Source organism: Pezoporus flaviventris, unplaced genomic scaffold (assembly GCF_033815535.1).
Source record: "Pezoporus flaviventris isolate CSIRO_AGI_PZ_B2104156 unplaced genomic scaffold, CSIRO_AGI_Pfla_v1 ptg000041l, whole genome shotgun sequence".
NCBI lineage: Eukaryota > Metazoa > Chordata > Aves > Psittaciformes > Psittacidae > Pezoporus > Pezoporus flaviventris.
The window spans coordinates 5099408-5240451 of record NW_026892589.1 but is presented as its reverse complement, the minus strand read 5'-3'; the positions used below and the strand labels follow the sequence as shown (position 1 = coordinate 5240451).

General features: G+C 45.4%; 6 protein-coding genes across 20 annotated transcripts; 3 read left to right on the top strand and 3 right to left on the bottom strand.

The window, feature by feature from the left end:
* Positions 1 to 12842: 12842 nt before the first annotated feature.
* GGT5 (gamma-glutamyltransferase 5) lies at positions 12843 to 29461 on the top strand. Of its 2 annotated transcripts, XM_061466010.1 has the most exons (12): positions 12843 to 13263; positions 20820 to 20950; positions 22475 to 22564; positions 23671 to 23860; positions 24091 to 24248; positions 24681 to 24830; positions 25236 to 25369; positions 25963 to 26165; positions 26575 to 26666; positions 27075 to 27184; positions 27725 to 27832; positions 28033 to 29461. In XM_061466010.1, the coding sequence occupies exons 1-12, from the start codon at positions 13103 to 13105 to the stop codon at positions 28177 to 28179; spliced, it is 1674 nt and encodes a 557-aa protein (XP_061321994.1). In that variant the 5' UTR covers positions 12843 to 13102; the 3' UTR covers positions 28180 to 29461. The 2 variants fall into 2 exon arrangements, with proteins under 2 accessions (XP_061321994.1, XP_061321996.1); XM_061466012.1 differs by lacking the exon at positions 22475 to 22564.
* A 2727-nt stretch (positions 29462 to 32188) lies between these two features.
* Positions 32189 to 93899, bottom strand: GGT1 (gamma-glutamyltransferase 1). 9 transcript variants are annotated; one of them, XM_061466004.1, is made up of 16 exons: positions 93784 to 93899; positions 91794 to 91898; positions 76125 to 76189; positions 65283 to 65408; positions 44034 to 44201; positions 43266 to 43393; positions 42944 to 43033; positions 41773 to 41965; positions 39785 to 39942; positions 38773 to 38922; positions 38141 to 38277; positions 37081 to 37268; positions 36149 to 36276; positions 35192 to 35304; positions 34037 to 34150; positions 32189 to 33018 (listed from the first exon to the last, which is right to left on the bottom strand). In XM_061466004.1, the coding sequence occupies exons 5-16, from the start codon at positions 44195 to 44197 to the stop codon at positions 32875 to 32877; spliced, it is 1707 nt and encodes a 568-aa protein (XP_061321988.1). In that variant the 5' UTR covers positions 44198 to 44201; positions 65283 to 65408; positions 76125 to 76189; positions 91794 to 91898; positions 93784 to 93899; the 3' UTR covers positions 32189 to 32874. The 9 variants fall into 9 exon arrangements, with proteins under 9 accessions (XP_061321988.1, XP_061321989.1, XP_061321991.1 ...); XM_061466005.1 differs by lacking the exon at positions 65283 to 65408; XM_061466007.1 differs by lacking the exons at positions 65283 to 65408; positions 91794 to 91898; positions 93784 to 93899 and adding an exon at positions 89542 to 89682.
* On the top strand, positions 73500 to 94890 carry LRRC75B (leucine rich repeat containing 75B). Its single transcript, XM_061466020.1, has 4 exons — positions 73500 to 74099; positions 78784 to 78912; positions 82111 to 82223; positions 93026 to 94890. Exons 1-4 carry the CDS (start codon positions 73842 to 73844, stop codon positions 93546 to 93548), a joined length of 1023 nt encoding a protein of 340 aa, XP_061322004.1. The 5' UTR covers positions 73500 to 73841; the 3' UTR covers positions 93549 to 94890.
* A 14042-nt stretch (positions 94891 to 108932) lies between these two features.
* SNRPD3 (small nuclear ribonucleoprotein D3 polypeptide) lies at positions 108933 to 113166 on the bottom strand. Of its 4 annotated transcripts, none has more exons than XM_061465966.1 (4): positions 113142 to 113166; positions 111636 to 111785; positions 110692 to 110884; positions 108933 to 109091 (listed from the first exon to the last, which is right to left on the bottom strand). In XM_061465966.1, exons 2-4 carry the CDS (start codon positions 111759 to 111761, stop codon positions 109030 to 109032), a joined length of 381 nt encoding a protein of 126 aa, XP_061321950.1. In that variant the 5' UTR covers positions 111762 to 111785; positions 113142 to 113166; the 3' UTR covers positions 108933 to 109029. The 4 variants fall into 4 exon arrangements, with proteins under 4 accessions (XP_061321950.1, XP_061321948.1, XP_061321949.1 ...); XM_061465964.1 differs by lacking the exon at positions 113142 to 113166 and adding an exon at positions 112685 to 112777; XM_061465965.1 differs by lacking the exon at positions 113142 to 113166 and adding an exon at positions 112420 to 112520.
* GUCD1 (guanylyl cyclase domain containing 1) lies at positions 112768 to 122488 on the top strand. 2 transcript variants are annotated; one of them, XM_061465962.1, is made up of 6 exons: positions 112768 to 112930; positions 114735 to 114819; positions 116276 to 116441; positions 117153 to 117244; positions 118871 to 119112; positions 119754 to 122488. In XM_061465962.1, the coding sequence occupies exons 1-6, from the start codon at positions 112894 to 112896 to the stop codon at positions 119843 to 119845; spliced, it is 714 nt and encodes a 237-aa protein (XP_061321946.1). In that variant the 5' UTR covers positions 112768 to 112893; the 3' UTR covers positions 119846 to 122488. The 2 variants fall into 2 exon arrangements, with proteins under 2 accessions (XP_061321946.1, XP_061321945.1); XM_061465961.1 differs by lacking the exon at positions 112768 to 112930 and having other exon boundaries at positions 114631 to 114819.
* A 993-nt stretch (positions 122489 to 123481) lies between these two features.
* Positions 123482 to 140030, bottom strand: UPB1 (beta-ureidopropionase 1). Of its 2 annotated transcripts, XM_061465958.1 has the most exons (10): positions 139917 to 140030; positions 139106 to 139277; positions 137504 to 137591; positions 136701 to 136795; positions 135355 to 135516; positions 131268 to 131437; positions 128050 to 128131; positions 127173 to 127215; positions 125931 to 126085; positions 123482 to 123718 (listed from the first exon to the last, which is right to left on the bottom strand). In XM_061465958.1, the coding sequence occupies exons 1-10, from the start codon at positions 140015 to 140017 to the stop codon at positions 123623 to 123625; spliced, it is 1164 nt and encodes a 387-aa protein (XP_061321942.1). In that variant the 5' UTR covers positions 140018 to 140030; the 3' UTR covers positions 123482 to 123622. The 2 variants fall into 2 exon arrangements, with proteins under 2 accessions (XP_061321942.1, XP_061321943.1); XM_061465959.1 differs by lacking the exons at positions 127173 to 127215; positions 128050 to 128131 and having other exon boundaries at positions 125931 to 126051.
* Positions 140031 to 141044: the final 1014 nt, after the last annotated feature.

Sequence of the window (141044 nt, the reverse complement as noted above, 5' to 3'; positions counted from 1 at the left end):
GATTGATACGATCTTTAATTTCTTTTCAGAAGCTGACACTTTCTTGTTCCCTGAAAATGGAAGGTGTATGTGTTTCCTTGCAGTAGAAGAGAAACTACATTTCAAAGCTGTTTTTCTAATGGTGGTCATGTAACAATTTTGAATGCATTAGATTTCCCATTATCTGTTACTTGCTTTTTAGTTTTCTGGGGTTTTTTTTCTTCTCATTCCAAGTGCCCAAGTCTGTAAGCAAAACTGTCATGATAAAACTTTGCCGTTGTATGAGACTTGTACTTACATAATGCTAGAATGGAATGAAGAGTTTCTGCTTTGGATGCAGAGCCAAGCATTCAAGCCCATTTGAAACACTGAGATGAGAGAAATTATGTTGGAACAGGCAGTTCTTATCCTGAACCAGATTTCTTGGTGTATTTCCAGAAGTACTGAAGTAAGTGTGAAATAAGACTCAGAGGAAAAATTTGGGACCCAGTAGGACATGACCTGTTCTACTGCTTTGCTCCCTGTGGTGTCAGAGCCAACCTAAAGCAAACTTCAGTCTGCCAGGGGCACCAGGCTTCTGCCAGCCATGTGTGAAAACAAGACAAAAGAGCTAGCTGGAACAGACAAGTGACCTACCAACAATCCATCATATGCATGTGAAGTTCTCAGTTGCCAGATTTCCCAGGTTCATGTTTATTTTCTACCTTTTGAGACTGTATTTAGAATAAACCCTGAAGTTCTTCACTGCCTATCAACCTGTACTAAATGTAGGAAGGCCAGTGGGATCACATCAGGTGCAGGATGGTACCTAAGTGTCGACAGGAGTATTGTAAAAATGGAACATCACACTGTTCTGTTCACCAGAATACTGAAACTTTATAATCTTGCATCTGAATATGAAATATTGAGTAGCAAATGTCACAAAAGGTATCTTTAAAATAATTCAGGTTTGGAGAATAAGTAATATTCTGCCTGAGGGGAAACATGAATTTTTATTCCCACTTTAGTGGGAAATGGAAGTGATTTGTAGGATTACTGTTGGTTAAAATACAGTTTATTACATAAAGATGAAGGGATTCAGATGAGCGCCATGTGCAGGGTTATTTCTGTTGTGAAGTATAAATACATACTGTTAGCTATCAGTAGCTGCTCCTGTTCTAGGAAGCTCAGAGACAGAGAGTAGGAATTGTGTCTGGACTGGGCTATCATCCAAGGAGGTAGAGTTGAGGTTATGTGTGCAGGTACCTTGCATCTTCATATCCTGTTCTTGTATCCTTCATATTCAGAAGTTTAGGAACTGCTGAACAAGCCAAAATAGAGGAGAAAAGAATGCTGGCATCCTTAGATATCCAAGGTGATGCTAGCTTCAAGTTATTGAAATGCTGTTACTCAAAGCTATGCGAAGACTTGTAGACAAAATGGTCAGCTCAGTTTCATCCTGCCAATATTTATGCCCTCTAGTTTGCATGGAAAAGCAGCTGAATAAAATCTGCTTCCTCCACCTGCATACACTTTGCACCTTACCTGAACATCTCCAATGGCATGTCAGCTTTCTGAGAACAAGGGATTTACAGAGTGTTTAAGCATATGCTTATATTAAGTATGTAAGAAATCTCGTAGAAGGCAGTAAGTCTGGGACAGTGGCATCATAGAACTGTTTATGTTGGAAAAGACCTTTAAAATCATTGTGTCCAATTGTTAACCCAGCACTGCCTTCTCAGCCAGAGCTTTCAGACCCAGCCAGTTCACCTGGCTCCTGGTTCTTGTATCCCGTGCTAAGTGTGGATGGTGCACATGCCAGCCCTAAGGTGGGCACCACAGTGCACTGAAGTGTAACCAGAACCAGAGATACACTGCAGGCACAGTAGCCCTCAGTGCACTGGCAGGGGATCCACCCAAGCTAAAAGCATTGGGGCTGTCACTACTAGAGAGGAGAAGCACATGCCATGAGTATTTTCCCTAGCACAACCAGGGTTAACACAATACAACCTCAACATCCACTGTTGGAACAGTTACTCTCCTGTGTAAACAGAGATTAAGTTCATTGCATTCTTATAAAGGACCCTGCTATCAAATTGTGTTTGGAATTGCCCTGAAGTCCAGGGAGAGGGCAGGGTTCCCAGTTTCTCCAATGAACTTTCAACAGACATGCAAGCCTGTACTTTTGGTTTTTTTTTTAATTATTCTCTGTTTCCCAGAAATTAGGAAATGCATTCTTCTTTTCAGCCTTTAGTATTCATATCTGATAGATCCAGCATGCTGAGAGTTTCCAGCTCCATGGGTCTTTACTTCCTGTCCTTGATAGTTTAACCTTTAGGCACTCACACGACTCCACCACCTCCTCAAGCTGTAGTTTTGCTATTCCTTGCCTATTGCTAGCCATTTCATACTGGTCTCTGCTGTTCTTAAAATACTGGATTTGACATTCCTGTTACTTCTACTAAAAGGAAGTGACTAAGCACCAAGGAACACAGAAGAGGCGATTCTGACATCAGATTGCGTGAATGTTGCTGTATATTGATAGAGTGCAGAGATGCTGCAGTGGTAGTTCTTGAGTGTAGGTAAAGCTGTGGTCATATGCACTTCTCCTTGTTAGGGACTTTCTGGCAGTGTCTTGAAAGCCTTGCAAGAATCCCTTTGCTTTGTCTACATTTTGTCTACATTTTGGCTACAGCAGAGTTAAGTCAGCCTGGAAGAAAATCACAAGTTCACTAGTTATCTTTTAAATACTTAAATTTCTTTTACATCATTTTACTATTACTCATACTCTATGGCTGATCAGAGATGCTAAATTTACAACCCCAAGAAAACCCAAACTTTTGTTCTTTTACACGAACCATATTTGCAGGATGAGAATTCATGCTGCACTGTCACAAATGAATAGGCGGCAGCTTGGATCAAGGAGAGGACTGAGGACTAGTTCCAACTTTTGGCCCTGTTATTGAGGATACTAATGTGACAGTAGCTTAAAAATGTAGAGCCTGCCCTCTGCAGCAAGTAGTCACTGTTAATCCTTACTTTGCTGAATCATGGAAGAACCACCAGTGGAACTGTTTGGGCTCAAAAGCAAGTTTCAGCTTCAGTTCTGTGTGGAAGCTGGCTATTATGGACAGTAGCTCTTAACCATAGTCTGACCTAAATATTATTCTCTTTCATGTTCTCTGTTGGAAACAATTTCCAGTCCATCACGTGTTTTCAGTGAGACAGATAGGTTGTCAGTGCTTCTGTTGTGATTGTCAGTTCAGCAGTTAACACCCTTAACCTTAGTTCACTTCAAGTATTAACATAAATATGATTTTTGGATAGGAACTTGCTTTTGGGTTTCTAGTGGGTCTTGGGAAATTAAGTTTATAATCTATAAACTGTGGTTTGAGATGTTTCTGTGTTTATGTTGAACTCTTCTGTCACAGCATATTTGCATTTATCAGGAGATCCCATTTAACTAGCCAACACATCCATGAGGCCTGAGCTAAACATAGGCTGTAGGTGCAGGGTCATAGTTGAATGGATAAAGCCTGTGTTTTGGGTAAGAGTAAGCGCTTACTCAAATCTCCCTTTCTTTCATGTTGTAAATCCCTTTTTAGTTCATATTCCAGGACTCCTGCTGGGCTGGGACTGTACTTCAACTTGTTTTGCAGAAAAAAACCCTGAAAGTTGGCTCAGTTACCTAAAGGGTCCTTCCAAGGCAGCTCTTTAAGTCTCACTGGGTTTCTTTCTCTCTGATTGTTCATTTACAGTAACAGTCCCAAAGCCCTTATTCCAGGTCCTCGCATGGGTGCTTCCCTGGGACTTCAGGTATCAAGATGCTGCAGACAGGAGTGTGTTAAGAGGGAGATGGTTAGCAGTGGGTTTCAGTAAAAGTGTTAGCGCTGCCTGCTTTGAGAGTGGCTCTTTCCCAGTAACCTTATTGTCCTGGACTGACAGGAGGTGCAGCAGTAGGTGACAGGCCTGGCAGCAGAGAGTCCTCACAAATGGTGAAGAGACAGTGTTTTTTTCAGGTCAAATACAGCTACTTTAACAAGTTCTGTTTTAATAAAGTGGAGACTGACCACTGCTATTCCACTGTTGGAGTAACAGCAGTCCAGGGGCCCTAGGGTGAAGAGCCTGACGGGATGCAGCCCAGTGAAGATGTGGGCTGCTTCTCTATAAATTCAGGCATAACTAGGAGTGTTTATAGGCACTGGAACATGACCGTTGATGTTGGCAAACTTGACAGCACATTCCTAATAGTGAGTTTGGCCTGATCCTCAGCCAGCTGGGAAGGATATGTATACATGATGTGGATCTCAGAAAAGAAAGCAGCACATCAGAAGATACATGCTGTCTATGTGATGGGAACACCTGCTGGGAAAGCTGTGGTTCTCAACCCTCTAATTCATCCTGGGTCTTGTAGTGACAGAAAGGTTGTTCACTACTAGTGTACAGCATTCAAAACGCTGTGCCTCAATTACGTACTAGAAGTGGAAGTATTGTGAAAGCTGCTGATGCAGACAAGTAAGGAGAAGACTGCCAGAAAGGAAACCAAGTTGCAGTTAGCCCTATGTCTGGGGCACCTGGAGTGGGAAGCTGGATGGTTTTGGCTTCTTCATTTCCAGAGAGGATGATGTGTGAGGCTGAAGGACCAAGTCCTTCTTCTGTTTCAGCACAGTTCTGGCTGCTAGCAGGAAGCCCTGGAGATGCACACTGAGATTCTCTTTCTGTTCTCCAAAAGTTTTCAAATTAATCTAAGTTTCATTAGGACTTCCAGTCACTTGCTCTAAGTCCTTTAAGCTGTAGCAGACCAACTGCAGATGTTTCTGTGTTCATTATTTACTTTACGTCCTTTCTACTCTGACCCTGGTGCACCATGTAGAAACTGGGCTATTTCTCTGTTAAATGCTGCTTTTTCCATCTGCCCTTTGATACAGGTGGTCAGTAGCTCTGCTTTTTATGCAAAGGAAACCCAAGACGAAAAGAACATCTTAAGGTTTTCTTGAGCCAGCTTTTTTCCTCATGCCACTACCTTCCTTTTGACAACATCCATGGAACTCTGTGCATTACTAGGTTAGGGTTTGAATACAGATGAAGCTTATGGACAACAAAGCAAAAATAAATTAAAACAGAGAGACCAAATATGCAGTGCTGGTACTGCTGCTGCCACATGATTTGGAAAAGGACTATGTCATTTTTGTGAACTTTGATTTCTGTACCCAACAGGAGGCTTGCTTAGGACTGTGTTTTAATGTTTGCTGTTGCACCGTCCCGCTTTCCAAGAGCTCTGTCACAGGATTTGCAGGAGGTGGCAGGCACTGAGCTGTATGATTTTACTGCTCTAAATATTTGTTTTCTGTATCTCTGCTTTTTCCATTTGTGCTACCTGTAGTTAACAGATGTATAGGTTCTTGCTGTCCCTGAAGGAATACTCAATGCATATTTGTCAGCTCAAATATTTTTGGGCACATTCCAACATTGTCTGAGTAATGCTGTAGTACTATGTATAGTATGTCGTACTGCGTTCACCAGCCTAAAGGGTCTGAATAGCCAAACCAGGCTATATTTTGGATATAAAAAAAGGAAGGAAAAACCACAGAACACTGTAACTGACTAGAATTTGTTGCTGACAGTAACTTACTTGCATTTTCCAATTTGATAAGCTGAAAATGTCTTACTCTGCTATGGCAAAGAACGGTCTTAAATATACAGTGTAGAAAAGAAGGATGTGCATGAAATCCTGAAAACAGATTATTCTCTATCAAAATAAAAGTCTGTAGCACTCACCTACCTCAGCTCAGATATTGTTCCACTACATATTTGGCATCAAGAAAGATAATATTCAAATGCTGAATGTGGGAAAGCAGGGTTATTTCCCATCCCCGCTGCTCATTCTCATGAGCTCTTGGATGAGCAGCAGTTGAATATTTGCAATTTTTACCTCACGTTCCAGCTGAGTAAATTTTGGGGCCATGATATCAGCCTGTCTCTAGAGGAAAGAGTGTAAAACTTTGAAGGAAGAAAGGGGCCCGTTTAGAGTGATTACTGTGTGGGAAAGTGGTTAAGAATAAATAACACAACAGCTCCAAAGCGAATTGTGCAAGAGCCTGAAAACATCATTTCTTGAAAGGATTTGAACATTGCGGAATTTCCAGAGTAAAACTGCAGTGAAAGATGAGGGGGGAAAAGGAAAGGCCAGCAATCAAATTCCTAAAGCCTAAATTTCTCCCTTTGTGTGTGCTGCTCTTCCACTTCCTGGTGAAGCAAGCAAACACTTTCTTGTATCCTTGCACAAGAAAAGGATTGGTTCACACAAACTCCCAGGGCCATTCAGAAAAGTCAATATGAAGCAATGTTGTTTTCCCTGGACCAAGACAGAGCTATGAGCCTCTGTCTGTACTTGCACAGTAAGCAATAACCCTCTTTTTTTGCACCAGGACATGGCAAGGGCTGTTTGTGGAGCTGCTTTTTCTCCTTCTGCCAGCTTCTCTTCTTTCAGCTTCTGTTTTGCATGTGAAGGACATGAAGTTCATAAAGTGCAGGTAAGACCTGCTCTTCCCTCCTTCCCTTGCAGAGGGACTCAGCTTGCACCGTGCGTGCTGGTTCTTGTGAAGTCCTTGTTGACTTGCAGCACTGACACATCTATCTTGTATTTCCAGGACCTGTTGTCCTTAAGAGCTGGAAGTGCAGCAGGGAGAAAGGGCAGTGGTTCTGAGTGCTTAGGCTGTGTTTAAGCTGGGACACGAGAGGAGAGTCTAAGGCAAGTGTTAGTGAGCCTTTCCAGCAGCTTATGACTTCCCAGAGGCCTGTCCTAACTCTTTCCTACCCTTTCTACTCTAGCTGCCCATGTTCTCCCTCCCCATTTCAGCACCAGCTCTGATGCTGATGGATGTCACTGAATTCCAATTAGATGGTGAGAAACTGCAAAACTCCCATGGGAATGCTCTCATTTCTCAGAAAGAGCTACAAGGGTAGGCAGAGAAGTGGCCTGCTCTCTCAAGAGGAAAGTGTGATTTGTTTGGCTCCATTTGTTCTCTGATTGAGCATTCCTGCTCATTGGAGACGAGATGAATTCCAGATGCTAGTCCTGGTCTTGATTCCCGACTTAAAGATTTCAGTGTGGTTAAGCACTTTGGAAAGTCTTGCTGTGCACAGCAGTACAGCTCTGTCGTTTACCTGGGAATCCCAGAAAAGCCTGCTCTCATTTGCTTTGTAGTTCTCATTTAGGGGATTTTTAAAAAGTATTTCCCCTCCTTGCTCGTCTTTCTGAGAGGGTGAAGTTGTTTTCAGATTGTCTCTTAAGACAAAAGTCCCTGTTATTTCTATGTACCCTTAACTGACGTCAAGAACTTTAAATAACAGAAAAAGTAGCACCAGCCTAACGCAGATATGGCATAACACTTGTGTGGGGCTCAGTATGTGCAGCCTGTGGAGTGTTTGTCCTCATGCTCCTGCATGGTGTTGGCATGTATTGGCTGCCTGTGTGATGAAGGAGCATGGACCAGGGACATGGAGTGTGTGGGGATGGCAGGGGGTTGAAGATGGGGGGATGTTTGGTGAAGGAGAGTCTCGAGTCTCTGCTCTGTGGAGGTGGAGTTAGGAACCATGGTGATAGGGGCTAGACAAGCAGTTAGAGGGCTTGGGAAAGGGCACACAGGCAAGCCTATGGGTTTTTTAGTCATTTACATGTCTCCCCCTCCACCATAAAGAACAGCCCAGCCCAGCTCCAAGCCCAGGTCTTTCAACCTCCCCTGGCATGGTATATTGAAACCAGAGGAGTTTCCAAAGTCTCTGTGTGAGGTTAAAGCATTCAGCTCAAGCTGACCTAAGGATTCATCACTTCTCAGGCAGGGAGGTCCCTCTGTATTTCCCCTCTGAGCTTGTGGCACCTCTTCTCACCAGGAATTTGACTTTTAACAAGCTCCTTTTGTTCATGTCCTCCTGAGCTCTCAGGGCTGAGCTCTTACGACAGATGCAGTATTTCAGGTGCTGCCTCAAAAAGATAGTAACTTCCACTGATGTTTTGACCACACATCTCAAGGAGTCCAGTATCTGCTGGCCAGGCTTGCAGTGTGAGCATGTTGTGGCTCATGGCCTGGCTCCTGCTGCCTTGTGCTGTGCTCTGTGCAGATCAAAGGCCTTCGAAAGGCTGTACAGGGCCCAGTGAGCTAATCCTGATCCAGGTAACTTGAACTGAGCATGGCAGTGAACCATTATTCCACTGGTGGTGGTTTATGGAGATTTTGTAAAGCATATGATGGCAGCTGTATAGGTGTATATTGTTACATACAGGTACAGGTGCATGTAACTGCAAGTACGTTCTATTTAATACTTCCTGTGAGTTTAGTATTTTCATGTGAGGTAAAAGCCTCCGCAGATATCCCTTGGGATGAATAATGTAATACTTTGGCCTTATTTAGTGAATACAGAGTTCAGACAGAGTTTACTGTTGATGTCTTTGGATGCACACAAAGCTCCCTTTTGTTTTCTAGTGTCAATACTTTCAGCTGCTATAGTAATTATACTAATGAGGTTTAGTCTTTAAGAAAACTGCTGGATTTGCTCCAGAGGAGCACCCAAGAATTAAAGACTGAATGAGAAGGTTTCACTGTTAATACAATATTGAGCATAGCTGCACTGTTAGAGAAAGAATAAAATGCTGATGCTGTGCAGTAAACTTTGCCTAGATATGCTCATCAAATAAAGTTAATGGAGAAAAGTTTCCCTTGGGCAGTGGTCTGTGCCATGTGTCCTGCTAAGCAGAGCCATGCAAATAGTTGACTTTCAATACGTTGATAGAATTGTAAAATAGAGGATGTTTAGGTTTGGGTTGGACAGAGCATTTCTTTCAGCCATAACTTTGTAACTAGCAAGAAAGGAAGGAGGAGGCAGCAGGTCTGCTTTTAACGTGGGAAAATTACACAAAGACGGAGTAATCCCTGAGATTCAGCTGGGTCCGTTTTTGGTTTCAGTTATGTGAGGAATGGTGCATGTTCTGTGACTGTCCTGTTCAAGTGCTTTCCCTTTGGTTATGCTCATAGCCTGCAGAGATCCCACACAGTGGCAAACTGAAAGTTAGTGTGGCTGAGGAAAATAGTGCCAGAGTAGTGTTGGGTTGTTGATGCATGTCCTCTTCAAGATAGAGATTTGCTCCCTCCAAGTTATCCATCACTGCCCAACTGCTGTGCTCCTAACACATGGACTACTTGTGATCACCCTCAAACTCTTTTAGGGATTGTAAGAGAAATGCACTTAACCATTACAGCAGCAGCTAGAAGTGTGCTTCCAAGATCTGAGATGAAGTACTGCCAAGTTTCTCAGCTAGAACCAGGAGAGTTGTTCCCTGGCATGCTTTAAAATTGAAAGAAAAACCAGAAAGCCTTCATTCAGCAGGTACTTAAATGTTAATCTCAGTGAAGCATACGTCCATGAGTAATTTTAGAGCATGTTTCCCTTTTCTGATTTCAGTAATAAAAGAAGCAGAGGAGTTTATGTGCTTCACTTTCATAATGAATTCTGAGAAATAACAGAGGAAAGAGAAATGAATGAGAAATTCTTCAGTACCAGAGCTTCCGGTTTCCAAGTATGTGTTTTTCCAGATGTCTGAAAACTATACAAACCAGTTTTGTGTCCCTCAATAAAGAAAACTTCTTTGTGTGCAAAGGAAAACAATGCACAAAGGTTAGTGTTTCTCTAGTTTCTGAAGGATCGTACTGAGACAAATGGATCATGAGCACCAACATCTGTGGAGCTCACAGCCATGTCTCTTAGAAGATTTGAACAGTAAATTCCCAGCATGTTTCCTATGTTCTTTGTAATTCAGTTATCATCTAGAGACAAAGCTATATTCCTGGATTATAAATAACAAGACTGGAGGAGGAGACAAGCTGTGTGAAATACATCCAGTTTGTCTTTTGGTTGCATGCTCTTGGAAACTTTCCTAGACTCTTGTCCAATGGTTTAGAGTTGGGAAAGGCTCTTTTTTATTACAGTAAGAGCTTGGTGACTGTAGACAATGCTTTTCAAGCAAACACCAGTTTCTGCTTCTCCTCTCAAGAGGCATCTTCTTGAGTATGTTGCAATGTAATTTGGACACTGTACAGACAAAAGCAAAGGAGGTTTAGGACACTAGCATGAGAATGCCTCATGAGTTTGGTGCGTACATAGCATTCTTGTATAGTTTATATTTTTAAAAGATAAGATGGAGAGTGATAAACTGTGGGTCAATATCTTAGTCAGCTTTTCTTTGAGTACAAATGTCTGGCTTTCTGTCCAGTGATGTTTTCTTCATCTCAAACACTGGAAAGCAGCATGGATGCATGGAGAAAACACAGTTCTTGAAGAGGAGGTTTGTTCATACCACAAACCTACTCTTTTGCTGCAGACAAGGCAGCAACATTGTTTTCTCTAGCCGGACCCTGGACTGTCATGAATCCTGCAGATGATGGCTCCTTGATTTGCATCTCCATCTTTATTCTGTTGAATGAAAAGCATGCATGCAGCACATGTAGATGCTGGTGCTCTTTGGGATTGTCTCTTCACCTGCTGGATCCTAAGGCTGGTTTTGAGGGCTGGTTTTCAACCAGCAACCAGCTTTCTTTTCCTCAAACATGACTGATAACCAGTCATCTTCTGAAACCAGCTTCAATGTCAGAGAATCAAGTTCTACAGGTAGTAGCTCTGTGTCAAGAACATGTTGGAATTTGAGGTAAAATTACATTGGCTTAGTGCAATACACTGCTGCCAAAACAAGCAAAGGTGCAGTCTGTTCCCAGCAAAGCTGAAGGAGAACCTCCTGATGCCTCCAAAGCCTGTCCTGGTCCCTTTGGTCACGAGATGATGGGATTAGACTGTCCATGTACTCTGTCCACCAACTAAGCCCAATGGTCAAGACTCTTCAATATCTCTGCAATAATCTACCCTCAGAGAGAATCTCTTCCCAACTCCTTCAAGTAGTAATTTATCCTCTGCTCTTAAAACCCTAGGACTTCTATCCTTTGATGACTTCTTACCCTCCATGAAGTAGCTGTGGTATTCATGACAATGTTATCAATGCCTGGACTTCAGATTTTAAATAATTTTCAAATTTGGTTTCTTGATTGAAGGTTTGGACAAAGATGTTACAGGACCTAACAACATAAAGGGCAATTTAAAGATACTGTGCCTATTTATTAGTTAGTAAATGATGATTCTGTTAACAATCACAATTCTAATTAAAATGTCCTTGAGTATATCTTGGCCTGTAAGGGTCAGTAAATACCCGAGTTCCAAGAGAGCTAAGTAGCCTCTCACATAGAAGGGTCAGTGTAGACTCTGTAGCATAATACAGTCAGAGGTGAGTGTTGCACCAACAGGACTGTAAAGGTTACACATTGGAAGAGATAAGGAGGCTCAGTCTTCATTTATATATCTAAAAGACAAATGAGTTTGCCTGTGAGAGCATCTGTTAGAATAGATCATAACCAAGTCTTTGCCTTCCCAGGCATGGTCTGGGAGATGATGTTCTCTTTTCTTGCCTCTTCCAGGTTTCCTCCTTGGCAGCACAAGGGTTGATTTTCCAGATACAGATGTTTGATGTGCTGAGTTGAAACCCGAATTTGATGGAAAAGACTGCAATTGAGTTCTCCATGGCATTTGATGAAAGTAAATGGGTAAAATCGACTTGAGCCTTGAGTCTGCTGGTACTGAGTGGTTGGGGTTTCCAGCACTGATGTGAATTGAAAGGGAGGAGCTTCCCCTGCAAAAAAAAAACACCAGAATGATGATTCTTTAAGTGTTAGAGAGTAGTTTGACAAAAATAAAATATGGAAGTCTTATAGGAATTGAGACATTTTACAAGATTAGCAGTGTTTCACAATGAGGTGAAATAGAGCCACATTAGAGCTGTGAAAGCTTTTTTGCACATGCCAAGTATATTTGCCAAGTCAGACAGAGATGGAGAAGCCACATTATTCCCCAGGGACCACGGTTTTATCTCAGACAAACCAATGTATTTTTCTTGGACCATTCTCAGCTCCCCAACATAATCTTACAGGAAGATATAACTACAAAAGGACAGTTTAGTCTATTAGAGCCAGTTCTTGAGATATGATACATGAAATAGTATTACTTAGCTATGAGGAATTTTATTGAGTACAAGTTCAGTCTGCAGTGAAATACAAGTGTGAATCTGCACAGGTGATTCCCCTTCTCCCAAATCTAGCTGGAAAAAGATTTCAGACAACATCTTTTAGAAAGACAGAAGGCAGATTTGAAGCCATATCTTTTGCTTTTGAAGTGCAAGGAGAACTGTATAATTAAGAGGCTCTTGAGCTAACTGGGCCCATTTGCACTGTGTAGCAGTACATGCTGCTTATTGTTGCTCTGTTAGAAATTGGGTCTGGTTTTATTTAACAGCTGTTCACTCTCTGGGTGCTGTGGTTGCTGACTGGTACAGACTGGATCTCAGAGTTTTTACCCTGAATGTTTTGTGCCGAGGTGTGCTGCTTTATTCAAGGTATTCTGTTATGTTCATTTACAGAAGATCCATGGTGTGGACAGTGGCAAGATTTAGTGATGAAAAAAATAAGCAAGATTATAATAAACTGTAAAGTAAAATAAGAGTAAATATGAAGGTTATGGCTTTGTATTTAGCTTTTACTTCTCTGAGTAGTCTTATGGAAAGAAAATTCCCCAACTTTGCAATCCCAGTGTAGGATTGATACAGTTTTCCCAGTGATTCACCATGTAGGCTGCCTTTGTTTGGTGATCTGCACCAAAGGGTAAGGATGTGAAGACAGGGAAGTTGTGTGAAGCCAATAAGCCATGTAGAGATTTCACTTTAAAGTGCTCCAGCAGTGAATGTGTTAAACATTTTCATCAGAGCCTTAAAAAAAAAGACACGTGGTGGATATGCCAGAAAAAGTTTAGTTTACAAAAGAGAGTGAAAAGTTTCTCACGTGTAAGGGAGCAGGAAAGAAGGAGTACTCTGCTTCCTTTTTAGCAGCTTTTATTCTTTAAGCAAGTGTAATTCCCAGTGGCAGAGGGCAGAGCCCACTTCAGTGGGACCTCCCTCCAAACCCGCCGGGATCCTCTACTTCCACCCTGAGCAAAGCAGGCGCCTTCACAAAGGAGTAAAAGGCTCCCAGCTGCCTCTGGCAGCATCGGAATAGAGATGTCTACGGGGAAGGTCTGTTGTCTGGTGCTGCTGACCCTGGGGGTGCTGGCTGTGGTTGTTACACTTGTGGTCATCCTGACTCAACCCAGGTGTGGTCCTCAGCAGTACCTGCACGGCGCCGTGGCTGCTGACACTGAGACCTGCTCTGTCATCGGCCGGTATGTGCATGGATCGCTTGGGTTTGCGGGTTATCTGTTGTGTATGTCGTGGTCTTGGACTGACAGGACACTACTAACCATGGGGGTGAGCTGGGTTTCTGCCCTGTCCCCACTTCTGGGGCTAAGCAACAGTGCTGCTCTCAGTGTTCTCCGTCTGCAGTGGAGCAGCTCAGAGAGCAGATGGAGCTCTGCCTCTGTGATTGTTGCTTATTTTCATTATCCCATGTCACAAAAATCTGCAGCACTGCAACCCCATGGTCTTTTGGAAGGTACAAATATTTACAATATACAAATACAATGTTGTTTTTAAGTGGGAAAGCAGGAAATGAACTGTTTACTTCATGGTGGTAAGTCTGTCAGATAAGTGGTTTAGGAATAAACTAAGGAAGAAGTGAAAGCAAGTAGAGAGCAGCAGCTGGGAGGGTAAGGGAGACTGGGCATCCCACCCTTTAGGGTGTGTGTTTAAGGACTGTAGCCTGCAGCAGGTGTGTCTGCTATGACAAAAGACACTGTATTGGAAAGCACAGAGCAAGTTTAATTGAAATTTGGCCAAGACAGTGTAACTACAAAAGACATACTTCCATCTCTTGGAAGGAAATATGTAGGTTTAAAAAATACTCTAGTTGTGCAAGTCATAAGACCTGTAGCAAGCTGTAGTGTAGCAATCTCCCTCTCAAACATTTTGTCTCCTATGTTATTAATTACTTCAGTGCTTAAATGCTTTTATGCATGAAAGTAGAAGGATGGAACTTCGCAAGCTACATGCTGGATGCTCCAGCAATGGATGTGTGCTCTGAGCTGTGTGCTCTGCCTTGTGGCTGGATGAGTGAGGTAAGACATGGTGCCATTACACCATGCTTGCCATGTCACACGTGTGTTCATGCAATGATGTGGTGTCACAGCATTTCTGAGTAGTTGGAGAAAATGTACCGTGACTGCACATGGGTTTATTTATGCTAAGCCATAGGTTAGCTCTTCAGAGGGCAGAATAAGTATCTTTTAAGTCCGTATTAATGGAAATAGAGGAAAATACATTATTGAATTACTCAAAAGAATCTGCTGGGAAAACCACAGCACTTGTTCTGCAGCTATTGGAATTTACTTAAAGTATTGTAGAATCAGCTGGAAGGCACTGAAGTGAGAGCTACAGAAATCTGTGATCAGGTGGACAACTGATAAGCTTTGGCTAGCTGGCTCCTGCTGTTGGGCTGTCATCTGTTTCCTTCTCTTCTCTCTGCAGTACCTCAACCATTGCTGTATCTGTGCCTCCAGCACTTGCTGACGAGGTCCATTTGTGTCCCTGCAGTCTGATGGACCATCTTAGATTTCCTACAAATAGTGATCTCCACAAAATTCTGCCCTTGCTCCAACTTCCCATCACACATTTTTCCCCCTTTTCCCCAGCCTGGGGCATCTGCACATCACATCCTGATGTATCACGCTCCAAATGTATCAGCTGTCTCCCACAGCCCTTCCAAGCCCCCTGGGTCTCCCCAGCCAGCACTATTCACCTTGGTTCTCTATACCACCCAGTGGTTAGCTCTGCTCCCCTATTGCTGCATGCTATCTGCTGCGTTTCCTGCTATCCTTTGCCTGCAGCCAGTCCTGGAAACCTGTGTGCTCATTTTCTGCTTGGAATGAACCAAGCTCCTGTGTTGTTCTCCCAGCTTGATCTCCCAGCTTGAGCTATCTGCTCATGTTCTTGCAATAGACCATAATAAAACTGTTCGTTTATGAAAATGTTCCTCTGCAACAGAGCTTGTGGTCAGAAGCTTTGTATGGTTGCCCTTTTTGTTGTCATTGGCATATTTCTCTTTGTCCTTACTGGCCCATAGTAGTGGCTGGAGGAAGCTTCCTACATGCTCTGTACTCAATGTGATCTTGTTAATTTCTCCCAGACATTTCTGTGCTGTTAGATCTGTATGTCGCATTTTAGTTCTTAGCTATTAGCACATGATAGTCACCACTAAATTAGTTCTCAAAGCAATATAAATAAGTATAAATGAGGAAGTCTAGCATGGCACTTGTACTTTCTGGATACCACATCACAGTCTCTGCCTTTCAGAGCAATCTGTCCTGCTCAGGGTGCTTCTTGCACTGACCTTCTGTGTGACTGTGCAGGGGGAGGGCTTCCTTGAGCCTGATCCAAAGGTCTGGATGGGAGCATCAGGAACTGAGAAGCATATAGTGGCCTTCTCTCTAATCTTTGCTGAACAAGATTATAGCATCATATAGGAATTTTGTCAGAGTTGTAGCAATAAAATCCACTTTCTCAGAGTAGTCTTAGCCATTAGACCCTGTTGTCCCCATGAGCTGCCACTTCATTTGCAATTTAATGCTAGAAAAAAAGCAAGAGCTGGGCAAAGTGAAGCATCCCTTGATGCATAGACCCAGCCTCTTTCTGCGCAGCCACTCAGCAGGTGGGTTTGAAATGACAACAGTGCTGTGGACTTCTGTTGTTCAAATATAATTAAACTCCCAAATCCATGAGTCTTAGGAGAGAGGAAGCAAGATGAAAAGATTTATCTTGGGTTTTTCTGTTTCTTACTAAGCACTGGGTCACTCTTTTTCTGCAGTTACGCAGAAATCTGCAAATTTTTGTACTGGCTGTTTGGACTTGGAATACTGTAGATTTGTGAAGTTATACAGCAATCATGAATGGTGAGATCCCCATGGCACAAGAGCTGGGACCTGTATTGCAGCTCCTGAGTCTCTGCTGAGCCGTTTGCTGCTGCTGCTGTCTTTCTTCTGCTTCATTGCTGCTCCATCCCCAGCTCTGTGACTTCTCCTTCCCACATGTACCCATCTCCTGTGTTGGTGTTTGAGTCTGTGCAGTCACTGCTTCTGGTCTTCTCATCCTACCATTGCACCATTACCCCACTGCTAAACTGCTCAACATTATGGGCTTTCTTCTGCCCTGATCCTACTCCAAAGCTCTGCCACCTCACTCCTCTCCCACCTCCTCTCTGTTTGAGACAGGACATGGCCACTCTCCTTGCTCATGGACCAGCCTGGGGAGCACTGAACACCAGGGATAAGAATTTCCTCATTTTTTCCATGTCCCAAAGCCATGGCTGTTATCAGATGCAGTTTTTTCAAGGAAGCTGTGCTAGCCTCTGCAGCTGGGGATTAGAACAGGCTCATTTCCACTATTATTGCTTAGAAATCACCAAAAATGGTTAATCCACTGATGACCACACATGTGCATTAAATTAGAGTGAATCGTTTGAACTGAAGGCAAGCTACACCTCTGGCTTTGTACTTGCACACTGCAGAGCCTCCTAACAGATTTTCTAGAGGAGCTTAAATCAAGTAAAATCAGGTAAATGAGCAAATTTTCTCAGTCTAATTTTTTCTGTAATTGCTGAGTGTTTTTAGTGGAAGCATATGGCCTCCAGCGCTGTGGGAAATAAATGAGGTTTGGTGGCTTCAGTCTATCAAAGCTGGAACCAAATGAAAACCACATGTTGTAACTGAACCTGTGAGCCTGCCTGCCTGCTGGCAAGAGCAGGAGGCATTGCAGCCAGTCCCTTCAGGCACAGCACAGGGTGATCCAGCAGTGCTGGTTCGTCCTTGCTGTCCCCTGCTGACCCTGCAGATGCTCTATCTGCTGGGACCCTGCAGTCACCCCTTTTATCCTACAAATCCCCCCAGATCCCAGGAATCTGCAGGGGATGCTCAGAGTACCTTCACTGCAGGATGGGCATGAACCAAATCGCACTGGTCCAGCACCTACTGTCTAAGCTTAAAGTAGCACCTGGTCTCTGACCTACTTACAGATTTTATTCTTTAATTAAAAAATGTTGTTTCTTTTACAAAAAAAGGCAAAAAGAAAAAAAAAGCAAAAAAAAAGCAACCCAAACCACATGCTCTGTGAGTTGTCTTTAACAGCAATGAAATTCCTAGGGCATTACATGATACAGTGTTGGTTTAAGATGCTGCTGTTTAAGACAGAGTCTGTGAGTGCTCTCCTAATAGAACTTCCAGTTGAACTTCTCGAGAATAACAGAACTGGACCTCTTGCCCAAAGAGCAATCTGTTTTTTAACAAGGGGGAGGGTGGTTTGGGAGAAGCACCTCAGGGCCCATGTGTTTCCCTTACTGGTAGTTCAGCTGTGAAGGAAGGGTCAGTAAAAGAAGTGTGTGGCTCTGTAATTCTTTAGTCCAAACAGGAGATGGGGGACAGCCCCAGTTTGGTGCTCTTCTTCTTTAGTTATGCTCAGCTGTCATCTTCAGGTTTGGGTTTTCCAGCTCTGGAACTGGTGTTTGTAAATTCTGGATGGTGTAAGGTTCGACTTTCTGCAATCTTTATGCAGCTCTGGCTCTCTGCAGGAAGTGAGCAATCTCAAGAACCCTCCAGTGTGTCAGCATGCTTGTTGGCAGGTCCTGTTCTAGAATTGCCCTTAGCCAACTGTGCCCAATATTCAGTGCTGAACAAGGCTGGCTCTTCTGCTGTGAAAGGTTTTCCTACTGGAGACTGGGAGCTGAGAGCAATATTGTGCAGTTATCTGGTCCAGACAGGGGCCCTGTGCTGGAAGATAACTTGTCTCTGGGTGAAGTGAAACACTTCTTTGATGAAGAGCGATTGGAGGCTAAAAGGAGAGTCAGAGCAGTTTTTATCACAAGGATGTGCATTTGGTATGAAAGGCCGCCTCAGTATTTTGTCCTCATGTCAAGAAGACGTGAGGAGACAGGAGCTGATTGCCCTGGCAGTGAGTAGTACCCAAACCCACCTTTACCTTAGCATCTTTACCTCCTGGCAATGGAAGAAGCTTTTTCCATCAGCCACACAAAAAGCTTTATATTCCCTACCGATGCGCTGTTTGAGCTCTGCCACGCACTGCTCTGCATCTGTTTGTTTTCCAGCTGGCAGAAGCAAAAGCCAGCATAGGTCCAGGGAGAGATTTAGGAAAAGTGCTTATTCCCACTGATGGGATTCACTGCAGCAAGGTGCAGCACCAAGGAGCAGCAGCCAAGAATCAAGTTGCCACTGTGCTGGTTACAGAGCAGGAACAATAAAGCCTTCTGAGGAATACACAGTGCCAGTGTTGGGGGCATGACCCCTCTGAAAACAATTGGGTGGATTAACACCCTGGAGTAATCACTGCTTATCAAGAAACACTTGCTTTGCCTCCGCTGTGCCAGGCAGGATGTGTGGTGAAAGTGCTCCTCCCACTTGTTCCTTGATGCTCTCAGGAAATCTGTGTGCCTTTTGCCAATGGCAGTAACTGTCCGTGTCTCAGCTCCTTGGAGAGGTTTTGTGCTCTCTCTAGCAGGTAAATACACCTTTTCTGCTGAGACTTAGACCTCATTTGTCCTCCCTGATCTCAGTGGGAGCCAAAGGCACAGCTACAAACTGGAGTTCACACGGCTTGTGTTATCCTGGCTCTGTGTCTAACTGGGAGTTTTGGAGGTCGGGAGCATAGAGAAGGTCATGCTCAGAAACCCTCGGGTTTGTATGCTTTGTGCGTGTGCACTACATTTGCAGTAGTTAAAGGTTATTTAGTCCACAGCGTTGCTTTTAGAAACAAGTACTTGGAAGCAAAAATATCTCGGCATCATCCAGAAACAGGCCATTTAAGTGTATGAATGTTAATCTAATAAATTGGTAACTGTGGCCACCCTTTAGGACATGCTAAGTTAATGCAGTTCCAGTGCAGAGCATTCTGGCTTGGTGCAAATCAGTAGGGAGAGAGGGAAAAACTCATCTTTCAGAGCAGTTAGCCAGCCGTCAGCAGATGACACAAGAAGGGGTGAGGATCTTCATCAGGGAGTCCTCCTTCAGGCACAAGCGTTGCTGGGGACATGGTGACCTGTGTATGGCACCCACTTCAGAGGGAATGTGGCTGGGAAGTTGAGTGAGAATCATCTGATGCTTTTCAGGCTTTGGGAAAATGTGTCTGATGTTCCATGTTAAGGGCTTCGTACATTGCATTGAAGTGAATACTACACAGTCTTGCAATTTCTTTTGAAAGCTGTTTTTTCACTGCAAATTACCTCAGAACGCTGGTTTTCCCAGGCACAAGGCTTTGTACATAGGCCAGGGTCTCTGCGGAGCACTGTCCTGGGCCAGCATCGTGGTCCTTCTGTCCTGTTTCCCCAACTTTTACCATGCTGTCTGGGCCTTCTGCCGGGTCACTTACTTCCTAAGGGAAGCCCTTGTGTCCTTCCCTTCTATTGTTAACATTTTAAAAGCTGCAGTTTCAGGAAAACACCACCCAGGGACATTCATGTGGTGAGACTCTTACCCCTGCTTCGAGGAGACGGATGGGTGAGCCTGAGCCTCAGTCTCCATTTTCAGAGCTACAGCCAGGGATCTCTGGAGACTAAAAGCCATGCAGACACCAAACAGGAAGCCTGGTGATGTCCCACTTGTCCATTTCCTTACAGGCAATGGTTCCAAAGGCGCTCTACTTAGAGAAACAAAGGAAAGCCACAATCAGTGTGCCTGCCAGCAGCATCCTGTTCCCAGCCCCAGCAGGTCCCACCAGCATCAACGGATGTAAAATAAACAGCAGTCCCTATGTGCATGCTGTGTTCTGTCACAGCTGCTGGGAACAGTTGCACTGCAATTAATGAACTATTCCACTTTTCCTTCTGGCTGTGCATTATCTCAGTAATATCCCAATTCAGTCAGAAAACTTCCTAGCAAATACCAGTGCTGGCTATGGGCAGGCTGTGCAAGGAAACCCTACCCCAGCTCATTTCCACAGCAAGGAAATGATTCCATGTCCTTCCACTGCAAGGAAATGATTCAGCTGTGCTTGAGGGAAGTATTTGCTAAGACATGTTTCTCTAGCACAAATTCATGAGGCTGCCTTAATGCCAGTTTATTCTTTAATGTGACTGTGCCTAGGTAGAAAGAGTTGAGGTTTGCTTTTCCTACTTGTTTTTTTGATGCTTGTTTTGGCTTTGGGGATACAGGGAGGGAGTGAGATGTCTGTGCTAAGATCACATAAGTCCAGGAAGTCACATTGTAGAAGCAATGAAGTGAGGCCTGAATTTTGTGCTAATTCACATGTAAAGTCTCAGGAGTTTGCTTTTCACATGGACCCATAGTTCCTGCTTCAGTGCCCCTGTCCTCTTGACCAGCATAGTCCTTTTTATTGGAAACGGTAGCTGGAGAGCTAGAAACCAGTTATTTGGGTCCCAGCATGTGGAAAGCTGTCTCCTCTGCTGAGAGCGTTCTCCTCCACGTCTGGGAGCTCCTTGCTGTCTCTTTTTGACAGCAGCATTAGTGAGTGTCTGCAGCTCGCTCCCATTACTCTTTGCCCAGAGGAAGACCAGCCTCACACAGGTCTGGCCCCTACCTGCCCTTTAGCCCTGCGGACTCCCCCTTCTTTTCCACTAATTTTGATTTCTCACTCCCACAGGGGAAGGTGCCTTCCTGTGCTCTCACCCCCCACACTGCTGCCAGTAGCTTTCTCCAACTGCTAGGTACTCTTGTCAAGCAGGGGCTGCTTTTCAGGTGCCCCAGGGAGACATTTTCGTGTGGCTCCTCCATTCTGTCATTCCTGGATTTTAATGTTACCCTTTTCCCCTCTCTTTTTACCACAGGGACATCCTCAAAAGTGGAGGCTCAGCTGTGGATGCTGCCATCGCTGCCTTGATCTGCACCTCAGTGATGAACCCTCAGAGTTCAGGCCTGGGTGGTGGGGTTGTATTTACCATCTATAATGCCAGCAAAGGTATGGGCCAGCCCCGTTTCCCTTGCAGACACACAGCTACCATGGAAACGTCAGAATCCTTCATGTTCTCTCAGAGCAATTTTTTGAATATAAAAGTTGCATTCTCTGATCACAAACTTTTCTTAACCCAAACATCCATTACAGGGAGTGCATCTTCTTTTTGCAGCAAGAACATGGCAGGGGGGCAAGGAGCTTTGGATATAAAATGAACTGACTTTGCCTCGCTTTATCCCACAAAGGAATCCTAAATTACATTTCAAAGTCATATAGCTGACAGTGCAGCAAGGTGTGAGTGGTGCTGAGCTGCTGCTGGGGTTCCATGGAGGCAGGTGGGAGCAGGGTGAGGTGTGTGCAGCAATGTGGGGGGGTTGAGGGCTCACTTGAGCCCTTGGGCTGGGACTTCAGGGCCCATTCTGCTCTCGCTGGTGGGGGTGGGACTCCCCAAAGCATTGGTGTGACTTTCTGACCCAAGAGATGCATTCTCATTTCAGAAATCTCAATGTAGCAATGGTCAGGGCCTGCTGGGAGCCTTTCTGTGCTTGGCTTAACTCCTAGTTTTGTGATCTTGCATCTATGTTTTTAATGTTGGAGGTTTTTAATTGTCTTGGCTCCCCAAAGCCCCCCGAGATTATTGGTCTAAACAGTAAAATCAACAATGGACACAGTAACAGTGCTGTGGTTTTAAAAGTACTGCCAAGGAGCCTCACAGATTCATGGGTCTGGAAGTGCTTGTGTGGCTCTTACACAATAACATCATTTGGCAAAACACCTGTATTGTTCTTTTTTCCTTTTTGGCAGATCCATGTCCCTTTGTCCCCTACCAACAGTCCTTTTCTGCTACCTGTAGTATCCTGCTGCACAGAGCTGCACATGGCCATGGACAGCTCAGGTGCTTGGTAAGCTAGGTAGCTCTGTGGGCTCCTGCAGCACAGCTGCCTCTGTGCACTGTGGTAGAAAAACAGAAATACAAGGCAGAGAAAGAGGTGAAATAACACCTGAAGTACAACGGGCATTGGGTTTTTTTTCTGTTCAAGCTTTCTGATACATAGAGGATCTTTGGATGTCTCCATTCTGCTTATAAACATGATGGATGTACCTCACCATCCCTTGCAAAATGGCCCAATAACGAGCATAAGGCTCACGTTATGTCTGACATGTCCCACATGTAGAGGAAGTCAGGAACCTGCAAATCAGATGTGAAGCAGCACATCCCAACCTGTGTCTCAGGCCCAAGAGCTCTGAGAGGACCTTAACTGGCTGGAGACATGCTCTGGCCTTGTCCCTGTACCTTTGTTGCCTCCAGGCAGGCACTGCTGTGCTGTAACTAAAATCATGGATGCAAATGACTGTGCTGACCACAGCCTGTCCCTGCAGTGTGCATGGCCCATTGGCAAAGGGCTCCAGAGCAGTTCAACCCCATGGGCTCTGGCCTTGTGGCCTGTGCCGTGCCCACAGCTTGCTGAGAAGTGATGTTCACCCGCTCCAGGAGGACAACGTTATGTATTTCCCCCCTTTCCTTCCTAGGAACAGTCGAGGTGATCAACGCCCGTGAGACGGTCCCACAAGAGTTTCCGCACAACTTATTGTCCAGCTGTGCTGCTGGTTTCCCTCTTGGTAAGGACACAGAGTGGGCCATGAGGGCTGTGTCACAGAGCTCGGGGGGGGGAATGACACCTAAGACCTTGCTGACCCCATGTGAAGCTCTGTTTAATTGATTGTTCACATCCTGGGTCTTCCTTCCTTACTTTTGCAAAAGTAAGAAAAATGCTAGGTCCGTAAAATGCCTGTTACGTAGCATTGGCAACCTGACCAGCAGGGAGGGTGGGGAGCACCACAGGAGGAGAAATGGGAGTGTAACATTATAACTTCATAGGAAGTCTGCATTTGAAGACCAGCTTTCCCAAAGCACTCATTTCCCAGCAGTTCCTATGGAGAAAACTGTGTCAATAGCACCTCTGACTTTCTGGAAATGAAAAAAATCAATCTAGTGTGGCTGCCCATGTCCTCACATTGGGGAAGCAACCTGGCAGCATCAGGAGTGGAACTGCTGGGCTCTAGCTTAGCTCAGCTAGCTCTTTGCCACCTTACTCCCATCCCAGGAAGCTCCACGTCCATCTGCTACTACTGGTTTGGCAGCAGGCACTTGCACAGCACATCTTGGATCTCTCCACATTTCCTGCTGCATTCATTCTCCTTCCTTAGCACATTTTCTTCCAGGGTGTGCCCTAGCTGCTGGAGGAGATGTTCTTCTCCTTGAAAGAAGAAAAGGACTCAGGAACAGCTCTGGTTGGAAGGGACAGTTGGCAGTCTCTGCTCCATCTCCTGCTCAAAGCAGGGGGATGTCAGAGCTGGCTCAGGCTGCTCAGGGCCCTGTTCTGTCACAGTTTTTACCTTTTTCCAAGGATGGACAATTTAACAGCTTCACTTGCTCTAGCGTTTGACCAGGCTCCTTGTAGTGCTGTTTCTTTTATGTCCAGCTCCCATTTCTCTTGCTGCAACATTGTGCTTTCACTGTGCTCCTTGGAGTCAGGCTCGGGCTTCTCTATACCCCTTCTATTAGGAAGTAGAAGAATGTATGAACAGAAAAAGATCGACAGTGAAAAAAACAGGCCTGCTTTTAGAAGTCTCAGTTGCCTCTACAAATCCACACTTCCCTTGGAGTGCTTTCAGGGAGGTGAAACCTCAGGGCTGTTACTGTGTGACACTTGCTCTGCTTTCAGGTCCCAGCTGGATCGCTGTGCCAGGAGAACTCCGGGGGTATGAAGCAGCCCATAAGCGATACGGCCGCTTACCATGGAAAGCCCTGTTTGAACCAACCATCAAGGTCCTTTCAGAGCCACTTGTCATTTCCCCAGTTATGGAGAAGTTTATTCATCACCCAGCCTTTGCCAGTCTAGGAAAAAGCCTGTGGTAAGACCCACAAATTAAATTGCAGTGTGAGGACCACTGCTCCCTCAGCATCAGACCCTTCCTCTGGCATGCTGACTTGGAGCACAGGCTGCTGCTCAGTGAATGCTTGCTATGGGAAGGGAGGGAACAGAACTGGGTTTTTAAAAGACATCATTGGGTAGGAAAAAGGGATGGGTGCTGAGGACAGAGTAAGCATGTGCTGAAAACTGATGGATGTTTTTCTTTAATAGCCCACTACTTTGTGATGGTCAGAGGTTTTTGAAGCATGGAGAGACCTTCAGGTGGCCAGCGCTGCAGCAGACACTGAGGGTTGTAGCAGAAAACGGAGCTACAGCATTTTATGAGGGACAGATAGGAAAGGCCCTGGTGGAGGACATTAGGAAAGCTGGTAGGTACCAGATGTAGTTAATACTAACAGACAAGCGTTTTCCCAGCAGCTGGCTAACATTGAGTCAGCATGAGGGGAGAGCCAACATGTGCCATTCACTTGCCACTTGGGATGGTAGCTGGCATGGGAAGGGGCCACCTTTCCCCAGTTCTTATAACTCGGGCATAGAAGCAGGACTAAAAGCTACAGCTCTGGCATTCACCCACAGTGCTCATGCACTGGCCTGCCCAACTTAGGCTTTGTGGTGTCCTGGATTTTGGTGGTAGGTGAGGACACATGAAGACAGTACTGTGCTTGGTGGAAGATATTTGGGAGCATACAGGCATGGTTCTTTAGAAGCTTTACCAAGGCTCTGGTGTAGCCAGCCCATAGTAGGTAGATGGTAGAAGATAATGTGCTAATGACAGCTACCCATCTGGTTTTCTGTTGAAGGGTCCAGCCTGTCACTGGAGGACCTTAAGGCATACAAAGCAGAGCTGTCCTCAGCTCTGAACATTACCCTGAACAACCACACCACAGTGTTTTCTCCTGGACCACCCCTGGGAGGTGCTGTGCTCATGCTCATCCTCAAGATACTGGAAGGTAAAGTCCTAAGGGAAAGCAAATAAAAAAAGGTTTGCAAAGTGTTGCTGTAGAGCATTAGCGAAGTCCTGGGCAGAAATGGAGCTGGTGAGCGATAATAGGTCCAAAACAGCAGCATGACCGTGCTGTACAGTGGGATGATGAACTGGCTCCTTTTTACCATGTGTCAGCATCACCACAGCTGCTGCAAAGGCCAGAGGACACACAATTTTTCCAAGGCTTCAAGGATTAAGTCACAGCAGAAGTTAGTACTAGGTTGCCTCTGTATCCACATCCTGCTAAAGCACAGGGAAAACTTGATAAGACCTGGGATGGCAAAAGGAGGTGCCTTTCAATTTTGTATTTAGAGTTCTTAAAAAACCTATTGCCTTGACTCTAACAAAATTATTTCATCCTGCTCTATAGAGTATAAGCTCCATGAAGCATCACTGGCAACCCCTGAGGAGAGGGTAGAAACCTACCATCGCATTGCAGAGGCCCTGAAGTTTGGCAACATGCTAAAATCCAGCATGCGTGACCCAGCCTTTTCTGAAGCTCTGGTAAGCTGGCATGGTACAAAGGGGCAGCGACAGACACCCACAGCACTGACAGCTTCTTCTGCACTGCTGCTTGACAGAGAAGGAGCAGGGAAATCCCATCGCCTGCTTTTCTTTTTCAAAACCTGCGTCATCACCAGCTCATTTTAGCCTATGTGCTTAGGCTTCAGGCAGGCTGCCTATCCTGCCTGCCAACACACAGTACCAAGCAATGTGCTGTCCTGCTTTGCAGTCACAGAAGGAAAGAAACTACTCAGAACTGCTAGGCAAGAGCACTGCAGCTCAGTTGACCACGGCAGAGGCAGGATTAGGCCATTTATTCTGTCTGCAGTTTCTGTTCAGCCATAGGCTGGTGCTCACTTGCCTGATGAGGGGTGTGCATATGCTCTTGCCAGTGTTGACAGGCCTCAGTACTGAGCTTGCTTTGCTTTCTGTGTTGAGAGTGGCCTGGGGATTCAGGCTGGATCTGAATGCTTCAGGTCCCCAAGCTCAGACTATTGGGGCTGAATGCCCCAGGCTTCCCTATGCCTAAAGACCTAAAGACCCTGTGCCTGTCCTTTTATGACTCAAGCTATGTGTCCTTGCTGTCATTGCAGAAGACTGTGGGGCGCATGCTGTCTGACGAGCTTGCTGAGCTCGCCAGACAGCGAATAGATGCCCGTGGTGACCACCCACTTACCCATTACAACCTGTTGGAGCCCACCTACAGCCACAGATACAAAAGCAAGGGCACAAGTCACGTCTCTGTGCTTGCTGCAGATGGCAGTGCTGTGTCCGCCACCAGCACCATCAACTACCCGTGAGTAGCCAGGGGGCTGGTAATTGTGTCACAGGCCACGTGTCAGGTTCACGGGGTACCTGCAAGACTGTTTACCAGAAATGCAAAGCCCTTGGGCTTCGCTGGTGTAGGCAGTCTTCACTTGTGAACAGCTTTTTCATATGACAGGAAAGGTCTTTGAGAATCACCTCAATACTGTAACAACTTGCTGAGCTCTGTGGAGTTTCTGTGGATTGGGCAAATCCCCGTGTGCACTAGTGACAGGGAGCTCATCTCTGGCACCGGCACAGCAGCACCTTTTGGACACCCCATCTGGGGCAATTCTGGGTTGGGAAGAGACAGTGATAACCCACAGGGCCCCTTGGGTCAGTTAATGTCATCCACAACAGCAGAGCACCGGGCACTGAAAGGCTTCCTCTCTCCCCTGCAGGTTTGGCTCTTTTGTGTATTCTAACCAAACTGGCATCATTCTAAACAATGAACTTGCTGATTTCTGCATAGGAGACAAAAGCATTAAACCAGGTGAGTATTAGCACCCCCAATATAAAACACAGGGCAGGAGATGGATATGCAGACTGTGTATCCCCTGGGTCTGCCAAGAAAGAGAACATCAACACTGATGGCAGGATTGCTGCTTACAGTTCCTCAGCTGACTTGAATATGCTGCAGTAAGACCTGAATACCTGTGGTCTTATTGAATACATACCAAGAGGTGCTGCCTATTTAGCCTGTGCTATTAAGGTCCAGTTTCTGTGAGATAGGGTCTGGGCACAAGCACACTTGTTTCTCTGAAAGACTTGAGCTTCTTGAGGAATGAGCAGCAGCTCATTTCCTTGGGAAATGCAAGAAGAGTGGGGCAGCTAAACTCGTGTGTCTCTCCAGCCCCCTTAAGAGCTACATCGGAGAAACAATACTCTGCTTCTGCTCTAGGAGAGAAGCCTCCCTCAGCAATGGTGCCTTCCATTCTCATCTCCAAGACAGGAGACATGCTGGTGATTGGAGGAGCAGGTGGAAGCTGGATTGTCAGTGCTACTAGTATGGTGAGTGAACAGGTACTGCAGAGGAGTACCTTCCACTGCACAAGGGGAGCACAACCTGTCCTGAACAAAAGGAATTACTTTGCTGCTGAAGTCTAACAAACATCTTGTTCAGATATCAAGAAAACACAGGTAAAGCCACAAGAGGAAAAAGAGAAGTGTTTTTACTTCAACTTTCTTAACCTGGAGAGAAGCAGGGGAAGGAGTCCCTGCTAGCACCTGAGCTGAATACAGAAAGAACAGTTGTCAGTATAAAGACATAAGATCCATCAGTAGATATTGAATTCAAGGACAGCACTTTGGCTCAGGGAAAGCATTCTGGGAAATATCATTATGTGCTCTGTTATTCTAGCAGGATTCGTGGTTGAGTGGTGGTTGAGTCCTGGTTCAGTGCAGCTCCTTTTACAGCCCAGGTTTGCCCCATCCTGCAGGCAGGATTTACAATAGAGCTGCTCTGGCCTAACACCAGTGCAGAGGCTGGCAGAATGGGACCCAGGTTTTTATTCAATATCCGTAGTCAGGGTGGCATTTGTTTCCTTGCAGGCAATTATAAACAAGCTGTGGTTTGGCTACGACTTGGAACATGCTATTTCAGCTCCCATCATGCATACTGAAGGTGAGAGTATCCTGTTTGAGGACCACTTCAATGAGGTGAGTGGCCTTGTTTGGAAAACTTCTCCTTTTGGTGAGAAGGACCCTGCTTCTGTAACTCTCCTGAAAAATCCTGGTTGCTTAAATCTCACTTTCTCAACCTGACCCTATGTACATATCCTTCATTTTTACACCTGGCAATGCTAAGACCTCAGGTTTCTGCCCCATTCACTCCATTTCCTCTTCTCTCCCCCTTACAGGAGGTTAGAAGCAGTCTGCTGAGAAGAGGACATAAGGAAAATAAAGTTAATTTTGCGATGAATGTTGTGCAGGGAATTTCCAAGGAAGGAAAATGCATCTCTGCTTACTCTGATAAAAGGAAGATGGGGAAGTCAGCTGGATATTAGCATGAAATGCCATCACAGCTCACAAAACTACAGGAGATAACTAGATTCAGAATGTACTTTGGCTTGGACATGCCAGTATTGCCTGTTCCCATCAGGATGCCTCTGAGAGCATGGGTAAAACTTGTGCTTAAACCCAGTTCCAGAGCATGCAAGTCACCCTCAGGCAATGCAACAGGTCAGCCAGCCTTGATTAGAGCTACACCCTCCCTCACTTATCTGATACATGGAAAAATGTATTTCTTGAGCATGTCAGCTATTCAGAGTAAGAAAATACAAAATGGGAAAGGAAAACTGGTCCAAGCCTCACTGAGAACACTGTGATGGCCCAGATGTATCTTCCATTCCTGTTGGAGAGTCCCAGTTAAGGGTAGGATTGGTTTCTTTCAGGTATTGCCACAATAATTATTATTGTGACTCAGCAATGTGAATTAAGTAGCTATTCTGGTTATGAGGATTAGGAGCAGTGTCTGTAGGGTCTGAACTGTAAAATCGTTAAGTAAGTGTCCAGGCTTAGAGGGTGGGTTTGGAAAGGGAAGAGAGTAAAACCCCACACTCTTCCTCTTTGGTTCCTTACCCAAAGAAGCCCAATTTTTCCCAAAGGAGGCAGATGGAATTGGCTCACCATAGCTCACATCTGCTGTCCTACTACACTCTTGCTTTGGGGTTGCAAGGGACCCAGAAGCTCAGAGTAACTGTGCCAAAGCATCCTTCAACCCTGCCCATTGGTGACTTTGAGAATAAGCTTCCTATTGGACAATGTGTGTTCCCTGGGGTGGACAGGCTTCAGCTCAGCTCCCTGGGGGCACCTCTCCCTGTGGCGAGAGGAGTCCCAGATCATGCCAGTTCTCCCTCCACATGCCAGCAGAAGTCATTTGGGAAGGCAGGTGAGGCCTGCAGTGGAAGAGCTGTTACTTTGGGGAGCTTTAGAACTTTCTTCAACATGCAAAGGATATGTGCCCAGAAGCCTTGTTTGTAGTCATGAGCTCAGCCTTGCCAGGCAAACACTAGGGCTTGCTGAGAAGTGATGCAGCACTACCAAGCGTTACCACAATGCTTTTCTCCTGTAGTCTAAGGACATGCTCCAACTCCCTGTTACCACAGCTAGTCTCTAGGCAGAACTTATACACTGTCTTAAAAGAGCTATTACAAACAGAGGAATCCTCTGGAGGAGAGAACAGAACTCATGTGGCTGGACACAAAAGGTCTTTTGCAGTTATTTCATAACTTTACTTTGCTCAAAATGGCCAAGAATCAAACATTAAAAAAAAAAACCCTAAAAAAAAAAACACCTAAAAAAAAAACCCCAAACCAACCTCCCAAAAGCTTTTCTCAAATACCAGGGACAACTTCCCATGACTCCCAACAACTCCATCTTCTGAAAGCTGATGAGCTGTACTTCCCTATGGGCACAGACAATATTGTATGTGTGTTCCTGAAATTGAAGCCAAATCAGAGCAAGGCACTAGCAGAGGCCTCCCCTGTGTGTTTTAGTTCTTATCTCACACATAGCCCATGATATTCCTAGTACCCAAGCAAACAAAATCCCTTTGTAAACACCATAACAAGTACTTGTGCACATACTCTTAAAAACCAAACAAGGCCACGCACAAACCCACTTGCAAACAAGGCCAGATAGGTTTGAAGTCTACATTCTTAGCCACAGTCTGTCCAATAAACCCATTGACTTGTTGGAATCTCAGCCTTCACTTGCTCTTTAATGATGTGCTGAGTCAAGCTGACTAGAGCCAGACACATGTTTTCCTTCAGAAGTTGTACACTAAGGACTATAGCATGACTGCAGCTTGTATAAGAAGGGATTCTGATGTATGAGCTTAATGAGAGGGAATTCTGAGCTGCCAGATCATAGCCGCAAGCACTTCATCATGCATATGAAAGACAAGTTTGTTATGTGGAGAGCCAGCTCCATGCACTGCCCCATCCTTCCTCATCCTAGTGGAATATATCTTAAATCCCCTAGTTCAGGAAGGACTACAGGTTTCTCCATTAGGGGTGCTCACTCAAGCAGAAGTGGCACAGCACCCTGTTAGTAAACATTCAAATGTGTCTGAATGTGACTAAGGCCAGGGAATCAGCCTGAAGTTTGGGGGGGGGGGGGGGCAGTTTATATTCGTTTGAAAGGGATTCCTTTGGGGGTTTTTGGCAGTCATCTTCAATCTACATAATTCGCTGTTGTCATTAACCCCCTCCTTCACTTCAGTTGCCAGTTCCTGGGTACATTGGTTCTAGTGTCAGAAATAACCCCCTATGGGGTGCACCTATGGGCACCAGACACCATCTGCAGCTCACATTTCAGAACCACACAGACTAACTAGACCAGACGCTGGCTTTAGCCAGAACTGAAGTTGTTTCTGGCCAGCCCAACTGAGCTAGAGTTAACAAAAACCAACCGAGAACGGCACTGGCTGCAGACAGGCAGAGCAGCTCTCCCTTCCCTTTTAAGCTTTGGGCAGCCTTAGGCCACGCTCCATCATGTCTGGGTAGCAGAAAAAAGCAAGTCACCAGGTAACTAAGCCTCCAATTGCATTCACTTCTGATTACTTCTGTAATCCAGCCCATCACCTTGCCACAGTACAGCAATATCACAGCTGCTTCCCACCAAGAAAGTGTGGCAATATTATCTGTAGTCCAGAGCTCACTGCCATTTAACAACTTTGCTACTAACACTGAAACTGAGCCAATTAAGCAGTTTATAAAACCCACCAGAGCTTTCATTTGCAAGACGGAAAGGAATGAGAGCGCAGATCTCCCACTGCAGCAGTCCTGTAGTCCTCACTAGCAAACAGCTCCTGTAGGATCTCTGCTCTCATTCTGCCACCTCCTCACCGCTGACTGAGATCGGCTTGAGTAAGGAGCCCCCGACTCTGGTCTCTCCCCATTCATGCTCATGCCAACAGGAGAGAATTATTTTTGTACTCATCTTACACAGATTGTTAAAGCATCGCTGTACAAAAGCTGCTCTATTTTCTGGTGAAGTCTTTAAGTTATATTTTTAATAAAGTGTTTTAAACCAGTCTGGGAATTTCTTCTTAAACTGCTGCCTACCCTGACACCCAAGCAGAGGGCTGCTTTTGAGAGAGGACTGTGATGCAGGTGTTTCCAGAACTAACACTTGCTCATTCTGGAGACTCGGTGCGCTCAGTTCAGTGACAAAAGGATACAGGTTTGTCCCCAGACCACTCTCATTCATAAAGGAACACAATGACTTTGGGTTATTTACCACCACTGCCTTTGCTGCATCTAACACACTGTCATCAGTAACAGCTTAGCAAAAAGGAGCACAGAGCACATCCCAGGCAACCTGTGGTAAAAGCCTCTCATTTAGTGGAAGTGATAGAAGCAAATATACATGTTAAAGTTATGACTCCTTAAGCATGATATAGTTCATTCCTTAAAAGTAGACTCTCCTCTGTTCCAGAAACTGTCAGGAAAGAGAGGCCTGATTCCTAAAATCTCAGCCTTTCATTTTCTCTGCAGTGCATTCTGTATTTTAAGGTTTTTCCAAACTGATGGGAAGTTCCAACAAGCCAAATAGCTGAGTTCAGTTACTGCTACTTACAAACATCCCTAGAGCTTGACGACATGCTGGAATCGTTGGCTTTTTTTTAGGCTGAGTATTAGTCCATGCTGGTAGGTGAACACCAAAACCTCCTCGTGCATAGTTACAAACACTGTTAGCTGTTCCAGATCAGATACGGATTTCTGGGAGGTCATTCACCGTCTGATTAATGGTAACTTACCTTCTAACAAGAGTAGCTGCGGGGTGCCCTTCTCTAGAGGCTTCATTTCCTCAGACTCTGGTATTTCAGGCCTGCAGTTTGATGTGGTAAGAAGCAAACTGGAGAAAAGCAGCCTTGTTTTGGAGATTTAACTTTTTTTAACTCCTCCTTTCATCAGAGGCGTGAAGAAAAGAGAAATACCTCAGGAGAGCTTCTTTCACACAGGCCCTCGCCATCCTTGCTCACAGGAGCAACTGCGCAGGCAAGAAAAATGTGTGACTCCATGTTCATTTATTTAGTTGTGCTCAGAGTTTTACAGGTAGCATTTTCCCTTTAGACCTTCTCAACAGAAATATAAAAAAGTTTGAAGCCATTTCCCCACTTACACACTCGCCTCCAATAACCAACTGAAGTGAAAAGCAGAAACATCTGTAGTTAAAAGAAAGAGCAGTGAGATTGTGAAGGCTTCTCCCAGTCTAGAGCTGGGCTTCCTGCTAAGGCATAGACCTACTAGTCTGTAACTTAAAAAACTCCAGTCCCCAGAGTCCTGTAACTCCCACCTACTCAACAGAAAACAACTCTTCTCTAGCAGTGACAGGGACATTCCTGGTAGCTGACGCTGTGCAGGGGAAACACTTCCTGCAGCTCGAATGAGCTTATTCAGAAACTCTGGGTACCCAGTTCATGCGCTGAAGAGGAGACAGGGAGCAAACTCTTCAAGGTGAAAGTCTTTTGAAGTAAGTACTGCACGCCCTGATATGACATGCCTGTCTCAGCAGACTGCTGTGGCATGAGGCACTTCAGTCATGGCTGTAGAGAACTGTCCCAGCTCTGTCAATAGAACCACAGGTAAATTTGTTCTTTCCTGTGAGAAGTCCCTGAGTTGCAGACCTAAAGGATCTTCCCCCCAAACACACCTCAGTGTCACCAGACCACCGAAAAAAGGAGCCGAGCCACATCAGTAGCCTGCAGGGAAGCCACCTTTCCGGGAATCAGAGGCTGCAGCCCATCCTTCATCTGTTCTGAGAATGGCTTGCACAACTGCACCACCGCTCACCCGCGTGGTGTTGTGTTTCCTCTTCCTTAGTTCTTCTTCTATACCCTGGAATGCAGAAGTGAATGAGGACAACGGGAGGCGAGCTGCACATGTGCTGCAACCTGCATCCTCTGTGACTACTAGGTGGATCTAAAACTACATGCTGCTCCTCCTCTTCACTGGCATGCCCTGCTTTTGAGGAGGTAGAATTGGGAAGATGTGGCATTTGTGGTGCTTAGTGTGAGCGACCAATACTGTTCCTGGTCATGGAGCCTCTGATATTCATATGCAAACAGCCAAAGCTGATGGATCCTGTTTGGGAATGGGGAAAACGTAGGACTTGTATAGAGCAGGGCATCCTCCCCAGTGCAGGCAGCTGTTACCTTAGTAAGATGCTTATTAAAGGAGGATCTTCTGCATAGTTTGATGAAGAAAACTGCCTTATGTAGGAGTGTTTTTTCTAATATAGAGGCATGAGATGAGAGATATACAAAGACTTCATCGGTCTCAGGCCTCTGGGACATGTAATTCCTCAGGGTGAAGGAAGCTGCCAGCTCAGGTGAGTGATATGCAGGGCTAGGCAGATGTTGCCATTGGCTCTCACACCAACAGTGCTGCGCAGTCACCTTTGCTGGGAAAAGATTTCCAGGTTTGTTCTCGTGTCCCTCTATGCATCCTCCTGCACTCTGTGCCAGCACAACTGGGAGGTTGTGCAATAGGACAAGCTTTTCCTGAGGGTCACTGGATTTAGACTGCTGAATGGTTGGGGCCCTGATGTGGTTTTGTGTTTTGCAAGTTTTGTGAGGCAAACAACAATGCAAAAAAATACATACCCTCAGTTTCAGATGTAGGTCATGTTTGAATGCACCCCTTCAAACCCATGGGACTGAGATTAAACCAGATTTTTTTTAACTGAGATTAAACTGTTCAGATTACACTCTGAACAATACTTAACCTATCAGCTTCAGTACTGCTCACCTAGGAGCATTTGGCAAAGCTTTGTGATTTTCCACAAGCCTGTCTTCCAAAAACTAGGAACCCAGCCCATACAAGTTCACACACCCCAGGCTCCAGCTAGACAAACCTCCTCTATTTCCTGCTCAAGCTCTGTGATACTGGGAAACAGCTGATCATGAATTCTTGGCTCTTCCACGGCTTTCTTCACATCATAGCCAAACCAGATGGAATTGATGATTGCCTGTAAGAAGCAAAAAGCCTCAATGTTAGTTACTTGTCTTTATAGAAGCCTGGCCCTTGTAGCAACACAGGCAGAGTTATCTGAAGAATGTTCACAAGAGACCATTAAAGGCATACTTTCTGGTCCCAGATGCTTTCAGTGGTTCCTCTCTCAGCTAAACCAAAACACAGGTACAGCAAGCCATTTTTTATATGCTTAGGAGGATTCCCACACAAAGAGACTACGAGTTACTAAAATTAACATAGTAAAAGGATCAGATCATCAAGCTATTGTAGCTGGATTTATGATGCTGTGATTAAGCTAGTGCTGGCTGACACGCACAGCAGTCACCTCAGTAAACACAGCTACAGCCTCCTGTTACTGTGCAACCGGTTTCCTTAAACCTGGTTCATCTCTACATGATTAAGTTGCCATTTGGAGCTGCTGGCAAATGGAAACAGCTTTGGGATGAGGGGCTAGAAAGCTGCTTGTAGCGGTTTTTACAGAGACTTCTTTACCTGAGCCAGAAAGCAAGATCCAGCCTGATGTGATGTGCACAACTGTGTGTGCTGGCACAGGAGACAGCTTTCTCCTGCATTCACTTCTAGGCTAGCTGGGCATTTGAATGGCTGCCACAGCAGCCCACAGAGAGCCTGCCTGTCAGATGGCCTGAGACCATGCCTGACCTAAGGTCTTACTCAGCTTCTCTGTGTGACTTTCATCCAAAGTTCAGGATTTTGGAAGGGAATGGTTCTAAAGTAGCTAAAGAGACTAGTTCATGGAGATCCAAGGAAGAAGTTGATGCTAAACTGAAGTAAAAAATCTTCTGCAAGTGGTAAGAACAACTTGCCAAAGGAAAAGACCTGGAATCCCTGAAAGAAGTGAGTACCTTTGTAGCTGTGGCAGGAGTGGCAGGAACCTCCCTTTCAAGCCCCTGGCCCACAGCAGAGCTACAGCCATGGTGTAGCAGGTGCACACTTCAGCCCCTTACCCCAAACGCTGCCTCTCCCCCACCTTGTTTGGCCTTAGCTGTGTCACCTGTTCTCCCATATCATCACATACCAGTGCTGTTGCTGTGGTTATTTTTGTTCCTCCAGAAGCACCAACCACCATCCTGACCTTCTTCGTTTTATCCACCAAGATGGAGGGGCACATAGAGGACATCGGCTGCTTACCTGTTGGGGTCAGAGGTGCAAGACAGGCTCAGCTTTCCACCTGCAGCTTATGAACTGCCAGCTCCTGCCCCCATGTCTGAACCCAGAGCCTCAGTATCTACCCTCCTGACTCAGCTCCTGTGTCTTGTCAGCCCTTGGAGATCCCACTGTCCCCTGTACCCATCTCCTTCATGCTTCTGCGATGCAAACTCAGCCCTGGTTCTTCACAGAGGCTGAAGGTACCTTTCCTCACAGTCCTGTCCCAGCTGGACTTGTCTGTGATGCAGCTGCCTCCAATATGCTATGGCACATTCCTTCCTGTCCTTTCATTTCCCTGTTCCTCTCCAAAACACAGGTTAGCAGAATCCCAGCCCGCTTTAGTAGCATTTATCTGGGTCTGCAGTAGTGGAGCAGGCAGATTGCTTGGGTTAGGTATTGTGAGCTGTATCTACCCAAAGCTGTCTTACAGCTGCCAAGGCAGCACAGGGAGAAGGCTGAGCAGTGCCATCTAACACTTTGTAGTTAGCTCCTGCTGCTGCCTCCCTCTTAAATCAGTTCAAAGAAATCTTTTGCAGCTCTAAGTAATTTCATTTGACATGTGCTGAGCTCCCAGGGAAAGGATTTCTGGCTGTTGGAAGGAGTCAGACACAAAAGCTGTTCTTTAGACAGCCTCTCCTTCAGGACTGCACCGGGGGCTGGTTGTGTGCTTCTGCCAGGGATGCCAGATGACTTTCCATCCTCTGCAGAAAGGCCCAGCTCTGTGCCTGATGGCAGACATACTGCAGCCTACCTTGCAGACACCACAGCATTAATATGCAAGACATAGCCAAAAGTCGGAGTCAGAAAGGTAGTTTATAGTTCGTACCTGGTGCTATGAAATTTGCTGGAGAAGGAGGGATTCCAAATCCATTGATTATGTAAGGTGAGCTGAAGTCATCCATCTCATCATTAAATAGGATTCCACTCACTTTGGATCGTACATCAGAGCCAAAGCTAGAGAAAACAAGTTGGTGCAAATATGTCAAAACTAGAGCAAATCCAGGAGAACCTTCAGGTGAATTACTGCAATGTCAAACCTGGAATTTGATTGGAATTACTCTCCAATCTCTCCTCTTGTAAAGGACGTTCTGTCACCTCTTGGGGGAAGGAAGTAGTTTATGCCATGAGTACACAAAGAGGAAAGGCAGCTCAGAGCCCTGCTGTACAGCTCCCCTGTAAGGACCCCAAGAGGAAGAACAGCACAGCAACTAAATACAACTATTTCCCTTTCCAGCAGGCAGAATGGCACTTCATCCAGAGGCAGCATAACTCACAGGCTGGCACACTGGGGAATCACTGAGGATTTGCTTTGATGTCAAGCTGGAGACATTTTCTATGGACAAAAAGAACCTTCACCCCCCCTTCCAAGCTTCAAGCTACACACACGGAAAACAGCTCTTCCTGCCAGCACTTGAAGACAAGCACTGCACTTCCAGGCCAGCTGTATTAGCTCAAACTCCTGTCTGGGAAGTCAGAGCCAGCAGTGATACCACTGCTTATAATAAGATCCAGATGGAGTGCATGTTTTCTTGGTGGGTGAACTCCAAATGAGAGAGGACACATCTTGTTCTCTGACCCAGCCACATAGGTCTCAGTGTTAAGAACTGACCTGCAAGCTCAGCAGTAGTGCCCATCAACAGTGATATTCATCACTACCCCAACAAAGAGGTGACAGTTCAGTGATGTTTTATACCAACCACAGAACCACCACTAGGAAGATGACAAAGGCCTACATGGAAGTAATGTCCGAGCTCATACTATTGGTTGATGGTGCTGGTGGCGGACACAGCACTGCCATCATCAGCCACAATGGAGAGGTGGGATGTACCGGCATTATCTCCAGTGTAATATACTGGCTCATAGTAGTCAACTGGATGGGAGGTGTTGTCTGTGATTCTCCTTCGGAGACTATCCGCAAAGAACTCAGACGTCATGTTTCTGATCGCCTGTCAGAGAAATCCAATGCAGTTACTCAGCAGATTAAGTTTAAGTGACATGTAGTTATGAGGTTGATATCCAATACTTCAGAGCATGGAAGAGTGGCAAATCCCAGCAGTGAAGCTATAGTTTTCCAGCAGGGGCATTCCTCCTTCTTGAGAGATGGACATTGTACCAAAAATCATTTTAAGCAGTCACAAAAGCAGCTGGTACAATGCAGCCCTTTGTGTAGGGAGATAATCGGCATCTATCATTGCAGGTCTATGGAAAGCTGTCATCACTTTACATCACTGTACATCAACACTGCTGTAAGGCGTAGGCAAGCAGTGTTACACTTGCTTCAAAGGTGAGAGGAAAGGAATCGAGAGAACTAGGCCAAGGCAAGCTCTGATCATTGCTCTGTAAACAGCAAATTGGTATTCATCAAGCTGGGCTGGGCTCAGATCCTGCTGCTTTTGCAGAGTCACAGAAGTAAAAGCACAAAGTGTGAAGTTGGGAAAAGAAGGGTTCCTGCCTCAGCCCTTCCCCTATGTTGGTCCATTTACTTTAGGCAGGACTGGGGTTAGAGAGCCACAGGGATGTCATCTAATAAGGCTTCAAGCACTACGAAACGAGGGAGGGTTAGCCCTAAATATACTCAGATGCTCCTCATGAATTAAGGATTTTGGTTTTCCTTACATCAGGGAGGTTTCCTCCATTTATATCCCTCATACTCAGCCATGAGTCACACAGGACTTCACATTTGGATTCAGAGATATTACAGTGCCTGCAAATATCAGGTGTCACAGAGCATCCCTAACAAAGTTTAGTCACCCATAAACTTTAAGCCGTGCTCCAGCCAGTCTTGGTGTTGCAGAAAGAAAAGGCTTTTGCCAGGTACCTCTGTAATGTTGACAAATTTGGGATCTCCCAGTAAAGTCCTCTTGGCATAGGCAAAGCGAAAGGCCTCCACAATGCGGTGGTAAGTCAGACCTTTCTTCTCCACCGTTTTGATGCTGTCAGCAGAGAAATTATATCCTGGCAACAGAAGACAAATAACTGTGAACAACAAACGAAAGTACATGGTCAACGGACTGCAAATAAACCTGTGTCAAATGGTATAATCTTGAAGCCCAATCTCTCAGAGATGTAATCACTGGACTGTCCTAATCTCCCCACAGAGAACGCAGGAGCTCTGGTAGTTTTGAGCACTAAGGGAATCACCAGCAGGCTTTTTACTTTGCAGAGATGTTTCCCAAAAAAGCCTCAAGTACAAGTTAGTTTCTACACATGCAGGTATCAGGGAAGTGCCCCAGTCACAAGCATATTTTCCCTCTCACACCTGTATTTCAAGTAGGAAGGAGTTTGCAACAGAAGAGAAATGTTTCCACATCTCTGATCCCTCCTGGGGTATCAGACTTCCCACCTGCTGGAGGGCTATCAAGGGAGGCACAACTCCCAAAACTAAAAAGGTGTTGTTTTTGGAGCCCTCACGGTCCTGTTGCCTGTAAGGTACTGCTCAGGGGCACTCACCTTTCAGTATGTTGAAGATGAGGGCGAGCACAGGGCCACTTAGAGGGGCACTAGGTGTGTAGAGGGTAAACTCCCCAAGTGTGATTGCTATGGGGTCTTCTATCACTGTTGCATTGTAGTCCCGCAGGTCTTCCAATGTGACAATGCCCCCTGGAAAAGAAAAGGAAACTATGAGTGTGGGTTTATGTGATCTTTGATAGGAAGAGAAAGCAATACTCCATCACTGCGCATCACAGCAAGGACAGGAGGGAACAGAGGCAAATCTAAAGAGTTGCAAGGTAAAGAAAGCAAAGATGGATGCACAAGAGATTAATTTATTCCTTAATAGATCCAGCTGAGGCTCAGATAGCCTAAGCTTGAAGTTGGGCTGATTTACAGCAGCCAAAAATCTGGTCATCCATCTTTTTTTATTTACAAAGGACACTGGCAATGTCAGGTAACAAAGACCTTAAGAGTCCTGTTTACAGAAGGAGGATGCAGCTTTCGGGTGCTGTGTTACCCCACAAGCAGAATCACTTTTATGTTCTATTGCCTTTCTTAACAGAAGGGGGAAGACAATAATTGACCACCACAAATGACTTATTCAGATGAGGTTCAAGCTGGCCAATGCTAGCTAGTAAGGATACGATACTACCACCATCTAGTGGTATCGAGAGATTAAACAAGCTCAGAGTTTACAGGACCGTGTCATGTTTTAGGGTAGAAACTTGTTGGATTCATGCTCTGTATGCATGTATCCACTATCTACATCCAGAAACACATAGGCTTGCTAGACTTTATGGTACAGAAATGCACAGCATACACTGTCCATTTCAGACTGAGTTTCAAATGCATTCATTAGAGTGCTAAGAACTTCTCTAGTGTCCTGCTGCCACACTTCTCAGAGGCAGCATTTCGGGCAGGGGACTTGACCCACTTCCAAGGTTTCTGCAGGTCACTGGCTCCTCCCTGGGTGCTAAGCAGCAGCAGTCAAGTCACTCATGCTCTTTTGGACAGATGTCCTGTTTCTCACCTACACTGTGGATATCATCGATGATCTGCTTTGCCAGGCTTCCCGTGTAAAAGGCATCTGCTCCTTCTCTGGCTATAGTCTCGTATGTGTTGGCTAGTTTAGGCATCTTCATGATATCGCCCTCATGCAGAATTTTCCCTCTTTTGCAGAACACTTCACTAACAGAGAAAGGAGATTGAGAAGATCAGATCTGAGAGGCAAGTTCAACACTATGTGTACCTGTACCGACACAGTATTTGAGTGCTCATGCTAGAGGCTTCTTGGAGAGAAGAGAGACTGTGTAAACCATGCCCCAGGGGTCCTGAAATCTTGCACTGGGACATAAAAGTGAACAGGGGCTCCTGACCCGAGGTTCCACATTGCTCAGAGTTTGCTCAGTGAAGCCTACAGGAGGGAGCGTTGACATTTTTTACCAAGCCAGGCCACCCTCCCTAGCTGCCCAAGGGGCCCAACAACTCCCTCAAGATGCCCGGGAGAGGCCATAGTTCTTGCACTCAGTTCAGTTCAGGGCACAGACTGAAGCTATAAGGCTCAAAGCTTCCAGTGAGCCCAGGAGAACACGTTTTGATCCCAGTTTGTCAGAGCACTTTGAGGTAGACAGTTTCATCTTTAGCTCCCTGTTGTGGTTTAAGTGTCCTGAACCCAGGACGCTCCCTCATCAAGGATCACAAATGTGCTGCTGTGGACCTGCCAGATGGAAGTACAAGAGATAGGCCCAGGCTGTACATCCCAATTGGATTGGAAACCAACTTGCAGCTGCCAGAGATTTTAAGGAAAAGAGAGACTTAAGCATGATCTCCAGTAGGGCTGGACATAGATAGGAAGGGTTTGACTGTAAGAAGTGGAGGAGCACTGAAAACCCTTTATGTTCATAGTCACTGCCAGAAATGGATGGTCAGAGGCATTGTTTGAGGAAAGGTTGGCTGCAGAAAGCCAACTGTATCCTGGGCTGCATCAAAAGGAGCGTGACCAGCAGGTCGAAGGAGGTGATCCTGCCCCTCTACCCTGCTCTCGTGAGACCTCACCTGGAGCATTGTGTGCAGTTCTGGTGTCCTCAACATAAAAAGGACATGGAACTGTTGGAACAAGTCCAGAGGAGGCCACAAGGATGATCAGGGACTGGAGCACCTCCCGTATGAAGACAGGCTGAGGAAGTTGGGGCTGTTCAGCCTGGAGAAGGCTGCGTGGAGACCTCATAGCAGCCTTCCTGTATCTGAAGGGGGCCTATAGGGATGCTGGAGAGGGACTCTTCATTAGGGACTGTAGTGACAGGACAAGGGGTAGCGGGTTAAAACTTAAACAGGGGAAGTTTAGGTTGGATATAAGAAGGAAATTCTTTCCTGTTAGGGTGGTGAGGCACTGGAATGGGTTGCCCAGGGAGGTTGTGAATGCTCCATCCCTGGCAGTGTTCAAGACCAGGTTGGACGAGGCCTTGGGTGATATGATTTAGCATAAGGTGTCCCTGCCCACGGCAGGGGGGTTGGAACTGGATGATCTTAAGGTCCTTTCCAACCCTAACGATTCTATGATTCTATGATATGACCCAAATTCCCACTGTCTGAGAGCAGGAGAAATGTTCGAGGAGTCTCTGCAATTTCCCCAGCTGCAGGTAAGATTAGCTTGATATACTTACAGCATGAGGAAAAGCTGAGGATTCAGAAAATATGGTGCTGTCTGACAGATTTATCCCAACAAGTACTCTAATTCCACCTTTGCTCAGACAAATGGACTTCAAAAGACCAGAATTTCTCTCTCTTTAAAGGTCAGGACTGAACATTCCTAAAATTGGCCACATTATTTAGCACTGACAGGCAGCTGGAATAACAACATCAGGCACAGTGAGTGCTGTCACTGGAGGAGAGGCATGCTCCTCACAGATGCTACATTACACAAACATAAAGACTTTTCAGCTAGAATGCAGTTACCCCAAATTTCTCTGTAGAGAACAGCAACTGCTCTGCCTACTACAGTGAGACTTCTCTACCTACCACAGTGAGGGATTGCTCTCAATTGACTCCTCTCTTGATTTGATGGCTGCTGCAAGGCCTTTCCCAATAGGGAACCCTTCTCTTGCCAACTTGATGCTGGGCAGAAACAGGTTTTCCCATGCCAGTTTGCCATGACGTTTGTGAGCCAGTTCATACCCACGGATTTCTCCTGGCACAGCAATGGACAGTCCTCCTGGAGCAGATGAGGAATATATTAGTGTTCCATAGCAAGAAAAGAAAGTGATTATAATAGAGTACAGAGGTAGAGCAGGCTTCTATGTTAGCCCTGTTTTTAGGCAGGGATTACTTATACTACATATACTTCCAGCTCATTTTATGCAGATGATGCTAATGGAATTACGCTGTCCAACATAACATGCCTACATATTGTGGACTGCACCAGACAGAGGTTGAAACAGCTCTACCCTCTTCCTATTAACTCACGTTGTTGGGTCTTTTCCCCTCAGTGGGCTCTGCACCAGGGAAAAGCTGCTCAGAACACAGAAGTTATCACAGCTGCCTGCAGTTTCCAGTCCCGCAGAGGAGGACATACTTCAGCCAAAAACCTTTTTGCAGCATTGTAACTACAATTGCAATATATTGATTACTGCATTGCACAGTGATGCTGCAGTTTGTTTTGATCCTGTCTTTACTGGCACCTCCCTGAAGTTCTACACATTTCTCAAACCCTCTCCAAGATGCTGTTCCTCCTTGGTTACAGGAGTGACCACAAAGAGAGCTAGTTAGCATTTCTTTTGGTTTTGATTAGAAAATACTGCCCTGAAAGGAAATGAATTCTTCTCTGGAGCCCTTCAACCGCTAATTGAAGCCACCACAAAAGGTGTTTAGGGAGGATATTGAACTGACAAGAACTAAGCTGATCCACAAAGATTTATTCAAAAAGGTGTAAAGATAGAACAGGTCATACTCAGTGCTCTGGATTCACCTGCATTCTCATAAAGTGAAAAGCAGGAAGTGCTGAGGTGAATAACTAGTTTGAAGGGCATTATTTTTAGCTTGCATTGTCAGAAAGAGGACATTTCTGGGTGAGAAATCCTGGAGATAGGCAAGAAGCTAATTTAAAGAAATATTCTTAATTTAAACATGTCAGTAGTAGCTAATGCTGGAGTTATTTGGTCCCCCCAAAGCAATGAAATAGCTTTTGCCATACCTTTCAGAGAAAGCTGTGTGTTGTTCCAAAACATGTCCTCCGATGCTCTGCTTGGAGCCACCTCTCTTGCGTTAATGATTTCCACTTTTCCTTTAATGACAGAGCAAGGAAGATGATGTTTAGCTCTGGGCTCAATACACAGGCGTGGTCTCTGTTAAAGTCTGATCAATATGAGCCAGTTTCTTGGCAATTATTTTGAGGATAGTGTGCTCCCCCAGAGGCTGTCAGAATCAATCTTTTACCCTTATTCAGGTAGGATAAATCCCCTGCTTGAGTAAAGACTTATCAAACTGTTCCAGATGTGTATGGCCCTGTCTCTTACCTGTGCTGCTATAGATGGTAAAGAAGAGACCCCCTCCAATGCCCATGCTGTGAGCATTCATGAGTCCTACACAGAGCATAGCTGCAATTGCAGCATCCACTGCTGATCCACCTTGCTGAAGGATGTCCCTGTGAAGCAGAAGAGAAGGCATCATATGGTGACATGTTACAGTGTTTCAGCTACCTGTGAGCAGTCAATTAACCTCATCAGAGCAGCTATGACAGATTCTCTAATGCCCATTTGTCTATAGGTTCCTCAGGAAAAAGAAGTTTTGAGCTTCTATCAACTTAGAGAACAGATCCTAATGGTCCAGTTCCAGACCAGATCAGCCCTCAGAGACACATCCACACTAGTCTGGAAGCACCAAGATGTGTTAAAGTGCATGTGGGGACAGGCATCCCAGACACATTCACATGAGAAACAGCAATGCTTGGAGGAGCCTGAAATCTCAGCATTTGCATCTGGGACTAGAGGACAGCTTGCTAAATGAATTTTATAAGGAGCTCAGAAAGCATCTCTTGTTCCCATTGTTCATGAATGAACATGGGGATCTTTGCCTGCTATGCCGTCTTTGAGCAACTGCAGTAACTTTGGTGAGGAATGGTAAAAGCCCAGGTTCTATTATGGCCTCCTCTTTCCACGGGGAGTTTAGAGGTGACCTGTGCTGGTCAACTGCCAGGCTTGCACCTGGACACTGGGGAAACAACAGTTTTATCTTGTGCAAGAGGTGTCAGAGCTAATGCAAGTCACAGAACAATTAGTAGGTACCTTCCAATTATCGAGCACTGCCCCGCGTCTGTCGCCACAGCCGCCTTCTTGTAAGTGTGTGTGTCCCCTGAGTCAGAGGGCAGTCCAAAGAAGAGACCCAGGAACAAGATGAGCCCCAGCAGGGCTGCAGTCAGGACTCCAGTCACCACATAGCACTTCTTCATCTTCCTGTGGAACGAGACAGGACTGTCAACCTTGCAGCTTCTGGGGTGTATGGGAACTAGAAAGCAGATGATCAGACACAAGAGCAGCCTTTTCATCTGTCTTCTTTCATATCCACTGTTTCCCCCTTCTACCCCCCAGCAGCTGAAGCTCTGCACATGGAAGGGTGGTTGGGAAGGAGTGGCCAGGGGAGCTGCGAGCCCAATTCTGTATTCCTTGACATTCACAACAGGGTGATGTCCTGCTTTTAAATGGACTATTAAGAGAGAAGAGGATATTCAAGATGTCCTGGTACTGTTACCTTTCAATGGTGATAGGACAACCCAGCCCTTTATGACTACACTCTGAAGATTTTAGATGTTCAGCAAGCATTTAAGTTATGCTCTGCTTGGGAGAACAGGGGCCCAGTGTCAGACTGGATTTTAGCTAGATGCTAAATCAAGTCAGGAATACCAATCAGAGAGTCTTCACCAGATTTCCCTCTCCTGCACATGCTGGCAAGGCCTTTGCCCCTTTGTAATGTGATGGAGTTGGGCACTACATCCTGCCCACACCCTGGATGCAGGCTGGATTTGATCTTTTCCTCCCTATTCTTAGCCACATGGTGAGGCTGTATATGATCCTTCCCATCTTTCCAGCCCTTGAGCTATGGGCAGTGAATGGCTTCCTCCTCCTCCAAACCTCCCACAAACAGGGTCTTACAAATATCTGCTCACTCAGATTCACATAAAGACCTTTTCTATGGGCATTGCCAGCACCATTTCTATGCCCCTGCCATCACTGTGCAGAACAACTATTCTAACAACTCCGAAGCTTTTATCAGCTTCCCCTTTACCCATTCCTGCCATCCTGTTTGCAAAGTGATCTGCTTCAGTGAGCACCTGAAAGCTCTGAAGTGTTACCAGAAAGGAAAAGGCCCCCAAACAGCAACTTGGGCTAGTTACAGCAGGTAGGCAACCTCATACACCAAAAAAAACAGTAGATTCATAGGTGAGAAGGGAAATTCAAAGAGCAGAACATAACTGATGCTAGTCATATCATTTTCAGAGGAAAACTTAAAAAAGAAATTAACTTTATATAATGTGCTTTCAAACACCATGTCTGTGGAGGAGTCTCTGTCCAGAAGGCTGTGAATGACCACTGCAAAATACATCTTAGTCATTAGCAAGCAACCTTGGCCAAACTACTTGGCACACCCCAGTATGAGCACAGCATCCCACCCTGTCCAGGCCCTTGGCCAGAGCATCTTTCCAGTGAGCCTGCCACTTCCAGATGGTGATGGGCAGTGGTCATGTCTCCATGTTTCCCGGTGCTGCACACAGCTGCTCCTGGGGTGCACAGGGTTACAGTTCATCTGTGAGCGAGCAGAAGTCACCAAGGAGCTCTCTGGCATGCACGTTACAGATACACACCAGGAAGATTGAGAGCTATTGAGGGGATGGAGAGTTACTACCACCTTGTTGGGACTCACAGTTGATGAAATACTTCTTGTACAGCTACACTTTGACCCATTTCCTTTTCTATTACAAGATTCTTCCATCAAAAAAGACCTAAATTCATCATATTGCCTTCAGGGACCGACTTCCCCCTCTGTAGGGCAGCTCTGGGTGTTAACTTTGACTACTGTACTTGTGTAATAGGCCAAACGCCCTTTACCTTTTGGAAGCATCTTGCCACATTCAGAGACAAGCCAATCCATGGCATTGTGGGTGAAGAGTGGATCCATCAACCCTACCCTCTGTGGATGCTCAAGAGCCCAAAGTAGAACAAGCTCCAGCAGCCAGAGCAGCACTCGGCGCCTTGCAGCAGCAGCAGGATTAGGGAGCAGTGAGCATGCCAGCACTGAGGTAACTAGAGGAAACAGGCCAGGCCAGCCAAACCAAAACTCTTCTCAGAGGGAGGAGACCAGCAAGCACTGTCCCCTCACCCACCCCACTCCTGTTATTTCAATTAGGAGGTCTCTAACCAAAACCTGTATCTGTGGGTCTCATTCTGAGCAGTAATGATATCTCCAAGTAAAGCAGCTCAAACCAGGGTGTAAATATACTGCTGTTCTGCAAACAAATGTCAACTGAGGGCAGTAAAAGGTAAATGGATGAAAATTCTTTCCAGGTTCTAGAACTTGATTTACACTCAACTACTTTTAGAAGAGACCAGTGGCCTGTTAGCGGAGCAATGACTGTGCAGGGAAACAGAGAAGCCATTATTCCCCCAACAATAGCTCACACACAGCCTCAGAGCTTACAGACAGTTTTGTTTGCTGGCAGAGGGAGCTCAGCTTCAGCACTGGCAGTCTCCTCCAGGCTTCACAAGAAATGCCAGGGGAGCTTTTATCTACGCCCCAGCCAGGCAGAAGGTACTTTGTTTTATCTGAAGGCTGCTCTATGCTGGGCTGTCCTGCAAGCACGGGGTGACTCAAGTGCCTTGGTGGGTGAGTTAACCCGTAGGCTCCTGGCTAGGGCTGTGCAATTCTGTACAGCTGCCTGCCCCACTGCCAGGTCAGGCAAGATATTCTTTGAGCAGGAGAGTAGAAGGGGAAACCTCAGCTGGTACCTCTGCTCTCATCTTTCACCTCCTCTCTGGATTCAGATGATGCTTATGAGCATCTCCTAGACCTGTAAGAGCTTCAAGCAGAGTGTCCAGCTGCCTGCTGAGTGCACAGACCTTGAAAAGGGCTCTCCAGCTCACTTCATAAAACTCAGGTGCAGCTCCAGGCCCGCTGCCAGTCCCTCAGACACACACTATTGGCAGCAGGAACAAGCACACAAACTGCCTCGAAGAAGAGACACTGCTTGCCAGGCACTGCTTCTGTACAGCACTGTGGGACCACATTGCCCTCTGTGGGCCAACTGGGGCCAGAAAAAGTGAATGTTCTTGATAAAAGTGCATCTGTGCAATCTGTCAGATTGATCCTACTAAGGAAGAAACAAACGCATGAGCTAAAGATCTGCAGCTTTCTCTTCTTACACAGTACAGAAGGAAAACTCAGCTGAGGATAATCCCCTCTGCCTCAACTGCCAGCTCAACTCCCTTAAGTTCCTTAACCTGTTTCAGGCCTTACCCTAGAGGGAAACATCCCTTGCACAGTTCTTACTGCCTTCCTAGCTGTAGCACAGCAGAGAGCCAAAGAGACATTTGTTTTCTGATGGCAAGTGGGAGATGGATCAGAACCCTGCAGATATCCATTCTCTAGCACACCTTTCCATACTTCCCTGTGCTCTGGGTAGGTGCGTTGCAGGAATTTTGCACCAATGGTCTTTTTGAGCCTCAAGTCCCCACTAGGATTTATTGTTGGGTGTGGAGCAGCAGCTGCAGGCCACCACACGAGCTATTGTCTGCTGAGGCTGGCTTTAACCTCCAAATTTCTGCCAAATCCAGCTGCTTGGAAGCTTGGCTAGCACTTCAGTCACAGAGCGTTGCTTGGCAGCAGCAATAGGTCTCCAGGAAAGAGGCCTATAAAACCATTAAAAGCAATATGATTATTTCTCACTGTTATAAAGTTCCAACAGCCAATCCTAGCCATGGTATTTATAAAGTAGCCTGATAATCTGTCTTAATTTGTATTAGGAGAGGGGGAGGACCATACGCTTGTATGAGCAACCCAAATGAGCTGTATTCAGATGTGTCACAACATTCACAACCTTATTTTAAACATCACACTTTTTGAATTAGAAGAATCCAGTGCAACAGGCTAGCTAGTGTCAGGCAGGAAATACAGAGTCTGACATCTCTGCCAAGAGGGCTGGTGTATGCTGTAGAGATGAGGCACCTGCCACGGTCAGGGAAAGCACTGGGAGAACTGAAAGAGATGTACCAACCAGAAAGCAGGGGAGAGAGAACACCGGAATACCAGAGGATGACAAGGGAGCTCATGCACTGCCTTGTTCTTGAATGAAGCACTGAAGGAATCATCCACCGACAGCATCTAGAACTTTAACTCCAAACTTTAACCCAAGAGGTCTGTGCTTTAAACCCATCATGCAATGGCTGCATACCTCAGCACCACTCCTAATCATTCCTTGTACTCCCAGCCCCAACCCAGTAGCCAGCACTTGGCCATTAGCTTCAAGACATTCCCCAAACAGCACACATGCAGGCAGGCAGATTCCCCTACAAGGTACTGATCGTCATGGTGGACTAGCAGGTGTTTTTTTCCATAACTATTTCTACCTTGTCCACATGGTGTCTTCTAGAGACTTTAAACAAAGTATTAACAACCACCTCTTGTACCTAAGGAAATCACTTCCAATTCAAGTCTGATACAGATTTCTGTAGAAAGCTGACTCAAAGACTAAAGTACATGGAATTCAAAAAGAGCAGGTATTTTAAGTCTAGTAAATTCTAAGCCACACAATGAGATAGGAGATACATTCTTGTATTGAGCTGGAACTTAAAACTATGAAGTTCTTGTGCGTACCCATTACAAGATTTAAGTTGAAGTCTTTTGCAGTCTTCATCTCCACCAGTGATAAGGGAACTTAAGCAGAGTTCAACCAAGCCATAAAGAAGCCCAAAGAGGCTTCCAAATTCAGATCTAGGCACTGGTCCTGCCTGGAGCAGGGGGAAGAGCAGTCCCTGGAGAGACTTCAGTAACTCCATTTGACACAGTTAAAAGCCTTCCTCAGAGCTAGTGCTCCATGCTGGTTCCTGCCCTGCTGTCCTGCACCCTGCGTGACTTGCTGCCTCCTTCCCCTCAGATGTAGGCAGTATTTTGCCCAATGTAGAGCAAACTCTGAGCTCACTGAGAGACAAGAATTTCCTCTTGAAGCAACTTTTTTCCCCCTGAAAAAGCTTTCATGTTTTCCTGAAGAAATTTTAGTGTCAAATCGAACAATTTTTATTTTAAGACACCCAGCATAAACTATGAAGTGAAAAAAAAGCAGAATGGTGAAATAAATGCAGAATACCCCATTTCACATTGTTTTCACAGTGTTTTCTAGTTGGGGACCTTCCAGAAATCCAGAACTGTCAAACTCGATCTCAAAAATGCAAGTTACTAAGATAAAGTTTTATAAACCCATTCAGAACATCGCTGTTACATTCACTCCCAATTTAAAATCAAAATGCTTCTTAAAATAGTTCTATTCTCCCAACTGTTGCAAAAGATGTTTTCAAATGCTCTTCTGACATTCAACTAGAATTTATTAGACTTGAGCATATTCAGACTTGTTAGTCAGGTCCCATCAATTCTCTTTTGGCAAGCTTTCATCTGAGTGTTAAAAAAGTCACATTGTCACAAAAGTCTGTTGAATAACATCCCACACAGCACTTCCAGGCTGAGGGGAATAGCCTAACAAAGGTAATTTCTAATTTCCTCTTACCTTTCAAACATATTTGCAAGTCCGTTTTGTCCTTTTTGCGCAGATCTCTATGTACTGATATCCTTTGAATATCCTTGCTCATGCATTGAACCGTTTCCTAGGGACGGTACATCCTTGTAGCAGTAACCACTTATGTTCCCTTAAAAGCTCTCTGAAGTGTACCATTTGATATTTGTACTGTTCTGCTCACAGAGACCAACTCATTGAAACTCATTATGTTTGAATTCACAGTACGAGAGGAATGCACATGTAATCATTGACTAGGTGAAGTGTCAAGAACCCACACCTTTTAAAATGCATATTTTAGCATCCACAAAGGTTGTGTATCACCAGCAGAATCATTCTGTGTTCTTGAATTCAGTTACTACATGGTGCAAACATGAATTTTCCCACACCTCATCACTAGCTCTTAAGTTCTGAGCAAATATGTGGTCATCTTAAGTAGAAGTGCTCCCATCTCATGTACCCTCACACCCCTCTTGCCTAACCCACTGGCGCATTGTGGCTCAAAAAGAGAGGGATTTCAAGTGTGTCTGTAACTTGCAGCTTAAACCTAGACACATGAAGCTGTGATTAAGTTTGGTGGGAATAACCTCTCTGCCAAAGGAAAATCACTGCCTGCAATGTGAGGGCACCTGACCAGCTCACATACCTGTTCTTCAGTAATCACAACTACACACTACTTTAAATTGTCATTGGGTTTAGTTCAGATTAACACTCCTGTCATCTAGCTGCAAAGAGAAGATGCAATGCCTGTTCTGCTACCCCTGCTCCCATAGCAGCACCCTCTGGCAGGATGGATGGCAGAGCAGGAAGGTAGGGATGAAGAAACCTGCCCTCCATCACTTATCCTCATTGAGACTTTTAAGCAACAATCCTACATACCTGTTTGTGCCACATCTGGAAGCATGGTTGCAGCTCAAAGGTTGCAGCTCACCTGCCATAGAACGGGGTAGCATAAACCCCAGTAGCAACCCAGACTCAAGGTAATGAGTTGCACAAACTGTCTTTGTACTCAAACAACTTGGTTACAAAAGCTGAATGCCCATCCAGAATGCAGCACAGGCAAATCACAGCAAGAGTTCAAGCTCACATGCCTTGTGGCCAGGTGGCTGTCCTGTAAACACAGGATGAAGCAAAGTCTGCCTGAATGCCAGTCAACACTGCCTGATGCTATCTTTTGACTACTAGGATTAGTCAACTGGTTAATGTCTCAATTCCAAATATGCTCAGTCTCTCTGCCCCACTCCAACCTTTGATACACCAGATCTTTACCGACTTCAGAAGGATGGTACCTGTACTACAATGACTCATTAACGAAGTTTGGCCTAGCTTCAAAAGTAAAAGTATTTGAGAACGTGCTTCCCCTGCTTCAAAATACACATCTTCTTAATAGCAACAAAATGGATTTCTCTTTGTCGTTTACATTTGGTAAAATCAGTACTATAAAACAAGAGCATTACAGCCTTAAAATATTTGGAAGGGATTTAGGATATGCACATCTTTCAAATACCCCTTTCAACTTTAGGACTATAAAACTATGTCCCTGAAGTAGACCTAGGTCAGAAGAGTGCTTCCTGTCTGCAACCTGTATCAGAGGGTGCAAGGTGACATGAAAATGCTGCTAGCTGTAAGAGATCCCTGTTCTAAATCATAATTACCCAACTGTTACTCTTCATCCCAATTGCTGAAAGGCAAGTTTTAAAACAGTATGCCACCAAAATGAAGCAAATTCCTATGTCCTTCATGGGCAATGCAGTGTCATCTCTGCATATTCTTATCAGCACAGAGCTGGAGTAACTTGGATGCTCCTCAGCAAGTTACTCTTTCACTTATGTATGAATAGAGTTGAGGATAGGGTCAGAGAAAGTTACGAAACCTGAAGTTAGTGTTTCTGGTTCTGATATAGATAAATAGCTTGCTACATACAGGTTGTGCTATGCACAACTCCCTCATTTCAGTTTACATGGTCTTTGGGAACAGACAAGTATCTTTGTGTAGGCATTAATACAATAGATAATCCTGTTATAACACAGCCTTGCATGTTTCAAGAAGCAAAGCCACATCTCAGAGTAACACCATATTTAATGCAGCTACATGGCTGCCTTGCTAATCTCAACACAGAATTATAGAACCCATTACAAAAAAAAAGAAGAAAAGCATCTCCTGCAGGGCTTGCTGCCTCTTTCCACGTGTGATGCTCACGGCATGGTCAGCTTTAAAATTATCCAAAAATTAGCATGTGCTATTACATTGAAACATGAACAACAGAGTGAAAGCTCCATTTGTTTCTTCTGAAGGAATGCATCTGTCAGCATTTGAAGCAATGCCTTCACAGCTCTTGTAATAGAACTTGCAGATACTGAAAACCCCCAGGCAACCTGAAGGCACTTCTAGGTAATTTTCCTTTTTGCTTCCTCCCTCACCCCCACTGATTTTTTCCATGGGGATTTCATGAAGCAACACCAGCAACAACTCGCACAACACAGATCACACAATCACATCTACTGTTAAGATTCCTCCTTTTATGGCAGGACATGCAATCCAATCCAATCCTCCATTTCCTGATGTTTTAACTAACACCTTATTGGAACAGAAGCGTTAGAAGATGCCCTAATTTTGCAGGTTAGCTAATTTTTTCCATGGGGAAGTCTTTCCCCTCTAATAGAACAATGTTGCGTTCCAATACTACCTGAACAGAAGCATCAAATAGTACCTTGAGTGTCCAGTAACACAGAGATGTAAATAAGCCTGCAAAGTTTCTTCCTACAAAATTTTCCTTTCTGATCCCTTGCTCCACTCCTCCGCCTTTGGGGCCCCCAGTGGAAGTCAGGTACCACTCGTGTGTGTAGCAGACAGTCCTAATATAAGCTGGACACCACACAAAAACCACTAATGAAAAAGATCACTGCTGAAAAAGTCCTTGAAAACAAGTGACTAGGGGAGACTCTTAAGAGAAAAGGTACTACAGGAACTGGAAAAGTTGCCTAGCGTGCAATAGGTCAAACTGACTAAGAGCATGGGCACAACAGCTGACTTTCAAAGCTGAAACTAAATAAGCAGATATTGGGTCAGAGCCAAACACCTCCTTCCCCTCCAATGAGAGTTGATTCCACTATAACACACCTGCTCAAAGAGGAGGAACCCACTAAACTCATTTTATGAAGTCTGGTTTCTGATGATAATCCGTAGGTGCAAAGGTAAGCAATGAAGAGATAATTGGAAAATGAGGAGGTTTATTACCCTTTCTTGCCAGCCACATAGCCCAGTTCTGGTTACATTCTTCTACGCACATAGGTAGCTGAAGTAGTGTCACTGGGACTTCTAGTGTGACAGCTCACAAGGCTCCTTGGTTGATTGCCGTGCAGAAGGAGCAGCGATTCACCTTTGACAGAGAAAACTGGGATGTGCTTAATAGGGGAAAGTTTTGATAAAGCCTTTTGAGGTTGTACTTTTCTGACATCAAGGATTTGTGCCACTGGCATATTAATAAAATTGTTACGGTCCCAATGGGTTCTGAATCTATAGTTACTATAATTCTAATGATATTCCAGACGTAGAAAAGAGATAAATCTAAAGGAGACGATGATTAGACAGTGATATAAGATCTTCAAATGGATTATGACTGATACATAGATTATACAGTTTAGGTGATAAGAAGGGTCAGCACATTGCCTGAGCTGTCTTAGAAAGGATATTTCTACATCTTGTGTGATCTTGTTCTGCCAGATAGAGGATGTATGTATGAAAGAAGTAACAGCTTAGTAGTGGTATTCTGTTTTGTAAGAGCACTGTCTTGATTTTGATAAATAAGGATGTTAACCTTTCCTATTTTCTGTTCAAATGACTGGCTGTAATAACTCAGTATGCCAAAATGAGCATAAAGTCAGTAACAAGGACAAATTCATTAAGCCTTACCTAATTTCAAGTCTTATCTGACAATAACTGCAGATCTTCTGCTCATCCTTTCCAGAAAAGGGCATCTGCCCTCTGTTCAAAGTTTGTCTTATCACTTTTCCTCAATTTATTTTCCCTCTGCTACTTAGACTCAGTCTTTATGCATAAATTTTATGTGTATTTGTGTCAAGCTCCACAGTTTCCAAAACCTACACCAATCTGTGCTATGTATTTATCAGCTTTATGAAGCCCTTTCATCTTTGCAAACCCTTTCTGCCCGGCCATCAAGGACTTGCAGCTAACAGATATGCCTTTCCCACAGCAGCCAGCTCAGCAACACAATCCCAGACAGGCTCCCCTCGAAGTCCTGGCATAAAAGGGAGGAGAGGGCTACTGAAGGGAGGGGGAAAGAAGAGAGAATAATGTGGGGTAAAGAAGAAAACCTAAACTGGTAGAAGAGAAAAACAGGAAAGGAGAATGAAGGAGGCAGGCAGGAGGACAAAAAAGTCTAAAGGAAAGGAAGAAGCAATAAACAATGCCCGTTCTCAAGGCTAGATGCTTTCTTCAGTTTAACCTGACTGCTGCAGTTGGATCTATGCTTCACATACACGTGGAAGCTCTCAGATCACACATAAAGTCTGGACTTTCTTAGTGCTCTGCAGAAGGGTTTACTTAATGTTATTGTCATAGCAGGCAACTATTTAATATTTCATAGACTGTAGAGCATCTGGATAGCAAATAAACAAAAAACTAGATTCCAAAATAATTAATGAACTCGAGCCTGCATTCACTGAAGAGGAATCAGCAGACTTCAGCAGAACTTGGAAAAGAGCTCAGTTTCCAACTGAAAAAAAATGTGGAGCTACCTGCTTAAATTCACCTTCTTTTGCTAAATCAAGGCTCTACAGGTTGAGAAGTCTTTTAACCGCCATGGAGCTGGTTTGAATAACTTTGCTTCTCCTGGAGTAGCCATGGTCTGACTCCTGCTTGTCATAGACTTCTAGATCAGAAAATATAGCCCAAGGACTGGGACCTTGTGTTGGATTAGAGAGAAGAGCCTTGGTCCTGGGAGGCCTGCCTTTGACGTATTAGAAGGGCATCAGCACAAACAAAATAGCTATATGGGGACAGAGTGGTTTTTTAGTGAGGGATGTGTACCTCTTCCACTAGAGAGGTAACCAGAGCTGCTGGATTCAGCTTCAGTAATTGGCATGAGATGGAGATACCACAGCGTAAGAAACAGCCAAGAGCAGGACCAGGTCTTTGGTTTCCAAGCACAAGTAGAAGAGGGGCATTCTTTTTGTTCTGGTAATGCGCATACAGCCTTCTGCATGATGTTCTGGTCCTTCATGTGTCTAAATATTCATTTTCCCAGACAGAATCTGTTCCTTCTCACACAAATACTGTTGCGCTTGACAGCTCCTTACAACAGAAATTTCTTTACAAACAATTAAATGTTACCTGCTTGGTTTAGTTCAGGACATTTCTTTCTGTTTCACAGGCCAGTTTCCCCATACTCAACTAATCCCCGACATGTGCCCTGCTGAGTGCTGTCCCTGCTCTGCATCAGGAGCTCTGCTCTCTCCCACAGCATTGGCCTATCACTCTACTTCTCAAAGACACCCCCAGCATCATCCCATTGTCCTGGCAGCTTTTCTGGCTCTGCACCTGCCTCCTGGCCCTCCGCTTTGTTGGCAGGTAAGAAAGAAACCTGTCAGCGCTTGACCTCCAGTCCAATAGGGTTTGCATTTCCTAGGTTATATTCCAAAGCACAGAATGACGTGAAAAGAGGAGCTATGCAAGATCTGTTGATTTCAAGCCCAGAAACTAACTTTCTCTGAAAAGGACTATTTTTCAACAGGACATTGACTTAAGTAAGAATTTTTCATCTTTAAGAAACTATGAAATCTGCCTTTCAGTGTTTGTATAGCTCTGACCTCTGTAGTAGTCTGAGTCTTTCCTCTATCAGATAAGCACTTATCTTAATGGTGCTGTACTAAATATAAAACTAGGGTCAAATCGTGACTCAGCCTTATGACCCTACATACCAACTTTTCATAGACCTTTTCAACCCAATAAGCAGTGAAGACCAAGTAGGGTGGCAGATAAGATACCTTCAAAGGGTTGGATGGGCCATGAAAAGGTGAAATATCTTGCCCACTGACCTGAGTAAGATCCCTGGTTACTAGACTCCCAGCTCCCTTCGCTGATCTCAGCCTCTGTCAGAAAACTGAATTCCTCTGGAAACCATTTAGTTAACGTACTGCTGATCCTATCAAGCCACAGTGTTAAGCAACAACCCTAGGGGGTGTTCAGATTGCCTGGACAGAGACTCTGCTGCCCGTGACCTGGACTTCATTAACTGAGAGAATCCAAAGTCAACACAGTAAATCAAAACCTGGCAATCCCTATAAAAGAGAAAGACTTGCTCTTCAAACCTAAGCCTGAAAGCTTGTGAAACAAAGGTACACTTTTATAACTATGATTAAAGAGCTGGAAAGGCATGCAAGAAAGGGAAAGAAACAACTCTTCAACTTCACACCCCAAAATAAGGAGATGGTAAGATAAAATCATGCTGTTTACTCACTGCTTTAAAAGCTCTGTTCTCCCTGCGTGCAGTTCAACTTTGGCTAGTGACACCAAAAGGCTTCTGCCTTGCTCTCTTCCCCTTACTCTTCAATGGCTCCCAGAAGCAGGGATTTCAAAAGCAAGACTGGTCATACAGAGCCGAGAGGCAGCAAGTCTTTATATATGGGAGTGGTAAGAGAGGGTGATGTACTCATACCTTTGAGCAGTAAAGGCATGCCACCCTTCCCCCTCCCTGTCCCTGAAGAATTGCTGGCTCACAGGGCAAGCTGAGAACAGAGTGGACAGACACTTTCCATGCCGCACTTCCTCACAGTAAAGGGAACAGCATAGAGGGTGGGGATCAGGGAAAGACCAGATTTGAATGGAGACAATACTTTGATGTTAGATACTCCCAGGAGTGAATCTGTTCTGGCAAAGTTGTTTCTTTCCTCTTCTTCACATATCAAACAATAACTCTGCCAGTTGCTGGTTTTGCGTGTGGCACAAGGCCTGACAGCAAGTGTTACGGCAGTGTTGCCCCCACACTCACCCTGTTAGGGAAAAGCCCACTCCTTGCACTCTTCGAAGTTAGCTGATGCTGGAGCACTGCCCTGCTCCATGGCCATACAAACCGGGAGCTCTGTGGAGGAGAAAGAATGTGTATCCCATAAAAGGTGGTGTCCTGGACACTGACCTGGGAAGCTCAAGAGGCATATCCTGTCCTTCTCCATCAGAGGAAGTCTTGTAGTCTGTGAATGGAAAGGAAATCTCCCAAGGATGTACCACTGCTCTCCAAAGGGAAAATAGTTCACTTTCAGCTTCCTCCATTACAGTTTTGTTGATCTTTCACTGAAGTGTTTGACCATGAAAAACTATGTCATGAATTAGGACAAGGTTTGCCTGATTCAGAGCTATAAATTACTGATTGAGTATCTCTGGGATAGCTGTATAAAGGAGATGCCAAGGCTAACAGAAGATATCCATGTGTTCTCAGCTGAGGCAACTGGAAAAGGAAGAAGCCAGCCCAGGCTTTCACACAGTGGAATTCATAGAGTTACTGTCACTGACAATCAACAGCACAAAGATCTGCAGGATCATGCAACAGCAGCCAAATAAATGCCACCAGCTCATAGAATCGAAATCCTTCACCAGCAGGAACCTCCACGGCTAGCTCTTCGGTTTGGGTGGGGAAGGGAGATGTGGCAATGACTTGCAAACAGAGCTGCTTGTTGCAATGCATAGTGAACTGGACTGGAGAACGATCTTACTTTTGCCCGTTCCCAGGTTACTTTTCAGCCAGAGATCTCCCCTGTCCTCTTCACATTACATTGTGCCAGCTTAAGTAAGTGAGCTACCTAAAATACTGCAAGGAGTGTTCCTGTATACCAAATCATGGTCCAAATCTCCCTAAGGAATAAGCCTGCTTTGAAAGCGTGAAGAGACTCAAAAGCATAGAATCATAGAATCGTTACGGTTGGAAAGGACCTTAAGATCATCCAGTTCCAACCCCCCTGCCGTGGGCAGGGACACCTTACGCTAAATCATATCACCCAAGGCCTCGTCCAACCTGGCCTTGAACACTGCCAGGGATGGAGCATTCACAACATCCCTGGGCAACCCATTCCAGTGCCTCACCACCCTAACAGGAAAGAATTTCCTTCTTATATCCAACCTAAACTTCCCCTGTTTAAGTTTTAACCCATTACCCCTTGTCCTATCACTACAGTCCCTAATGAAGAGTCCCTCTCCAGCATCCCTATAGGCCCCCTTCAGATACTGGAAGGCTGCTATGAGGTCTCCACGCAGCCTTCTCCAGGCTGAACAGCCCCAACTTCCTCAGCCTGTCTTCATACAGGAGGTGCTCCAGTCTCCTGATCATCCTCGTGGCCTCCTCTGGACTTGTTCCAACAGTTCCATGTCCTTTTTATGTTGAGGACACCAGAACTGCACACAATACTCCAGGTGAGGTCTCACAAGAGCAGAGTAGAGGAGCAGGATCACCTCCTTCGACCTGCTGGTCACACTCCTTTCGATGCAGCCCAGGATACGGTTGGCTTTCTGGGCTGCAAGCGCACACTGAAGCTGGCTCATGTTCATTTTCTCATCAACCAACACCCCCAAGTCCTTCTCCACAGGGCTGCTCTGAATCTCTTCTCTGCCCAACCTGTAGCTGTGCCTGGGATTGCTCCAACCCAGCTGTAGGACCTTGCACTTGGCATGGTTAAACCTCATGAGGTTGGCATCAGCCCACCTCACAAGCATGTCGAGGTCCCTCTGGATGGCATTCCTTCCCTCCAGGGTATCCTGGACACCACACAGCTCGGTGTCATCGGCAAACTTGCTGAGGGCACACTCAATCCCACTGTCCATGTCAGTGACAAAGATGTTGAACAAGACCGGTCCCAACACCGATCCCTGACGGACACCACTCGTTACTGGTCTCCAGCCGGACATTGAGCCATTGACCACAGCTCTTTGCGTGCGGCCAGCCAGCCAGTTCTTTATCCACCGAGCCAGTTCTTTATCCACCAATAAAGGTACATATGTGAGTTAGATCCCCTTCTAACTGCTGGAAGGCTGCATAAGAGATTTATTTTTCAGATCTAGGACAAACTAGCTTTTTCTTACATACGTAAGATTTGTTGACTACATTTGCATTCCCCTGCAAATTACATAAACATGATCTCAGTAAACTACTCCCTCTTGCTCTGTTGCTTTGGAAGAGGGCTGGCTATTGAGTTGTTGGGATCAAACCAGAAACAACTGAATTGCTGGGATACTGTTATCCAAGGAAGAAATCTGCACCCTTGGCAGGCATTGTGCAGTACAACCACAACTGCAGCAAACTCTTCCAACCCCATTTGCTCAAGGTGCAGCATGTCCTGTACAGGGTAGCTTGGAGACACCCTGAACACACTATGTGGGTGGCAGAGCAAGCTCAACCAAGTTGTAAGCAGAAAGAGGAAGAAAAGTCATAATAGGTCCCTTCCCCTGTATCTCCACTGATACTCATGGTACAAGAGGGAATCACACAGGGGAGGCTGTGTAAAGATGCCTAACAAGTAACAGCGTCCAGTACTCACTACACCTACAGGAAGACCCTCAAACTCCATAATCTGTCCAGATCACCAAATCTTATCACCATCACCACAAGAATGTTTAGTAACTTAAGAGCATTTTGAAGGTACTATGGGGGCTAGGGAATCTTCCAGGCCAATATGAGAAAAACATTCATGTCCCCACTTTAGAGACAGGGCAACAAACAGTCTTCACAGGGATAAGAGCATGTCAGTGTCAAGGTTGGAATAAGGAACCTTCCCCCCAGATTCTTCTAATGATGTTGCTAGACATCACCTCTCTTCCCTGTCATGTGTCTGATATATTTAATAAATCCAGACGCAGTTGGAAGTGACAAGTGCAGAGGCTGACGATGATCTAACTCCACAGCGCCTGCAGCTCCGTGGGCTGTTGTTTCCAAATATTCTCATGGCTTTGGTTTTTCCCTCGCTGTAAACAGGAAATGAATAAAACATGAAGGTAACACTGTCTCCTTGTGAAAAATGACAGCAGATTAGATTGCAGGAGAGGAGCTGGGGAGAAGTTCAAAGTGTTTGCCCTTTAATGGAAAACGCGTGGATTATTATAGAAAGTTGCTGTGTGACTAATTGCTGTTAAAGTCTAACCGAAGCAAGAGGGCCCTGAAAACAGAGGAACAAGGGCTTCATCCAGGAAGAGCCAAGGTCCACTATACAGACCTTCACAAATCTTTTTTCCGTTCTGCCTCAGAATCAGTGGGATTCAGAGGAGCAAGGCTCAGAAGGACATGAAGAAACACTGACCCAAGGCTCAGCCCCACAGAGTTCTGTGTGTGCAGCCTGCTCAAACTTCGCCTTAGGAGAGCTTTAATTCTTGGGAAGTCTCACAACTTCTTGTCCCTTTCTCAGCTGTTTCTGCCGCAGAATCAGCTCTGCCAGTGTCGGAACAACAAATGAAACCTCTCAGCATAAAATTCAGCACATCTTGGTAAGCCAGAATCAGCCCTGTATTACCTTAGTATTGCAAGTTTTGAACTGGACCAATTAGTACCTCCTGCCCCATAGCAGGGGCAGGGCTGGAACCTCTCAAAGAGGGATGGGACAAAGCAGCAGAGGCCAGAGGCAGTGCAGCATCCCCAGATTTGTTATCCCCACTTGTCAACCTGCATCCCCAGGCTTGGTGCCTGCCTGGGGCACTCAGCTGACATGGCAGTGGGAACCAACCCATCTTCCAAGGGTGCTGCAGGAGCAAAGAGCCACTGATGGCTGTTAAATTGCTCTGTTAGAATTTCTACCCAAGAGGCTTTAGATGAAGAGCTAATTTGCACTCAGTGTGTGCAGGGGCTAAGTACTTTCTGACTGCACCTCCACCAGCCTCCAGAGGCCAAAACCTCTTGGGGATGATCACACAAAAACAAGAGTTTCATGGGCTGGGGAGCTCTGATTTACACCACGGCCCTTTTTCCTGCTGTGAGCAGGTGAGGAAGGCACAGAGTAGCAGTACAGTTAATTCACATAGCACTACATAGGAAGGTCTCATCCATGCCAGACAGTTCACGCCATAGTGGAGAATCTGGACTTCCATTTCTTTTAATTTCAGCAGTTCTCAGCACCTCACACTCTGTTTGCTCCCCAGAACAACAGCCTTGGGAAATAAATGATTTTCCTTTCTAAAGATGTCACTCCCTGTAGCTCAGAGTATTCTCCTAGCCCTTCAGGCTCACAGTTAAGACTTCGGTAACAGTTCATCTGCGTGTGCCCGTTTGCAACCCAACAGTTTTGACCTTAAGAGGAAAACGTACTGTACAGGTTTAATCTTGATAAATAACTTTCTTGAGCCACAGCCCACATGTGGGATGGACACTATTGTACAATGACTCCCGTCACAGCCCATGCTTCAGCTGAGCAGTCAAGCATGTTCACCTTCCACCAGCTCAGGGGTACACACTGAAATCACTGGATGATTCCATGCTTTCCAAGGATGGTGGTCACACGTTACATCCAAAATGACCACAGAGACTCGAAAGGCCTCTGCATCTGAGCGCAGAAACCTGGCAGGTTTAATGTTCACAGCATCTCCTCCTCCGGGCAGAGCATAACATTGGAAGGGATAAGTGTTTCAAATACCAACAGGTCTCCCATCCTGAGGGAGGCAACCTGCTATCAGGCAAACAAGACTCACATCTCACGTGTAGGTTCCAAAGCCCTAGATGTCAGAAAACAGTCCCTGCCTGGTTTATCTGGCCCCCTGTCCAGCCTCCTTTAGGCTTTGTTTTGGTGCTGCAAAGGGCAGAGAGATGGCCATTGCTTTTGAGATACCAGAATCACAGGCTTCTGCCTCAAAGCACTTGCAACCTATTGTGGAAACTGTGAACATCCAAGTGGGCTGGAAGCAGAGGCTGCACCACCATGGCTCCAGGGAAGACCCACTTGCTATGGCTTTGGGAGCAGCATGCATGCCACAGAGGCTGGATAGAGAGTGCTGCACAGGGGCCCAGCTGGCACACGAACTTGGCCTCTCCAACCTGCACAGATGGGCTGCCCTGCATTCTCTCCACAGCCTCTTTCTGTTGGGATAGGCCACATGCCTAGTGTTTTCCCATCTGCTAAGCCTACACCTGCTGCCCTTTCCACTCCAGTGGGAATCACAGATCCCTTTACCACATTTCAACCTGGTCTCTGGGGAAAGCCTTGCTTGTTTTCCCAATGTGCCAGGGTTGCAGCTAGCTGGCAGAGCAGGCAGCAGGCCAGTCACACCTGCATAGCACAGCACAAAGGGATATGAGTGAGCAAGCTGCTTTTACCCCACCCTTTATCAACCTGGGACCCCGACCACTGGTCCCAGACAGAGAGAAATAGCAACAGATAGGAAATTACAGGCATTCCTCTGGTTCTGCGCTCTCAAAGTTCAGGGTGCTTCCCACAGGTCAAGAGGAGCTGTACTACAAACATAGGCACCCCTTATACTACAAGAGCTGCAGCAGCCAGTGCCATCAGGCACAAATGGACATTTGCAGGGGGGCAAGCGGCCTCGTCCCTCCCTCTCAGCATGGGGGAAGAGGTGAGGTCAGCCTGGTGTGAAATGGGGTTTGGGTGAAGCAGACCTTGTGGACTCAATGAAGCTGCTCTCCCATGAGAGCTCCCTTGGCCAGAAATCAACTTTGAAATCCAGTGGTGCCAGGCAGGCTTCTGCAGAGACAGAAGACTAGATAAAAGAGACCTCTTTTTTGTATTCTTAAGAGAGCAGGAAGGAGAAGGGATCAGTTCAGGGCTCAGTCTGGCTGTTCAGATCTGAGGCTACCAGAAAACACTGGCTGCTCTTGAAAGGGCTTCCTGCCTTCCCCTATGCCACCCTGGCTGCCTCACTGGCCCTGCCACAGAGATCCCACCAGCCTCGAGCTAATTTGGGCTCATGGGAGAGAACACAGAAACACAATGGTGACAGGAATGAAAGGCAGCAAATAACACCCAGGAGACTCAACCTTATCAAGGAAAAACATTATATCAAAGGGGAGCTGTGAAGACAGGGAAGAGCCTTTTATAAAACCCACAATTGAGCCAAATCCTGTAGTTTTCACATGTTAGTCCCCCAGAAACCCTATCATGAAGACTGACCCAAAGGGGGACTCAGGTGCCAGGTCAGGTCACCGGCCAGACTGCACATAGAGCAGTAAGGCACTCACTGCAGAGCTGCTGTTTGCTCTGTGTGTGTGCTTTTTAATTAGTTTTTGTTTGCAAAGCATCTCTTCCAGAAAAGACAAACTGCATTACTCGCAGCTTATTAAAATCACACTCATAGTTTCTCAACTGCTAATTACACCCACTGCAATTAAGGCTGGGACGCATGTTTGGGGAGCTGGGAGCCCAGCTGTCATACACAGCCCCTGCCCTCCACCTCTCTAACCAGCCGGGCCAGGCAGAGCCAGGCTCAGCCACAGCAACGAGCTCAGCCCTGCCCAGAACTCAGCCCCCCGACATTCCCAGCACAGCTGCTGCCATGCCACGAGGGAAGATGATGCATGTAAGGCCAAGCGTCTCCTTAGCACAGGGAAATGAGACCACTGCACCAACCTCCCTAGATTACAACTGCTGCATGGGTAGGGGCTGGGGAAGGGAAACATGTAGCCTCGGAGTTACAGTGCTTAGGTTAGGAGGGTGAACAGGGGTTTACTCCTGTTTCTACTGCTAAATTATTGCAATAAACCACACTGATTGTCTGAGCCTCCATTTCCTTGCAAGTAAAACAGAGTTTGGGCTTCCCTGTCAAGAGGCTCTGGGGACAAACTCCAGAAAGGACTCTTCCTGGCACCCATCTCACACAAACACTTTAAAGCCTACGTAGACTGTGGCACACCAACAGTCTTGAATTACACAGGGGAAGGCAGGAAGCCCTAGAGACTTCAAGTCCCAAAGTGAGAAAGCAGTAAAGGAGCTTACAGACCTGTGAGAAGCCGGGAGCTCGCTAGAGAACCCACCGTGCCTCCGCACCGATCGATCCAGGAAAAGAGCAAGTGCAGGTGTGCAAACAGCCACGCAGGCAGCATAGCCCAGCACCTGCCCGAGGCCAGAGCTTTAGAAAAGAGCTCTCCAGAGCACAGATGGGACCAAGTAAGCTTTGGGCAAGCGGGGACTTAACACTTAGCACTGGCCTCCTGCTGTGAGGGGATGCTCTGGAGAATACCACCTCCAGGAAGATGGAGCAGTAATTAGGGAAAGCTGATAAACACTGCATCTGTTTCAAGATGAGCTTCCTTCCCACTGAAATCCTCACAGTTTCAGTGCACAGCAGGATGCAAACACATCCTTTAATGACTTCCTGGAGCCTTGGTTTCAAAGATCAGTCCCTTAAAAAGCAATAACATGCCAAGATCAATAGCAGCCCCAGAAGAGCTCTGAGCATGCCAGCTATCACTACAACCAGTTGCTTATCAGGTGCTAAGGGGCAATTTAACCTTTTCACATTTGAAAAGGCAACTGAGACTTCCTAAGCAATCAGGCTTGCTTAAGTACCAAGAAAGAAAGTAAATTAGTAGGAAAATTTACATTTCAGAAACAGCGTGACATGCCTGTGCAGTATGTCCTGGAGAGGGAAACCTGCAGAGCTCCATGGGGAGCAAACCAGCAGACGCAGCTCACAAGCAAAGAGAAGCAGAGCTCACAGACTCCTGGATGTGATCCCGAGGACAAAAATACATTTGTCTCCTCCTTGAATGACTTTACTACTAACTTCAGAAGCTGCTGATAAGAAGTTTTGGGAAGCAGGTATCAGATAATGATTTTTAATCCAAGTTACAGCAAAGATGGAATGATCAAAATGTCACACGGGAAAAGCTGAGCAGGGTGCCCTGCTAGAATGAACATGCTAGAGGCAGCATGTTCAATATATTTATAACATATATAATATATAAAATATGATATATATAATATATACTGGCGGCCCAGTAATGAAGTGGCAGAAGATAACATGGAGGTAGCAAAGGACATCAGGAAAGTTTCTAAGAGCTTGTGAAAAACGTGAAAACATTTGAGAAACAGGGCAAATAAGAGCAGATGAAATTCAATATAGAGAAATATGAAAGTCTGTCTGTGATAAACCAATATGAAGGATAGATACATTCTGATGGGCTTGAGTTAGCAGCTCTTTTCAACACCATTAATTCTCTTACACAGGCAGCAAGAAGGAAGCAAGAATTTGTTAGCTCCTGATTTATCCCCTCTTATTTAGGGCTTATAAATTAAACTGGGTCTGTAAAGAGGAGAAGTATTCCTTTGAAAAGGATAAAGAGGACAGGGCAGAGTTAAGAACCAAAGCTGGCAAACCAAGCTACAGCTATAGACGCTTTTTGACAAAAATAACAACTTAGTACAAGGAACTTACCTAAGAAATGGCGTAACAAAGGTTATGCCCAAACAACCTATACTTGCATTGAAAAAAAAAAGTGTTTTACAATCTAGGGTATTCACTTAAGTAAAGCTAGCTGTAGCTCCCCTTGGAACAGCATTGGAATCTATCCAAAAAGGAGAATTCCAGTGAGAGGTCAGTACTTTTGTTCCTTAAAACACGTGTGCAGCGTCAGAGCATGCCATGGGAACGCAATGCCTGAAAAGCAAACGCAGGATTCCCGAGAACTTCAAGCCTTCCTCTCCCTACCTGCAGCCTCTGGCAGCATAATATCACCCAGCCTCACCTCACCTCCAGCCTCGGAACAGAGTCACTCTCCCCGCTCCATCCGCCCCACAGACACACCTGCGCGCTGCGATCCTACCTGGAACTAAGTGGGATTTTCCATGCAGGCGGTGCGGCATCTCAGGGGTCCTCCCAGCACATCCCTGCCTGGCCCCCTGGCCCAGGGAGAGGAGAGCCTCTTCTCCAGAGCGGCCGGGCTGTTCCCCTGCGGGTGAGAGGCTGGGTCAGTCCCAGTTCTTGTACCGGGCACTAGATGGCACAGACGGGAGGAAATTGAGGGTAGCCAGCCTGCGGTCTGTGGCATTTCGGACAAGGGGGTCTGCCAGTTACCCAGAGGAGGAAGCTGCCATGGGGGATGCGCTGCCAGCAGCAGCGTCCCGCGAGGGTGTCCCCTCCATGGGGTGCTCCCCTCGCCACTGCCCTGCTGCATCCCCTCAGCATCCCGTCCTGTCCCTTCCAGCCGAAGTGTCACACGTGCTTCACTGAAGCTGGATAGTCCTAAAAGGAATCATGCCCTTGCCTCCTGGACACGATCTGCTGTTCCTCACCAAGCACATGCCTCTGGCGTACAAACACCTTGTTTGCACACCAGCCCTGTATTTGGCTCAAACTGCAGCAAAAAGATGGGGGAAATCTCCGCTGGAATCAACTGTCCTGGAATCATCCAGGCTGATGCCTGAACAGGGCATCAGTCTGCAGAGTAACCAGCAGACACCAGCGAGTGCAGGGCCAAGTACCCCATCAGCAGTCCCTCTGGGTGGAGGAGAGGTCTGGGAATGGCACCCTGGCACTTTTCCTTTGCCCTGTGGGATGATGGCACAAAGCAGGGAGGCACTTAGTCACTGCTCTTCAAAGCATTTTTCACAAGGTAGCTCCTCTAAAGCAGTCCACTTCTCCCTCTGGTTTTCTTCCTTTTCAGCACTGCTCCCTGCAATCACTGACGCAGAACCTGTGCCCCAGAGCCTTCACAACCTCATCTTCCTCAATTTCTTTAAGGTGTGGATGAAAATTCCTTACAAGTGAACTGTGTAGACTGACGCAATGAGGCAAACATGGGCTAAGCCACACAGAACTGCTGTGGTAAGCACAGAAAAAGCCAAAACATTTTTTATGGCGAGGTAAAAAGTAGGGGAAGGTGGAAGGTTGTATGTTGGCCTCTGCTGTGCTGACATTAGAAATGCGCTTTGCTTCAAAGGTTAACAAGGCTAATATCTCTAGTGATGCTCTGACAGACTGTCTGGAAAGGCTCCATCTGCAGCACTGCACAAGGTGTATAGCATGTGCAGGATGGCACTGAGGTGAGCAGCAAGCTTTGTGTACAAGGCAGAAGCGGCACACATCGTGTTATCCAAACCAAATGTGACCTTGGCGAAGCCCAAAAGAGCTTTTGTGCTGAGCAGCTGGGTAGTGCCAGGTGACACAGACAAGACTCCTAGGAAAAGCCTGTTTGCTTTTCCAGTAGCACCAGATAGGCTACACTGCAGCCTTCTGGAAAAGACTGAGGTGAGCAGTACTACCCTTTCCTGTTTGCTCATGGCACTGCGCCGCAGACTGAAGTGGGTCTGGGGATCTCCTAAGTTCAAATCCCTCAGGGCAAATCCCTCAGGGTGCCTTAGGTGAGAGAAAAAACATAAATCAGATGCCAGAAGTTTAAGATCCAAATTCATCTATGGTGTAGCAGGACAGTAGGTCAGTTTGGCACAGTGGCTGTTATCTTTCAAAGGCTGGAGTGGGTGACACTGCTGACCAGGCCACAAGCTTGAGGGAGACTCATGTTAGCTCCAGGAGGCAGCTCCAGTCCAGTGTCCAGAGGCTGGCTGAGCAGGACAGAACAGCCAGAGAAGCCCTTCAACATTGGACATTCACCCACAGACTTAGAGACCTATTTCTTATCGCCCATCTAAGTCTAAATGCTGTGTCACTGGTGTGTAACAATCTGGCTCTGAAAGGTTCCCCAGAGGAGGAAATGCTTCAGAGAATGCTTTTATGCTCCAGTTCTCACTTCAAGCCCTGTTTCTTGTACTGTTCTACTAGCTTTTAAATACTTGGCTTTTTTTTGGTGAGAGATGTCTTTCTATCTTTGGATATAGATGGAGAAAAACTAGTCAAGCTGGAAAGAAAATCATCTGATAACTTTGCCAGGCCTGCCATGAACTGTAAACAAGGTTTTAAAAGTACTGAGATCTTTGGAGAACATGGAAGTCTTAGTCAGTGGAGTCACTTTCCTCAGCAGGAGGATTTCTTATGTGTCATCCTGATGGCTGCACTCACTTCACTCTGCCAGAGACAGTGATGGAGAGAGCACCGAGCTTCCCATGCAAACACCACTGGAACCCACCACCAGCACTGTCACGCTTCATGCCTGCTCAGGTCAGACCTTTACAGCCTGGCTGTCTTGTCCACATACTCCCCTGGAGGCCTGTGGTTGCTGTCAGTGGCTTAACACTGCTGCTAAAAGCTTAGAGCCAATACAATCTGTGCACTTACTGGTTTCAAACTCAAAAAGCAGCTTAGCAGCATCAAACGCTGCCTTCAGCCCCTCCTGTATGGGTTTAAGATGGCTTAATTCTGTTATGAACTGTAACTGCAGCCCATAGCCTGAAACTTGTGGTACTTTCTGAGCCAGGTTTTCTAAAAGCGCTTTAGAAATATTTTTATGAGACACAAAGAAAAAAGGTATCCCAGAGGACATATTATAAAATTTATAAATACATCAATTTATATTTATATATCAAAGTTATATAAAGAAATATATATATCTACCATATATATATATATGAAGAATATATCAAATATTTCTGCTTCTTGAAGGCTGGAAATGTGACAGCCCCATAGCAAGATACATTTTAAGTCCTTGCAGGGCTTTCCTCAACTGTTTCTTCTGCCCTAAACCATCCTTTCAAATGGTCTAATGTATGGTAATCCCTGGAGAGGTGGCAGGGCCTTCCCTTACACCTCCCATCAGCCTAATGAAAGCATCAGCAGGCAAGCAGCCACCTCTGTGCCCCAAAGGCAGGTGGCTGAACAATAAAGCCTGGGACCACAGACTGTCCCTGGAGGTGCCACTTCCTGGTGTTTGCTTCAGTAACTGCAGTTGCCCTGCCTTTTTAATTGTACTGTCCCCCTTTACAGGCTGATCAAAAGCACAGGGGGGTACAAAGGGACCTTGTGCTGCTGCCTTGAAAGGCCTCCTGCCAGTCACAGTAACTCCCCCTTACCTTTCTGTAGGGTTTCCTGAGGGTCTGTGTGTCTGCCAGGGGAAAACACAGAGCTGGGGAGGTCAGAAAAGGTGTCTGGAAAGCATGCACAGGACCAGGCAGCAAGAGAGAAGTGGATGAGGTGAGGGGAAAGAGCAGGGAAGAGTCAGGGCTTCCCACCACCTCCCTCTGAAAGCCAGCACAGGGCTGGAAGAGATACCCCATGCTGGAGGTGTGTGATACACTTCCTGAGTGGCACAGGACAGGTCAGGAAGGGCAAGGGCTTTGTGCTGAGCCTGGCTAGTTGCAGTGCTTCCAGAGCTGTGATGGGTGTCTCTGGTGGTGCTTTCAGAGCTGCTAATTCTGCCTTTCTGCAAGGCACTGCAGCTGCTGCAGTGGTTCAGTGCAAGACTGTGTGTTCAAACCTCGCGTATCTAGCTTTACACATGGCTTCACTTAGTCAAGATAATCTAAATGAAATGGGTGCAGCATGCTTCCAGAATGGAGGCAACAGAAATCTTCCACGTACCTCAGACTCTGAATTAATTCGTCATGAAAGCAGTGGAAGCTCAGAATTCTCTTGTGCTAAGAAGTCAAGTTAATGTCATGTGTCACTGAATGGACTGGTGACATTCCCTGTGCTTCCAGCGATGTTGTCCAATTTATCTGTGACCACAAAGATCACAAGCTGTTAAGATCCTCTATTCAGGCAATACACAGGCCAACAAATCTGCTTTTATGGGCCCTGCTAGAACTTCACTGCTTTCCCCAGTAATGGTGGGCCAGTGTCCATAGTTACTTAACAGAACTCTGCCATTTTTTAGCCACATCACTGCACAGATGCATGCCTCAGACCCAGAACACCACTAAGGTGCCTCATGGGCTGTAAAGAGAGCCTCAGCTGCAAGAAGCAAAAGGCTTAAGACCTATTTAATATTGCATGAGCTATTGCTGCCATTTGTCTATCAAGTGCAGTCTCAGCAGTGCCTGTCTGTGTGCAGTTGCTACTGCCAGCACCGATGCTGTGTTCACCTTTTATCTCCCCACCTCCACGTGCTCTGCAGAAGCATTAAGAGGATTTCTTCCCCAAAACTGCAGTGTCATCGACAGGGGGACCTTCTCCAGGCTGTGCTGCTTTGTTCAGTCAATAGTTTACAACTATTTGGGACTACGAAGCTTCCTACATACATTTCCCCTTGAACAGACCACAGCTAAAAAGCAAGTGCATTTGCCCCCACATATAAGGGAATTAAACCTAGACTGTGGACTAGCTCTTTGCATGTAACTCTCCAGGGCAGTAGCTCCCTTCCCTGCAGGAGGCTTGGCTTTCAGGGATCTGCCAACAAGCTCAGAGCCATGAGAAATAACAAGTTGGGAGCTCAGACAAGCAGGCAAACAAAAGCTGAAGCTGTGACAGTATGAGGCAGTCTGGCAGCACAGCCTCACCACTGCCTTAATCCTCTTTCCCTTTTTAAGCACTACATTAATCAATTACGTTTCTAACCCAGCAACAACAGTCAAAAATGTAACCTTCATCATATACAAGGCAAACATAATTAGGATTGTGATTCGAATCCAGCTTGAGCAGCATACAAATCAGAACAGCCTCAGCAAGCACGCAGGTGTGTGAGTGAACCCAGTTCCTCCCAGGCAGAGGCAATGAGAATTGCGGTCACACTGGGAGCACCACAGCATATTTATTTCAAGGGAGAGGGCAGTGACAGAGCTCTGGCTGCAGCGATCCAGCTCTGCAGCGCTCTGCTGAGCACTCCTCAGACAGGGTGGTGGCATGTTATACAGTGCACACTCAAGGCAACCCTCCAGTTGTGTCAGGGAGGAAGCCACAACCTGCCCTACCACAGAATATGAGCCTGAGCTCCCTGCCTAGCACTGCGTATGCCACAGAGCCTACACAGATGAGACAGTACAAAAATGAGAGGCTTTGGCAACCTCTGAGCATGGTTGCCAGTGTGAATTCGTAAGGAGTGAGCAGTAACTATCCCCTTCCCTGTTTACTGACAGGCAAAGTGAAACACAGGAGGCTAAGCATGCTGTGCAACGGCAAGAGCAAGCCAAGAGCAGTCAATGAAAGCATCAGCCCAGACCTCAAAAGCAATCAAAAAGGCAAAGAGAGTGCTAGGAGACAGAGCAAAACCATAAACCTCACTGCTATTGGGTAGCTCCAGGGTGCATCTGCATCCCGATGGCTGTTGTGCCAATTTGCTAGAGGCTACAGCAGGACTAGAGAAGGGGGTGGGAGCTGGTTAGGGGTGATCTAAGGTCTACAAAGGCTTCTGGATGAGAGCAAGATTCTTCAGCCTAGGAAACAGAAACTTGAGAGGTTTATCATTTGAAAGTAGCTTAGAGAAGATGAATAAGGAATGACTGCCTGCTGCCTCTTTCAAAAGCTGCAAAGCATCAAAAGAAAACTCTAAATGACAGATTCAGAACAAGGTAAATATTTCTTCACGCAACACACAGCTGAACAGTGGAACTCATGGCCATAAGATGCTGTGGATGCCCCAAATTTGCTCAGGCTCAAAAAATGTAGGGGAAAAACCTGTGAAGGACTATGAAATGTAGAGATCCCCACCTCAAGAAATTTGCAAATTAGAGATGGTTGATGGCAAGGAGTGTATTCAGGAACAGAGTAACCTGCAGCCCCCTGTTTTTACGCTCCTCTCTAGGCATCCTCTATCAACCACTGGTAATTCAGGATTCCAGGGGAAAGAGGCCTGCAGTCTGTTCCAGTACAGTTACTATGCTGTTTCTGCCACTGACTGAGCTATCCTTGCTCAAAAGGCCAGGAGCTGGGAGTTTTCCCATTACTGGAAACTGGGATGAAAACAAGGAGGTGTGCTTACAGCACAGAATTGAGTGACTAGCGAGAGGATTTCTGTTAACCTTTCATTTTTCCCATTTCTCATTTTAAGAAAGACTGTTGGTAAAACTCTTTTGTTAGCCATGCTGCACCCAGCTAGTTGCAGTTGGCAGCACCTTGTACAGCTGTGTTAAGGTTAGAACAAATTAATATCCTTCTGAGAAGTGCTAATATATCCACTGGGATGAGGTGGGGCCTCAGTGAGAGACCCTGCAGTCCTCACTCTGTCCTACCCAACAAGCTCGTGAGCTGCTCTATCCCCCTGTAATGCAACCACAGCAAAAAGGAAAGGGAAGATGGGAACACTCCTGTAGATTGGTATCCCCCAGGTATCCATCCTTGCCTACTGGCTCAGTCTCTCCTGGGGCTGCACAGGACCAGAGGATGCACTCTCTGACACAGTCTACTCTTCCCAAGCAAACTCCTGCCTCCTCCCCATACATGCAGTAAACTTTGTTGACCATCTTAGCTAGAGAAATACACTCACTAGCTGTCATAATGCCCTTCACACAGATAGGGCAGAATAATTTCTTAGTCTACAAAGAGCTGCCATCCAGCCATTCTCCCTCAGTAAACACAAGCACTGGTGTGTTTCTCTTTAGCTCCTATTATTCATACTATTGTAGTGTCTCCAGTTGTAAAACACACAGACCAGAGAGAGCTGAACTGCTCCTGCAAGTGTTTGTTTATTAAGAGGATTTGATCTGTGGTAGGATATTTCAAACTGGCACTCACTTGGAAGTAGAAGGTGTCCTAGTACCAGTGCCATCCTCTGAGGCGCTTGCCTTGGTTCTCCCACTGCCTTGGAACAATGCACATGAGCTCATCCTTGCCTATGTGTAAACTGCAGATTATGTTTCCTTCTCCTGACTCTTGGAGATAAGGTATGAGACAATTAGCCATACAAAGCCATTCAGCTATTAAACCGACCCTTTGGTTACAAACCTTGCTGTTGCCGCTTCTCCCTTCAGCAGCACTCGCAGAACAGAGCAGGCAGAAGCACAAATCTAAGGCAGCCTGTCTAGTTGCCTCCGCTGACACCTTTACCCATCGCTCCAGCCAGTTATTGTCCTTCCCTTTGCTCCCAGTGACACTCCTGCAGCCATAATGCTGCACCCCAAACAAGTGATTTTCTCTTGACCCAGCCTCTTTTGAAGCTCTCTGACCAGATCCTTAAATCCTTACTCAGCATCTACTCCCTCCAAATGGAATTAGCCTGAGTCAGGCTCAGTGATATCTCAGCATCTGTCACGCTGATTTCTCTCTTGCAGGTTCTTAGATAGAGCAGGTCTGACCAAACATTGAGTAAAACACTAAGAAGGGCTGTCAGGATTTGGGCTGTCAGGATTTGGGCTGTCAGGATTTGGGCTGTCAGGATTAGAGACCCGCGTAAATGCTGTGACAAAACTGATGCGTTGGCCAGGCTGCTGTTAGAGTCCAGCCCCATTTTGTCCCTGATTCTTCAAGCCAGACTGAGGTCACCCATAGCGCATATGAAAGAGGCCGCAATGATGCAGAACACACACGTCTCCAGCCCCATTCACGGCTGAGGACTTCTGAGAAAGAAAATGAATCTTGCTGGCTCTGTACAGCAAAGAGCCACAGCCACCCCCATTCCCCCAAAGTGAAGACCCAATGACCACAAGAACAGATTCTACTGCATATGCATCAGATGCTACTTGTTTAAGGGATGCACAAGGCAGTAAGAACTTCAGGTTGTTCCCATAGCTGTGTGCTCTCACATTACAGCTATCACACACTCCTCCTCTGTGTGCAGGACTTACGGTCCATCCATGGGCACCTATGGCTCCAGCTCCAGAGCAGGTCAGGCTGAGCCACCACGACTCAGTTGCCTGCAAAACCTCAGTGGTTTGAGGTGGAATTCGAGCGTTGTATTTTACCACCCTGTCGCATGGCAGTGATTTTAAACTTGCTGTGCACTGCTGGAGGAGGGAGGAATGCATAAGAGGAAAACACTTTTACCCACAGCAGGTAAGGAATAGTGCCAGCATCATACTACCACTTGGAGACAACGGGTGGTGGGCAAAATTCCTGCCACTTTGTTAAAAACCACCTCCTCTGGGTCCAACAGCAGACCAAGAGAAAACATAGCCCGCAGAAGAAGTCCTAGACAGATGGCGTGTTTTGAACCACTATTAATCTTGACAACCTTTTGCAGCATTCAACGAGTTTGCCTAGGGGAAAAAAAAAACAAACCAAAACTCCCCAAAATGCCTGGATGCAAGGGGCGCTCCCGGCAGCATCCGCTTCTCTCCTTGTCTTTCCCACCGAGCGTTTCTCGGCACTGGAGGAGCCTTAGGGAGAAGAGGCAGCGAGGGCTGCCCAGCCGCTGGGGAGGCGGGTGCTGGGGCTGGGACCCGAGCAAATAAAATACCCCTTGGGCGTTGCTGCTCCGGGAGTGCCGGGGACTACCAGCGGGGAGCACGGGGAGCCGGGGCGGAGCCGCCCAGACCCCCCGCCTCCCCCGGCACCTCCCCCGGCCCACAGCCCCGTACCCGCCTGGCCCGAAGCACGACGGCATCGCGGTCGGAACGCGGCCATGGGCTCCCGCCTCAGCCGGCAGAGCAGCCTGGAAGAGGAGAGCACCGAGGAGCCCTGCGCCGGCAGGCTAGAGGGCGGCCGGGGCGACTTCCACCTCTCCTCCCTGCTCCTCCATCCACAGAAGCTGCCCGGGGTGCTGCGGAAAGCCTCGCCGGCGCCCTACGTGCGGCGGGTAGGGTGGCTGCGGGAGATCCAGGCCACCATCCGGGAGCACAAGCGGGAGCACGCCGTGCACATCCTCAGGCTGCTTCGCAAGGTAAATGCTGAGAGCGATGAGGGGCCCCGGCCGCCACCTCCGGGGCAGGGCGGGCAACAAAGGGCTGTGCGCGGCGCGGGCGGTGCCGGCCGGGCCGGGGTCTGCATAGCGGGGAGGGGAGCCGGGGTTTACAAGCTCCCCTCCTCGGCAGTGTGGGGTTTGCAGCTCCCCTCGGCGGGGCGGGGCGGGCTCTTTGTGCTGCCTTTCTCCGCTCCTCGCCCCGGCGGTGCGGGAGCTGCCTCGCTAGGTGCCCGCCGCAGCAGGCAGAAGCGGCTGCCGGAGGCGACACCCACCCGGCCCCCAGCCCGGCTCCCTGTCCGGGCGGAGGGGCTGGAGGATTCGGCTGCTGGCAGGAAAAGGGGGGTCCAAGCCTCAGCTGTGCCCATCCACACCCCTCAGTGCAAGTCGCTGGGTGCGCTCGGGATTGATGTCCTCCGGAGAAAAGCCAATGCCATCCCGCTGCCACCACATCCCATTGTGTCCATCCAGCCAGGCTGGCCGAGATCTGTTTTTTGGGAGAGCCCAGAATGGGTTTGGAGAGGAAGAGGACCTCTGTGGCAGTCTTCACGGAGAGGAGAGGTAAAGGGGTCAGTGTATCAGTGGAAGCTTTTTTCTGTCTGCTACTATTCAGGAACAGAAAAGCCAGTGTGCAGACAGTGTGGTGCCAAACTGCTGCTGAGGACAGAGCCCTGCTGCTGGAACAGAGCCATCTACTCCATCGCTCAGTGCTACCACCACTTTCCAGGCAAACTCGGCTCCCCCAGCTGCAGGCAACTCTGCAGTCAGTAACACAGGGGATGAATCCTCCCTCTGATTTGGACATAAACCACCATCAGTTCTTAACTTTCATCTTTGTTAGATAATGACCTACATAATCTTGGGAACATACTCAGTTTCTCACCATAGTGGCAAGTAATCTTTGGGCTACTCGGGGAGTGTACTGAAGCAGGACTGGCTTGCTGGGATGCTTGCAGCCATATTACCGGCTGCAGGGAGCTGCATTAGCAGCCCTCCCTGCTCTGAACATCCTGGGCTTTGCAACACATCCAACAATGGTGGTCAGTGTTCCCAAGCAGGTTGCACATTTAGAAGTAAGAACTTACAGGACCAAAACCTATATCTCTACTTTTCCTGTTCACTGCCTTAGCATTCACATGAGGATTGCCACCAGCTCAACGCTGTTCTTGCCATACATGTAGACAGATAAAGCCTGTACCGGGGTGGCAGAAAAAGGTGGAATAACATTTCAAAGGCAGTTTGGAGAGGCACCATTACAAGAAGCTTCTGAAGAGAGAGGCAACCACTCACTTCATGAATGCAGCAATGTAACATGAACAGACTTTTGTAGAGTATGCATGAGGCCAGAACTACAGAATGTTATTTTCTATAGTGCTCAGCACCTCTCCTTGAGACTGAAGCACTGAAATCCTCCACAGGCCTTGGAGGTCTCCAGAAGATCCAATTGTGAACAGCCAGGGTTTGAATGCTAAGTCACAGGGCCATCTGGCATGGAGGGTCATTTCTAAGCCCTCCTTTCAGGACCAGTTAAACACTCAGCGCATCTGCACTGAGAATCATCATGTCCTGAACATCAGATTTTGTCCACTGCCTTTCCAGTTCCTCTTGTTATTCCTGGTCCCCATCTCTGCCTGCCCGTGTTGGAACAGTGACCCTCTGTTCATCTGCTCATGACGGAGCAGTGAGACGTGCATCCTGTAGTCACAACACAGTGAGATGGGAATCCATCCAACACCGCCCCAAAGACTCTGGTTCATTGTGTGCTCAGATATTTCAGAGGCACAAAGCTACACCACTAATACACACCACAACCTTCAACAACTAAACACAACTGTCAGCCAGTCTGGGGTCAAGTAACCAGAACAGTCCTCTTCATATGTCCAGCATCAACTTAGAGGGTACTACGATCATCCTTTTTTCCCATTTACAAATTTACCTCGTTCCCCAGCTAAATTCATTCCTTAGCTTGGTCCCCAAGCATGTCCTTCCTTACACAGACTGGCCTACCTTGGCAGTAAGATGCTCTAAGGAGTCGCGGATTAATGTGTCCCAGGTAAGAGTCTGTTTGTAACCTGTAAAAAGAAAGAGATACCTTGTTTAGTGGACAGTGATATTTAACACCATACCTCACCATGTGCCTTGGGCAGGGTACAGACACCCCAGAGAAGGCAGAGCAATGGTGAGACCAGAATCACAGCCTCCTCAGGTTGCTCCGCAGGCAAGCTCAGCCAGACCAGAGCTCATGGGCTGCTGGTGTGTGCCTCCTGCTGCAGGCAGCCTGCTGCTCCTGGCAGAGAGAGACTTTGTCCAGCCCTGCAGATGTACCCTGCAGGGTGTAATTGTATCTGCTAGTGGGTTTTGACCTGTGTCTGCAGACCCCAAAGGGCTGTGGACTGCTCTAGGATGTGAGGAGGGTGTAATAAGGTAAAGCAAGCCAGGCAGAAGCAGATCCACTAACACAGATGCAAGGTCCCACCATTTTAGAGGACTGCACTGAGAATAACCACAGACCATAGGTATACACTCAGGTACACTTCCTTTGTACAGGAACGCTTGGACAACTCACTGCACATCACCTTACCAGTCTCAGAAATAACCACTTGCAAAAGGCAGCCCGGATTTCTGCTGGTCTAAATGGACATCACTGAGCTGAAGCCAGGGGAGAGGATGGATTTACACCAGTACAAAGTCTGGTACAATCCAATATCCCTGCACCCAGACAATGGCCAAGTATAATTTTTAAGATAACAGCACTAAGCAAACTGATCTGGCAAGACTTACAATATTCTGCTGCCTGCAGCCATCCTTTATGTGGTTTAAAATTTTCCAAGAAATGATAGAGGGAAGGAGGGAGGGAAGTAAGTAAAATGAACCAGAAAACATCCCTGGGCTAAGAATTTATGGACTATCAACATGAAGTGAATATTTACAGCTATATTACATATAAAGCCCTTGCAGGCAGGATTTATAATGGGAATGCAAATTCATCTTAATAGTATAGCTCCAACTGGGGGAGTTTAATTACTGCTCTGACATCCACTGCTGCATGCCCAGCCATGCCATCCACTCGGCAGCTTGCTTCATCTGCGCATATTACACTTGGCGTAGGAGGCTCCATTTCCCTGAAGCCTTATGGTTAAGGGAGACATTGGCATGGTGCCTTGGTATGCTCCTGGCCCACATCCAGCTGTGTCTGGCTGGCTGTCTTTCGGGACTGATCCACTGCTTGGGTTCCTTGCTTGCTTATGGGTGTCATCTGTGTACACACAGTAACGGGGCTGTAAAGCATTTGATTTATCATCCCTTTCTCCACTAGATCTGTAGCCAGGGTCTCTCCTGTACTGTGCTCTCTGCTCAATCCAGGCAGGAGAGAGTAGGTACAACACTGGCTGTAATTGCTGCTTAGGGTTAAGATCCCACACCTCTGCTAGCTATGGCTCTGTCCCTGCTGCTGATGGATGTGTGTACACCCAGCTGGTTTTTTTCTGTCTCTCTTCTTCCCTTTTTTCCCTGAGCTCTCACAGCACCTTTCACTGGTGGTGCACACATTCCGTGGAGCAGCGCGAACATATGGGGCACCCATTTGCTTATTCATTTCTCCTGGCAGCAGCATACAGAATGTGCATAGGACTTGTTTCATTCCTCAGCTGAGCCTTCCTTGTCAATTGAATCTAATTCACCACTGTCCCTATTAGGGAGCTCCTTTGTTCTACATTCCTAATCCTGGGTTATTCTTTTTCTGTCCTTGAGGTATTTTCAATGTGTGTGGTCTCTCTTTACCGGATGCCCTTTTTTATTTTCACAGCCCTGTGTGGCATCTCCTGATTGGAAGTAACTGTGCCATGTCTTAGATCTTAGTTTTCCGTTAGGAAGAAACAGCTTAGTTCTCTGCAGTATCACCCATCTGATTCCCCTCAGAGGCTTTTTTGTTCCCAAGGATGCTGAGGGTTCTTCCAGCGAGTCCAAAGGTGCCTCATACTCGAAGTCCATGCAGGTTAGTTGCATGGACTACAGATATTCCCCCAGCTCACTCTGTGAAAGACAAGAAGAGGACTCTCCATGACTGTCATGGTAGAGTTACCTATAAATTTACCATTACACCCAAAAGGCAATACTGGCAGTGTTAGCACTTAGTGAGAAATTCAAAGGACAGCTAAACTCATATTGATGGGCAGGAAGGACTTCTGCTCTGCCAGCCATGACCAGGGCATATGGCAACATCTAAATACCTGAGAAAGGCTTAATTCTTCCTGGAAAGCTGAGATTGGAGAGGCATTTTTAGAGCGAGCCTTCCTGCACAGCTTCTTCAGCAGATTCACACATACAGGCTGACAAAGCCGTGAGCTTCTCTGGAGCTAATTCTCTCTGGGCTCCAGCCAGCCTGGGAATGATACCACTCTCACCTTCCTATGGTAAGTGAAAACAAGGTGCTCAGTCCATAGGCTGACTAGCTGAACTTAACACTCCATCTCATTCAGCTCTTTGGCTGTCCACATTCCCCATCACAGTGATGCTGAGTCAGACACAGCTGCTTCACCTTTGTTGGATAGTTTCCTGCATTGAGCAACCAGCTGGCACCTCATCACATTTACTTTCTGGTTTCAAAACACCTCATGATTATAGCTTCAAGGAAGCCCATGTATCTGACTGACTGTTTTTCCTGTAGGACCTGGGACTGGAAGGAACATTTCTCAATGAAGTGCTCTACAAAAATGCAACTTTCCTCAATTTGGTGGATCCCATCTCCCACGATTTGCTGATGAGCCTCGCTAGAGATCTGCAGTGTCCCAAAAAGGTGAACCCTTGCCCCAGCCCAGTGAATACTTTGCAACATAGCACTGATGCAAAGAGAGCCCTAATGCAGTGGTGGGTGATGGGTAGTGCTCTGCAGTCTTTCAGAACCAGCCAGTGTATGCCCTTGGAGTGGTAGCATATAGATTACATATAGATACAGCATAGACTGTGATATATGTTTCCGTAGAAATGAGTTAAAACTACCTCAGAACATGAACACAACTGAAGGAAGGGGTGGTTATGTGCACAGAAATCACTATTTTTGTGCCAATAGTAAACTTGATGACAGGGTACAGGCCAGATAAAAATGTATGGGGTGGATAGTGGTGCCATATTGACTGGGACACAGCAGAGGTTCCAAGCAGCTAGCTTATAGGGGGGCTTAGGGGGCTGCAGAGAGGAACAGAGATCTCTGTGCACCTCTGCCCAGACTGGTACCTCTGCAGGAGAAGAACCTCTCTCTTGCCAGGCCCTTTGCTATATGTAACTGCCCTTGCCCAGCATTACCTCCCTGCTATAACCTTCCAGATTCCTAACAGCAGTGCTGTAGGAATACATTACAACTCAGGGTCCAACAAGCAAATGTATTAGTGCACAGTATCCCTGCACTGCTTCGGCACATTCCTTCAGAGACTGAGGAGAACAGAGGTAGGGCTGGGTGTAGACAAACATCACGGATACACAGTCCCACTGCAGTACCAGTATCTTTTTGTTAACCAATTTTGTTTTGTAACACCAGTAACTTCTGTTACTCTTTGCCACCACAAACACTTGGATTTGCAATACACCCATTTACTCATCAGACTTGGCAAGTGTCATGTTTGCTTTATAAGGAGAGCAATAGAGTGAATTTCTTTATTCAAAGAGATATTACTTACACAAAGCTCAGAGCAAACAGCAGGGCCCTAGGGAATACATTGGATGCTTGCTGTAGATTACTGGCACTTCTAACCTTGTTCTGTCATCTCCTGAGGCTCTCATAACAATTAACCTGTCAGGTGTCAGTAGACAAAGTACATTTAGACAAAGTTCAATTCTCATAACTGGGCTGTGATGCAGCCTGAATAAGATCTTTTAAAGTGTAGTTTTAGTGCAAATTTTATAAGCATCTAAAAAGGAAGGGGGTGGGTTCCAGCAGCACCTCTTAATCATACTTCACTTGACCTCACCTCCAGCTGTTGTACCAGACCATCTCCAACCTCATACTGTGCAGAGCCCTTCAGGGGAGGCAGCACGAGGGAACATGACCTTACACAGGTACCTAGCAAATAACACACTACAGTTCTTACCTACCTGCATATACTTCTCCTCCTCTATTTTCCATGTATTATGTGACAAATGTACCATTATATAGATAAGATTTTCCCCAATCTTAAGGAAAATGTTGAATACCTGAGCTGACCCTCAAAATCAACAGGAGGGCTGGAGACACTCAGTAAGTACCCTACAGCACCAGCACAAACACCAGCAGTCCATATCCCCGCTCTCTGACCCTGGCTGAGCATCTGGTGGGTGTAAATGCATTACAGGCAAGCAGGCTGAGTGCAATTCCCAGTCTGTCAGTGGAAATTAAATCAATGAGGACATGGGAAAGAACAGGAGGGTAATTCTCAGCTGTGAGCCAACAAATGCTTGCAGAGCATTGTGCCAGCTTCTGCGCTGAAGCCTGCCGTGCACGTGCACCCACTTGGAAAGGTTTGTTGTTTTGGTGACAGCAGGGTGCCACTTGCAGTCTTGCCAGCATTGTAGTAGCCTAAGACAAGGCACCTAACCCAAGGGCATGGGCCAGTCCTTGTGGGGTTCCTAGGGGACCTGTGACAGGGATGAAGGAGCACTCAGCTGAGCACTTAGGCTGGGATCCCTCTCCAGTTGGCACAGCACAACAGCCACATGCTGGCAGCGCATCCCTGGAGAGTTGAGCTGATTCAGTGACTGCTGAGGAAAGCCACAGTGCAGCCGCTGGCCCACGGCACAGCACTGTAACCACTTGCCATAAAGAATGAATTAGCATATTCCCCTACAGCTTTACTATGTGTTTACCTACCAAATCCCTAAATGCACATGTTGCACAACAGCTGGAGGGCTGAGGAATGGGAATGCAGGTGTTTGCCAGCATTTGGAAAATATGATAAAGAGGGCAGAATTCCCAGCCTTCAGCAGCTGCCATTTGCCATTCTGCTTCACCAGAGGAAGAGAGGTGCTGTTCAAAGTCATGGCAATAGAGAATACATGCAAAAATAAACTCAGGAAGGTATCAATCATCTTGGTGCCATCTTTTTCTGAGGAGTTACTACTGCAGGGGCTGGAGGAAACTGCTGGCATTAGGAAGCGCCCAAACTCAAACCTCCAGGAGCAGAATGAACACAAGGATGTAAGATGGAGTATGGGGTACTCACTGATCCCTTGTCCTGCTATCTCCCAGCTGGAACATAGGGGGGAACAAAGTCAGGGTGCTGCTGCAGGTGGAGCAGGGATATCCCAGGGCACATCTCTCCCGGCAAGCAACACCTCAGAAACAGGGCAAGGTGCTGAATGCTAAACTTTCCATATCAGGGTAACAGATAAGTCAGTCCAAAGACAGTTTGTAGTGAGAGTTTGGGAAGGGTCATTAAGAGTAATTTAGCAGAGTCCTGTACCACATTGTTGGCAGCTTGTCTGCACAGCTGGGGACAAGTGCTGCTGAGGATACAGCAGTGAGGAGCTGAGACACCCGTGCTGTCCCTGCACTAGGCTTTCAACAGCAGTGGAGGTCTTCTGGAGAAAACGGTGTAGGGGGTCCCTGCACAGAGCCCCTCACACTGTCAGCCACCTCTGCCCCCCTGGGTGTTGCCTGGCCTAGAGTGAGACTCCCTGCCACAGCTCTAGAAAATAACCCCTCTTCTGAGCTGCACTTGCTCCTGGGTAGGCTGTGAAAGTGTAGCCCCACTTTGGGCAAGGACATATTTGGATGGGCTGGGGTCCTTCCTGGCAGTGCACAGCTCTTGCTGCTCCTCCCCACCTCAGGAGGAGTTGGCATGTAGCAGAGGCACCTCAGGCCTTCTCTCCACTCCTCTTTCATCCTTTCTCTTCATCTCCTCCCTTATATACATACACCTGCTCCACTACCACCTCTGCTCCTTTCCCATCTTCCTCTGTTTTCCCCCTTGCCTCCTCTTCTTCTGTGGTGCACACAGAGTCTAAGATGTCCCTTTGCTTTCAGGAATATGACCCCTGGAAATCCTCAGACAGGATCTGCAGGCAGCTGATTTACCACCTAACCCCCCACTCGAAATGGCACCGGCACGGCATGCCCCGAAGGAAGTCCCAAGTGTGGTAAGCAGCATGGCAGGGATACTGTGGATGGGCACGGAGGGGGATCTGCCAGGAGAAACTGCTGAAGCCCAGCACCATCCCAGTCTGCCACTGGGATGCCACTGGCCTTCTCAGAGAAAGGTAGGGCTGAAAACCTGCATGGCAGCCACTGCTGAGTTTCTTAGAAAGCCTCAGGCAAGCAGCACAGGGTCAGAACCAACACCCCTCTCCTTGGCCTGGCTTGCTATTTACTCCTTTTTATATAGTCTTACAGTTCTTCAACCTCTCCCAAGTGCATCAAAATCAATCTCGTTGACTGCAAAGTGCAGACAACCTTCCTGGCAGGGCTTGCAGGGTGTTTGGCCCCCAGCTCTGCATCCCACTTTGTCCTTGTTTATCCCAGCAAAACTTCCCAGCCTGTAGGGAAGATCTCCCATTAAAAGGCACTACCACAAGCTGATCACCCCACTGTGGGGTGGCTGGCAGAGAGGTGACCATCTTTACTTACCTTGCATTTCTCTGCCAGGACTAGAAGGACCCGAGATGGTGTAGAACCTCAAGTACAGGGAACCCAACTCAAAGTACAATGGCCACTGACAGCTACTGGCTGGCAACTGCTTTCCACTACTACAAACATATCAAGACACCCACACTTCTCTCCTTGCAACTTGATGGATTTTTCTAACCAGATAAAGAGCAATCCCTACTTCTTTTAAATCCACCCCTTCTTTCCTAATTTTCTTCAAGCAAAGCCTGTTCTGGTGACACAGGTCACCACTGCTGAAGAAAAGACAGACAAATTACTAAGAAAAGAGGTCATGTCAGTCCCACTAGCTTCTCAGGAATAAATGCAGGACTGGATAAAAAAAGTGCAAAATTGGAAGCACTCCGAGAATGGCCTTGGGCTTTTCTGAGACTGTCAGTCTTTGATGCGTGTACCAGCAACTTAAAATCCCCCATGGAACTGCCCCATCATACCTTTCATTCTGACTCAGAGGCAGCTCCCCAGTGCATCTTAAGGAATAAAATCCCTAATATCATGTGTGTGATATGAATGGCTATCTGCCATTCATACCTGTAGCCCCATTTTACCACTGTGAGTTTCAATGCTCTCAATCCCAGCACTCCACAGGGCAGGAGTGTTCATGCTGGTTTGCAGGTGGGAACCACAGCACAGAACAAGACCAAGGGACCAGAGATGAGAGAGTCCTTTTCCAGATCCACTCAGATGACATTTTCCCTATGGGATCCTACAGAGCACTAGAGATGCAGCATATAGACAGTAGATCAGACCTCAACCCCATCCATGTCCAAGATAGAGAGACTTAAAGATAAGAAGCGCTGAAAATACGTAGAACTCTGTAGAGGGTGGCTGTCTCAATGCCGTGCTGAAACTCGGCCCCCTTCTGTTTTTCAAAGTCAGAAGTTCCTCCCTGCTGCTGCTAACTCAACCCTCTGCCTATGTACTCCCCTTTGCAGAACAAACCTCTCTTCCAGTTGGACTCCAGGATGGAGAGTCCAACTGGAGATGTTCCCTGATTGCACAGTCCAGAGGAATGCGTGCTGCAAACTCATCACTTACTAACACCACAGAGAGGAGGTCTGTGGCCAGAGAACGAGCTCTGGGCCCCATGAGCCCAAATCCCACACAGAAGGGTCAAGCCAAAAGGTACAGGGCATTGGCCAGAAACAGAGCATCTGTGAGCATAAGCAGAAAGAGGGCAGCAAGACAATATGCAGTGGAGGGAAATAATAGGTCTAAAGTGGGCAGCCCTGCCTGGCAGTCAGGCTCAGCTGCACAGTGTTACATAAAGCACAAAATAATTGTGATTAAATATTAAACAGCAGAGCTTTACTTTTAAGAGTGGAGAGGAGCTGTCTTGCAGCAAAAGTTCCTGCAGAGCTGATACCCAAGGCTGCTGCAAGAAAATGGATGTTGTCAGTAGCAGGAAGGCAAGAAATAGCTGCTTCATTCTGAGATGCAAGCACCTGCTTTTGTCCAGACAGGCTGTTTTAACCTTATCCAAATACTCTGCTTCCATCTATCTGCTAGTGGGAATATTTTACTACAGTGTCTGTCTCTGAAGCCCATGCCCCTGGCTTGCACCCTTCCTGCCATCAAGGTCCTGTAAAAAGTATGGGTGTAGCAGTAATACTTTGATGGCATTTCTAAAATCTAGTGGGCATTTGGGACCACAGGGAGGAGTCAGTGCATGGAGACTACACTGAGGAACTGAATTCATTTTCCTCTTGCTTTTGTGGTCCCCTGGGCTTTGGCTTCTGGCTTTCACTGAGCTGATGGAGGACCCCCTTGTTCTCTTCTGAAATGTGATTTCTGCTTTCTGGCAGCATGTTAGATGGGCCCAGGAGATAATTAATAAGAGAGCTTCCAGCATCTGCCAGGTTCTAATTACATTTGGGCTCTTATGGAGATGCGGTATGGGAGATGAAAAGGACCTGCAATACTGGGACCAGATCACCAGATGTTCCTCCCCACTGCCAAATAGCAAACCAGCAGGTCAGAAGCAAACTAACTGTAGTTACATCCCCATGTCTTCTCAGTGGGACCCAAAGCATCCAGCAAGTAGAAACCTGAGCCACCCATGTACTAATAAAGAAGAAATAATAAGGTACATCAAGCTCTCCTGTTCTGATATACAGGCCAGAAGCAGAGTCTATACAGAAACATAGAAGGAGAAAGCTTATGGCAGCACAGTGAACTCTGCAACAGTAGAAGAGATCCAGCCCAGGCTGTGTCTATTTTCTCTGCCTGTTTAAACTGTCAAAGGTGATGCTGGGAGGCAGTTTGCTCTCTGTATCTGTGCCTCTGGGTTCTTGGCAGTAGCTGTCTGCCTTGTACAGTGAAGGGTTAGCAGCGTCCCAGCTGTGCAGTCACCCAAAGAGACTATTTCAGCTGCCCAGATGATGCCCAGAAAGCTTGCCATACTGAAAGCAAGGGCTTAATTCTCCTTTGCTGCAAAATCCTGTCTCAGGTCTGCAGCTTCCAGCCAACAGCAACATCTCACTTGCAGCTGACCTTATTGGGTTGGCTGCCTAACCAAAAAGAGAAGGTGAGATCTTGGGGGATTTAAAATTAAAACCAGAGAAACTGGAGGATCAGATTTCACAGAAGGGACCAGCACAACTTTGCTGCATAGTTTTCAGTCACTTACATCCTCCTGGGAATTCAGTTTTAGCACCATTTTACAGTTGTATAGATCACTCACACTTAATGAGCAGAATTCATCCTAGAGTGTTGTATAACTCCATCTTCACTTCTTTATTAAATGGACATTCATCTTCACTTCCTTATTAAATGGACATTTATAGTGTAAAGAGTAATGGATGAAGAAATGCTGCTCTACACACATGAGCTTTCTAGGCTATCAGCACCACTTCTGGGGAATTTTGACAGATGCAGGATTTTTTTTATGTTAATTCTGTTTTCAGAAGTTGAGACCTTCTGCAAAGCTAAATTAAGGAAAACCGTATGTGCTTGTGCAAGTGCCACCATCTGTCTCCAGAACAGGGCTAGACCCAGAGGGTGTATTACTTTCTGAGGGCAAGAGACACTGGACTGCAATTCAGAGTGGAAGGGTATCAAGTGAAGACAGTCTTTGCTTGGAGAGCTGGATCACAGCCTAGCACTGCAACCAAGCTGTGGATTACAACTGAGCTGCCTTGGCAAAAGTCATGTCAGGGAACCTCAATGGATCTTCCACTTGCCTCATCCCCAGAGCTGGCTACTTCAGTGTAACTACTTCCTTTCTTAAGTGCAAGGATCAAACCTGAATATACAGTAAACACAAGATGATCTTTACAATCAGGATGTTCCTGGCACAGAAAACAACCAACAGATTTTCCACACAGTGACTGGTTCTGGAAAAGGAAAGGCAGCTGTGTGTATGGACTTAGTAACTCCCAAACTGCACGCATCTGGGCTTTCTGTTTCACAAGTCTCACCACAATTTTACTTTGCCCATCTGAGTGATTCTTGGCTTGGCTAATCCAAAGCTGGGTGGAGAACCAAGTATCCCTCCTGGGCTCATTGCTCCATTTCTCAATTATTAATGCACATTGTGCAGACATTGTGGTATTAGATGCACTTTTAAAATGCAATGAAAACAGTTGTGTCTAGAAGACTGCAAGGAAATAGCTTTAAATGGCTTTGGATCTTTTTTTTCTTGAGAACATCACTCAGGGCTGTAGATAACAGCTCTGGCAGATTAAATCCCAGCCTTTACATGGCATGAGATGAATATTAACTACAGCTTGATGTCACCCTTATGCAACAGGGTAAACAGGCCCCATCATTCCTACTTCAGAGATAGGAAGCCAAGTTAGAGAATACAGTCAGTAAACTAAAACCACATGGTAATAGTCATATGGGAGTACAGGAACTACCCCACACAATGTTTTCAAGAGACTGCTGCTCACAGAGAGGTTATCTGGACAGAGATGAGCTGGTGAATAAGTTATGGAAAGGCAGGAACTGTCCCCTCATCTTACAGTGCAGTCCCAAACAGTATGCATGATCAGGGTTCCCAGCAGCATTGAGAGACAGGTACATCTGCAGTGGCTGTTGGAGATGGTAGAAAGGGTCATCCAGCAGCTTGACACTGCCCTGTTACAGGTCAGAAGAGAAAGTCCAAGGCTGGCAAGCAGAAGCTGCAGGACAATCTGACAGAAAGAGAGACAATGAGTGAAGCAATGGAGGCTGGTGGGCAGATGGCAGTTAAAAGGAATCAGCAGAGACCTTGTGCCTTCATGACTTTTACACGGTTGAAGATCTGACAAAGACATAGGCCAATATAAGACATTTACAGTGAGGAGGCAGCATTATTTGCTGTGTTGCTAGGACAGACCTAAAAAAAGAGGAGAAACAACCAGAGGTCTTGGATGGATCACATGGCAGCAGGAGGGAGGCCAAGGGTTCACAGCTCTCTTGAACACACCTTCAAGGACAGAGTGAAGATGACAGCAGAGCAAGGAAGAAGAGAGGTGTTCAGCTGTATCAACACCTACAGGTACCCATGTCCCACCCCAACTGCAGAGGGAGGGTGGTAGGAAAAAGGCTGCCTTTGCACTCCCTGCTCTCCACAGTGAGGGATTTCCCACAGTTGATCAAAAGAGCTTGGGGGCAAGAATGGAGATGTGATTGAGGAAGTCCCTTCTCATGAAACGCTCATGGAGGTGGCCTATATGTGCACTGTCTCCATCTTCACAGAGGTGCTGGGCCCAGCCTCACCAGCTCAGGCTGGGTTAGTCTAGGTCAGTGCTTTTGAGACTTCACTTTCCTTTTTCATGTCTCACTAGAAGCAGCTAAAGCTAACCATGCACAGCAGCACCCTGTGCCACAGAGAAGCAAAGCAAGCAGATTATGCTAAGTAGGTGATTAAAAAGCCCAGAGTCCATCCCCTAAATCACTGCTCAAAGCAGAGGAGCCATCCAGACATGTCTGTCACTAGATTCTATGCAAGGAATTGCAGCCAAGACATACCAGACTCATGGCTAATTAGCCACTACTGGCAGTGCCTGTTAATGAAGATGGAGATTCTCAGTGATGGCAGTCTCTGGCAACAGAAAATTCTACATTTGGAGGCAAATCAAAAATAGGAGGAGGAGAGGGCTGGTAATTCCCCAGAGACAGGCAAGGAATTCTGGACATCCCTCATTACTGAAATCCAGTCTGACTCAACATTTCCTCCTAGCATCCCACCACAGCATGGAGACAAGGAAGTGAGGCTGGGACTCCATAAATCTGAACATCCTCGGCCTGAACACGTTCTTCCAAATCCCACAAAGCCAAAAAGAGGCAGCAGCCACTGCAGTGCTTGGCAAATCCCATCAGAGCAATGGTCAGGAGCTGTTACACCCCTTCCCTGTAGCCACCAAAGAATTTGGCTGATGAGCAAGCCATTGAAGGGATTCAGTGCTAATAAACAAATACAAGTGCTGAGTCCTCAGCTTCCTGGACTCAAAGAAGGACTTGGAAGAGGGCCTAAGGGTTAAGTCCCTTAGGACAGGTCCTGGAAACAAATGACTAGCAACTAATTTCAGGTCTCCTCATTATTTCATCTCAAGACAGCTCTGAATTTGCTTATTTTAGCTGAGTTCCCAGGAGAAAGGAACAATGACTGATCCTTACGTGGAGAGAAGATTTATACCCCAGAAAAAAAGCCAATGGAGGCACAAGATTGTTTCATTCCTTTCCTGTTTCCAACCAAAGGAGAGCAAGCTTTATTCTGACATGTGCAGGTCCCTCAGAACCCTTGCTCTCTGGGCTGGTCCTGGGTGGATCTTACACGGCCAGGCTCATGGTGCAGCCTGGGGACTGCTGAACGGTGGACTTGGCACCTAAGGAAGGGTGAAAGGAAGGCTGCTGGCCTGTCAGTGGGAGAAAGACCAGATCCCAAGAAGGGAGTTGGGAACAACACAAGAAAAAACTTGTTTCACAAGAGAAACAAGGAGATGTACACCAAGAAGGGCTCCCATCCCTCAGCAGTGCTGGACCAGGGTTGCAACCAGGAGGGTGGGCAGGCACTATCCCTCAGTGGATGCTTCATCTAGCTGCAGGCAGGCAGGAGGGGGCAGGTTGCTGATTATCCTTGCTTAAAGTTTCACAGAATTTCTCATTTGCAGCCATTTCTCCAGAATCTGAGGGAGCAGGGGGTTTGTTTCCTCTCTGAGCTTGTTGCAGATAATACAACACAGTCTGCTTCCCTGCAGCCAGGGTCCAGATCCTTGTTAGATGCAAATCCCCACAATTATAAATCTGCACACAGCACCAGCTGCAGTAGCATTAAGTTGCTGGCATCCAGCCTCCAGTACTTTGCAGTCCTCTGCCCACAAGTCCCATAGGCATCAAGACCCATGTCCTAAGTAGCTACCTTGTCCCACACAGGAAAAAAAGCTTCTGCAGCTGAAGCAGTCTTTAAGCCTACTTCACATGCAGTAGTTAGGGGATAATAGAGGATCCGTTTCCCTGGAAGTAAACCTGGCATTCTCTTAGCTGCTGCAGAAGTGTCTGATACTGGTGTCCTGTGTTGTGCACCCTCCCACCTCCCTTCTCCCCTGAGAAACAGAGCTTAACAGAGCTCCAAAAAAATACTAAGTGACAGATAATTCAGAGTAAAGCTTCTACCCACTTCTCCCTGTCCCTTTTCTGACAGCAGATATATCTACCTCTAAAGCAATAGAGGAGAATGAGTGGGCAGCTATTCTGTGCCCTGCCCTAGAGATAGTTTTTAGCTGCACCTCTTGGAGCTGCACGTAACCACCAAGGAGGTGAGAAGAGCTAGCATGCATGGGGCATCAGATCTCATGCTTCAGCACTTACCAGAGAGCTGAGGGCCTGGCTGCAGGATTAGGGGCTATGTTCACCAGGACGAGGCTTCTACAGACACATCCCTACAAGAGGGATTTTTACAGGCAAGAGAATAACTTAAACACAGAAGGAGCCTACAGTGCTGAGACAGGAGGCCCAGAGTCACCCTGGCAGGTACAGCAATGAGGGCAAAAGGAAGCAGCAAAAGCACAGGAAAGGAAAGAAAAACGAGCCAGCAAAGGAGAGAGGGCGGGCTCTGGCACAGGACAGGAGGGTTTAAGCACATTCAGCCAGGAACAGTCCAGTCTGGAGAATCAGTTATGGGAAGATAATTTGTCTGCTTGATTTAAGCCTCCCTGGGGTATTGGCTTCTTGCTGGAGAGAGCAGCAAGAGGTACCTGCTCTGGTCAGAGCATGATACATGACTTACTACTGCAGTGTCTGCATAGCAGCCAACTGGAGGGGGAGGCTTAACAGGCAGAGACAGACAAGCACATTGCTTTTGTCCTTCTGACATTTCCCCTCACGTATCACTGTCTGCATTCAGAGCCAAGTCACTCAAAATGGGACCCCAAGAGCCATTCAAACTTGCCCCCTGTTAAGAAAGCTGCTGCTGCACACGCAGCACGAAAACCGGCACCTGAATGCTGAGGCCCGGCAGAGGGAGCGGTGCTGGCTCAGACGTGCCCTCCAGTGGTCCCCACTCCAGCCTGGTTCCCATCCCCATACCAAACTGGGAGCACTAACGCTTTTTTCCTTGCAGCTTTGCAATAGGAAGGTTAGATGAGGCTTTGCACAGACTCAGACAAGGCTTGGGGCTGGAGGAGCCCTATGTTTATGTCTCCTTTGTGTGCTCCCCCCACCCAGGATCTGCCAATGGTTGACAGCACTGGGGCAGAGAAATTCCAGGAGCCACAGGCTGTGTTTGCACAAAACAGGCACTGAAGTCACTGCAGGCTTGCCTCTATGCTTGTTATCCTGTATTCCCCCAGACCTCCAAAAAAGTCTTACTCTACAGGCAAGAGAAGGCTTCCATCTCACCTTCTGCACCAGCCCCTACTGGATAGAGGGGACTATATCCCCTGTGCAGTCAGGCTTACATCAAGATTCATTTCTCCTTGCTTACTCTCACCAGTATGAATGCACATCTCCACTGTGCATTTGATGTTTGGTTTTGCTAGAAGTACTCCACATCAAACACCCAGATAAAACACCTAGAACAGCTAAAGGGATAACATTGTTCCAGGGGAGACTGAAGACCTCCAGCTCTGAGGACAGTCCCTGAGAGAATTTATACAGTTTGAATCCTCTTTTGTGGTAGACTGTGCCACACCACTGCTAGTCCCTGGTGACAAACTATACCAAAAAAGCGCACATTTATTTACCAGGAGAGTTGACAAAATACAGCTCCAAGGCAGGCTAGGCTGATATCAAGCATCCCTTGATGTAGCAGGAACAGGGAGGCTAGTCTAGTGCCTTCCAGACTGCAGTATGCACAGTTCACAACTCCTGCTCTTATGGCAGCAGCTAAGAGAACTGCACTGCTGCAGTAATATTCTTCACAATCCTGTCTCTGGGGCCCTGATACTGGAGAGGTATCAAGTACCATCTCCAAATGAAGGCCCTTTGGAGAACGAATTTGTGTGATTTCAGATTAATATTTCACCAGTATATCAGTCTCTGCTGGACAGCACAGACAAGCACTGCTCCCCTTGCCCCTCCTGTGATTTACTGAGATGTAGTCTGGGTTATGTAAAGTGTAAACATTTAGTAAGTAATGTATAAGGCTCTTTTAAACCTTTAGGCCTGAATGTAAGTTATTTCATATTGTTACTACCTCTCTACAATTAAAGCTCATTAACTCAAATGCAAGTTTGCAGATACAGCCTGAGCCTTGCACACTGAATTCCTATGAGAAGCATAAGGGCATACAGAAGCAGCTTGAACAAAGTGCTGCTGAACCCAGGATAGGTATTTTTTGGCTTGAGAATTGACAGGACAGGCCACGAGGTCTTTGACCTCACAATCCTACAAGGAAGCACAGCTACAGGTTTGCCATTGTTGAATGTGTCCACAAAGGGCTGTTGCCTGCACTGATGCACATTTACTCACTTGCGTGACGTGCTCATAGGGGATTATTAAGGACTCAGATTTGCAGGATGCCATGAACTGCATGTGTAAAGCAAAGCTATAGAAGCATTGTCACATCCTCTCACAACTACAGCAGGGCCTGGCAACACTAGGGCTTGTAGGGACATTCTCACCTGCCACAGGAGCTCCTGCGGTGCTGCAGCCTCCTCCGAGGAAATTGCATGTCCCCGTGTACCCATTGCTTTCAGGGACTGGCTGTGCCACGGGTGTGCAGGACACTACGGAGAGCCAGATAGGAAGAGTGGGGACCTTCAAATTGGTGGTTAATTCTTAACCCACCCTGCTCCTCCCAAGCTCAACAAGGCACTTACAAACCCCACTGAGTACATGATTAGTGACACTGATTAATGGAAGGTCCTAATGAGGCTCCCATAACCTTAAAGCTAGATCTGCCTGAAAAGAGAGCAAAACTAGAATCATTTACACCAAGACATTAGGTTCTCCTGCAGCGTATCCCCACCAGCTCCTATGGCTCCACAGCTTCCACTTTCCACAGCACTCTCACAGTCCCACAGTCCATCATAAAACTCCACATCCCACTCCCCTTGCATACACAGCCCCATAGCACACCTTTGCCTTGTGCACATCTTACCTACCTCATCCTCACTCGACTTTGCCAGGCAGACAACAGAATAAATGGCTAAACCCCTCTCTCTAGATTTCTTTTAGCACTCCTATGTCCTCACAGCTGCAGCAGATCCCAGATGATTTGCTGACCACAGAGACCCAAATAGGCAGCCACTGGTGCTGCTTAATGACTAAGTGCTGTTTAGGAAGGCTTTTAAAGGGACATACAGTAAATCCACTCCTGGAGTGCAGTTTGCCTATAGATTGTTTTCCTGATAAAATACTCGTTTCTCAGCCTGTTAACACTGCTGTCCTCTACAGTAGCCCTGCAGCACAGTCTATTTGCCACAGACTTTGGCATTTACCTGGAGAGGTGGTGCACAAACAGCCCCCACACAGTGCAGACCAGTGCACCTCGAAAGTTTGCTTGCCTTGGTTATCTCTGCTTTCTATGCATGAGCATGTGGACATGTGCATACATGCCCATTGAAATGTGCCAGTGGGAGACTCTTTAGCATCCTGTGTTTAGCCAGTTCTCCAAAGTTTATGTGTTAAGTGCTGAGAATATACAGGAAAGCCCCAGGACACAGTCTGCCCTGAGGCATGGTACAAACCTTGCACCTGTTTCTCCAATGAACTCCATTAAACCTTTGCTTAATTTTCTAGCCCATGTTCTTAATGAGTTCCCCCCGTCCCAAGTGCTCTCTCCCCTGGGTGAGAGATGGATGAGAGTGTTCTCATTAATGATCTCTCTGTCTCTCCCCCTTTCCACCATTAGCCTGAAGACCAGCCTACAGAAGAAGGTGAGCCAGGACTCCATGGATTTGTCAGGGATCCCCCTGACCATGCGGGATGTCCACCGCATGGCCTACTACCTGCAGAACAATGGGGACCACCTCACCTCTGTGGACCTGAGCTTCACCGAGCTGAATGATGACATGGTGCGCCTGCTGCTGCCCTTCCTCTGGGCACTACCCAAGCTCACTCATCTTTCCCTCAATGGCAACCGACTGACGCGGGCGACCATGAAGGAGCTGACTGATACCATGAAGGACATGAACAAATTTCCTTGCCTAGCCTGGGTTGACCTTGGCAACAACGTGGACGTCTCTTCCATGCCGCAGCCATTGCTTGTGGGCCTGCGCAAGCGCCTCAGCCAGCAGACCACACTGCCTACCATCTACGAGGCGCTTGACTGCGACTCGGAGATCTCCAGCGGGCATGAGGGCAGCCAGCCAGAGGATGAAGCAGCCGGAAGCACCATGCCACGTGGTTTTTCTCAGCAGGGTTGCGAGAGGTGACTGGACAACAGGCCGGCACTGGCACACTGAAGCTGCCCCAAGAAGTCTTGAGTACAAATACCAAGCAGAGGGCCAGCTTTACCGGCTTCCTTTGGCTCTTTCCTCGCGCCTTCCCTGACATGTCCCCCCCACCTGCTGCGAGACAAAAGCCTGTCATCCCCCCACAACGTCCTCCACTCCCTCCCCTCACTGCAAAACCCATTGCCCATGTTCCAGAGAGGAAACAATGACTTACAGTGAACCTGGTCCCCAGGCAGGGTCTCACTGGAAGATGGGAAAAGACCTGTCGGAGTCAAGAATATCCTCCAGCAGCCATTGGGTTGAGGGATATGGATGGGGAGAACCTAAAACAGAAACAGGCTTGTAGTTTACTTCCTTTCTTCCTTTTCCTATGCACCTTGGAAACCTTGGGACCTGCAGCCTTGAGTGTGAAAGGAGGTAGCCCAAGAGCCTAGCTGTTGTGGAGCTTAGGTGAAGAGCTGAGAGGCTAGAGCTAGAGCCCAGCAGTGTGTCTCCCTCTTGTGTCTGGCTCCTTTTGTTTTGTTTTTTTCCTATTGTGTGTTTTGTATTAACCTCTGAACAAAGGGACTTGGTCAGAGACCATTGGATCGCATAGGCTGGGGCGGACACATGGCTTGGAATTGCAGCATCAGGATATTTGCTGTGTGACCGGGGTGAAAGGGAGGGGAAGGAGGTATGTGTTGGTGGGAGCATGGGGGATGGGATGAGTTGGGATGGGATGGGAGGAGGAGGGAGGAGAGGGAGTGGGAGCAGTCTCGTGGATTAGCAGGACTGGTTTCAAAACCTGTGCTTTTGTACTAAAATTACAAGTTCCAAGTGAAATGGAGGAAAAGCAGACAGCTAAGTGCGTAACTGTGGCACCAGAGGAGCAAGCAGTGAATATGCCAGAGGTGGGCACTTCTCAAATGAATGCGCAAAGCTTTGGCTCCTCATGGCATATTGCATACCTCAGACACGATGTGAGCAGCTGCATCACCATTTCCAATGCTGTCCAAACCCTAAACCACCGATGCAGTATTTTCAGTGTTTTCCACGCTGCTCATGCTCTATGTAAACATAATAAACAGTTCTCTTGGACATGAGCGTGAAGCACTACAGAGTCTGAGTATTTGGGTTGTTCACAGCAGCCCAGACTGCAAGAATACAGACCAGCAGTGATCCTACAGTGCTGAGCAGTGTGGGAGAGGAGCAGCAAGTGCCATTCACATTGGTAAGAGTGGTTCATCCCTCTAATGAAAGTGAAACGTCGCTATTCATTTGTGGTAGGCTGCCACCCTTAAGTGTTGCAAGGTGCTGATACAAATAAATTGATCACACTTCAGCTGGTAAGTCAAGTCCTCTCAGTTATCTGTCCCCACAGGAATTCAGAGAGCAGGTATGTTTCCGAAAGAGGGAAAAGTTAAAGAAATTAGACATATTAAAAAAAAACAAAACAACAACCAAACAACAAACATGTAAATCCTGGCCCTCTTAAATTAACAATGGTAACTTTGCCTACCTCTGCTGATTCTCTCTGGGAGTCTCAATACATGTAAGCAACTCTCATATACTAAGCCACACAAATCCACATGAAATAGACACACCTTTCATGCTCATTGCTGATTTTACAGATTCTGCAGGAAGAAAATCAGTGATATTTTTCAAGTGACTTATCCCCTTTGGACCAACAGTGTGAGGGCACTGGATAGTATCAGACAGGATCAACTACCAAAAGCCCCAGTAAATCCAGTCTCCTGAGGAAGAAAGCTGGGTTTAGAGACACTGTACTGAGTATTACAGCTTGACACTGCAAACGCTAGAGTCAGTCCTGTTCGTACTCCAGTCACTGGAGGAGGACCTCATGTCCTTCATGTTGTTAACTTGCAAAAAGAAGTGTTGTAGAGTCTGTCCAGCTGACAAAAGAAGCAGAAGATGTAAGAGGGTAAAGCAAATATAGCTAGGGCCAGGTGCTAGCTGCCCCATTCCAGTGGAGGAGGAAGAGAAAAGGCTCTGAGATAGCTGGAATATGATGTTTGGCCAGGAGGATGGGGAAGAGGGCATGCAAATGTAGCCAAACCCCAGCAAAACCCAAGGTGGGAAGCAAGCATGTTCTCCCCTCAACAGTTGTCACCCAAACCCACTTTTTAGCCCTTCTAGTGAATCTAGAAGTGAATAAGTCATTTCTGCAGCAAAGACTGAGTTTGGGGAACATGCAGTTGTTTTGCAAAAGGAAAACCAGAGCTGATAAAGTGGCCATTCCCATTACTGAGGGAAAAGCCATGCTGCTTCCAGAGGTCACCAGCTGCCTCTTCTCAGAACTCACTTTTCCCTTCTCAGTGTGGTACGTTACAGAATTACAGAATTGTTCTGGTTGGAAAAGACCTTGAAGGTCATGGAGTCCAACTGTTAAACCCAACACTACCAAGTCCACCACTAAATCATGTCACTAAGTGCCACATCTACATGTCTTTTAAATACCTCCAGGGATGGTGACTCCCTGGGCAGCCTGGTCCAACTCTTGACAACCTTTTAGGGGAAGAAAGCTTTTGTAATAACCAATTTAAACGTGCCGTGGCACATTTCCTCTTATCACTTGTTACTGAGGAGAAGAGACCACCACCCCTATCACTACAGACTTCTTTCAGGTAGTTGTAGAGAGCAATAATTTCTCTCCTGAGCCTCCTTTTCCGCAGGCTAAACAGCCCCACTTCCCTCAGCTGTTCCTCATAGGTCTTGTTCTCCAGACCCTTCACCAGTTTCATTGCAGTTCTTTGGACAGTCTCCAGCACCTCAGTGTCTGTCTTGTAGTGAGGAGCCCAGAACTGAACACAGTGTTCGAGGTGCAGCCTCACCGGTGCCAAGTACAGGGGGATGATGACCTCCCTAGTCCTGCTGGCCACACTGTTTCTGATTCAAGCCACAGTGCCATCAGCCGCCTTGTCCAGCAGGGCACACGCTGGCTCATGCTCAGCCAGAAGCCAACTTACACCCCCAGGTCCTTTTCCACTGAGCAGCTTCCCAGCCACTCTTCCCGAAAACCATAGCATTGCATGGGGTTGTTTGACACCAGTGCAGGACCCAGCACTGACCCTTGTACCTCACACAGCTGGCCTCAGCCCATTGATCTATGCTGTCCAGATCCCTCTGCAGAGCCTTCCTGCCTTCCAGCAGATTAACACTGCTGCCCAGCTTGGTGTCCTCTTTAAACTTACTGAGAGTGTACTTGATCCCCTTGTCCAGATCATTGACAAAGATAATAAACAGAACTGGCCCAAATACTGAGCTCTGGGGAACACCACTTGTGACCAGCCACCACCTGTATTTAAGTCCATTCACTACCACTCTTTGGGCTCAGTCCTCAGTTTGCTGCCCTACTGTGGAAAAGATTACACTATTTTTTAATTTTTTCCTTCCAAAATACCTTTCGCCAAAAATGAAAAGCATTTCAAACGTCAGCAAGATCTGCTTAAACTCTTAAAGCCTGAGCAGAGCAGCACTCTGTGCCAAGAAGAAAACTCAGCCATGAAGCATTTTAAATGAAGGCTTGGAGCCACCTGGTGAGCCAGTGGCATATCTAGAAAGAGGGAGCAGGGGTGCTGCGCATTTGGTACTTGACTGAGCACTGTCTCTGTAAGGCTCTACATCAAGGCATCTTCACAGCTTCTCCATAACAGTGGCAACCTCCTGAAATGAGGCAAGACCCCCAGCTTGCAGCCCACCGCTGACAGCTCTTCCCTGCAGAGCTGCTGATTCAGCCCCAGGGAGGATCTGTGCAGCCTGTTTCAGCCCCGCTGAAAGTTGTGGTTTTGGTCTGAGCTGTGCTGTGCTAATCAGCAGAATGGAGATGAGACATTCAGCCCCTTGCAAGGGAATTCTGTACTAAACCCTGATGATGCCTGGCTGCCAGTTGGCAACTCCAGGAGCTGGAGATAAAGCATGGCTTGAAACAGACTGCTTCAGCTGAGCAGCTGTGGGACTGTGTTTATTCCTCCATATGCACGTGGTTGCTCTGCCACAGAAACCTCCCCACAGAGAACTGATTGTGAATAGATACATGCAAATGCAAATTATGAGGTCCTGGCCTAAGAAATTGCCACTGCTGCTTGCATGAGCTCCACTGGGCTGCAACTTAGCTGTGGAGAAGCTATCACAGCATAGCCAGCTGCTCCCTGCTAGCTCCTGACTGCACTGACAATGAGGGGCTGTGAGCACAGTGGTGTGCATCCAGCTCCAGAGCTGTGAAGTGCCCCAGTGCCCCCTAAGATGAGATGCATGCTCAAGGAGCAGGCCTGGCAGCCCCAAATACAGAGAAAGCTAATTTCATAAAAGCCAAGTTTATAAACCAGAGAGGATGACAAACCCAAATGAGCCTTTCCTTGCACTGAATGAGAAAGCTCAGTGCTCTCAAAGGGGATTAAAGGGATGAGCTGCTAATTCAGGTCTTCACACTGATACCAGAGGGACCAGCTTAGTTATGCTCCTAAATCAGGAGATGGCTGCCCTACAGTGAGCCTCTGTCTCCTGCTAGATAACACAGCAGGAGAGATGGATCCCTGTCATACTGAATACTCTCATCAGTACCATACTTGCTGGCGCAGAGCTGTAACCTCAGGTACCTAAAGCAGCACACCCCATCATTTGCAGTTTCCCAGCCTTCCTCTCTGTGCAGGTTGCAGCTGGTCAGCCTGTGATGGGACCTTTGTCATGTAGCAGAGGGGAAGCTGGAGCTGCACGGAGTAGTATCATAGCCCTTTTCCCCACCTCTGACCTCCCATCAAGTGATAGTCTCACAATAGATCTCAATGTGAGATACTTAAGCACACTTTTCAAAAGCAGGCTTCAGGAAGGAGAGGTCACCAGATGTAAAGCTATGCCACACTTTCCCACCACCTTATTTTTCCCAGGCTTTATAAAGTACCCCCAGAAAACCTTCCTCCTCCTAGCGTCTCTTTTGAGATCTACCATTGCACAGTGGCAGGGTATGAGATAGTGAACTCCCATCTCCACAGCAGCTTCCTCTCCAGCACCCCTCACAACAGGCAGTTTCACAGCAGACCCCCTTGCATGCTCACAGGGCCACCAGCAGCACGTCACCTCTAAGTGCTGGTGAGCATGGCCAGCTGGGGTCGGGCAGGCAGCAGAAAGCTCTAACAGAGCCAGCCTGCAAAGCCCAACCGCAGGGAGGTGCACTTATGTGGGGACGCTGAGCAGTACTGGTGCCAGACAGCAGAGGAAAGCAGGAACAGGCCAGACCTTTTCAGTTACCCAAACACAAATGCACTTGTTCCCTCCCTACCCAATTGGACAACACCTTCCTCACTCCTCCATCCTGCATTTTGCCCCAGCCTCTGACCACAAAACCCAGGGTAACCACCTTAGAACGCTCCAAGTGGCAATATGCTTAGCACTGAGGCCACCACAAGCCTCCCTTGTTTTTGTAACTCTAAATAACAGGTGATCATTTTCGTGAGGTAAGGATGCAAAAAACACCTGGAAGAACAGGCTTGTCTGATCTATTTTTATTTCACACACTTCAAGATCTGTCAATCCCCTTCTCTCCTGCACATGGGGCTCTTTTTTCAACTTTTTGACCTACAACTCATTCCTCGTCAGAAGCACTTGGAAGATAAAGGAGCTTGCACTGTTTGGGGCAGGCTTGCAGGCTCCTTGGTGGACAGCTGCTGACACAGATGCCAAGATAGAAATTATTTAATCTTAAAGCAAACAAGAGAGGATTAAACATTTGCCTTTACTGATCACTGTCCACCACCAGATCGTGTTTGTTTCACAGCTCAGAAGAGACAAAGGTATGTTGCAATACAAACTTTTCTCACTATACTATCTTAACAGTGCAGCAGGTAAACATTCTTCCAGGGCACTGGCAGACACCGCAGCTCTGAGCTGCTGGGGACAATTATCAATGGACAAAAGAGTCTGTTTTGCACTTTTCTGGCATTAAAAAAGTGCTCTTGAAATAAATGCAGTAGCTGGTTTAAGGCTGCCAAGAGGTAGTTCACAAAAGAAAATAGACCGGAACACTCTTAGCTGAGGCCAGCACTCCAGGAAGCCATGACCACAACTTGATCTACTTCGAGACACTAAGTACTCTATTACGAATCTCCTTGATTCCTCTCTGACTTGATGGTATTCCAGAATAGAGTTCAGTGTTGCCAATTCAAAACCAGAATAGCCACGAAACATAACAATCACACAGTAACTCTTCCCCAGGATAAGGGTGAAGAGGAAAGTCAGCTTCTCTTCCACGTGCATCTACTCTTTTCCCAAATCCCAGCACTCCCCTGTTGCACCCAAACTGGCTTCAAAAACAACCACAAAACCACTGACAGCTCTTTCCTATAGCATCAGGTTTGTTTAGCTAGCACACAGGGCATGTCACCAGGGCAGAGAATAGATACTTTGCTGCTCAATGATCAGCAAGTTCCTCCACTTCCGGGAGGATTATTCCTTACAGTCCATTTTCGAGGCAATCTGTCCCAGGTTGGATACAATGACGGGAAGCATTCGGAAAGCTATTGTTGTGGGTAACCCAGTACCACACAGCCACTCCCTCCCCCCCTGTCCCAAGTACATGGGCCTTATTCCACTTGTGCAACTCCCCTGAAACACACGGGGCTCTCACCAAGCACAAACATGGCACAGAAAACCAGAAAAAGGCACTTTCCTGGATGAGCAGCAGCGGCTGCCTCTGGGGCTCCACATCAGACTTGTGAGCGGAGCTTTGTTCGTGATCCCCTGAAATCTTTCGGTTTGCAGTTTGATGTGTGCACCTGTGTCTGAACTTTGCTGTAACTCGGTAACGGAGCACATCAGAACCAAACCTGTTTTACCAATAGTTTGGGGGTTTTAGTTTTTCAGAAGCTGCAGCTGAAGGAGAGCAAAATGGAGGACACCAAAGGAGCAGCTTTGCTCTGCAGATACTCGAGAGGCAACAGCCCGAGCATCTCCAGCTCCAAGGTCCTCTCTCCTGGGTCTCAGCCCTGGACTGGCCCATCCCTCAGCTCCAGGATGAAAATGAGTATTGCAGAGAGGACTGTGCTGTGCCTGCCTGTGCCAGCCTGGCACTGCCCAAACCTCCTCCCTGCCACCGCGCGAGGACCACAGGAGCGATCGGCCATTTTGTCACCGTCTGAACTGGAAGGTCAGGAGCAGAAAAGGCAGCGTCATCACCTCAGTTTTTGCACTGCTAATGCCTGTGCTGTTTCAGTCCCTTTGCAAGGTTACTAGGTCACTGATTTGCCTCTCAACCAGCAGCACTCGCTGACCTTCCAGGCTTTGGCTGTTTCCTGAAGACCTTCATAGAGACTCCTTGATGGTAACACACAGTGGGACGCTTTAAAGCAAGAGGAAGGTAATGCCGGGCTCCTACCTGCAGTTCCTGCTGCCCCTCACTAAGCAGAAACCAAGTCACTCCAGGAAACCACGATGCCTGGTCACTAACCTCTGCTGTCCCACAGGAGAGGACGTTCTGCCATGCCGCGACAGGCACTGCTCTGAGGAGAGGTCAGGCTGGCTGCGCTGGGCACGGCCGGCTCCGACTGGTTCCAGCCAGTTCCGCAGCAGCCCCTGTGCTGGGTACTGCTGAGCCCAGCTCCACTGGTGCTGGCACCTCGGGGAAAATGCACTTAGGAAAGGGTAAAACACCTCCTGGCAGCGAGGGCTGAGGTAATAAAGTGCGAGGAATAGCCTTGTAACACCAGGGCGAGAGGACGAGGGAGAAAAAGAGGAGGAAAAGGTGCTCCAGGCACCATAGTGCTGTGCAGCCCATGGGGTGGCCATGGTGGAGCCCAGAAGGAGCCCCACGCTGGAGTAGGGGAGCAGTGTGAGGAGCAGCAGACAACCTGTTACAGACCCACCACAGCCCCATCCTCCCTGTGCCATGGTGGGAGGGGGGGTAGAGGAGTCAGTGCTGAAGGGGTGAAACCAAGCGTGGGAAGAAGGGGAAAGTACAAGGCATTGTTTTACGTGAGTCTTTGTTTCTCACTGTCCAAACCCGTTCTAACTGGCAATAAATTAATTCTCCCCAAGTGAAGCCTGTGTTGCCCGTGACAGCAACTGGTAAGTGATGGAAGTGATCCTCCTGTCTTTACCTTGACTCAAGAGCACTGTCATCATCTTTTCTCTCCCGGTTGAGGAGGGAGGGTGGGTGCCCTGAGACCCCCAGCAGGTAACACAACTGCAGCTATCACTGGGGTTGGGCTTCAGAGGGAGACAGCCAAGGCACAAAGGACTGGGGATCAGGTTGCTAAAGTGAAGCTAAGGCTGCTACTGGGATTATCCCAGTGTAACTCTTAGACTGGGGATCAGTGTCCCATAGCATTAGTTTCAGCCTCATGAAAGACTCATGTTCCAAAAGAGAGAATTGAAACATATACCAAAAGCAAGGCTAAATACTGCCAGCCTCCCAAAAAACTCACCCCCTCTCCCCAAAAAGCCTAAACGCAACAACCTTGACAGGTCTTAGTTTTAGACAAATCTCTTTGTTATTTACAGATGCAAACTGCACTCAACACACTTACAAACTGGAGTACAAAGCCAATCCACATTTGTGTGGCAGAGGTCTGTTCTCTTCTGTCAAGAGGGGTGGAGAGGCTTCTACCCTGAAAACAATCAAGTCTTTTGAAAGGAGGATTACAAATAAGACTAATCCTCTAATCATCATCTTTGGTTGCACTTGGGCAGAGCGATTTGCAAAGTGTTCTTACCACAGTAATCAAGGCCATTTGATAAGCCAGTTGTCTTCCTCATATCCTTGCGAGGAATGTAGCACAGTTATCTTGTCAAGCAACTTCCCTATAAACCTTCAGAAGAGGCAGAGGCTGTAACCTCTTCCCCAGTTTCACAGCCTCATGTCTCTCTCTGAATGCGCTCTCCATAAAGACATTTATCACTATAGTGGGTAAATGTTTGCCAAATCACAAGAACTCACAGCCTGATCACACCCACTGCTGTTATACACTTAGAGGTAACATTCACTTATTCTCCAGAAGGGAATGTTGGCCTGTGTCCTTTAAGGATGACTTTAAAGGAGGAATTAGGGAAGAAGGATGAAAATAAATCAGTGTAGCACAGATTAGGCAGTCCTGACTGGAACAGCCAAACAAGGAGAACTGACGCTTGTTGCAGGAGAGCAGAGCAATCAGGAAAGGGGGTACAACACAGCTATAACAGAAACAACAAAACTGCACTTTTCCAGATGCCACCAAAGGACTTCCAGCAAAGCAGCTTAAATCTTCTAGGAAGTACCCACTCCACTAAGCCACCATTAAGTGGCTTACTGTTCAGCAGGAGGCTGATGCAGGAGGTAATGTTAAGAGACCATCACTTCTGAGATGATCCAGCAGTTAGAGCACTCACTGGGCCTCTGCAGGCTTTGTTCCTTATCTCCAGGGACACTGTGAGGCCTGTCACTGAAGGACAAGGATGAGTACTGTAAAATACTTAAGTGCTTATCTCATTGGTTTCAGCAGGAGCTGTGGGCCCAAATCTGCCTTCAAATCCTAGTCAGAAACTCTTTGTGACTTGTTCTCCATCTCCCTTTGTCTTTACACCCAGTAATAGTTTTGTAAAGAAAAACACATGAAAGCAACAGCCAGGTACTTTACAGCATGGAACCACAAACAAGCTAAAGGGGCAGTTCCATGTAATATGCCATCTCCCTGCAAATCCAGGCCTTCCCATTGCCTTCCCTTTGCATCGCCAGCCTAGTGCTGTTGATATTCCTGCCGAGTGCTGTCCCAACTCCTTGTTAACATTTTAGGCACTGCGGGACAAAACGTGAGGAGCTTTGCCTTACAAGCAGCAGTGGTTTGCTCTGGAGTAGATGCGCTAGCATCTCTCCACTGAGCTGGAAATAGGGCAAACCCCCAACCAGACAACAGATTTTAAGTCCCCAGGCAAGGGAAAAGGAAGAACAAATTAAATACTCGCTGCAAGCGGTTCACTAAACAAAAGGACAATAAGAGTGGTTTTCTGCCATTCCTTTAACTTCTCCCAGCATAACTCCACTTCTTCTGGATACAGTCTGTTTCTCTGCCAGGGCTTCAACATTCTCCCCTGAATTAATGATGCTGGAAAACCTCCACTTTTCATAGACTCCGATAGTCTGCTGAGCAGCAGAGGGCTGCACAATGCCTCCTTATGCAATGACTGGTTCTGTGCCAGGAATAATAGCCTGTCTACTAGGAACAACCAATTCACACACAAAACCAAAATACTTTTCCCATTAAATGTCTGAATTAGGTGCAGTAACGCACCGCAAAGCTGGCCATGCTGCACATTAATGTCAGCCTCCACACTGAACTAAATAATCCCACACCCTAGTCTTTGGGAGCAGTTAAGGGTGGCACTTCCTTATTCATTACCTCTAAAGTACTCTTGACACTATCAAGAACTGTTATTACAGGACACCTGACACAGTTAAAATGCAGCTTGATCTGGAAAAGTAATTTCAGACAAGCACTGCTTTGGCTACTTCATACACTAGTGGATGAGGAGGTGGAGAACAGCATCATCTTACTTGCAAAGTAATCTGCAGCACACTGCCCATATCAGCATTTGTTTTAATGCTAGTCTGGGCCATGCTTTAAATGTGGTGTATCCCTATTGCCTAACAAAGAAACACTGAAGGCAGGAGGGTTCCATAAAGTTAGTTTTACTTAATGTGTGAGGAGGAAGACTAGGTCTTACTGTCTGAAATCAGCTTAGCTGCAATAAGATGCAAGTCTAGTTTTTGGTCTGTCAGGATGGAAACACCAGAAATCCCTGGGAGAACCTTTCCTCCATTTTGACCCATGGCTGAGAAATAAGAGACCAAATCACTGACACTTTCTTGCAGACCTCACAATTCCACCCTCTTCTGCCTTACCAAATAATTACTCCACTGGGATGTCAGTCTTCCATCCTTGCTCACATTGTACTGGCAAGAGGAAGCAGGACATCTCTACCTTAAATGAAAGCTCACTGTGAAGCTTAAGTAGAAAAGAGGTAGAGACTGTACAGTTACCCTGACCACTAGCACCAGACATTCATGTTTCCCACTTCATTCTTCCCTTCTAGAAGAGGTTTTATGGAAGGCACGGGAGATCAAGGGGCCATCTCCCCATACTTCTGCTTTCACTGGCAGAGGTTAAGAGGCTGCTGCCTCTTCCACAATTTTAAGAGTTGGTATAAGCCAAGTGGGAGGTGTCCCCATGGCAGGGGGGGTTGAAACTAGATGATCTTAAGGTCCTTTCCAACCCTAACTACTCTATGATTCTGTAAGTTCTGTTACCCTGGAGAACAGGGCTTTTCCAATGTGGCATGTAATTACACTCAGAGAAGAGGCACCATGGCTTGGCACTTACCTCATCTACACAGCATCCCTTCTCAGCCTCTCAGTCATAATGCAGCACCTCACAGACTGCTATTTTACAAAGTACCCTTGGAAAATGACTTAAAATACAGCTTTAGGATCAAATATAACACACACACCTGGAGAGCAGAACTGCACACGTATGGGATGAAAGCCACCTGATCAGTGAGGAAAAGTACTACAGTTCTGTGCAAAGCATTTTTCCCAAGTGATACCTGCTCCAACCATTTAACTCCTCTGTGCTGTCATCAGGATCTCCCCTCTAGTTTTGTTACCAGAGCACAGCCTTGGTTTTGACTCAGGATGACTGGGTGAATTTCTACCTGCACCTTTCCACACTTCATTCTGCGTGGCTGCACTATAGTGTCTCTGTTCCACATGAGTGATGCAAAGGCATCTACACCAATGATATCAAAGTGGCGAGTTCACATCAAAGCTTCAAGCCAGTAGCTTGTCTCTCTATCAAAAGCAGGAAGCTACGGTGAGCCCTGAACCCACTGAACAGGAAGAGGTTTACAAGCCCCCCCCCCCCCCCCAAAGTAATGGCAAAGAATGAAATGATGCAATCTGTAACGAAAAAACAAAGGTGAAAAATGAGGGAAGATGCTAAAAGCAGAGCCAGCATCTTCCATTCCAGAGAAACAGATTAAGTTGCTGAACTCAAGAAATCTGCACAACCTACCTAAATGCACCCACCCAACTAGCCAAGTGCCAGGGAAACACACAGCAACCATCAACAACTGGTGTAACCTGACTTGTGTATGAAGCCAGCACTCTGGCAACATGAAATAACAAAGAAAATAACCTGAGTATTTTCACGCTGCAGTTTGTAACAGTACCGAGTCCATGGATTTTATAGCAGAAGTCACATTTCTTGCAGTATTTTCCTTCCAGAGGGTTCTGGATTCTTGTATTTCATTCTCTTACCGACAGAGCCATCTAGTGGATGAGACATCATTTACGTACAGGAAATTTAGACGCAGCGCACTGCAAGTAAGGATAAACCAGACTTCACACACAGGATCTTCAAAGCAGCCTGTAACAAACTAGCACATCATTTAATACAGTTAGAAATTGGTAAGAGATATGTTTGCCGTGGTGGGGCTTACATATCTAATTAATTTTTTAATATTTTTTTTTCTAATTTAATTTTCTATTTTTTTTCTTACATTTTTCAGTTGGAAACGTCAGATTTTTCAACACTAATTCACATTACCTTCTGACTCAGCCTCAACCTAATTGCAAAGCTTTTCATTTATGCAAAATCCAGTATCTTCTTGAAAGCTAACATGGATTAGAGATGCTATGAGCTTTAAAGAAAGCTTCAAAGCTAAGGCAATACTGGCAGGAAAAAAAGTTCAAGAACAAGTTTCATGGCTGTGTGCTCAGTGACAGTCATTCATACAAAGGGTGAGAAACATCAGAAGTCAGTGGTCAAAATGTGCTGCCATTTCCCTCAGCCAGCATCTAACCTTCAGGAAAGGATGCATGCTGTTTAACAGTCAGAAGGAAACACCAAGACACAAAGCCCATGGGCTAGATTTGCAGCCTTGCCAAAATGTTGAATCTCTTCCCAAAAATATTTCTAGTCAAGCTCCCCATCTGTGGCTTACGTATTTTCCAACATATTTATAGTTCTTTCTGAAGGCTTTACAGAAAAAGGATGCAGAGCTTTGAGGGCTGGGAAGTACTGGATAGTCCCAGCAAAAGAAAAAGATGTGCCAATCCTCACCACTGGTTTCCTTGAGAGGTTACAGGGAGACACAGCAGAAGCCAGAGCCAAGGAGATCTGGCAAAGTGGGGTCTCTCTGCTCAAGCTGCAAGTGCACCTCTTGTTTCTCTTGTTACTTAACAAGGCAGCAGTAACTTCGTTTGTCACCCAGCCATGGCCAAGCTGACACCCTTTAAGCAGAACAGCTTGCCATCCTTCCACACTCACACACTCCATCTTAAACTATTTATGGCAATTAATTGTTGCACTAATTAATCTCAAGTTTCTATTAGGTGTTTGCTTTAGAAGAGAAGGCAGTTCTAGCTGCTGAAGAAGCATCCTATAAAATCTTGCAGCAGATACTTGACTCATTATACAGAAAGTATTTGTATTGTGCCATTCTTGCTCTTCCTCTTGACCATAACTCCATTGTACAAAAATTCCAACTTGACTAGCAGCACAATCCAAGCCTGATGTATGAAAAGCAGTTAGGGACAGTTAACAGACTGAAAATAAAACACATATTTCAAATAGCCATAATATACCACCATATACTACCAGCAACAAGGAAAGCCAGTGGATGTCAACAAGTACCTATTCTTACCTACCAACCCACCTACAGAGATCCCAGCCATTTGCATGGGATACTAGAAGCAGACAGTTCAATTCTTACCATGAAGACCATGGCACAAAACAAGATGGAACTGTTTTCTCCTTTGTGGGTTAAAACCAATCAGTCCTTTTGGGCATCTACTATAGACTCAAAATGGATTTCGGCTTCAGGTTGACCTTAAGATGGTCTTTCTCAGAAAAGTCTTGTGAAATTCAGAGGCCTTAAGCATGGAGAGGAAATCCTGTGAGGATGTCTTCTTTCCCACAGGAAGAGCCAGAACCAAACTTATGAGAAAGGCTGTAGTTTGTATACAGACCAGTGCAGTTTTACTTGCCTGTATCTTACACAGACTCTCAAGAGGGAAATTACCTGATGAACTAACACCAGTCACAATTCTCTTCTGAGTGACCATCAGTTTGAAGAATTTCACATTTCCAGAAGTGTTTAATATCATTACTAAAGGCCCAAATTGCTGATTTTTAAGTTGGAAATACTAACTTCAGCACTACAGCTGTGTGAACATGACTCATATGCCATGTTTTGAAGTGAGGCTTTGTGAAAACTGTCCTGTCATATGGACAAATTCCTCAATCTAGGAGTATGACAACTTGACAATGTTTTTATAATTAAGCTCAAGCATATCTTAATCACATTTTAAGGAGCTTTCTAATGCAAATATTTAGGATCATGACTACCCAGAAGAACATGTAGCAGGATTTTCCTAATGGTGTACAGCTTTATTTACAGACAATTCAACGAATTAATACATAAGTTCGACTTTCATGTCTGCACACAAGGGAGAATCTTCACTGCATAAGAGCAAGACTAGCTGTTCTGTACAAGTACGGACTGATACTTGATTGTATGCAAGTATATAAGGTACAGAAATCTTACACTTCTCAACCATCTAAGTCAGTAAGAACAACCACACCTACGCATTAAAGAAAAAAAACTTCAGTTACTCAACTACATTTGGCTTCCTGCAGATCAGCTGATGATCTGTATGACTGTTAAAAACCAAAAGTTGGGGTAGATCCTAAATTTTGTTCAGAAGATTAGCAATTGTATTGAGTTGTATTTAATGGATAACCATTTATAAGACTTTTCCAACATACCTGCATTACAAGTTTACAAAACTTGTCAAATTTATCCTTGAAAATCCCTACTTTGTCTTCTTTTCCCAGGCAAAGGGAAAAAGAAGTAATAAGAATTCGAAATTTTCACTGCAAATACAGACTCAGGCTATCAAAGCTGTGTGTTCCTAACGAAAAATTATCCCTGTATCGAAAGAGAAAATTAAGAAACACAAGAATACAAGCTCAAAGTACAGATCTGAAGATGGACGGACCTCTATCTACTGTAAGTTCGTATAAAGCAGAAGAACATAGCGCTTTGCTTCTCAGGAAGCTGACTTTGTTTCACTGTGTTTTCCGTAAATGCAGCTGCTAATACAACTTTAAAAGGTACTGTTTAAAAAATTCTTCATAAAAAGTATATTCCCATTCTTGAGAGAACAGATGACAACAGGACTAAACAAGAAACAGGAAACGTGATCTTTAAAAGTCAATGCATCCCACAAGATAGTCAAATGTAAAAATCAAGTCCACTATTTTCCAAAGCCTTTTCAAATTGCAATTGATCTACAGTGTATTTGCCCAGGAGGAATGCTGCCATGCAAGAGCAGACAAGTTTTTGTCAGAAACATTTATTAAGCAAGACTGACACCAATACACATGAAACCAAGTTAATACCCCCAGTGAAAAAAAAGTGTCGCTCAAGACCAAAATTATCTTCGCTTCTGGAAGATGTTGCCACGGCCCATCCCACGGCCTCTTCCTCTGGCAGCCACTGAAGAAAGAAAACATCAAGGATGACATGAATTTGACATACCTGCTTATTCATCTTAACTGGCAAACAAAACATAAGCAACACTCAGTCTCTTGCTTACAAGCAAGGAAACGAGGCTGTCCTATGAAGTTCAGGAAGTGCGGTGACAGCAAGAAAGTTTGTGATAAGAACCAGAACTAATGGTTACACAGACTTGCTGCTTAGAACAGATGAAGTGAATACTTATGCACTTGTGTTCCTTCTAAGATGACAGACAAATCTGTATGCCCAAGAGATTTAAAACCCACACTCTTCATAGGTGTTGCAACAGAACTCTGAATGTTTCAGCAGATTTTACTTCCCCATACAAACTTAACTGCATTTGCTAAAATTAACTAAGGACTTTGCAGCCCATAATTATTACTCGATCTTGTTATAACTACATTGTTCTCCCAAGAGAGGTACAAATGAGAGTGAGCTGCAGAATGGCTAGTAATTACAGCTTCTCAGTAGGTTAAGTACTATCTTAATATCAGTTTGTTTTCCTCGAAAAGCTTATCAAGAACTCCTGAATCCTTCCCTACATATTCCAAACAGCTAGTGGCCACAATCACTAGAAAACAGAAGGCAACATTTTATATAAAGCCCCTGTTTAATAAGGATACTCAATGTATCTAAATTATTGTAGCATCGATATTACACATTCAGGTAATTGAACAGTTGGGAGTCTTGACTCCCACCATAAGATGAAATATGCAGAAAAACAATGTATCATAGAATCATAGAATAGTTAGGGTTGGAAAGGACCTTAAGATCATCCAGTTCCTACCCCCCTGCCGTGGGCAGGGACACCTCACACTAAACCATGCCACCCAAGGCTCTGTCCAACCTGGCCTCGAACACCACCAGCGATGGAGCATTCACAACCTCCCTGGGCAACCCATTCCAGTGCCTCACCACCCTAACAGGAAAGAATTTCCTCCTTATATCCAATCTAAACTTCCCCTGTTTAAGTTTTAACCCGTTACCCCTTGTCCTATCACTACAGTCCCTAATGAAGAGTCACTCTCCAGCATCCCTATAGGCCCCCTTCAGATACTGGAAGGCTGCTATGAGGTCTCCACGCAGCCTGCTCTTCTCCAGGCTGAACAGCCCCAACTTCCTCAGCCTGTCTTCATACAGGAGGTGCTCCAGTCCCCTGATCGTCCTCGTGGCCTCCTCTGGACTTGTTCCAACAGTTCCATGTCCTTTTTATGTTGAGGACACCAGAACTGCACACAATACTCCAGGTGAGGTCTCATGAGAGCAGAGTAGAGGGGCAGGATCACCTCCTTCGACCTGCTGGTCACGCTCCTTTTGATGCAGCCCAGGATACGGTTGCTTTCTGGGCTGCGAGCGCACACTGAAGCTGGCTCATGTTCATTTTCTCATCAACCAACACCCCCAAGTCCTTCTCCACAGGGCTGCTCTGAATCTCTTCTCTGCCCAACCTGTAACTGTGCCTGTATGAACCCTTAATCTCCGTTTCTCACAGCTTACATGCCCTCAGTGATAGAAATGAGAGTTTTCCAGGTCTTCTACAGCAAAATGGGGAAGAGGGACCCATAAACAAACTACACACCTTGAGCTTTGAGAATAGCTGCTTTTCCTCGCCCAGCTCCAGAGCCCTGGTTTTTATTCTTCATGCTCTTTAGCATAGGAGCGTTCTTCAACATATCTGGTAAAATGAGAAACCGTATCTTGCTGCCTCTGATGTAGACCTGTTCCAGCTGTGCCACTCGCCCGTCTCGGTATGTCACCGTTATGTTGGACATCTGGAAAGTAAAAATAAGGCAGTGCTCACAGAGGCCCTTAATAGTCTGTGATCCTATTTCCCTTGCCTGCAGAATATACAGTCAGGATTCAAGTACCAAAGCCAGACTTTCCACGCTTTCTCATCTGCAGTTGTGACGCAAGGATCCAGGGCCATTTAAACATACTCCTATACCTGCTGTTATTCAAGCAGACCCATGGCTTATGCTTTCTCCCCAGTTGGTGATTCAGCTTTATCAGCTTTGTTAATTTTCTCATATTGAATCGGTTTTAATAAAACCGATTGTTTAGTCTAGTCTAGTCCTACCAAGGAAACATTTTGATTTCAACAATACCTTGCCTAAAGTCAATCAAAATTAAGTCCTCTTGAGATGACTAAAGTCATGACTAAAGCATAAAAAAAAGCTTTAATTGCTTAAATCAAGGTTTGCTTATTCTTATGCTCAGTGTCTTTAAATAAGGAAGTCCACCAGAAACACTGTTCACAGAACAGAACCTTAAGAACCCTGATATTATTAACAGAACTGCCCAATTAAACTCTAAAACTGGTAAGAATAAGCTCTGGCCTCTTCAGAGCACTCAGTAATCTTGAATCCATTTCACTACAGTAAGACAGTATACACACAGCAATGGTTTGCTTTATCCTAAGAATAAAAGCAACCGTCTTTTAATCATGCTGCCTACAAGCTAGCTATCAGCCTTTCCAGGCACAGAGCAGAGAGCCCTCCCTTCATCCTCCTGAAGCAGGTGTACCTGACAATTCATGTTGTCTTCAGCTTCAATAAGTTTGCCTCGGTAAACTTCTCCTGTATTGGTTTCACATGTCACGATATGGCCTTCGGCCTCATGTAGGACTTTAATAGGCACTCCGATTGACATGCTTGCAGTGCTGTGGCTCTACACCTGAGACAAGAAAAAACGAGACATGATTACAAAGAAAGCTGTAGACTAGATTTTACCTACACAAGCTATGATCTCTCTCATTATAATTTTCACTCTTACTCAAACACACTGTATGCTTTGACAATATACTGATAGAGCTTGCTTAGACAGATGCTCATGGGAAGAAATTACTTGAGATGAGCAAAAGCGGATATTGTCCAGGTATAGAAAACTCCCTTACAAATATCAGGTAACGGAACACAGGTACAGCCGCGCACACCTCACGCGGAAACAGCCGCAGGTACATAACGGTGCAGCCACCCTGCCCCGCCGCGCTCGCAGCTCACCCCACACAAGGCTCGGGCTCCTCCACGCCCAGCTCACATCATCCCCCCAGCCCTGGCAGGGCCTCCTTCACCCACACACCCCAGCCCTAGCCCCACCACAGGGGAGAGAAGGGCCCCAGCCCGGGGGAGCTCCGTCCCCGCAAGAAGCCGAGCGGAGCCCCCCCCTCCCCGGCCGGTGGCCACCCCACCCCGCCGCGCCTTCCCCACCTCAGGCCTGGGCGCCCCAAGGGGGCTGCAGCGACACGGCCCAGGTGGGTGCGCGCAAACCCCTCCCCTCAGCACCCACCTCAGTGCGGGCCCGCGCTCACCCCTAATGGCTCCTCCAGCGTCCCGCCGTGCACCGCGCGCCGGAACCGGAAGGTGGCGGGGCGGACGCATCCCATCTCTTTCCTTCCCTTCCCACCCGACCGAACACCGCGTTCCGGTGCTGCCTGTTCCAGCCGGGCGGGGGCAGCTCCCTCAGCGGCGGGGATCCGCCCCGGGGCAGGGCTGGCCGTTGCCGCGCCCCGGGTTCCCCCACCCGCCTCAGGCCGCGCCCGCGTCCCCCGCCCGCCGTGTCATGCTCATACCCACCCGCGCGCCCGACGACCACCCCCAACACCGCCGCCACGGCGCGGGGCAGACGCCCCGGGGCCCGGTCCCCCGCAGCCCCCGCCTCCGCGGCCGGGAGGAGCCAGCGCCGCGCCGAAGCATGCCGGGGCCTTGGGCCGCTCCGTGGCGCGGGCCGGCTCGGCGGGGCCGGCAGTGAGGGGGCGGCAGGAGCCGCCGCCGCCGCCGCCACCATGAAGAGCCCCCGGGAGGACGGGGAGCCGCCGCCAGGTCAGTGGCGCGCCGGACTGGGGGCCGGAACCGGGCGGCGGGATGGGCTGCGCACCGACTTGGGCCGGGAAGGCAGCCCTGGGTTCGGCCTGGCCCGGCCCGGCCCACCCCGCGGATCAGCGGCTGCTGTGGTCGCTTCGGAGGCCCGGCCGGCCTCCGCCCTCCCGGAGCCGCGAAGCCGCGGGTTTCGCCAGCAGCAATGTAGAATTACCGGCTCCGGTAAGTTCGCTCCAAGTTCGCTGCGCCGAGGAGCTGGCGAAGCAGAGAGGTGGTGTTACTCACGGCCACAGCACACACGGGCTTGTCTTATCTTAGGACAGTCCACGGGCATCACTGAAGAAGCCTGGGTGTGTTGGGAAACAGGGTGACTGGAAGCTGAATAGACAAGAAAGTTAAAAGTTATTACCCTTTTAATTCTTCAGATAGAAAATACGCACCTCTTCAGTGAAACTTGGCACTTGACAATAATAACAGAAATCTTGGGTAATTACAGAAAGGGGACAGAATCGTGCGTGGTACTCGGTTGCCATCTGGGGTTAAACCGTGACACACGCCAAGAAAAAATAACAACAAAATACTCAAGAGATCCTGGTTTGAGGAGAATCTGGGAACTGGGTTTTCATTTTTTCTTTCGGATACTTAACTAGATTAATCAAAACAACTGAATGTACCAATGGTGTGCCAGACTTCAAAGTCAACATTAAACACTGGCACAACCATGAAAACATATTTGGAAAGAGGCTGGAATTGGCTTGTCCCTGCTGTAGGTCGGTAGCTTTGTTAAAAGTAACAAAAGATTACAAGCAACATTACCTAAAACATTTTAGTTATAAAATTGCATCAAAACTAGAGCAGTCCACATGATGTCAAATGCGGTTTTATTCCTATCCTAAAATGTAGCTGGCCTTGTGTTACCAAAACTTTTCAAAGGTCTTCTCTAGATCAAAGGTGAGAAAAACCCTTTATGAGTAACTCACTTGGATTGATGCTGAAGCAGCACTAATAGGCAGAGCTCTTCAAGCCTGTCGAGTGCAAGGGCATTTCTGCAATGGAAGCCACCACGCTGCCAACCCTATAAAAATAAGAACTGTGGCAGAGGGATGGAGTTATGGTATTCTGGGACTTTTTGGTAGAGATTGTTCTTCCTCCCCTCTCCCTTTGTTGAGGGAGTTAATACAAAAGGCAACTGGTGCCATTTGTGAGCTTTGTTAACCTGGAATCACTCAAAGCAAATTGCAGTCCCTGAGGAAAAAGACAGCTGCAGAAAAGGCTCAAATCTGCGGGGCTGGTGGGAAATCAGTACCTGGAGATCTTGGTTATGTCTGTTTTCTCACAGTTTGGTTTAACTCCTTTTGTGGCACAGAAATAGATTCAGACAGAAGAGAAAGAACTAATACCTGTGCCTTACCTACTATTATTTAGGAGGGGATACAGCTTCATAGTGTGGGCTGGTGGGATATCACCCCACCAGGAATAACATGAAACTTCCAAAGGAGAAGGGGGTGTATCATACAGCAGAGCAATCCAGGCATGGAACAATAAAGGAGTACAAGATTAAACCAAACACTTAACTGTACATAAGTACCAAACCTACATTCCTCTCAGAAAGACACAAATATCTGCCAATCACATAAAGTAAAAACATACTTTACTTACTGCCAATCACATAAAGTAAAAAAACCCAAGTTTCCACAACCATAGTGCTGAGGACAAGCTGTGTTTGAATGCCAAGGTATGGAAACCCCATTCTTGTCTGCACTGACATTTTCTGTGTTTTACTCACGCTGGGGTGTTTTCACTGCAGTTGACTGCATCCAGCTGAAAGTGCCAGTCATTCAGCAGCTCTACCACTGGGATTGTGGGTTGGCCTGCTCCAGGATGGTGCTGCAGTAAGTGACTCTCTTGGCTTGAATGGGTGGGAAGTGCCATCCCATCGGATGGGGGTAGTGGGAAGCAATGTCTAGGGAGGTGTGTTGAAGCAGCTGTGAGTTGAATTTAGTCTTACAAGAGTACATACATACTCTCAGGTACCCTCAGAGAATTACTGCTGCTGGGCCTGGCACAGCTTTCCAGCAGGAGCAAGGGAAAATTTAAACTAAGCTTAACTTCAGACCCTTTTGAATAACTGCCAGTTCTGAAAGATGCAAAATACCTGTAAGAACTGTACAGGTCAGCATGCATAAGCTGATAAAAAGTTATTCCTCTTTCCTGCTGTTAGAATTCAGACCAGATGCATAGCATAGCAATTCACCTGCCTCCTTTCTGTTATTCCCAAATGATGGGTAGGCATAGCCCAGTTTACGAGTACATACTTTCTCTGTCCTGCTGAGCCCCCAGTCCGTGGGTGAATGTTTTTGTTCCAGTAGATTCAACTCAAAACAATGCACTGTATTGCCCTTTGGGGTGGTTTTTGGTTTTGTTTTGGTTTTCTTTTTTTGAACTGGTAGCTGTCCTGCTGAACTCCTCTTTCCTTCCACAGAGGAACATGAGCTTAGGTGCAGGAGAAATACCTATTTAGATGTCCACTTAGTAGATATGAAGCAGAAGATTTTCATTTCTCTCCATCCCTTCTGCCAAGACGTTAGTCCGTGTGCTGGTAATTTCCCATCTTGACTACTGTAACCTCTGCCTCTATTCCCTTTACCTCTTTGCCACTCCAGTCTGTCCAAAACTCAAGCTTCCAAGATTAATCTTCTCACCCTGCTGATATGGCCTCGTTTACCCTGTGTCCTCAATTCCAGTCCCTTTTTTTTTTCCATTTACTTCCATTTGTTTTCTGACTTCTAGAACTCTCTGTAACTGCCTTTCCCTACCCCTTTGCAGCCTGTCCCAACCTTTCTCCTGACTTCATCTACCCTTTGTTGCCTTTTGTTCCACCAGTGCCTAAGACAAAGCTTCCTTTGAATATTTACTGACTTCCTTTACAGTTCCTCCTTTTGAAATCCATCTATTGCGTGAAGCAAGTTTTAGTCTTTAACACTTCTGTGTTTGCTCTAATATGCTTGTACATTTAGACTGTAAGCCCTTCAGGACAGAGTTCTATGCTTGCTCAGAATAGCTTGCCTATTGTACAGCACCTATACACTTCTGTCATTATAAATCAGTCAAGATACACATACATTTCCAATTTTAAAAAGTCAGCAATAAATCCAGTTAAATATTCCCTACACCCTTCCCTTCCCTTAAATCTGTGGCTCCTTTGTGGGTTGTTTTCTTTTTGGTATTTCTTAGCCAAGCCCATTGTTTCAGTTTTCACGTCCTGTGATGTGGAAGCTTGGGCTACAGGGCACATTTTGCTTCTCCTAAGATCTGTGCTTCCCTTCCCTGCCTTTCCTAATACCACAGGTACCTGAATCACTGGGACAATGATGAATTTCAGAAAGCCATCCAGGAACTCCAGTTAACAAAGAGTATCTGGACTATTGACCTGGCCTACCTAATGCGGCACTTTGGTGTCAAGCATAAGTTTTGCACCCAGACACTTGGAGTGGACAAGGGCTACAAAAATCAGGTTAGTATTCTCATGTACTAGGAGACAGCAGAACTTTAAAAGCCCTGTGTGTCACGTTGTAAAAGCTCTGCTGTGTTACTGACAATCAACCACAATCCCTGTAAACAAGGTTTGCCTGTTGCCACATCAGTTCCAAAGGCGATGCTGGATACAAACCCGCATACTTCACATCTTTGATTCCATAACATGAATTTTGGAAAAGTTTTCATGTAGTGCTCATGAAAGGTTCCACTTACTTGACAGCCTGGAGACTGAAGCCCTTTGTCTATCTACAGAACAGGTACAGCCTGGGCAGCAGCAGTGCTAGCTTCCACCCCTTCCCCACCACCGTGCCTCAGCCCTGACCTGGAAGAACCACCTCTAGAGGTGAGAGGGGAACTCAGCCTCTTCAAAACTGCCAGCAAGTGGGCCAGTGAGGGCCCATAGTAGCAATGGCTTTTCTAATGCAAGCTCCTGCCCAGTATGAACCAGGCAGGCTTCTTTCATGTAGGCAGCTGAACAGCCACTGGATGAAATTACAATAACTGACCAGGAGTGAATTTAAACAAATTAGAGCAGGAATCCTTTTCCTCTTACCGGTTAACTAAGGGAGAGATCTCTTATTCCATAGCCAGATCCCCAGCTTATGCAGGCCCTTGCTAGCAGGGATTTAAGTGGTGGATTACCTAAGGAAAACATCATTCCAGTTCATAACTTTTATTATCTCCACAGTCATTTTACAGGAAGCACTTTGACACAGAAGAGAATCGAGTGAATCAGCTCTTTGCACAAGCCAAAGCCTGCAAGGTGCTGGTGGAGAAGTGGTAAGCCTATTGTTTTCTTTCCTTTCTCTTTGGAGAGTCTGTGGGCCCTATCTTTTACTTGGAGTCAAACTAAAGAGACTGAAATCAAGCCCTGAGCCTTTTTTTGAGGGGGTGAATTACAGTCTTTCTAATAAATCCATCTCAAAAAAAATAATGTGGACATCAAGAGTTAATACTGAAGTTTGAAGAAAAAGAGCTGACACAGAATTACTATTTGAAAATCCTGACTGGATTTTTACAGTTCCACGACAACTTGGCTATTGTTTATGTTTTGAAGCGGATTATCCATTAAAATTACCCTACTGGGGTGCCTGCAGCACTCTAATTGGCCATTGCTAGAAGTAAGGAGAGTGCTATGTGGGCACACAACCCATTGTTCCCAGAGCTATGCAGACATTACAGCTCTCTCTTCCTAGACAAACACGCAAAGAAAAAGCTTGCAAACAAGCTTTTGCCAAGAGGAGGGTGAAATAAGGAACCTCTATGAAGGAACTGCAAACCCAGGGGAGGAGGAAAAACCGCAGAATTGTTTCACAGCTGACAGTGACGTTCTACATGGGAAATTACAATGTGTCCATGTTCAGTTTGAGTTGCATCCCTTTTTATAGTGAAGCTGGATTTGGATCTCTTGTCAAAGAAGGGTAAATGATCAGGAAAAGAAGAGAGAGTGCAGGGCAGCCACAACAGCTTTTGAATGCTGTAATGCAACTTGCACTGAGCAGAGTTTTCAGTGTCCTTTTTAACACACACACAGTCTTTTTGGCACCATCTATTTAACTCGAGTTGTGACAGGACAGAAGGTTCAGTCAGTCCATCCTGCGTTAGCCATCTTAAGATCATGGCCTGGATCAAGGCAAGGACAGAGAGCACGTCTGCCTGTGTAGACACAGTACTGAGGCTGGAGTGTCAAAAAGTGACACTGGAAAAGATTAAAAAGCATGAGTTCAGTTAGGTAGTGCACACAGCCTGGACATCTAGAATGTATCCAAAGAATGAGCTTCTAATGCATATGGACTGCACGTGCCCCAGTGAGGGACAGCTTTTAACAGATGAAGTTATATTTGGATAATACTCATTTTCTGTGGGAGGTACTATAGCAATAAAGCCTCAAGAGCATCAGGTAGTCCAAAACTGCGACTGGGAGAAGTGTATTCCTGTGTGACAGAGGCAGATTTGGGCACGTCTTAATTTGGTTAGTGATTGTACAATCTTTAACCACTCAGCCAATAAAGATTTGGTACTTAAGAGATAAGCTTTTCTAGGAGCAGGAGAGAACATTTGCTTTATGATTTTCCCACAACAGAAGTCTCTCAGGTTACCGACTGAGTTGCCAGCTCCTTTAAAACTCTTCTCTGGGGCATCTGATACATTCAGAGATACCATTGATGTTACTGCAGAACCCAGAGCTCTTGCTCTGCACTTCAGCAGCAACAGTGAGATCAATGGGCCTTGAATGACACAGGTTTTGTCAGGCTTTGTAGCAAAGCTGGCTGGGTTTAACAGCAAAAAGCTGTACCTGTGACAAAACACGCCAGCTGCATGTCTTAAGTACTGTCCATCACCACACACTTCATTGTGTACCAGTCTCTTCCCTGAACTTAAGCATGCCTGATCTTTTTTCTGCAGCACAGTAACTGTTCAAGACATTCAGAACCACCTGTCTCAAGGTCACGTAGCCATTGTCCTAGTGAACGCCGTCCTGCTGTTATGTGACCTTTGCTCAAGTCCTGTCAAATACTGCTGCTTCCTCCCCATTGGACAGAAGTGCTTCTGCAGGAATCCTGACTACCAGGGCCATTTCATTGTGCTATGTGGCTACAACAAAGCCTCAGGGAGTATTTACTACAACAACCCTGCCTATGCTGACCGTGAGTAGCCTGTTCCTTTTGGGTGGATTATCAGCCATCATTTTAGTGACATGTCTGTAATACAGAGCTACAGCTGGACCTGCTGGACCTCCTCTAACAGTGTGCCTATGCTCAAGCATTGCTAACCAATTTGTCAGAAGGGGTTTTGCCACATTAATTATATCAGTGCTGTATTTGTGCTGTGATTTACTTCAGGAATTGATATACTCATTCTAGCAAACGTGTTTGGCTCTCAGCTGGGTTTGTGAGAGATGCTGAACTGTTCCTATGTGCAGAATATAACAGAATGGGCAATTTAATACCTATTTACAGCATTACTTCCATGAGCACTGGCTTTGAGCTGAAAAGATCACAGAATCAAGAATTGTTGAGGTTGGAACAGAACTTTCAGATCACCAAACCCAACCGTTAATCTGGCATTGCCAAGGCCACCACTGAAGCAGGCCCCTAGTTCTGCATTTACATGTAAAGCTTGCTTCATGGTGCGTCAAAATGAAACCAATGAGTAAAGCTGTAACCTAAGCTGATAGGTTTAGTCTGTATGCTAGTTACTTTTCTTTGTAGAGGCTGCTAACCCCAGTATAAGAGCCTTTCACAGGCAAATTCTGAATTCTTAGTAACATTTTGTTCCTCCTGAACAGGAACGTGCTGCACCAGCATCAGTAACTTTGAGGAAGCCAGGACAAGTTATGGCACTGATGAAGACATTCTGTTCATCTACACAGACAGCTGACATCCACACCTGATGCTCCTGGCCCTTTCCTGTGCAGCCTGCATGGCAGCTGGCTGCTTATCTCAGGACTGCCCCTGCAGAGACCTTGCTCCTGAACTGCAGTGGGATCTTAAACAAGGGAGGCTTTATAGACATTGATAGGACTATATTACAATGCTGTCTTTACCTTTTTTTCCTCATGATGTATCTAATTTTGCATTGTGTGTCTGGTTTTGGTGTTTGGTTGGTTTTTGTTTGTTGTTGGTTGTTTTTTTTCCTCAACATTGCACATTTGACAGCAGTTTTAAAATACGGCCCCAGAGCCTAATTTGCTCTGAGCTTATTTTCAAATTAAACACATGAGAAAAAAAGCAGCACCAAATTTATGAACTTTAACACTTGGTACTACATGCACAGGTTTAGCTAAACAGAAACAGGAGGGGAAAAAAGAGAATACCTGTTTCTCTGTCAAAGCATCAAGGGCTGATCTTCATCCAAAATCTAGGGATTTGAGGCTCAGCAGGGTGTTATGGAAGGAAAAAATATTAATTTAAAACCACTATTAAATTACAAAAAAAGCCTAGCTGGCTCATCAGGTCTGTGTTGTAGGAATGAAACACATTTACCCAAATTCACCTTACACAAATACAGCATTTATGCCACTGCATTCGGTTTTGAATCATAGTTATTAGTGTTGTTCCCTTGTCCCACAAACTTAATCTCTTTTGGCTAAATCCTCAGAGATTGCTCAGAGCTCTGTGTTGCCCTAGAAGTGAAGATATTTTATTTGTACTTACAAGTCTTGCTTTTTTGCCAAAACCTCTGAGCATTATGCCACCCCCATGTGCCAGTTTCTGTAGGAGCCATTCCAAATATAAACTTTAAACTTCAGCCAGTGCAGAAAATGAGCATCTACACTAATAGCATGCATTTTGTGTGTAAATGTAAATATCTGACAGTGTATACTGGATTATAACTAAAATGCTGAATCATGATTTGAGCCAAATTTTGCCATTGGCATTAGTTCAGAGACCTTCTAAGAAGAGCTGAAATCAATTAAGAAGGGGGAATACAAGTAAAAAGGCAGGAACTCATTTTCTAGCTCTTATGCTACAGTGTAAATATTGGGCTTAAATTGGAGTTACTGTATTCAGACATCAAGTGAAACTGTTAGCGGCCCATTCTTAATTCTTTAATGGTTTACATGCGTTTAATCACTTTGCTGAGGAGTGCTCTAAAGTGTAAGGAATAGCCACTTACTTCAGATTTCATCCATCACAATTTCCTACAAGTCCTGATCTCCAGTCCTGTCTGGGTTGAAGCGAGTAGAAAAATCAATACTGATGTAAAGCTAGCACAATTTTCTTTTGCACTTAAGACAGACATCCTGCACCTCTGCCATGGTGTTAGGAAAAGGAACTGTTCAATTTCTAGAACTGTGTAATAACAGTAGAAAGACATTGTTACTTAGTGGTGGAGATAATAGGAATCTACTTTAAGCATTATAAAATTTTTTGATAAAGAGAAAAATTTTCTTCTATCATCAGTTTTTGATGTACTGGATAAGTAGCTGGAAAGCATTCAGTAAGTAATATTAGTAGAATTAAAAGTCCTCCTTTGCACAAACAGATGCTAACATATTTACATGCAACAGCTTTTAAGAAGTCCTGAACAAAAAGTATCTGACAAGAAATTTTCAGTGTCTCATATTTTGCTTATAATTGGTGAAGCTGGAATACACTGCAAAATGAGTAAAAATTAGGATGCAATTTATGAGTAGTAGAACCAGCACATTAGTGGCACCCAGCAGAATCACAGAAAAAAAGTACAAACCTGTTACGGATAAGGCCTGATCAGAAGTCAGTCACCAGAACGCTGCTGATGTGGGAATTTTTATGCCCCAAGTCCAAATTCAGGATGTTTGATTTGGAGAGATTGTATTAGCTATGTTACTAATTAACAGGTATGTTTACTACAGGACAGTAGAGTACTTTGTTAACCCCTGTGGTTTCAGGTAGGTAGTTCATTCACTACCAGTGAACTGCCCCAGATTTATTTCAGAGCAGGCTTAGTTAGCTAAATAAAAACAGTTCTTCAAAGGGCTTGTAACTGACATTTAGCGTCTTACTGGTTTGGTTATCCAAATACGAATCGTGAGCTTATGCATAAAACATGAACTTGAGAGCATCCTAAGTGTTCTGAAGTGCACAGATAGGTGTAACAATATTGACTCTTCAATATTTGGTACCCAGAGTTTAAATACTTCAACAAAACTGAAAGATAAAGAAACAAAGCTGTTTAAGCTAATACAGACGGAGAGCTCCACTGCTGCAACAGGATCTCATAGCTGCCAAAAGCAGGGTAGCTATGAAGGATGAAAACATAAGAAGCAAAAGCCAAGTGAAGAGGCTGAGTATTTATATGACACAAATTCAGATTTAAAAGCAGTTCACTGCACATCTGCATTTTCTGAAACTTTGTTTCCCATTACAAGACTGTCTATCAAAATACTCATTCTGAAAATGTCACTTTGTTTCCTTCATGATGTCAATAGCAAAGTAAGGGGTATTTTACATGCAGGGATTTTATACATAAATATATTTTTATTTGTAATTAAGGCATTCTCAATAAAGGATTAAAGTCACAGATAACCCTGTAACATAATGTGGCAAGTGCATTTATTAACTAACTTATTATGAAACATGTTGGAAAATCTTTAGAGCATGTGTTACATATTTAACTGGAAGTGGCAGAGCTGAAATTGTGATTTGCGAAAAAACCCTAAAAGTTCAAATACTTATTTCAGCTATGAATTCAGAGTTGCTAGGCTGTAAATTCTGCACTTTCTGAACACCCACTGTATCACCTGAATCACACTAAAGCAAATTTCAAGATACACTAGGAGCTGAGAACTGCAAATGGATTGTTGCTATCTATATTCAACAGCTGCTTTGTGTACTCCACAACCACTGAGTACCCTACTGGAGTGCAGCTCCAGGGAAACAGTCTTCATTACCCATCCTTATCCCTGATAGCATCTCCATGGCTTTCTGTTCACAATGCATGGCACTGGCCTGGCCTATGCTTCAGCCAGAGTTTCTGTTTTGGCCTCATAGCACTGAGCTTCTGAAGATACTAAAAGCTTCTGTCTGCAGCACTACTTCTGCACCTTGAAGGAGCCCACCGAAGACATTGGTCCAACTGTGCTTGTAATTCATAGTATAAAGGGAAATAGAACCAAAGTGATCTTGCTTTGCAGCACCCAGAGATCTTCAAACAACTTGGACATGTTTGGGACATTACTTAAGTCTAACAGAACTTTATTAAATAGTTTGTAATTAAAAGACAGATTAAAATAATTGATGCCTTCTTTCTCCCTAAATTATGCTTTTGGGTAGAGGGTAAAGAACTGGAAAGCAGAAGTGAATAGACACACGATGCAAAGCCTATGTGAAAATTCTGATCTCCTCTGAATGCATCATTTCCATCAAACTATATCACAATAAACAATACTGAATACATTTCATCATCATTTTATAGCAACGTAATCCTACTGGATATATTTCTCATAACAAATGAAAAGTTTGGACTCATCAGTGTAAATGAAAAAAAAACCAACAAACCAAAACCAAAACCGCAAACCAGAACCAAAGAAGCTATTTTGCAATCGTTTTACTTAACAAAGGTTTGAGTTCTACTACTTGAAAGTTATTTACAGGAAATTAAAATTACAACATTAAAATAACAGCTTGTGATCCACAGTAAGGCTATCATCCCATGGTACCTTTTTATTTGACATTAATGAGATGCTCTCTCTTTGATTATATTGGGTATAAAACAAGGCTGGACTGCTTCAGTGAGCTTGTCTGCATATATTTCATATCTACCGGTCATCTGGAAAAGAAAAAACAAAGCTTCAGTTCATTTGGTGAGCTGTGGAAGTACTTCAGCAGAAAATATTTACATTCACCCTTTTTTTAAATGATGACAAATTATTTATTTTTCCCCAAATGTAAAATAATTCACTCAAAATGCAAGACCTCCAGTGTCTTAGCACAAACTAACCTACTTTTCTAAAAGGACTCACATTGTGTTGCCTAAAACTATACTTGTACCCCCCCAAAAAAGTACATTTCTACTCTGAAAAGTACAACTCCAAATTGAACACCTTCCTGTTTTGCAGCTCTCCTTCATTGACAGTCATGTCTGCTGACTAATTACTTAAGGCTATTTTGGTTATCCTGGATAGATGAAAGTTGAATGTGAAAGGTGGACTGACTTTCTTAGCATCAACAGTACTCTCTTTTAAGTAAATTATGTCAGTGAAGGCAAAGGAGTGTACCTGTAATTATCTTGTCATATCATGTCCTTGACAACTGATGAACTCATGCAAACTTACTGTTGGCAGCAATGTGCCACTGATGGTATTTGGGTTGCTCTTACTTTAGTCATTAATAATACAAAACATTATCATTGCTTTGGGTGATACAGTAAGTTAGGAGGCTGGAATACAGCACTTTATGTAGTGCTATCACCATCTTCCGAAGTGTACAGTCTATAACACTGGCTGTGGGAGGGCTGAATTACTTCTTTCTTGCCAGAGTGTAATGACGGCTACTTGTTTAACTATTTTCCTGCTGTAAGTTTAGAAAAGACATTCTACTTAAATCCGTTTCAGGCGTCATTGAATGCAAACTGCAGATACTAGAGTAGGTTAAATAGGTTCCTGCTTGCTATCAAGGGGTTTATGCAATGGATAACTGGTGACTTCATACTTCCTCATTCCCCTCGTATCAAGAACTACCTCTGTCTTGGCCACAAACAGGAGGAAAAGGAAACAGATATCCCCTGTCAAATGAACAAAAGCTACAGCTGTGCCTTATGTGCCAAAAGACCAACAATAGCAATCCACACCATCAACATAAAGCTAAGGTGCTAAAAACGCAAGTTTTGAACACAACAAAAAATAATCAATTCTGTACAAAACAGCCAAAGGTCAGTGGTTGGTTTTTTTTACTGTTTGTTTTTCCTAATCAATACAACTGCTTTTGTTCAGATACCCCTATGACACTGTGGTAAGCAATGCTCCATGTGCTTCCTGACACACTAAATCTCTACTCTGCTATCAGGGCTTCAGATTTCCATGGCAAGCAAAACTAAAGACCTGAGTTAAACAACAGTGGGAATCTCTCAGCACAATTTAATTCCACTACTACAACAACCATCTACCCACTACACACATCTGTAAAATAAATGTGTGTTAAAATAAATAAATAAAGTCCCATCACGCCACTAAACCAGTATCCAGGGTGACACCCCGCATAGCTTGTACTGGCACTACTGAAGGGTTAGCAAATTACAGTGCTGAGGTGTCAGTTTCTTAAACCAGCAGCACTGCTGGACAAATTAAATCAAATTGCACCCTCAGGAAAGCTGATCCAAATGAGCTTTACCTCAGAATATTAAAAGAATAGTAATAAATAAGTTTGTTAAAGCCACATGGAAAAGCTTGCAGCCATCTTAACTTGCTGCAGGTAAATTCAAAGTGTGTTAGGATGCTTTAGAGATGAATGTACACAGTTCTCTGCGGCTTCAACATGTCCATAAAATTCAGAGAGTTAACAGTGCAAGAAGTTTCCATTCAGAAAGCTCTCAGAAGCATAAAGATTGTTGTGGGTTTGGGTTTTCACTGATTTTCATTTAAACTGACAAATAAGGCCTATAGGAACATAAAGATCCACCATATTAGGTCAGATCAAAGGCCCATCTCAGCTCAGTGCAAATGCCCACATACCTTGCCTAAGGAAACCACATGCACTTCCCTAGCAGTACTTGGAGCTCCTGGCACTCTACCGCAAGGACCAAGGCTAACCTTTTCATTTAAAAGCTATTGGCCTAGTTTCCCTGAATTTGGCTACTCCTTTTAGGAATCCATTTGTGACTTTGGCCTCGAGAACATCCTGTTAAATTAGTTCAACAATTTGAGCTCTGGACTGTTGAAAAACAACTAAAAGGGCTGTCTTTAAACTACTGCAAGATCATAAAATCATTATGAAAGCTTGTTTGTTCTAGTATCATATGTTTGTTTCTTTATAAGGAGGCTTACCTTAAAATTCCATTTGTCACTGACTTGCCTGCAAAGATTCAGATCCATCTCCACCACCAGAAGTCCGTCCCGAACACGAGAGAGTCCTGGTGTCCTGCTGCCATCTGGTGCAGCTACGTAACTTGAGCCATAAAAGTAGCCCAAGTCATGGTGTGCTGAAAGATTTTTAAAAAGCATGTAATGCCACCTGCAAGTAAGTATACAACTTAACATGCAGTGTCCTATAAAACCTGGCTCTACTTCTTGTTGTTGCTCACTAACTTGCTTTGAACAAGGCATCATCCTGAAGAGTCACAGCACAATCCTAAGGTAACTGTGTTTTTGACCAGCAGTTACTTTCATGCAGAGTAGAGCTTTCACATACATTGAATTAACAGGAGAAAACTCCCTGCATTGCCTTCTAAATAGTGTATGATTATGCCTTACCACTACTAAGTCTCTGAACTAAAGAGAGTCTTTGCTTTCACTGGTTTTTATTTAGAATTTAAATGAATTCTTATTGTCAACTCATACATTTCCAAAACAGCTGACAAAGATCCACCCATTCCACTGTCAATACAAAAGTCAGAGGTGAAACCACTGGGATTTGAAGCACAGGAAATATCTTCATATTGCACAGCCCTCAGTTGTGGCAAAACTTAGCCGCATCTGTTGTACCACTAAGCAATGGGTACCACAGACCTTTCTCACGCAGCTGCTCCAGAACTAGGTAAAAAGAGGCTCAGGCCCACTCCAGATAAAGCCAGAAGCAGTCATTGCTGCCACAGGACAAATTACAGTATTTAAACATACAAGTGAAGCAGATACAAGCAAATCTCATGTTCTTCGAGCATCCTCTTTAACTTTCAGCAAATCTGTGGAACAGGGCAAAACAGTCTGGCTGCGGATTTAGTCTAGGACTATTACTGTTAATAATCTTACAACTACAAATAAGAAGTCATGCATGCAGTGACAACACAGGCTGATTTGTGGGATTTCTGTCTTCCAGTCCTGCAACACCACATTGACTCCAAAATGCTTCATCCTCTGAAAATATACAGAAACCTTAGGTGTCAGCTCCTGGTGACCACATACCATGGTGCCTTTAGTAAGAAGTGCTTCTTCTCTCCAGCTTATAAAACAGCAGTCTTAAGTAAGACAGTTGCTGGCTACCATAGCTGTCATGGGATAGGCACCTATGGGAGAGCTACTGTTTCTAGTTAACAACTACTAGCAACTGCTGCATGTGATTTCTGAACATACCTTTTCCACCATCTCCAGAAGTAAAGGAATTCTTGTAGTATTCCTGTGAAATAAGAAGAATCCGTAGGTGGCAGTATAATTCCATTTCACGCAAGAAATCCTTGCTAGTCTATCATATTTAATACGAAGTTCATATAAATCTAGTAAGATTTTTTTCTGGCATACTATCAGAACTGTCTAAAGGGAGTCATCAGAGGGGCCTAATCTCTAAGATGGACAAGGTAGAAAGCAAGATCTTTTTGTGTCACTGCCTGTCTTTCATACACTTTGGGGAACATGCTTCCTATCAGTTTCACAAGTCTATCTTTAGGGGCAAAAGAGAAGACATTTAACCAAACGCATCTTTGCGGATCACAAAAGAAGGCAAATGTATTCACATAATGGCAAGAACAAGTCTGGATTTTTGACAGAACCTCATAAAAGAACACATATTGAGAGTATCTGGACTAATGTGAAGGCAAGAATGACCTCTTATGTGCAATATGAATTTTTAACATAGAATTTCAGTGTGCAGAAAGAGGTACAACAGCAAACAGTCGTGTACCACTGACTGGAGGATGTATTTAATCTTCAGTCATTTTGGCTAAAAGAATACTTTAACACAGAAACCAGGAAAATTAGCAAAAGGGAGGGTGCCGATTACAGAGAGCAATTCAAGAACAGGAAGCAGCTGCAACCAAGAAGTAAGCTGCCAGCAATAAGGCAGCTCTCAATCTCTTTATCTTTGTCCATCTTCAAATTATATTATAAACAGTAATACAGTAGTTATACAGTAGAGGAATCTATGCATTCCAGTGCTATTCAGTTTATTACCTTGAATGAACTCATGCTACAATACTTAAATTATGAAATTAAATAACAAAGCGAAGATACACACCGTTCCTACCCTGTTGATGGCACACGTAAAACAGTGATTAGCTATAGCAGCATTTCTTGCTTCGACTGGCCACATTGACTCGCTGCAAAACACAAAAGAGCAGGCAGGTATTCACTACTCGCTACTGCAGTGCTGAATTCAGGTTGTGACAGTCTCACACTACATTTTCTGACAAAAAAGGTCAGAGTTACCTACAAAGACTGATCTTGGTCTTACAATCACAATTATTTTCTGCTCAAATACAAGTTTAAGAAATTCTACCTGATAATCTGGTACATATGGCTTTGTCATGTGAAAAAAAAATGAAATTTAACACAGCTCAAGACTTTCAAAGCAATTAAAAGTGTAAAATGTTTTACACTCTGAATTATGCAAAGGATTTACACATCTGCTTTCATATTCCATTACCTTTCAATACACCAAACATAATTCTGCAGCAAAGCTGCAAGATTCATAGAAGTTGCATCCTTTTTTTCCCCAGACAGTTGAGGAGAGGCTTTTGTAGCAATGAATAGGGGCAAAAAAAAAAAAAAAAAAAAGAGGGAGGAATAATTAAAAAAAAGAAAAAAGAAAAAAAAATCAAAGGAAGGAAAAAAAGTCTCTTTTCCAAAGGAGATTTCAATTCTGATTAATGTTTAAAAATGAAAGAAATCTTCTTTTTGTTAGTTTGATACACAGGGATGACTGGTTAATAGGATGCCTGGAAGCACTCAGAGCTCCAAAACAAAGGTGATATAATTTGTACACTCCTGTGACAGCTTGTACCTGCCAGATTCTGAATACCAAGACAAGGCTGCAAGCATCTGACTCATTAATCTCCCAGTCAGACTCAAGAACTGGACTGATTGCAAGGACTTGGTTTATTGCCTCTTCTCTCAATTGCTTTGAGTCTGGCAGCCAGCTCTTCTAAGAAAAAGGGATTTTACTGAAAAGCTCCAGAACATTACAATTTCACAGAAGAGAGACAGAAAAAAAAGCTATAGCCAAGAAGCAACCCCAGAGACAGTTTTTACATCAAATACTCTTTCTGCAGTAAAAATTTTGTGCTTAAAAACAATCGAGTGAAAGCTACTAATTTGGAGAACCTGAAACACTGATGAAGTGCTGTGTGACAACAAGGTAATTTCTGTTTGTTTTCCTGTTAATGGGCTACAAGTGGACAAACATCACAAATATTCCAGTACTAACATAAATGACTCAAAAGCATTGTGTATTCAACTCTTTTCAAATGACATTTCCCAACATTAATATAAACACATAAAATATCTTCTATACCACAAAATATTAAAGGCAGTTTGAATGACAGAATCTAACCTGCAGTTCCACCCTCCAGGTTTCTAAACACATGGTTCTCCGCATCAGAACTAGCTGTAGGTATGAAAATTTTATGCCTCTAATATATTTTTCACCATTTCTACCCTATTATGAATGCTCATCATCCTCAGAACTTTCTAACTGGTCAGCAAAATAAAAAATGGATTCATATTCTATGACCATGAAAACTCCAAATTTGCACTAAACATGAAAAGCAAAAGGATTGCGGGAAGCTTGAAGAAACAGAAAATGGAATAAAAAGAAGATATTCCTCTCACATTTCTAACTCTGCTACTGTCTTGCATACCCAGTGAGCAAGTCTGTATTGCCTGAACATTTCAAACATTAAGGTTTACACAGCTGACACCAAAGAAATCTATTCATCTAGGTTTAAAGAAATAAAAATGAAACTATTCTGTAATTAGGCCAAGCACACAAGCTTAGCTGAAGGGAGAGAGAAATGAGAAAGAATTTTTACCATTGTAAAAGATGAATATGTGTGGGGGCTGTTTTGTTGGTTTTTTTTTCCTACTGGATATTATACTTTGTATTACAATATCATCAGTAACAATGAAATATGCTCCTGTCAGCTTCCTAAAACTTATCTTTGGAGCTGGAAACTAAAAAACAGTTCAGTTGGCCTAAAATATGTTTTTTTTTAAACTCACAAAGGAAATGATCTTGTTCCAAGGAACTCGCAAAGCCAGACTTCTCCTTCCCCCATAACAAAGCTAACCACTTATGCTGAAAAGGGTTAAAAATATCAATACTGAGAATTAAGCATAAATTACCATCACTTCCTCAGCTGTATATATGTAAACACCACACACGACTAAATTACTTTTCAGAGCCTACTGTACCAGGGAAAAGAACAAAAAAAATCCCCCCATAACCCCTAACCAAAACAACAAGAAAATGCACAGCTGCTCCATCGTGCGCTAAGCTGATGTGCAGAGACATTCTGGAATCTCACATCTCAATTTATAAATAGTCTAATTTTAATTTTAAAGTATTGAGTAGAATAGCAAAGGCCAGAATACAATGAGAATGAAAGGAAGGCATGGTGATTTTGTCTAGAGCAGTGGTGTAAAGAACTGCTGAGCCCATTTCTACCAGGTTTGTACCTAAAGAAAGCTCTCCTGCCAGCCCTGAAGCAACGCAGTTATTTTTCATCACCTTATATCCCAGGCAATGCACAGCCTGTGTCAGGCAATGCTTTGGAAGCATGGCACATTCAAATGTGACTGATGCTAATAAGAGGCAGAGAATATTCAAGATCTAATCCCCAAATTAATCATTATGGGCTAGCTAAGAAGTGTATTTTCTTAGTTCATTGAGCTAGTTTTCTTTTGGCTTTTAGGAAATCAAGTCAGTAGGGTGCAATTAATGTCAATCTGCAGATGATTAATCTCAAGGGAAACAGTTTACACTAGTTCAGTCTGGTTCAAGAGGTCTGATAATCACAAGATTGCCAACAGTTATTAAAAAATAGTTTTTGGGAAAAGCTTGGCAATTATCAGCTCCTAGGTGGCCAATGCAAGCTGGCAAACTAAGCCTGAATGTAAATTACTACTGCCTGTCGTAAAGTAAAAATATGACATAAATAATCTAAGTAAACTCTCATTAATTTTCAGAACAGCAGCTGGATGCTGCTTAACTCTCAGAGACAAAAGACGTGCAGATGTATAACTGAAGTTCTGGAAGAGAATCAGTGACTGTGAGCAGACTGGTAGCCCAAAATCCCACATGGAGAAGAAGGTAGATTACTTCATGAAGGCAAAACAAAGAGGCTACACCTCCAGTTCCAAGACCTTAGGCAAGATGGCCGTGAGGACACAGCAAGCGACTTGGAGGTTGAGTTAACCAAGAAAGTGTGAAACAGCCTAAATCAGTTTGTATTTTACCTGAGCTGTCCAACAGTGGCTGAAGGGTTAAAGATGATCTCTGCTCCATTCATACTAAACATGAGCCAATTCAGAGGGTGATGGCGCCCATAGCAGATATTCACAGCAATTGTTCCAAATTGGGTCTGAAACACTGGGTGTCCTGTATTTCCTTCCATATAGTAAGTAGACTACAGACAAAAAAACAAGGCAGACTCTTAAAAAAGTGAAAACTACCACCTCCAACATTGCTTTGACACTTGCAATTTCTGATTATCAGGTTCCAGTAATTAAGCCATGAGAGATAACACCTTTCACTTAGTACACAGCTGTACTGTAATGGGTGTATAGCAAAAAGTGGCTCTCTTCAGCTGCTGAGATCAAATTCAAGCCTATTTCCCTTCAAACTACACCTAAGCGCTGTTCGATTTTGACATACATGCTTCTACTAATGCTAGAACCTTCTACAGAAGCTTAAATGCCCAAACCGTAAGCACCTCTCTTAGTACTTTCACCACGTGAGAAAATTTTCCGAAGACATAATGATCCTTTGATTCTGGTAAAAAACAGAGATGATGAACGCTGTTTAAAGGACACGTTCATTCATTCCCTCACATTCCTTCAGGAACACATTCATTCCTTTACATTCACCTGTTATGCAATGACATGCAGTAAGTTTATGAACGCTGTAAGGAAATACCAGTGTATAGCCAAGATTCGATATTTGAATCTTCTATATAGCTATTGCTTTGAACAGAGGGCTTGAAATAACCACCAGGAAAATCACAATATAAAACTACAGAACACTCCTCAAAGAAACTGGAGCCAACTGTTGGCTTAAAAGATCCCATTTACCATATGCTGTGAACTTTTATCTTATCAAACATTTCTAAAGAGTCACGAATGCACTGGTTCCTATAAAAGGCACTGGGGAAGAGAAGGACAGGGCAGTTAACGGCTATCAGGAGAGACAAACATTCACAGAGGTATTGTAAATGAAATGTACAGATATGGCTATTCCCAGATACAAGAAAAGGGTACATGTGGCATCCCTGACAGTAGCCTGCTCAGTGGTAGCCAAAAACCCAAGAAAACTTGGGACATAAGCAGCAGGTGTACTAAAATATAACAGAAAACATTGTTTTGCTGGTTTATAAAAATTTAGTGTGCCCATGGCTTGAGTACTCCAGGCAATCCTGCTGTCTGCATCTCAATAAGGATATACTAGAGATGGAATAAGCAAAGGCAGCTGAAAGGGATGGGGCAGCTCTCTTCTGAGGAGCAACTAAAAAGCCTCCTCAATCTGCAGATGGAAGGCTGATGGAGATATAATGAGTAAGATTTACAAAATTACAAAGGCAATGGATAAGATGAATACAGGCAACCCAGAGCAGCAGCATGAGTAGTGTGTATTCTCTAAAATAAGTCTTTTACCTATTTTCAACCACAGTAACTTTCTTTTCTTGCAACAGGCAGTGTACTTCTGAAACGTGCGTCTTTGTGAAAGCAGGTATTATCACCGGGTTCAGAAGGGATTAGACAAAGACACTGATAAGAAATGAAACAGGCAGGAACATGTCACCCAAAATCCCTAAAACAATGTGGATTCTGAGGGAGTACAGAAGTCACAGTGTCCAGACTTATTCCTGGTAGTCCCTTTTTGTGATGATCTCAAGAGACAGAAAAGCAAGGTACACAATACATCAGGCTGACCCAGTGGGGCACGTCTCTTATCACATTAGAGAGGTGTGTTTGTAACCAATTCCATTTTTATTGAAACTGTCTATTGTAACAACCACAGCACTGGTCTTGAAGGAAGCAGGCCTAGAGCAAGCGCAGCTACAGCTGAAGAACAATCTAGGGCTTCGTGTAAGTGTGCAGGAATGGCATGACAGATACAGCGGGTCATCTTCTGAAATCAAGGACTAGAGGGTCAGCGTGCCCAGTGAAAGTGACATCTGTTTCTTACTCATTATCAGGTCTTGTGAAATTGCAGTCTCTTGGGCACTGATTTTACCTCCATTCATGTCTGTAGACAGCACATGGGGGCACTCACACAATCCTTTTTCAAAACAATTCTGTATTTCCTTTCTTTTTTTCTTCTATTCTCAGTTTTATTTTATTACAATGGGAGAAGGAAAACAAGAATGCTGCTGCTTCAGGGAATTCATCAGTTCTCATTTGCTGCTCACCAGAGGTCACAAGATGTTGCTCATCTCCACAACAACAAACTGATGTCTCAAGAAGGACAGATTTTTGTTTATTTCTATGCCATACCACAAATGGCTGAACAGGTCACAGACCCATCTCATTCCACTTTTCATTTCATTCTCACTGATTCAGCAAGGATAATTTTAACAGGGCTCCTTTCCCTACCTGTTCTACAGAGATGATCCACAAAAAAGTCATTTCAAATCCAACACTTCCTTGGGCATTAACTTTGTTGATAGAGAAAACAACATTAAAATAACAGAGATGAGCATAATCCTTCCCTGTAGCCTTCGTGGTTTCTAAAGTTCCTTTATCAGAATTGCTCAGCTCAGAAGAGTGGACTTAATGCTTTGCTAACAAAACTAGCTAAAAAGCCAATGCTGTTTTAGGTAAACACTACTTGTTTCTATAAGATAGGTACAACAAGAAATGTCATATCATTATAGTATACCTGCAAGATATACAGATATAATATTGTGGTAATTCTGGCATTTACGATTATAAGAATTAACTGCTTTTACAAATCAGGCAAAACTTTAAATGAAATTCTAAAAGAATATTTTTTAGGTGCGTTTCATTACAGTTTCATACCTGGAAACAAGGAATTTTCTTGTAATCTGTTGATGCTCCACAGAACACTAGGACATCATATTTTAGCAAGAAAACAGGAATATATTTTTTTTGTTTGATTACACAAGGAACAAATCAAGAATGTGGAAAGTAACCAAAATTCATTTTTATTAGGGCTTGTATTTTATATGGGTTTGTTAGTTACGGTTTTGCTAGCTAAAAGACAGAGCTGATAAAATAATATTAAATAACAAAAATTATTGTTAAACATAGGAGTCAACACTGGTGACTGACAGGCCTGTGCCAGTAATCTGTTCTGCAGAAACCTGTTAACAGCCTCCTCTGAAGAAACACAAACCAGTCTGATCAGATGTGGGAGACCAGGTCAGAACTGCCAGTGGTCTCGAACACGAAGTTTCAAGACACCAAAAAACTTTTAAAAATTAATAAAAATGCAGTTTGGATTCTGAAGCGTCATCTTGACTGGGGCATTTAGACAGGGAACAAAAGCAACTGCAGGTATATTGCAAACCCCAGTGCTTAGAAGCAATGCCTCTGTTAATAACTCACTTTAGCTGACAAGGAGAGACTCAGTTAGGTAAGACAATGTATTTTTAGACTTTGGTTAATATTTAAACCTCATCTTTCTTCTTGTGATAGTTCTATGGATGGATAAACACATTTCAGATCTACCAGTTTTCCTCTGACATTGCCTTTACTACCAGTTCAGCTTCTGAAGCCGATTCTGGAGGACAGCCTAAAAATTACTTCAGTGGAAGTAATGTGATTAGTAAACAGAAGAGGCCATAAACCAGCTATTCAGTCAGAAGAATAACGAATTAAGGGATTCTGCTCTAAGAAACATAAGCAAAGTAACTGTCATTTCCAAGACAACCTCACAGAGAAACAGAGATCAAGATCTGAATGCTTACACCCAAACCATGAAACAACTGCCTTCCAAAGCAAAATAAGTTCAACATGCACACATGCAAAAACTATCTAAGCCAATCATGCACAACTAACACAGCAAAGTTGTGACTAGGAATTTTGTTTTAAAGATTCTTGATACTTCCTTAGTTTCCATCAGGCCAAGAAACAGTACCTAACAAAGATTCAGTGTTATTTGTCCTTTAACAGACATCACTCTCTGCTACTGATAAATTGACTTACCATAATTTCACCAGAAAAACCCCAAAACCAATTTAACACTTATTGAACCACATTTTCTAGAAATACATTCCATTTGCTGCCAACCTGACTCTGACAGAACATATGCTGACATGAACAAAAGCTGCAAGGTAAGACTAGCTTGAGAATCACATCTTACCTCATTGAAATCTCCAATCCTTGGAATGTGATTTTTTCTACTTTTGCCAAGGACAGCTCCAGAACTAGAAATGACCACTGCAGTATTCCAGAGAGTTCCCCCGTGTGTTTCATCTCGCTCCAGGATTGGAGATATCACAACCATACTGTATTTCTTTGCCAGCTACACAAATGAACACAATTCTATTATTCACAAGCCTGCAGTATATTCACATTTTGTTCATAAAGAAGGATTAAAAAAACGCTTTCATCTGGTCCATTATTCCGAGAGTTATCAAGGGCTAATGCTTAACTTGCACTGGCATGCCCACATCAACACAGTTTCTTCAGCAAACATGGATACATCACAGAGAGCTTTCCCCCTGAATCCTTCAACTAGAAATGCAAGGTACCAACAGGAAAAAGCATTCTAACAGCAATGGTCAAACTACAGAGCTGACCTCTATCTAGTCACAGGTATAGGAAGAGACAGATTCCGTTCCATTCTTCTGGCTGGTAAAAGACACCACAGCTAGCTGAAAACAGTTATTAAAACAAAAGTAAAATGTTAAATAACACAGATATAAGTTGAGAAATAGAGCAACTTCTTTTCCTTCAAATCACTTATTTATCCACACTTCCCCAGTGTCATTAATTCCACAGATCAGACTAAAGATATTATGCTGTCTACAAAAACTTAATAGGTCAGTGCATATCTGGGCAAATTTGACATCAAAAGAGTCTCCTGTTGTTTCAGCCACTTGTAAAATAATTGAAATTCCTTATTTAAAAAAAAAAAAGTTAGAAAACAAAAATAAACTCTGCCACCCTTACAGCCAATAGTCTCTGGAAAAATAAAAACCGGACAATAACAAATCTCCTTGGGTCCATAAAAAGTCTCCTACATTTGGTGTCATTTCACAGGGAGATGCAAAGATTTATGTGAAAGTGTTCCCTGTTTAGAAAATCCTGGCTATTCTCACACCTTCGTACAAGCATTGCTTAATGCTCAACTATTCTAGGCAAGAAAGAGCTTTTACATTGAAATGGAAATTAAAAATATTTATATGAAGAATGGTTCCTCCCTTGAAAATTCAGGCACAGTTAAAAGGGCAGTTTCAAATGCCTTCCATGGCACAAGGTAGTCTATAAAGGCAAATAGCTTAAACACTAAATATTTGGCACAGTTGTCCATTTCTACCTCATTCACTATCATAATGTTTGTAAAGCAAGTTGAAATTTTTATTATTTCAGTTTCCTCAGTAGTATAAGACCAGTACACAAAGAAGAAATCCATGCTCATCAGTGGCAGGTATGGGCTGGGGTTGGAGGCTTCATTGGTGGTTTTTTGCTTCATTGTTTTTTTACCTCCTGACAGAATTTTGTTGTTGGCCCATCCTCTGCTGACTCAGCAAATTCAGTCCAAGGAAGCTTCTCTCTTGTACAGAAAGCAAAGGGCATGGCTGCAAAACATCAACGCAAGACAAAATTGACAGGAATGTTCATGTCACTCAAGAAATACACACTGCTTGCACAAATACAGACAAAAAATAGTTAAACACTGAAGAACTTTTTTTTGCCTTTGTTTCAAGGCAAAAGCTAGTTAAAATATTTTAAACAAGGACAGGGAGTTTTGGGCCTTTGCAGAGCAAAACAGAAGAGTAAGAATGCACTTAATGAAGCCTTACTGGAGGTAAAAATACAAAATATACCCCAGTCACTACTGTACACTTTCTGTGAATAACCTATTTTCACAAACATTTTATCAGCCTTCGGTTTGGTTTTTCCTCTATTCAATCTCAAAGACTGTATCTTCATTAAAACTGAATTTTCTTACTACCTGTATAGAGAAAAAACCCAAACATTTTAGGAGAAAAAAAAAAAAGAGGAAAGGCTCATGAAAGATGACATGAAAAAGCAGCACATCCAGAAATATCACTGTTGCAGCACACACCACTCTTCAATATAACAGACTTCACTATAGCATCTTCCACACAGTTCTGCTAACTAAGATTCTTTGGGTTTTCCTCTAGAAAGTAAATCAGTGAACTGCTCTATCTTGGAAGATCTCTGCTGTTTACTTATAAAACATACTTCTAGTACAGGGTATGTGTTAAAATAGAAGGAACTTGACCTCTGAAAATCTAGGAGAAATCACAGAAAATACTCACTCCAAGCCTCCTGGAAACAAACTATGTTGACCCCAGATTGTGCAGCTACTTCCACAATCTCCGCAATTCGCCTGTGCAGTGCAGCCACCTGATTGTGAAAAATGTCATGCTATAAAAAATGCTGTATGTTCGAAGTTATTTGTATATTAACAGCCTGGGTTTACACGTTTTATTCACACTGAATTTATCTTTTTCTATACTTAGTCTCATTGCTTTCAGGGGGAATAACTCAGGAAGTTACCATTTCTGAACACTGATAATAGAAAGAGTTAGGTTTTTAAAAGCATTTAGATGCTGAAAATAGAGAAAGCAATCCAATGGAATTCTAATACGATGGTTACAACATTTAAATACAGGGCACTTCATTGCTTACTGATCTGCAAATAGCAAAAAACTGTAACAAAATCAGCAAAAAATGTTGCTGATCATTGCAAACAATCTACAGAATGATGTAAAGTAAATACAAATTCAAAGTCAAATACTCAGAATCTTAAAACGTGATGTAAGGACAGTATTTCCTTCATTATCTCCAAATCCTGCTCACACTTACGCATCTTGGACACTCTCTGAGTTATTAACTCCAATCTATTTTCTAAATCCCTGTCATAAAACCAAAGCAGATTATTGCTAAGAAAAAACATCAAAGCATGTATTAATTAGTCAGAAAATACTGTTTCAAAGTACTTTTTTCTTGAGTATTCTACTTAAATATAAGCATAAGTGTAGCCCTTTGCATTGATGCTTTCAGCTGTCAATAAGAAAAAGTCAACAGTGACCTATGAACTCAACAACTGTACACTGATTTACAGAAATAGTTAACTAGTTATTTATAAGGTAAAATCAAGAATATAACTGGTAATCTTTCAACAGATGCTACAAAGAATCCACAAACTTGATCCATTTACTGAATTAATTATTTGCATCTGAGATGGGTAATCTTTCCAAAAGAAATTACTTCAGAAATATTCTGTCCTGTCACTGCATAAAACTACTGCTCCAGGAGATTTTAGAAATAGGGAATTTTCTTTCACTTTTTACAAGCTATTTTTAGGAGGCTATTTCTCTACGTGTGTCACCTCAGTGCTTTTGTGTCCAAGATGGTGAGAAACGATGGTCACGTTGTAATAAGATTTCATTTACTGCTGTACAAAGAATCATGAACACAGCTTTATTAATCTGTGTTTACCCTAACAGATTTTCCTACAATGGAACATTTCTCGGTTAAAACAAGAACTGCGCCTGTGCTTCCATGGTTTGATTTTGGGTAAATGATTTTCTGTTTCATTTGAGAGACAAAGGGTTTTCATGGACAAAATCAGTGACTAAATATTTAGCTTTGGAAACACTGCAAGGGGGGGGGGGGGGGGGCGGGGGCAATTCACTAGGTGAATGCAACACAACAGATGTTTCTGAGAAACATTAAAACTGAACATGTCATTTAAATTTCTTAGAGTATGCTGTATTAAAACAGTGATGGGTCCCCTATTGCCAGACAATCAGCAGACACTGCACAACGGAGTTTCTAATATCAACCTGTACGCTATGTCTCAACCCAGTAGAGCATGAGTTACACACAGACAGCCCAGCTCCCAGTTTGTGTACCTGGACTGACACTGCTGTGTCTGTGGGCAGTGGAATTTTGTTCTGTATCAGTCCCACTCGAACAATACGTGGCCTTCTCAATTGCTCTGGCTCGGCATCAAATCCATAGCCCTGCAGCTCAAAATCTCTTTCCTGAGCAGCTGATAGAGCAGCAGCTGGCAAATGAAGTTTTCTGAATTGAGGAGGAAACAAAAACCTTTCAAGATGAGATGCAGTTAACGAAAAGGATCACAAATGCAGTCTGTCACTCAGACACCCGAGCTCCCATGCCCCAAACACTTTCTGATACTTCCCAAACATAAGGGACAGTAGCCAGGTCATGTGCAAACCTCATTGCTCTCCTCCATGGCAGCAGACTCCCGCTGTCCTCCTCTGTAAACGTCAGTTCCAGACATTAATAACACCTTGCTACAGAAATCAAGGCGCACGTACGTACAAACCTCCATCTACCACCCCCGGATTACAAACACTTTAATGTATTTTCCTCATGACAGATCCCCGCTTTTCCAGCTCCCTCACCCCAAACCGACCAGATCCCCCTCAGGTCTCTCATTCCTGTCAGCCACCTTCTCACAGGACCTCTGTTACCGCTCAGCTTCCCAAAGCTGGATTACCTCCACAACCACCCCACTTACCACAGGCCCTACCCTTCCTTCTCCTTTCAGCCACCCTGCATCCCGCGCACCCCTCCTCAAACCCACTCCTCTCCCCTCATCCCGGGATAAGCAGCCCCGCGGCGCCCAAAGGGGAGGAGGGAGCCGGGCCGGGCCACACCACCCGCGGCGGGGGCACGGGAAGCGGGGCAGCGCACCTTGCCTCGCCGCCGTACAGGATCCGCTTCACCTCGGAGAGCTCCTCGGGCGGGAGGTGCCGCTCCAGGCACGACTCCACCGACTCCAGGATCCCGGCCATGGCGAGGCGAGGCGAGCCGAGGCGCTCCAAGGGCTGGGCACAGCGCTGACCCTGAGCCACGCTTGCGTCCACCCCGAACTTTACCCCTTGGCGGCCCTGTTGGAACCCGCCCCTCTCCCCTCAGCGGGGTTCGGCGGGGGCCAGCGCCGGGTCCAACAGGGCTGGTTGGGTTGTGCGGCCTGAGGTGCCGCAGAGAGGGAACTTGGTGCTTGTGGGGCAAGTCCCCAGCCTCGGAAGTAACTCATCTGGAAGCAGAACATCTTGAGGAGCTTTTGTGTAACGGTACCGTTCAACAGAAAGGCTTAGAAACTGCAGGTCGTAAAATGGGAATGGTTTCCACAGCTATGCGTGTGCCCGTTTTACAGCAGTAAGACTCTGAACAGGAGGCAGTACGAACAAATGATTTTGTCTTCAACATGAGTTTAAGGCCCAATATAGTTGGGCATCGATTCCAGAACCAAAGTTAGTGTCAGACTAAGGACTGAACAAATTAAGACCTCGTTCCGGGGCTAAACAAAGTGCATCTAAATAAATCGTGTTAAACCAGGCACTTCCACTGAACTACTGTCTATGCCTTCTGCTTCAAAATGCAACTAGAATTCACAACGTTGTAATGGTTTTCTCATGAAGCACTGACCCCAGGGATGGCTGCAGGCATTTAAATATATGGCACTAAGTTTAAGCGCTGTTTTTTGTGTCTTCCGGAGGATGTAACAACGTTCAGCACTTAGCATTTGCAGTTGTTCAGTATTTTGAGTTAAACATTAAGCCTTTTAGGCTAAATAAATAAAAAAAAAAAAAAGAAAAAAGGCACAGAGTGTCTAACATTTAACTTTAAACAGAAAGTGTGCTTGGATAACCTAGATAGCACTCTTTCACTCTAATCCAGCCTTTTTAAACCCAAAAGAAACAGTGATGCTCTGTATGCCCAGTGCACCATGATAAACACGTTGCTTTGCTAGGGGCAGGAACTCCTTGGAGTAACTCCTAAAGCACTGTCTAAAGGTGTTAGTCTGCTATTGAGGAA

Excerpts from the sequence above, each read along its gene's own strand:
- GGT5 (XM_061466010.1), top strand. The coding sequence starts at position 13,103 with ATGTCTACGGGGAAGGTCTGTTGTCTGGTGCTGCTGACCCTGGGGGTG. Across the intron at positions 13,264-20,819 it reads ACCTGCTCTGTCATCGGCCG|GGACATCCTCAAAAGTGGAG; the intron begins GTATGTGCATGG and ends TTTTTACCACAG. Across the intron at positions 25,370-25,962 it reads CAGCCTTTTCTGAAGCTCTG|AAGACTGTGGGGCGCATGCT; the intron begins GTAAGCTGGCAT and ends CTGTCATTGCAG.
- GGT1 (XM_061466001.1), bottom strand. The coding sequence starts at position 56,809 with ATGGAGGAAGCTGAAAGTGAACTATTTTCCCTTTGGAGAGCAGTGGTA. Across the intron at positions 44,202-56,675 it reads ATGCCTCTTGAGCTTCCCAG|GAAGATGAAGAAGTGCTATG; the intron begins GTCAGTGTCCAG and ends CTCGTTCCACAG. Across the intron at positions 38,278-38,772 it reads CATCTTCAACATACTGAAAG|GATATAATTTCTCTGCTGAC; the intron begins GTGAGTGCCCCT and ends TTCTGTTGCCAG.
- LRRC75B (XM_061466020.1), top strand. The coding sequence starts at position 73,842 with ATGGGCTCCCGCCTCAGCCGGCAGAGCAGCCTGGAAGAGGAGAGCACC. Across the intron at positions 78,913-82,110 it reads ATCTGCAGTGTCCCAAAAAG|GAATATGACCCCTGGAAATC; the intron begins GTGAACCCTTGC and ends CTTTGCTTTCAG. Across the intron at positions 82,224-93,025 it reads CGAAGGAAGTCCCAAGTGTG|CCTGAAGACCAGCCTACAGA; the intron begins GTAAGCAGCATG and ends TTCCACCATTAG.
- SNRPD3 (XM_061465966.1), bottom strand. The coding sequence starts at position 111,761 with ATGTCAATCGGAGTGCCTATTAAAGTCCTACATGAGGCCGAAGGCCAT. Across the intron at positions 110,885-111,635 it reads AAGACAACATGAATTGTCAG|ATGTCCAACATAACGGTGAC; the intron begins GTACACCTGCTT and ends TTTACTTTCCAG. Across the intron at positions 109,092-110,691 it reads AGCTATTCTCAAAGCTCAAG|TGGCTGCCAGAGGAAGAGGC; the intron begins GTGTGTAGTTTG and ends TTCTTTCTTCAG.
- GUCD1 (XM_061465961.1), top strand. The coding sequence starts at position 114,665 with ATGGAAACCCCATTCTTGTCTGCACTGACATTTTCTGTGTTTTACTCA. Across the intron at positions 114,820-116,275 it reads TGCTCCAGGATGGTGCTGCA|GTACCTGAATCACTGGGACA; the intron begins GTAAGTGACTCT and ends CTAATACCACAG. Across the intron at positions 116,442-117,152 it reads ACAAGGGCTACAAAAATCAG|TCATTTTACAGGAAGCACTT; the intron begins GTTAGTATTCTC and ends TTATCTCCACAG.
- UPB1 (XM_061465958.1), bottom strand. The coding sequence starts at position 140,017 with ATGGCCGGGATCCTGGAGTCGGTGGAGTCGTGCCTGGAGCGGCACCTC. Across the intron at positions 127,216-128,049 it reads CCATCAACAGGGTAGGAACG|GAATACTACAAGAATTCCTT; the intron begins GTGTGTATCTTC and ends CTTATTTCACAG. Across the intron at positions 126,086-127,172 it reads TTCTGGAGATGGTGGAAAAG|CACACCATGACTTGGGCTAC; the intron begins GTATGTTCAGAA and ends AAAATCTTTCAG.